Below are 144,179 nucleotides of genomic sequence, written 5' to 3' on the forward strand. Positions count from 1 at the left end.
TAAGGAGCTTCCTGGTCTTCATGTCAGTGGCTTCTATCTCCTTTGGCCAGCTTATTATCCCAGCAGGGTACCTGATCACGGGCAGCGAGTAGGTGTTGATAGCACAGATCTTGTTCTTACTGTTCAGCTGACTCCTCAGGACTTGCCTGACCCTCTGCAGGTACTTGGTGGTTGCAGCTTTTCTAGCGGCCTCTTCATGGTTCCCATTCCCCAGGTACTTGTAACTGTCCTCTATGTCTGCAATGTTGCCTTCTGGTAGTTCAATCCCCTCAGTTCTGACTACCTTCCCTCTCTTTGTTACCATCCGACTACACTTCTCCAGTCCGAACGACATTCCAATGTCATTGCTGTATATCCTGGTAGTGTGGATCAGTGAATCGATGTCTCGTTCACTCTTGGCATACAGCTTGATGTCATCCATGTACAGGAGGTGGCTGACAACTGCTCCGTTCCGTAGTCGGTATCCGTAGCCAGTCTTGTTAATGATCTCACTGAGGGGGTTCAGGCCTATGCAGAACAGCAGTGGGGACAGAGCATCTCCTTGGTAGATCCCGCACTTGATGGTGACTTGTGCTATGGGCTTGAAGTTGGCCTCTAGTCTTGTCCGCCACATCCCCATTGAGTTCCTGATGAAGGCTCTTAGGGTCCCATTGATCTTGTACAATTCTAGGCATTCCAGGATCCAGCTGTGGGGCATTGAGTCATAGGCCTTCTTGTAATCAATCCAGGCAGTGCACAGGTTGGTCAGTCTGGTCTTGCAGTCTCGGCTGACTGTTCTGTCTACCTGTAGCTGGTGTTTTGTGCCTCTGGTATTCTTGCCTATCCCCTTCTGTGCCCCACTCATGTATTGACCCATGTGCCTGTTCATCTTAGTTGCTATGATGCCTGACAGGAGCTTCCACGTGGTGCTGAGGCAGGTTATTGGTCAGTAGTTGGAGGAGACCGATCCCTTCTGGGGGTCCTTGAGGATCAGGACTGTCCAGCCTTCGGTTAGCCATTCTGGGTGTCTCTCGTCAACTAGCAGCTGGTTCATTTTTGCTGCCAGGCACTCGTGGAGTGCCAAGAAACCCAAGAAACCCAAGAATGAAAACCCAAGAAAGAGGAGGAAGAGGAGGCACAATCATGGAAGGACAGGCCCCTGCACGGTATGTACCACCGACAGAGAGCGGAGGTGGCTGATATCCAGAAATCCTACCATTGGCTGGACAAAGCTGGACTGAAAGACAGCACAGAGGCACTAATCATGGCAGCACAGGAACAAGCTCTGAGCACAAGATCCACAGAGGCTGGGGTCTATCACACCAGGCAAGACCCCAGGTGCAGGCTGTGTAAAGATGCCCCTGAGACAATCCAGCACATAACAGCAGGGTGCAAGATGCTAGCAGGCAGGGCATACATGGAACGCCATAACCAAGTGGCCGGCATAGTGTACAGGAACATCTGTGCCGAATATGGCCTGGAAGTCCCGAGGTCAAAATGGGAGATGCCCTTAAGGGTGGTGGAGAAGAACCGAGCTAAGATCCTGTGGGACGTCCAGATACAGACGGACAAAATGGTGGTGGCTAACCAACCGGACATAGTGGTGGTAGACAAACAGAAGAAGACGGCCGTAGTGATCGATGTAGCGGTTCCGAATGACAGCAATATCAGGAAGAAGGAACACGAGAAGCTGGAGAAATACCAAGGGCTCAGAGAAGAGCTCGAGAGGATGTGGAGGGTGAAGGTAACGGTGGTCCCCGTGGTAATCGGAGCACTAGGTGCGGTGACTCCCAAGCTAGGCGAGTGGCTCCAGCAGATCCCGGGAATAACATCGGAGATCTCTGTCCAGAAGAGCGCAGTCCTGGGAACAGCTAAGATACTGCGCAGGACCCTCAAGCTCCCAGGCCTCTGGTAGAGGACCCGAGCTTGAAGGATAGGATTTTTTATATATATAAAGTTTCGTTGTTGTTGCTGTTGCTGACAAAAATCTACACCATTTTAATGTAGGCCATTTTACTACTTTTGTATTTATTTTATTCTAGGAATGTCTGGGCTAGTGTGTATGACATGAAGTTGTTGGAATGCAGGAACACTGCAGAGCCCAGTCCAGCTTTTTGGTGCTTGAGTCTGAATGAGGCCAAGCTGTGGGAGTGGAAATGAGCTACCCATCTCCACACAGAAATACTGCTCAAAGTGCTGCCTGTAATATTACGCACAATATTGGCTTACATCTGAGCCAAGTTTAACTGTCTGAGCCAGTGGGAGTGGAAATGAGGCCTGTTCCACAATGTCTGAAACAGATATCTGAAAGGGCACACAGCATATGTGTGGCTTTATAAAACAATTAGTATGCATGATTCTTTTACTTTGGAATTGGCAGAGTTTTCTGCATCTGTCATCTTTGTGGTAAACCTTATAACTGTATGAAATGTATATTACAACAAAGCAGAGAATTATTGATTAAATATGCAGAAATGCTGCAACTGGATTCAAAACTAAACCCATAAGACTCAGAGGGAAACCTCAAATGCACGAGAGGCCACCCAGAAAAAAATGTTTCTCATAACAGCTCTAATCTGTACTGATAAGGCCAGAACCAAGATACATAAGAACACGCTCCTCTGCCAGCTTTCTTGTTTACACTGTAAATATTACAGGAATATGCAAGGCAGTTAGTCAAAATGTCCTCTTCTGAGTCTGCCACACCCTAACTAGGTCATTAGCTGTGGGCTCATCCTAGCCACAAGTAAAAATCCTCTTCCTTAAGCTTTCCAGAAATGTAGTCCAGGGATCAGTTGAAACAGCTCCTGTGAATTACCCTGTTCTTTACACTGACACACCGTTCAGTGTGTATTCAAACAGATCTGCTTCAGTACACCTTTATTTTTAATGACACCCATGGCTGTTAAGTGAACACTGCAGTGCATATATGTGCAGCTTGTACTGGCACACAAAATGTACTTTTCTACTCTAACTGAGCACTTATAGCAGCTTATACAACTTGCCTCATTCAGCAAAGACTTTTTTTCCTTTGCTTTTTCTGCATAAGTTCTTTGTGTCTAACACTCATTCATTTGAGCAACTTGGTGTTAGTATCTCGCCCAAATATATTTGGCATGCAGACTGGAGCAGATAGGGATCGAACCAGCAACCTTCTAATTAGTAGGTGACCAGAAAATATACAAGTTGGATCATGGTACACACACACACACACACACACACACACACACACACACACACACACACACACACACACACACACACACACACACACACACACACACGCGCTGTCCTGCATAATTACACAGCACTATTATATGTATTGTGTGTCATGCATGTTGTATAACAGCTGGGAGACCAGTATAAGATTAAAATATATGTGTTGAAGCAGCTAAAGCTAATACACACTGCACAGTTAAAATTTAACCACCTTGCTAAAAAAAACAACTGTTGGTTCTCTTTATTGGTTTGTGTTATTCTAGTATAAAAGATCCAGGTCAGAAAAGTGAGACCGGGACGGGAATGCCTGTATGTAATGTAACTCTGCTTACCGAAAGACTTCTGGTTATATAGCGTCCTTATCTCCCTGCATCTGTGACCTCACTAAACACTTTGTTGATGGGTTTAGTTGCTATTTTTGTGTCCTATTCTATACAAATGTAGTGGAGCCATGTCGTCCATCTTTTATACATTCTTTGCCTGATATGTTATATAGTAGGTAGATGGCTAGCCCAAGTTTGCTTACATTATCATTAGTAAAATGTTATTTCTTTGTTCTTATGGGAAATTTATGTTGTACCTTTGCGTTCTTTGTGTCTTTTGTGTTTGTTTGTGTTGCTCACTGTTGATACAGGGAGATCAGGCAGTAAGATGGACATACCTTCTGGGTGTGGAAAGGGAAGCCACACAGAAATGCCTAAAATCTGCATTCTTTCTATCACATAGTGATAGCTGCAAAAATACTTATACAGTGGGGCAAAAAAGTATTTAGTCAGCCACCGATTGTGCAAGTTCCCCCACCTAAAATGATGACAGAGGTCAGTAATTTGCACCAGAGGTACACTTCAACTGTGAGAGACAGAATGTGAAAAAAAAATCCATGAATCCACATGGTAGGATTTGTAAAGAATTTATTCGTAAATCAGGGTGGAAAATAAGTATTTGGTCAATAACAAAAATACAACTCAATACTTTGTAACATAACCTTTGTTGGCAATAACAGAGGTCAAACGTCTACTATAGGTCTTTACCAGGTTTGCACACACAGTAGCTGGTATTTTGGCCCATTCCTCCATGCAGATCTTCTCGAGAGCAGTGATGTTTTGGGGCTGTCGCCGAGCAACACGGACTTTCAACTCCCGCCACAGATTTTCTATGGGGTTGAGGTCTGGAGACTGGCTAGGCCACTCCAGGACTTTCAAATGCTTCTTACGGAGCCACTCCTTTGTTGCCCGGGCGGTGTGTTTTGGATCATTGTCATATTGGAAGACCCAGCCTCGTTTCATCTTCAAAGTTCTCACTGATGGAAGGAGGTTTTGGCTCAAAATCTCACGATACATGGCCCCATTCATTCTGTCCTTAACACGGATCAGTCGTCCTGTCCCCTTGGCAGAAAAACAGCCCCATAGCACGATGTTTCCACCCCCATGCTTCACAGTAGGTATGGTGTTCTTGGGATGCAACTCAGTATTCTTCTTCCTCCAAACACGACGAGTTGAGTTTATACCAAAAAGTTCTACTTTGGTTTCATCTGACCACATGACATTCTCCCAATCCTCTGCTGTATCATCCATGTGCTCTCTGGCAAACTTCAGACGGGCCTGGACATGCACTGGCTTCAGCAGCGGAACACGTCTGGCACTGCGGGATTTGATTCCCTGCCGTTGTAGTGTGTTACTGATGGTGACCTTTGTTACTTTGGTCCCAGCTCTCTGCAGGTCATTCACCAGGTCCCCCCGTGTGGTTCTGGGATCTTTGCTCACCGTTCTCATGATCATTTTGACCCCACGGGATGAGATCTTGCGTGGAGCCCCAGATCGAGGGAGATTATCAGTGGTCTTGTATGTCTTCCATTTTCTGATGATTGCTCCCACAGTTGATTTTTTCACACCAAGCTGCTTGCCTATTGTAGATTCACTCTTCCCAGTCTGGTGCAGGTCTACAATACTTTTCCTGGTGTCCTTCGAAAGCTCTTTGGTCTTGGCCATGGCGGAGCTTGGAGTCTGACTGTTTGAGGCTGTGGACAGGTGTCTTTTATACAGATGATGAGTTCAAACAGGTGCCATTCATACAGGTAACGAGTGGGGGACAGAAAAGCTTCTTACAGAAGACGTTACAGGTCTGTGAGAGCCAGAGATTTTCCTTGTTTGAGGTGACCAAATACTTATTTTCCACCCTGATTTACGAATAAATTCTTTACAAATCCTACCATGTGGATTCATGGATTTTTTTTTCACATTCTGTCTCTCACAGTTGAAGTGTACCTCTGGTGCAAATTACTGACCTCTGTCATCATTTTAAGTGGAGGAACTTGCACAATCGGTGGCTGACTAAATACTTTTTTGCCCCACTGTAGTTATGCTGGGACCTCTTAAAACACTTCGCTACTAAGTTTTGGTCATTATAAGGCCCTGAGAAAACTGAGACGATTTTCAGGAACTCTGTTTCTGTGTTTTCAGATGGGTGATCATTAGAGGTGGCACCTGATACTTCAGGCTTTTCATTTGGATGAAGATGGAAAACCCTTGTCTTAAAAATACCCATGTATATGTGGACATTGCACAAGTGTCAGAAAGGACAATTATCCAGGATATGTTCATTCGCCACTCACCTATCAAAGTCAAATCTGTCTTGGTTGTAACTTCCAGTTTCAAAATGCCAACAAGGTAAAGGCTTCAAAATGGGACTTTACAAACCAATAGATAACTTTTATTTGTTATGCAGAAGCCAACAAAAAGTGTAAATGTACCAAAAAGTACTAATACATGAAAAAATATATTCGACTGAAAACACTTGACATCAAAAAAAGGACTGTTTTAGCTTGCAAAATGGCCAAACATCATATTACTAAAGCCTGCTTTCCTTTTTAATCTTGTCATTTGAACTGCACATGTCCTGCTCCTCCAAAGTCATTATCACCTCAGATGTGTGCATGTTGAGAAGATGAAACAGATACTTGAAGCTTTTCTGTTTATCAAACAGAGAGCTCGGTAAAATATCTGCCACTTCACAGGGGGAAACACTGTGTGGCCAGTCTTGAAGGAAGAATTAACAGGAAACACAAAATCGTGCGTCGAAAGACAACTGACGGAACGGAAGCTGAGTTGTACTTTGTCGGCCCATCAGGTGTTGTTTCTCCTCTGATCTCTATGTAAGGTTTCAGACTGTGCACACACAGCTAATAACTTGGGTACAGTGCAGTCTGGTGTTTTCGATGCATTTTGTATGCAGTCACTGTCATTTACATATACATGTTTCGCACCACAATTCCAGAATATCAAACAGAACAAAACAAAGACAGCTTAGAGGAGGAATGGTAAATGGACTGCTTTCTGTCTGACACTCACACACATTCATTCTCCAATGGATTCACTGGAGAACAACTTGGGGTTAGTATCTTGCCCAAAAGCCAGCACTAGTACTTGAGTTGACAAAAAACAATAACGAACAGGTGAATAAGGAGAAAATGGAAAGAATACTCATTTACAGATTGTATGAGATTAAAGAGAAGCCTTTGATTGTAGACAGCCAGCTCTCTGAAGTCAGTTATTGTATATTGTGCAGATAATTACATCATTCCTTTAAAAAAAACTGGAACTGGGCCAGCGAATAATACCAGTTACCTTTGATTTCATGAAAACAGTAACTTGGGTTATCTGACAATGCTGAAGAACTAGTTCATGCATTTATTACTTCCAGGCTGGACGACTGTAATTCATTATTATCAGGAAGTCCTAAAAACTCACTGAAAAGCCTTCAGCTGATCCAAAATGCTGCAGCAAGAGTCCTGACAGGGACTAGAAAGAGAGAGCAGATTTCTCCTGTTTTGGCTTCCCTTCATTGGCTTCCTGTTAAATCCTGAACTGAATTCAAAATCCTGCTCCTCACATACAAGGTCTTAAATAATCAGGCCCCATCTTATCTTAATGACCTTGTAGTACCATATCACCCTATTAGAGCACTTCGCTCTCGCTCTGCAGGCCTACTTGTTGTTCCTAGAGTATTTAAAAGTAGAATGGGAGGCAGAGCCTTCAGACCTCTCAGCACTGAATCATTACTTGCTCTGAGTCTCTGGCTCTTCCCCATCATGTCTTTTTCCCTTTACACGAACCGGTGGCAGCAGATGGCCCCGCCCCTCCATGTGCCTGTTTCCTGTTTCCTGTTGAAAGGGAGTTTTTCCTTCCCACTCTTGCCAGAGTGCTCATAGGGGTCATATGATTATTGGGTTTTTCTCTCTGTGGGGTCTACCTTACAATATAAAGCACCTTGAAGTGACTGTTGTTGTGATTTGTATGAATAAAATAAATTTTAAATTTATCCTAAAGAGGTGATTAGATTAGCCTTTATTGTCCCCCTGGGAGTAATTTATCTTTGACAAACAGTGTATCATTGTGTCCATATCCTGATTAGTTTGAGTGACTAATCAACTGAGTCACTGTATTTGTTGAATGATTAAGCACCCATTTAATTCCTATTGACCTATTTATCCCAAAAAGGTTGCAGGGCAATAGGCCATTTTTTTCAAACAGCTGACTGGATCTTTTGGTTTGCAGTCATTGCTGTCTGTTGTGCTGAGTATAGATGCGTATATATAGAGAGACTGTAAATACATTGCTTACATTGCTTATATTTTACTCCAGAAGATTTTCCCATAGTAGTGAATCGCAAAAGTAAAAACATATTTTACTGTACCACATAAAGTAGTTCCAGCTTCCACAGGTCTCATTTGCATAACACCAGCAAGCACAAGCAGGAGAAAATGGCCCACATGCACTACAGGCTTTGATCTTTTTGGTAGCTTGATAGCAATCTGCAGAATTTTCTGTGTGCTTCGCACCAACGCAACCATGAGCGTGGGGAATGCCCAGATGCTCCATCGCATCTGTATATAGGAGAGTTCCTCTATGGGCTATATCTGTTAATCCCCCATCACATGGCACAGTTCCTGTCATGACCCTTACGTAGCAAGCAAACCCCTCACTCACAAAAGCATTTCACAACTACAAGAATGTCGAATGATAAAATCAGTTAGTTGGACAGATGTGATTAATTACCCTCTAATTGTTTAACAGTTATCCCAAATGAATGGCAAACATGAAAGGTGCCTACAGGTTATTCAGGTTATGCCCACATAAGTTATTGTACATTTGTACAACAATACATCTGTGGTATAGTTGAGAAAACACTGCTGATATCTTCTAAAGGAAATGTGACAGCTACTTAGGCCTGCTAGATATACTTAAGATAAATAGACGTGCTTCTCAGTATGCAACAAAAGTCAAAGTTATTACAGTCAGTTGTAATTTGTTTCAGTGTGTGGTTGGTCAGCACTTTTATTCGATTTAACTGGTCATTCTATAATTTGGTAAGACAACCTGTGTTGTTGTCCTGTGGACTAACCTCAAAAGATTAAAAGAAAAAATAATGATTTGATTAATTACATGAATAAATTATATTAAAAATACTTTGTGACAGTAAATGAAGGAGCAAATATCAAGTGTGTCTGCCAAAGGTTTCTTATCACTTGGACAGACTAACTCCAGCGTCTTGATGTTTGTGATGGTACTCCTCGTTCTGCTCTGCAGACTTGGTAGCTACCAGCATTGACGGATATAATCCAGTTTTCAAACTGCTGCAGGTTCTGGATAGAGTGAACCTTCAGCTCAGTTACATCATTAGCTTTAGTAATTGGACACAGCAGAAGAGCCTGCTGGTAGGGAGACTGGAGACAGGAAGGGTCTGTGCTAACTGTTTCGTAGTGACTGAACCTCTTAAAGTAAGAGAACAAGTTTGTCCAATGTAGTCATAGCCAACAGTTTTGACAGTGGCACAAATCATCATTGATTGCAAAATATTATAATAATTCTTCTGTTACACATCATGTTAGTTTTTTCTATTCATTTTAAACCTGTGAAAACAGAAGACCATGTATAAAAATTACTGATATTTGTAAATAATTAATGCAATACCTTTTTCAAACCCTGGAATTAGTCTGTTCTTCATTCATCTTGATTGCTTGATTTATAATCCAATGTGGTATAAAGGCAGAGAGAGAAGAGAGACGCTGAGCCAGTGATAAACCTCAAAAGCAATCAGAGGCCATTAGAAAGGAGTGAGAGAGCCTGCTGAGACTTGACAGGTCTGGAGAGACGAGAATGAGCCTGCAATAATGCCTTATTGGAGGCGACTGTTGTTATGAATTGGCAATAAATAAATAAAACTGAATTAAATTATAAAGAAAATCAGAAGTTAACATCCTCATTTCACTATCAAGGGAGACAGCTCAGTCAGTTTACAAATGTGCAGCGTTCAGTAAACTCATTGTTGGCACACCTTTAAACCATCTGTGAAAGATCTGTGAAAATATATGACTTTGATGAAATGATAAAACCTAAGAAGACTGAACGTGTTCAGAGAATGAATCCCTGCCACAATCCTCACAGCAAACACATCATGTAAAGAGGGAGCTTTTGGAAGAAAAAGAGAGGGAATTACCACGGTGCCCTTGAGGGCTGAGGTAGAGCTCATAATAGCTCCACTGTACTCATCAAGGCATGCAATGAGTAATAAAAAAGGGTCCCTGTAGTTTCTTGCCTCCAGTAAGCAAGAAAGAAAGAAATGAAAAAGAAAGAAAGATGACGAGATCTGGAGATAGTCAGTATTTTTATAATAATGATTCCTGCAATGATTACTTATAATGTTAAGAAAAAGTTAAAGATCACTGATTTAATTGTAACTAGAATATGAAGTATAGATACTTAAGTATATATTTATACGTATATATACAGTATACATCATACAGATCGGAATGTCTATAAGAGGATAGATACATAGTTACAAAAACTAAAAAGTAAAAGTAAAAAGTAGTTCTTTGAAGGATATTTCTATTAGCAAGTGACAGAAGGAAATATAAGCCAAGACAAGCCACTGAAACACAAACCAAACAGAGAAATGACCAGATTTGAATAATATAGACATCCTGATTTTTTTGTTTAAAATATCAAATTGTCTTAAAAACCTCCAAAAACAATTTTCTGTAGCTGTGAATGCTTTGCTGCTTAAAACAGAGACATTATCTAGAGTGTACCTTTGAGCCTTATAATCACAGCTATGGAATGACCTGTGGGTGATTCAGCTGACCCGTGGATCAAAGCGGCTCAGCGTACCTGTGCGAGCATCACTTGTTGAGTACAAAGAGCCGCGCTGTCAGACAGACCCTCAGCGTGGCTGACCTGTGGCACCTGCACTGACTCAGAGGCGAACACTCCCAGCCTCAACAAACACACTGGTGGACAACTTCAAAAACAGCACTCAGCTCTGAACTTCATTACCTCACTTGAAAGGAAAAGATTCGTCTTTCCTTTGAGGCAGACGGATCATTTGATACAATGCACTGACCTAAATGGACACATGCAGAGTTTCTTTTTGACTGTACAGTTCTATAAATCCCAGTTCTCTTTTTTAGGAAATCTCTAAGGCATCCTTCTGTTATGTGAAAGTCATTTCATAAACAGGAGTGATTCTGTATAAATGGAAGCTAATGAAAAGAAGCTGATATGGTAAAAATATCATGCGCTCTCTGATTAATTATTAATTCCAATAGATCATTCTAAGACCAATAAACACACTAATAATAATACATGAGGTTTTCAACATTTTATCATTCTGATGATCATCATCACATAAAAGGTTATAGTAATATTTTGAACATGAGGGCACTCCTAAATATTAGCTTAATGTGGACACTGAAAACGATATCCTAGTCAAAAATGATTCCAATAGTATATAATAGCTATTATAAATGCTAACCTGGCCAGCACGCAATTGTCCGATAGCCACATTATCCATATGTTATCATATCTAACATCTATGGCTAATAAATTGATGATTTATTCCATGATTGCAGAATTCATAGTTAAATGGAGTAAAGTGTCTGTCAGTAACATTAGCAGTTACCAGTATAACACACTTATTACACTAAAAAGTGTTATGTTTTCTCTTAAAAGTCGCAGATTGCAGCTGAGAAAAGTCTATCAGCAACTAGACAGAAACAATGACAGACTACCTTATCTATCTATCTATCTATCTATCTATCTATCTATCTATCTATCTATCTATCTATCTATCTATCTATCTATCTATCTATCTATCTGTCTGTCTGTCTGTCTGTCTGTCTGTTTGTTATCTTCTATCTGTATTATTATGTCACTGTATTGCTTAATAAAAAAATAAATGTTGTGTCATTTTTAATTGTTCTGATGTTAATTTTGAAAAAATTCCACTTTTTTGGGCATTTTTCCCCACCTGTGTTATTGAAATTGGGATAGAGTATTGAGTACTTTCTTGGGTATGTAGTTTTAAATTCTAGTATTATGTCAACCCTAGTGGCTGATGGGGGCAATGAGAGGCTCAAACTGAGCTTAATAGAAAGAGCTGGAACTTTTAGCAAAGAGTGTAAAGGAAAGACAAGAGCATAATTTGTAACAATTTGAAAAATGAGAAGTTTTTACCAAAAATCTTTTTATCTAACTCACTCCTGAGTCAGAGTTTAGGATGTTTTCTGCTAAATGGTACTGTAGTGAAAGCCCAGAGTGGCACTCGGGCCCCCTTAAAAAGAACTTCTGAAGATCTGAAGCGGAACAACAGAGTTGGATAATAACTCATTCATACTGAATAGCTCAAGTTTTATTCCACAGTATTTGATAATATCAAAAAGCCATTTTTGCAGCTTTAAATGTGAACGAAACATATCTGCAATCATTTTTCCAAAATGTAAAACATTATGTATGTTTTTCCCCCTCATTTAGTACCTGAAAGAGTCAAATTGAGACCTAAATAAAAAAAAAACTGTAATTAAAAAAAAATAAAAGAAAAAAAACACTTCATCAGTTTGCTTTCCTTTACAAAAAACTGTACAAGCATTTTTTTCTTCTGGAATAGTCTTATTCAAAGGGTGGCACGGTGGTTAGCACTGTTGCACAGCAAGAAGGACCTTCTTGCCACTCTTTCTGTGTGGAGTTTGCATGCTCTTCCCGTGTTTGCTTGGGTTCCCTCCGGGTACTCCAGCTTCCTCCCACTGTCCAAATACATGCAGTTTGTGGGGATAGGTTAATTGATTAATCCAAATTGCCCATAGGTGTGAATGTGAGCACGAATGGTTGTCTGTCTCTGTGGGTTAGCCCTGCAACAGACTGGCGACCTGTCCAGGGTGTACCCCGCCTCTTGCCCTATGACAGTCCCCCCCCCCCCCCCCGACCCTGTAAAAAAGCATAAGCGGAAGCGAATGGATGGATGGATGGATGGTCTTATTCAAAGAAACTCAACCAAACAATGATGAGTTACATGTCAGCCACGTTCCCTGCAGGCCAGAAACAACTATGTTAAGACATGATAAAGTGAGCTTTCAAGCTGTTTACCCTCCTTCTACTGTCAGTGCCGTAGGGGAAGACAGTGCTTGGTATGTTGGGGAAAGTCTTACCCTTCCTCTAGTCATACCCATGTACTTAATGAACTTTGATTCATTCCTGTTGGTTCACATGTTAGCTGATCAGTTGACATAAAGAGCTTGACTTGTTCAACTCTTATCAGCACAAAATGTTCATTAAGTGAAAATATGTTAGAATATTTTATATTGAAGGGTGATTCAGGAATATTTCATTGGCTGCTTGCACATAATGACCATTTGTTGGAAAGGTTTTGCTGAGTGTTGCTGATTGTTATCACTGCTGCTCCCTCCATTTATGCTATGATGTCAAACTTTTGAACAGGCACCACTAAGAGCAAGTTTGTGTTTGTACTGGGAATGCTCTAATGTCCCAGGCCTTGCTGTACACTACAAACTCAATGCATCTCATGTCTCCCTTTATAATAAATGGCCTGTATTTGTATAGCGCTTTACTAGTCCCTAAGGACCCCAAAGCGCTTTACACATCCACCCATTCACACACTGGTGAGGGCAGCCAGCTACATTGTAGCCACAGCCACCCTGGGGCGCACCGACAGAGGCGAGGCTGCTGGACACTGGCCTCTGACCACCACCGGTAGGCAACGGGTGAAGTGTCTTGCCCAAGGACACAACGACCGAGACAACCTTCTGATTACAAGTCAAACTCCCAACTCTTGAGCCACGATCGCCCCAATTTATAGAAATTGATTAAAAAAAAACCCCGCAAAGTGGAATGTATGAAAAACAATGAAAAAAACAAACAAACAAAAAAAACCAAACACTACCATACTGTTTTTTAAAAGCTGTGGAATTTTCAGAAAGTAATTTCCTTGTTTAGGAAAGACTTTTCACTGAAACATACAGTACTTTATTTCTCGGTTATTTAAATGAAGGTACATGGAAACCTACATATGTGCAGAAGGAAAGTAGAAAATCTGTAATGTGTGGAAAAGCAACTTTACTATATCCTCCAGAGAACAGAGGGGAAAAGAATATTTCCATTGAACATTTTTTGTGATTTCCTTCCTCTTTGGAGCTAAAGATGGCCTCCCTTCCCTTTTTTGCTAAAGCATATAGTTAGGGCTGGATCCTGTGACCCTGAATCCTCCCTTATTTATGCTGCAGTAGGTGTAGGCTGCTGGGAGATTCCCATGATGCACTGAGTGTTTCTTCTTCAGTCACCTTTCTCACTCACTATGTGTTAATAGACCTAACTGCACTGAATCACAGTTGTTATTAATCTCTGGAATTTCCCTTTATACAAGACCTTCCCGGGATTCCCTTCCTGGATTGTGGTGAGTCTGCTTGAGTGTTTTAAGATGAAGAGAGTTGGATATTTGTTCCATTGGACCCCTGGAGCCCCATTCCCTCTTAGTGATCACTGTAAACCAGGGGTCGGCAACCCTAGGCACACGTGCCACAGCTTGCACGCGAAGGTTTAACTGATGGCACGACCATAGCTGGACTGGCCATCGGGCATACCGGCATTTGCTCGGTGGGCCGATGATTTTTTATTTATTTTTTTGTAACGGTATAAACAATGAAAGGTGGTGGATTGGCCAGATGCTGGCCGGTGTATAAAAATAACTCAGTTGTTTGGTGGTGGCTGTGGTGTAGCTTCCACAGATTCAGTAACATTAGCAAGTGGTGGAGGCCAGCGGGTGGATGAGAGAAAAGGGAGGCAGGAGAGGAGAGACCCGAGGCGGCCGCCGGTCCGAGTGTCAGGTGAACTGAACTTCAGGTAAGAAGTTATGACCTGCAGTCTGTCTGGGTCAGATATAAACCAAGTTTAGGTGGAGTTTATTTTCGTTGTGCTGACTTTTTACAGTCAGTTACAATAACTCGTACTGCTACTAGCTAACATGAACTTTATTTTATTCACAAGTTAGTAGAGTTGCCAACCGTCCCGTAAAAAGACAGAATCGTCCCGCATTCAGAGAAAATATTATGCGTTTCGTATTGAGCTGAAAAGGAACACAGTTTGTCCCGGACTTTAGCTAGGATGGAAAAAGACACAAAGGTGGAGTTATTCTGTGTCTTTACGCTGCACAGCTGCCTCTTCTTCTCTCATTCTCTCCCCTCTTTCTCCTGTTGCTATTTAATCATAAAACTGATCAATGATCAGCTGATCGGCTTTCCTCTCTTGTTTGTTTATCGCCCACTTTGCGCCAGAAAGAGGAAACCAGCGGATGTCGCGCTAGACAACAGCAGCACGTTTAAGCTTGATCAGCTGTTGTTAGAATTTATTTAATATTAATTTCTAGTATCAGCTGATGTTTGCTGGAGCCACAGCTGTAAAGCTGCTGGTCATGATGTCGGTTTGGATATGTGGTGAGAGGGAAACATGAAGATGAGACCAGGAGATGTCCTTACTGAATCATCAGAGCTGAACAGTGATGGAGAAACAGGTTTACCTTTAAGGTGACATGAATGAGTTGAAGGGAAGTTATGAACTGTTTCTGAGAGACAAATAACACCAGGATCCTTTTTTATGTAGCTGACAGCTGGTAACTGTGCAGGGGCGGGTCTAGCAAAGTGTTGCCAGGGGGGCCAGGTAGGGCATTAACAGGGAGAGGGGGGCACAAAGAAATACTTTCTTATTCTCATTTAAAATGTCTCGCTGTTATTAAATAATTATCTGAATCTTACAACCAAAGTTTTTCTCTGATGTAAAATGTATAGAAATCATACATATACCAACAAGACTGTACATCACTGTCACCACAGCGTTTGTTTTCATTCAAAGGCTTTATGGCTTTAATACCTGGTGGGCCGGTCTCTAGTCAAAATGCCTGGGCCGATTTTTTTCGTCCCAGTCCAGCCCTGGGCACGACACGCAGTGAGTTAATCTGAGGAGGTGCGTTAAAAAATAAATGGACCAGCGGTGCACATCGCAAATCAGCTCGCATAGTTGTGCCAATTCTTAATGACGGTATCTCAGCTAACAGCCCCAACTACCAGATTAAACATGTAATTGGCTAAAAATAACTTTGCCTACCGGTGAGAGGGACGTTGTTAGCTTTCCACATTCCAACACTTCAAAAGCTTCAGGAGCTGTCGGCTCAGCGCAGCATCAGCACCGCGGAAATACACGGATACATCTGTAGACCCGAGACAGAATTCACAATGTGTTTTTGGGACTTTCAGGTGTTTGGACCAATGTTTTCTTTTCTGATCAAACCAGAAAGCTTTAATGAGCAGCTAGATTTGTCTCGCATGAACTGGCTGAGTTAATGCCAGTTAATGCAACATCGAAGCAGCTGGAATCCACAGCTGTGCGTGTTCATGGAGCTGCATTTTCACCTGCTGGACATCACTACCTGACAAGTTTAACTGTCTTCAGAACATTGCAGAGGCCTTATTGACAGTATTTGGCTCTACATGTCTGTGTGAGCAGATTTTCTCTCACATGAGTCCTCAGGTAGCCTCTGAATGCTGGACACTCGGAGACCTGAGTCTCTGAGTGGGAGACCAGAGATCACATTAACATGTGTATCTCTGTATTAACAAACATGCCATATTGGCCCAGTTTATTTTTCTTATCATTGTTGTGAGGAGACCATAAATGGCATTTGTATTTTCTGTTGTACAGTCCATTTGCTGTTATGGATAAAAAGTGTCTTTTTTTTGTTTCAAAATAGCTGAAAACTATTCGCTGATAGCTGCCAACATCTGCAGACAAATATAATTCTATAAAGTTCTTCTATGTGTAACTGTTCATATAGAGCGTTATTAAATTTATTGCTAATGCAATCATATGGCACACTGACTTCTGTGGAAATTTTAGATGGGACTCGTCATCAGAAAGGTTGCCGACCCCTGCTGTAAACAAACACACCGAACTTGTGACATTATCATGTCATTATGTCTTTAAGACATTCCTGTGTGTGTCATCTTGCTTTATTGAAAGATAGAGCTGGGAATCATCTGCATAGCAGTGAGAATTTATGCTACACCTTCCAATGATACTGGCTACAGGAAGAATATGCAATGGATCCTTTTCTAGGCTAAATGAACATTTCCTAAATTAGTGATACACTATTTCCCCTCCAGCTTATGAACTGTAACCTGGGGCATTCTGGTACTAAGGGCAGATGTGGATAGTCATGTTCAAACATGGGGTTTGTTATGGAAAAAAACTGGATAGCACAGTCCAATGAGAAAACAGTGCTCAAGTTTAGATTGGGCAGGATGTTAGTGCCAGTCACACCCCTCCAGGTCATACTGAAGTCATGCATTAGCTTAGGCCTTTCTCCCAACAGAAAAGCGACGTTCCGTATTCCATACTCCTGTATTCGTCAGCAGGAGATCGGACTGTCTGGATCTCCAACCTTGACTCCTGTTCAATCAACAAAGCACTGAATTGTTATGGACCCTCTGAGTGGGGTGCTTACTGGAGACTGGGACCATATATTGCTTTCAGGCTGTGCCCAACCAACCTCTAAACTAGGTGCTTTCCTTCACCGGTTCCGGTTCCATCATAGGTTCAACATAGCTGCTGGGATTGTGTGGGTGCACAAACCCTGTACAAACCCCTCCACCACAAAAAGTCGGTGATTTCAGATCAACACAACATTATGGGTAATTCAATGAGGACCAAAAAACTGCTTTCTGATGGAGACTTAATACACACGGGGTAATGTTTTTGACTGAATATATTAAAAAATTATAAATTTATTGCCATTAAATTGTCAGTAAATATGGAAACTATCAAGTTCTTATATGCGATATGCCGAGGGCGTGTTTAATGGAAAACAATGCAGAGTTTTCCTGACCCACAGATTCGCCCCAACATCCACCTGATGTTCTCTTTTCCTGCTGTTATATTAAAAACTGCAGTGTATTGCGTTGAGGACATTTGCTGTAATCGTGTTTAACAATTGGGTGGAAGGAGCTACTTGTAGAAATTAGCAAAGGGGTTGTAGTCCTTTAGTGCTCTTAGTAAAGGATTTATCAAGAACTTGGTCTCATCTCATTTAAACATCTAGAACTTCCTAATTTGGCCTTCTGCTTAGTACCAAGTGCAATATTTCCTACTATGACGAAGCATTTTATTCTATTTTGTACAGTATGTTATTCTACTTTATCTTATCCTTTTCTATTGTGTTTTTCTTAATTTTACTGCTCTTAACTTGCACTTTCTGCCGTGACCAAAAAAATTATGCCTAATAAAGGTTTATCTTATCTTATCGTATAGACCTGTTATTTATGTGGCAGCATGAAATTGACAGTATGACCAGAGGTAAATTTTAAAGAACGTCAACAATGCTTCTCAATATAATGCTTCTCTTCAGTATCAGTTGATCCAAAAATGTGTCAGTTTCTGTTGAGAGTCACTCAGTCTTAGTTAAATTTTCCTTTTTCAGTTCATTTTTTACTTTAGACTTAATGCGTATTTAAAAACAAAAAGAAAAAGTACTGAATACCACCGCTGAATGCTCCACATCATGCACACTGGTGTTTGTTTTATTTTATCTTTCCTGCTATTTTTTTCATCCAATTTTATTTCTAATTTGTGTACCTTTCCACATTTACCATACAATTAAGGAGAGCCATGGGAGCAATTGTGGTGATGAAAGTGATGTGGAATTTTCTATAAGGAGCCTTTCCAAGAAAAATACTCTAACCCTTGAAACAGCATATCTTCATTATTGCATTTACGACCAAATGCGATGCAGCCTGTCGCAAGAAATATTCCAAAACACATTAAAGTCAAGAAGGCTCTGATAAGTGACTAATTGTGGATATGCAGGCGAGGTAGGGCACGTGGTAAACAAAAGGAGGATCTTATTGATTTCTCAGTGGGTTTTATGAGGCACACACAGGCCTCACACACACTGGCACAGTGTGATAAAGAGAACATTATTTTCTCTATGATTAGCTAAAGAAGATAAATGGTGTATAATCAGCCAATCAAAGGCATCCTTTAACTGGTTCCCTCAAGGAAGCCTGGCCTGGTGTTCATAGATGGAGTTCTCTGCTTTGGAAGAAATGCATCACATCTATCTATGGAAAAGCTTACTCAAGATTTCACACATGATAACTGCCCACTGATAGCTCACATGATGACTGGGAGTAGGTCTGAGCACAGCAGTTAAATGGAATCACTGGCGTGGTTGTGCACTGAGGAAGCCCCTGTGAGAAGAATGGGAATGTGTTTGTGCTAACATGTGCTGGAATGGAAAATGTAGGTATGCATTTGATGTGCTGATGCACAGACAAGTTACGCAAGCATATTGTGCAAGTAAACATTCTTTCAGCTGCATGCTGACAGATTGATGCAGTCTGCTGCCCTCTGTTGTCCACCTACAGCTCACTACACAGTTTTCTAAGCTTCAGAGCGCACCAAAATTCACATGAAAGAAAATATAAAGAAATGTCATTCTAACATTTTGGAGAGACCGTAACGGCACATCAAACTTGGTTAACAAAGTGAAATATAGGATTTATAGGTTAAGTGGCAAACATAACCAAAAATAAATGTCACAAATGTACACATACAAAAATTAAAAACACTGTAGTTTAAACTAATAAATGGTCAGGACAAAAACAGACAGAGGAGGAAGCATTAGCAACGAGACAGCTTCAATCTGTGCTTTAATTAACATGTTAAGATGCACATTTTATTAAATAAAAATTACTATTAAACACTTATATAGATTATACACTCACTCGAAACACTGCATGGTCCGCAACAATATTCATATAGGTGGTATTAAACTGGGCCAAGTAAAGATCCTCCACACCACTGGAGCTCCACCTGGCTGAAGTGTTGGAGCCAGAGGTGTAGAGTGATGCTCTGCCACTTTTTGTTTGATTTATTTTTAAATAAATATTTTTTATATATTTATAGAAAATATAGAAGTTTATTTGCCTAATTTCAATAAAGAGGACTTTATATTGGAATATCAATGTTCACTTTTATTGAAACCACCTGTAGAGCAGCACATCATTAAAAGATGAATAAAAGCACATCAGAGAGTGTTTCAGAAGCTGACCAGTGATAGGCCAGCTCACTGACTTTGATCTTTCATTGAGATGTAAAGAGGATGAAGCAGAGGAAGTGTTCTTTCTGGAAATACAGAAACCTCATCTTTTTATACAGTAATGTAACAGAATAATATTTAAAAGCTGCAGCCGAATGGAGAAGTCACAGAAAAGGCAGCAAACACATCTAAACATAAATCCAGTAGACACAGTTGAATACTGAACAAACAGCCTTTTTTGCTGTGTTGTGGCTCACTTTGAAGAAATTTAGCTCCTAACCCTTTGACGAGATCAAAGCTGGGACCAAATAGCTGAGTTACCTCCGTTAAGGATCGGTGAGTACCTACTGGCTAGTGTTACAAACCATGACTGGAAATAAGTTTGATCTCCAGCTCACTTCCTCGATTTAATGGGAACCTCCGTTAAATAGAAACTGCTGCTAACAGCTTTGTGTCTGATCCCACTGGAAGGACCTGATGTTCCAGCATCATAACCAGTCAGGCCCATATACCATCGCTGAAATGACCAAGCTGTTTTTGTGATGTCACAGCTCTGCAGCTCCTGGAAAAAGATAGCAAGTGGCCTCCAGAGATTTACCACAACCACAGGTCATAAAGGCTTTTTAATGCACAGTTAACACTGTGAAAGTCTGTTTTAATGGAAACTATAACGTTTATCTAATTGAAACCATAGTGTGATGAAAAACTACAATTACAAATGATATTTTCCTTTGGTTTCACACGTCACACAAACCACAGCCTCATGGGTGAAAGTACTTTGTTTGACTCATCCAGCACAAACGCAACTTCATGTGTGGAGATCTGGTTGTTCTCACGTTGCAGTAAGAAGGTGGGTCCTGGCCACATATTTTTAGCTGTCTTGATAACCCTTTGAAGTTGAGACAGATAATCAGAAGTCACACCCCCACATGTGTGGGACGACGCCTCAATAGCCGGATGTGTTCGGGCTTCAGCAGAGAGGAAAGAGGCCACCCATGGCACACCAGTATCACTGCTCTACCGGCTGAGCAGTTTCCTAAACAAGCTTTCTATCATCTAGTCGCACAAACCACAGGGATGCACTGATTCTTCACTGTGCTCGTAGGCCTATTAAAGGCTTTCATTTGGGAGGGTATATTCAGGGAGGTTTAATCTAAATTCTGCTTCTACATTATTTTTGTTTGTGTATTCATTTTGAAATTTGTAAAAGAATAACAGACAAGCAGGCATTAACCACAGAAACTTACAGCTGAGAGAGCACAGCAGAGGACGTGCTGACCAACAGAATAGCAGGAGTAGTAATACAGTTACCAATAAAATGCACTAAATGTGCTATAATATTGACGAGACCGTAATATTTTATAAAGCTTTCAGCCTGTACTGTGTTGAAGCTACAGAGAAACGTCTGTGTGGGCTGCTGGGTGCTCCAGTCTTCATTACTGCAACAAAGACGGCATATGTCAAAGGAAGCAGGTAAGAAGAGTTGGTTTGTTGTGTTTGCTGTGCTTGTATTGATATACACTATTCGAAGTGACTCTTTATTTCTGTGAATCTTTGCTATGAAACGTGTTAACTTGAGCTCAGAAACATAATAGACACATCGAGAGTATTTCAAGTACCAAGAAAATCTAAACGCTCCTTTTGTTGTTTTAGAGTAAGTCAGACTAAAAAGACTTCATAGAAAATAAAGTCACTTTGAGTTGGATTCAGAGGAAATGTTGGGCGTCTTCATTTTGTTTTCACAGCCTATGAATTCTTACTGCATAGTACCGACAAAATTCAACACAAGCAAACAAACACAGAGATCAGAGATCAGGTTTTTATGTTTGAGTAGAATTTGCAGTACCTTCTGCAAATACAACACATGTATATACTGTGTTTAGTTTTTATTGTTATTTATTGAATTATGTTAAAAAAAAGATCGCCATCATCCTTTAGAATAATTTATTCTAGGATTCGGTAAAAAGCTCTTCTGACATTTTATGTTGGGTGATTTCACACCCAGTAACTGCAGTCTTAAAATATCAGTGTTATTATTCAGTAAAACCTCCTATCAGCCAAACTGTGGTGTTTGATTTTTACAGTGACCCCACCCTCTAGTTTCCAGTTGAACTGTCGTCTATTGGAATATATTAATAGGCTGGAGCGCACACTTTCCGGGTGGGAATACCACAGGGTGGAACACAGACGACGATGTTCCTTGTGGAGCAGCGGAAGAGGTGATAAAAACATTTCAGATAAGAAGTGCCTAATGTGTGCGGCACAGCTGTTTTTCTTCATAATATCTAAATTACTTTATAAGTGTATTAATAGTGGGACCTTCTGACACCAGTAGATGGGGATGTGGGTTCACTGTTGACTGAGGAACCAGCGGTCCAACGTGTGACGGTGTTACTGACGTGGACAAACGCACTCTGACACTGTGACCTTTTATTGACAACGGTTTGATCATCAGTCAGTTTACAGATACAAACGTACATGCTGTGTGAGGCCAGCCTGCAGTTAACGCAGCAGGCTGAGTCAGTCCTGCACACCACACAGGAAATTGTCTAGTGTGTAAAAGAGAATGTGGCTTTTACCCTGAGATAATTACACAGTCAAATAAAAAAGATGCATCTGGTTACAAACTAAAGAGTATAACATGAAACAATAAAATGTAACCTCCCCTATAATAATACTGTCAGTGCTAGAATGACATCATCACTACTTTTTTGTGTGTTTTGAACTCATTTGATCAGATCACATATTCATAAATAATATACACCAAACGCTTGACCAAATCAAAAATTAGGTCCAAAACCGGCAAAATAATAATGAACCCCCCCCCCCGATTACATTAATTTACGTAGTTTTGCTTTTAGTATATTTTATGAGATGGGAGAAAAATGTTTTTCTTTCTTTTTTTAAAATTGGAGAAACGCTCCATTTCCCCTTTGTGTTGCCCAGCTCTGTGGATATGTCACTAACATTTATCATTTACATGTGAAATATGCCAAATCACATAAAATACCAAGTGAAATAAGCATACGATACCAAAATAAATATCCTTTATTTGATTTTTTTTTATCTAAAACTATTGAAAGATTATTTTTTAAACTACACAAATAAAGATTGAAATTGAACGATTTATACTGCTTCCTAGACTTCTGAGACCATTTGTTCTCATATATTCATTTTGTCAGTTTTGGACCTTATCTATGGAAAAGTGGCCACTGTGCATCGTGTGATGTCACCACAGCCACATCACCATCCTGGTGCTTGAGTGTGCCGCATTCTCCTGGATGACAGCTTTTCAGGCCGTTGTAGCATCTCCCTCTCTGTAATGTGAAAATCTCTCAGCTCCTGTGCTGACATATCAGTGAAGTGAGAGGAAAAAACAACACAATCTTACAGTTGTATCTTAAAGCCAGCCAAAGGTGCAAAACATCACCAAAAGGGTAATGAGGGAATAAACCAATAACCGAGACCAGCCAACGTCTATACACACAGTTGAACAGACACTAATAGTGCGAGTGTATAAAAGCTAAATTATGTTTGCTAGAGTGAAGCTGAAAAATACATACGTAGAAATACAAGGTTTTTCAGGAAACATTACTTTCAAGGAAACATAGCAGAGAGCCTGCCATGATAGGAATAATTCAATCTTTGGCAATATTCTACAAGATTCCTAAATCATGCTTTAACCTTTAGAGGCATTACAAAAATCTAAACGCCAAAAATGTTTAGCACCATATGAAATGTCTAGTCTCTGTCTGTCTCTTTGGTATTACATAGTGCTGGGTGTTATGAAGACGTGAATCTTGGCCAAGAATGAAGTGAACGTCCCTTGCCTCAGCAGCTTCATTTCCACGTCTATCAGGAAGTCTTTGGGCTCGCGGACCTTTCTCTGCAGGTAGACGGCACCTGTGAAGCTGTTCAGCTTGCGTGTGCTGAAGTATCCCTCTTCATTCCCCTTTCTGATGCTAATGACAATATGATCTCCAGAGTAGGCCGGGTTAGGGCCAATTCGGAAGATCTGAGCTGGAATGATGATGTTGGTCTCATACGTGAGCTGGTAGTAAGTGATCCACAAGGGAGAGTTCTTACAGTCTAAGGAACTGGCGGGACAGTTGATCCGCTCACAGCGTCTGAAAATGAGCCAGGGAAGATGGTGAGAAGACGTAAGCAAAACATTGTTTGGACACTGTGCTGCTCACTGAACACTCAACACACAAAATGTCTTGACATTACTTTTGTGAACTGGCATCAAATAAATAGAAGTGATCATATAGAACCAATTCTAGATAACGCATCATCTGTGCAAGGGTGGAAAAGGGATATAAGACGGGTAGGGAAGAGATGCCGTTTCTACTGATGGTTTCTTGTTAATCATCACAGACCATGTCAGTAAGCTACAGCAGCCTCTGGGCTTTCAAGACTGTGGGGGCCCATAGAGGTGAAAATCAATGTAAGAAATAACCAGCAAATATGAAAATACTATAAAAGCACATAAAACACAGCAAAATTTGAATAAAACAATGGAAGTAGAAAAAAAAGAAATGTCACAGAAGACAACTGCCATGTTTTTGGGGACGTGACAGACCACCTTGGAAAGTGACACAAGCCATATGAGGGATCCCACTGTGCTTTAACTACATGATTCATATATTACTGTAGATATATGTTTGCTATGAGCTGTTCACTGTCAGCTTGCCACATCTGCAGCTGTTCCATCACCTCAAAAACACTTCTGTTGTGTGGGGTGTTTTGTGAAAGCTTTTGCAGCATTTTCGTCTTCTTTCCTTGTCTATTTTTCAACATCCGTTGTGTTTATGCAGCATTTTTCTTCTTCTGCATTTGTTGCAGTGCCTTTCCCTTCTCTACACTCCCTGAACATTTTGAACCAAGCTGCAGCGTGATGCAAAATCATTTGCTTCTTAAAGCACATGTGATTTTTCCATTGCTACTGGAGTGCTATTGAAAAGAGGTAGCATGTAGCAGCACTGCTCTTTCACATCACTGCCCCCTGCTGCAAGGATTCCATAATAACATAGATGAAGACTGTGGATGCCAGTGGAAATCAGAAGCCTTTGTGGGTCTTTCCCACAGTGCAATCTGAAGCTCCGTGACTGTTTATCCATCACACATCAGAATTTACAGCCTGGAGTTATCGTTGTAGTGCACCGTAATATTTGCACAACTCACATCAAGACAAGAGTGCCTAGGAACCTAATACGGGAAGACCAAGACACATTTTAATCTTAGCTGTCTGTCCGTGACTGCCAAGTCTGCTCATGAATGAAAGATGTCTCTCCATGGGGAGCCAAGAGATGTCACACTGAGGGTAATAAGGTGTCTCTAGGTAACACTGATAAGACGTCTCTTGTGGGCCGACAGGGGAGTGTGTGTGTGTGTGTGTGTGTGTGTGTGTGTGTGTGTGTGTGTGAGAGTGTGTGTGTGTGAGTGTGTGTGTGTGGTGTTGCTGTTCAGTGGAGCGTAGAGCAGGGAGAGCTGCAGAGACGGCTCTGGGAAGCACCGAGCTGATCAAAGCCATCTGACTTCTTCACACAGCGGATGTGAATCATGTTCAGTTAAACAAGCTCACAGCTAACAAGGCCCTTCTGTGCAGAACACTGCGCTGTACGCACATCGACGTATAATGTTTCACAGCCTGAGAGGATCTGGACAGAAACCGTATACACAGATATAGGCCAATGCAGCCGGAGACTGCAAAAACAAATTTTATTGGACCTGTTTACAAAGACAACTCAAATATGGAAACTTATAATACCCTGATGTTCTAATGAGCCTTAACCTCGGCATACTTTGATGTAGTAAAAACCTGACTCTGAGCCAAAAGCGTAAAACTTTAGCAGGGGAGAAAATATAAATCTGACTCACGTGTTTGACACTTTCTTGTAGTGTTGAGGGCAATCAAAGGAGAGACACCTGAAGCCTCCCTGAAGGTTGTAGCAGGTCTGCCCAGTGGAGCAGTTGTGGGTGCCAGTTGTGCACTCATCAATATCTGGAAAAAGAGCCAACAATAAATCTAATAAATATCATCATTTTGATATGATAGGCTTTTGTGACCCAATCTGAATGTGTTGTGCAGTGGTCAGTGGTTGTGGTTACCTCTGATGATCAACTCCAAGAATAGGAGACAGACACAGACTAAATGCAACGTGTCTGGATACACTCATTATTCAGAATGACCTGCACTACTCTGAAACTGTGTGGGTGTCCTACTGGAACAGCCGCATGGCTGGGTGTTGGTACCAGTGCAGGCTGGAGCACCCTGTCCAGTCCCATTACCACTAAAAATGATCACAGTTGCAAATCTGCATCAACAGCCCAACCTCAGTCAACTTCAGCCAGTTGCAGCACGGTGATGTTGAGCATACGGTGTTTAGACTACAATGACTAAAACCAATCATAGAATAGATTTGGTTGTTCTACACAATCAAAACAATGCAGTGAGAAATGCATCTGATCTAAGCAGAGACTAAACATGTTTATGACATAAAACATTGTTGTCATCTATCATTGATGATGATTGGGATGCAGATACAGGCATCCCTGTATTTGCATCCCCTTGGCACTGTGTATGTAATCATAAAGTGGGAAAACTTTGAGTTAGGTTTGCTGTCAAAATTCCACAAGAGTAACAAAAAATCCATTAACTTGGCAAGAAAGGAAATTTCCATAAATGTCTAGCACCAAATTGAACCACTGTTACACTTCTCAAACAATATCAGTTAATAAGGGCTATACAATATGAGCAAAAGTTATACAGTAGTGCAGTTTGAATTTAAGGATTAATAAGTTAAGTGAAAATTGGGTAGAAAAGGGAGAAACTCATTAAACCCATAGGTATGCATAGGTAGAGCAGTAAATGTTCTCTCCCAGATTCAGATTTAGTGTGCTGCTGTTTGCGTAGGGCAGCACGGTGGCGCGGTGGTTAGCACTGAGAAGAGTTTGATTTCACCAACTAGCCGGGCTTTTCTGGAGCTTGCATGTTCTCCCCGTGTTTGCGTGGGTTCTCTTCAGGTACTCCAGCTCCCTCCCACAGTCCAAAGACATGCAGTTAGTGGGGTTACTTAGGTTGATTGGAAACTCATAGGTGTGAATGTGAGTGTGAATGGTTGGCAATTTCTATGTGTTAGCCCTGCGACAGACAGGTGACCTGTCCAGGGTGTACCCTAGCTCTCGCACTGTGGGTAAGTAGAAGAGAATGGATGGATGGATGCTGCAATTTGCTCAATCTATTCTTTAACAGCCTGTCACACTAAGTGTACCCACTGCATTTTTAACAAGATTTCTTTGACTTTTTTTTAAAGTCTATCTATTAATGTAATAGTTACTACATGCATATAACAGCACTGACAGAAAGGTTTTCAATGCTCCAGTCAAACAGTACAAAAATGTAACCTGCATCAGGTCCAAGAAGACGATTACTGTATATATCAGCCTCACCTTTGCAGGTGCGTCCGTTGGCAGCCATGACATATCCATGAGGTGGACAGGCACACTGATAGCTGCCTGCAGTGTTAACACACTGGAAGGCACAGAGGTTCCCGATGCTCTGGGAGCACTCGTCAATATCTGTGTAAAACACACACATGCACATCTCGTCACTGTGATTAAACTGTGAGGAAAGAAAGGTTCAAAAGCAGTCGGGCTTTTCAGCTTTATCTCGAGCATTGTGTGTGTATCTTATGTGGAACATCAACTACATGGCATCAGGAGAAGTTCTCTGCAGCTGGAACATCAGCCCCTTTTATGGGAAATTTATACCAACACATTTACCTCTGTTTTATAGAAAACCATTCCTGGGGTAGGTTATTTTGGTATTGATTGTCCTGTCTGATTTCATACATCACTCATCCGATTTCTCTACTGTGAAACTAACAGCAAGAGAACGACAGTCTAATTTTAAAGGTGTTCTATGTATTCATCATTTGAAGCATGTTTTTCTGTTGTTGGCTTTCCTGACACAACCCCAAAAAGGATGTGTGTCTTCAGCAGGAGTTGAACCAGCAACTGCGTAAACCACTATAATGCAGCTATAGCGTATTATATATGTAAGTGCAGTCTGTGTATGGTTTTGGATAATAGAAACACTTCAGTAAATGCAGCTGAGGTTCACAACTCTCTGACTGAGTAAATCACAAGTGTTTGTGGGTAACTATTTGTTAAATTTCACACATGTATCTAATTAGATGTGTCTAAATGTGTTGACTGTAAATTATATAAACTGTAGGAATAGAGCAGTATGCTGGACTGAGGTCTCCATCGATCTCTCTGAAGTGTTTCTACCACACTGGCAACCTTGGAAGAAAATACCTTCACAGGTGTGCCCATCATCTTTCAGGTAGTAGCCTGGGCGACAATAGCATTGATATGAGCCATAGATGTTGGCACACTCCTGGCTACAAGGGTTTTGGTCACACTCATTTGTATCTGAGCACAGAAACAAAAAAATACAATCATAAAATTAGACATAAATGTGTAAATATTTATGCAAGCTGTATGTTAGGAGTTAGATAGAAAAAACAAATATTTGTATGTATATGTTGTAATGTTGCTGCCTCCCCAAACACCTTTGCTGCTCTAGTCATTTATCCAAGACACTTTGTTCAAGACAAGTAACTTGAAAAAAATCGATCTTAAAAGCGATAATCAAAACCCAATGATATCCTTCAGGCAAGTGTTTATCTATAAACCTCGATGAACGCTAAGCTTCACCTTTGGAACAGAAACATTTACATCTGGATTAAGTTCCTTCAGTCACGTCTGTGACAAGCTGGACATAACGTGAATCATGACCGGCTTTGCTCTCTGAAGCACAGTCACAGCTCCAGCATGCTGACGACTGACAGCACCTGAACCAGGAAACTATTATTATTACTCTTATCCCAGAGATGGAGACTAAATTAAATGCCAACGGAAAATAGTCTTTATTGATAACAGTGACTTACAAAGGAGACATAAACAGTTTCTCATCAATATACTTAATCTCCAAAGTCTGTGCAAAGACTGCTTTTGCCTTTTGATGCTGATGTTGTGCCCGGAGGCTCGCCTCTGTGATTTAAGTTCTTCATGAAAAATAAGACGGTCTGTCTAAACAAGGTGGCATTTAAATTTTCAATATGTCAGAGGAACAAACTGTCTAGCTTACCTTCGCAGTTCTTGCCGTCGAATGCGAGGGAGAAGCCAGCTGTGCATGAGCAGCGGTAGGAGCCTGGGGTGTTTTCACACTTCTGGGCGCAGAGCCTGCCAGAATAGCGCCAGCACTCATTTACATCTGTCAGTACAAAAACAGGAGCTATTAGGCAGCAGATAGCCTTGAGGCCCACCAAGGACTCAACACACATACTCGATGAGCTTCCCTTGAAGGCCATCCCTCTTTTAAGCCAGCTTTCTTTTGATTGGCTGCTTCTCAGAAGCTTAAGGTTTGTCCAAACACCTATTGCGTGGGATTTTTGATGAATAGGAATACACACAATTGTAATACACGACAACAAAAACTAAAAAAATAACATATTAGGTCAACATTGAAGTAACTACAGCATACGCTCCAATTTCCTGAAAAATAAAACCCAGTTAAATATGACTTTCTTAAAATAAACACTCAATGTTAAATATTATTGGCTAATTCTTCACAATTTGTTCAGTTAAATTCAGATCAATTCAATTTCAGTTATGTAGTTCAAAATCCCGTTCATTTTACCGTGTCATTATTTATTTAACAAAAAATGGAGCAAAATGCAGAAACAGTGAGTAAAAAACTAAGTACATCCCGTGATTCAGTACCTTGTAGAACCATCTTTAACAACAATAACTTCAAGTAATCATTTTCTACATCCCTTTATTAGTCTCTCATATTCTTTTTTATAACGTTGCTTCAGTTCATTGAGATTTGCTTACACACAGCTCTGGTAAAATTACAGTGTGTAAAATGTCAGCTGAGTTCTGTTTACGTACTCTTTAGAACATTTAAGCCTGCTTGCTGACATCTGCCTGGAGACTGGACGGTTGCATGTCTAATCTGCTGACAATTAATAATTATGAGAATTATGAGAATATCAGCAATAAATATGCTTTATGTTTCGTTCAAGAATTGAAATCCACAAATAATAAGCATTTTTTACAAATGATAGGCTGAAAGTGTAGAAAGTGTTATCCAACCCAATTTGGTCAAATCTGACATCATAACAGAAAAGCTCTGATTCAGTGAGCCGACGTTTGCACCCATAGCTTCTCTGGTTTCATAAAGTGAACCTTCAGTCTGAACATCTTCACTTGCAGACGTCACACAGTGATACGTACCAGTGCAGACTTTGCGTAAGGCGTTATACTGGTAGCCTGTCTGGCAGTCGCAGCGGTAGCTGCCGGGGAGGTTGTGACAGATCTGGCCCACTCCACAGCGGTGCGTCCCCATCTGACACTCGTCAGTGTCTACGCAGGCAGAAAGAAAGATGAAGCACTTCAACAGTGACCCACTGAGCACCCGAGAGGGTATAACTTAAACACAGCTAAGGCTTGTTACAGTACAAAAAGACCAGGCATCAATGTTCTCACTCTCTGGGTATTATTATTTTGTTATTTATGTTTTTAAAATGATTTTTATTTTTAAATTATTTTGGAAAATAATTGTTGGTGTGTATCAGAATAAATATTTTCTTGGGAGAACAATTTATTAAAAACAACAATTACAGACCACTTAGGGTTAGTTTAGGGAACCAGTGAGTATTTCAGACAATGGGCACAATAAAGCTTTATTAGTCAATTTCCTTATTTGTGTGTAATACTTTTAAAAATATGGGGGAGTGGTGTGAAGATAGAAAAATGAATGAGTAGGAAGCAAGATTTTAAATGGCAGGGACAACGGCAGGCCTGTGGGATGGGAGCTAAAACTGGATCTATTCAATACAGAATCACTACTATGGTAGAGTAAATGGCACACGTCATCAACATACAGCACAGGCAACGACTGCAATCTGCTTGCGACCAACGTAAAGTCACAAGGAGGTTTCTGATACAGCACCCTCTTTGTGACTCTCGGCGGCAACATTTCCTCTTGCTCATCGACATCTTGATCAAACAAATCACTCAGTACTTGCATTGTCATTTATAAGAATACAATTAAATGAAGCATAATTTGACACCATTTAAGAACTGCATGTAAGCTGAACAAGATTTAGTTGTTCTCATTTTAAGCAGTTTTGAGTACCAAAGCAGCAACTGAGTGAGAGCATCGATGCATGGTCTTTTAGAAAAACTCTTGTGCCACAACTGTACGATGACCTTTAACTGAAAGAATAGAAGTGATTATAAATAATATTCACTCTTGCATTTTTCCTGGTTGTATCTAATCGATTGAACCTGTGTCTTGGTCAACAACAGGGCCATCAGTGCTTTCATTCACACCTTTCCACAACACCATCCTCCTGTGTGAGTGGTGTATGTTGTGCTAAACCTCACCAACACACTTGGCTCCATCAGGGCTGGCGTGGTAACCATGGCTACACATCACAATCTTCTTCTGGCACGTGTAGGAGCCAACGGTATTGATACAGTTAAAGCCTGAACTGCAGGGCTCAGTCAGGCTGCTGCACTCGTTTATATCTGCAGAGTCAAAAAGATCAAGAATGAAGCTGCGACTGCGTGGAGGATCAATCCTGATAGCCTTAAGATTACTTCAATTCAATTTTATTTATACAGCATCAAATCACACCAACAGTCTTCTCAAGGTGCTTTATATTGTAAGGTAGACCCTACAATAATACATACAGAGAAAATCCTCCCACCCTCAGACAGATCTGTGATGTATGTGCAGTCATCTGCAGGGAGACATTACCACTGATGATTACTTGCTCTGCTTTGGCTGTAGATCAGCCGAGGTACACGGGGCAGTTTTATGACATCAGGAGCACCCAGAGGTGAATATTATGTTTCGCTCATTTTGCAGTGATGCTGCCCTGCACGGTACTGAGAAAAGTGCAAGTAATCCAAAGAAAATTGGATTACATTCTGTTTAATCTTTGTGTTAGCACAGTGATTTGTGTTGAAGTGAGCTCAGGAACAAGAGAAAATCTGAAGTCTTGTCAAATACTTTTTCACAGGTACAGCGTGACATCTTGCTATGATAAAGAATCCTTTAAAAAAATTCCTGAATCCAGTGGTGAGCTCAGCTTAATGCTCTGAGGGCTAAGTCATCATCAGCGCTTTCACCAACCCTAATGCTAACTCCAGAATATGTCACTTCTGTTACATTACTCTCACAAGAATCAAGAATTAAGAAGTAAATGCAAATCCATAAGTTTTTGGGTAGCCTTCCTACCAAACAGATACAGAAGTGAGCTAATTGCATAAAGTGCTCGGCAGAGGTAAGAGCTTTTACCACTCATGGACCACTGTGTCTTATCATGTGTGTAAACTGTGTCAGAAAGATGACTTTACTATACATAGACTGATCAAACGTATTGTTGTGCATAATCACTGCCCCAAAAGACCCATGTTAGCAATCTCTTGATATCAGTCACCAGCAACGCCATCGGAGGTTAGGTGTATGTTCTTACTTTGGTTAACCTTTTAACCCCCCTTTCACCTATTTGGAACACTCAGAAAGCTTTACATAACACAATAACTGTAATGCAAAAATGAAGAAAAGACACTTGATTTAAAATCTTTTAGTTTGAAACTCTTAAGAAATATCAAGATAGTTAAAGCCTGGTTAAAAGACAGTTAAACATCAAGAGTCCGAGTAGTACTGCAGCATGGAAAAACACACAGACACAGGCACAATGCAGAGTAAGTTTGATGGATGGCTCTGCTAAAGAGGCTCATTTTGCTTAAGATTTGTCCTTACAAAGAATAGGACCAACTCTATCAGCTGTTTACTGGTCCTGAGTTAGGATGTAATGCTACCCAGCCTGGAGAGTATGGGCAGTCTCTTACCAATACAGTTGCCATGAGAGTCCTGTGTGAAGCCACTGATGCACTTCTGTTTGGGATTACACAGGAAAGAGCCCACCGTATTCTCACACACAAGGCCCATGCCACAGTTATGAGTTCTCATCGTGCACTCATCAATGTCTGTAAAGAAGGAATAGATTTGCATTAGTTTATCTGCACAAAGCAATCTCTCAATGCATTATTCTGTTACAAGAGGCTCTGTAAATTTAGCTCGAGCTCTCCGGCTGTTAGTAGTACAGCAGGGGGCACTGTGACTCAAGCACAGAACATTTACACACTTTGACTCTGTCAGTGTTTAACTGGAGGGAAGAATTCAATGAAAACATCGCTTGATTCGACTCTGCAATTAACAGAAGTTGAACAGAACTTAAATGACAGCTATTGAATCTCATGAGCAATATGAGAGTTTTTTCCTTTTTTTCATGCCGCAAGTAGTTCATTTTATCCTGGGTCCTCTGAGCAGGTCTTAATTTGACTTTTCTCTGTTGTTAATATCAGAGGGATACTCTTCCAACATTCTGTCACTGCTTTCATATAACTAATTACTTTTTTTGCCTGCTGGATGGTTGACTAGATACTACCTTCATGTTATGCTTATACTGATTAGTCCTCTGTGATACGAGTCACATGAGCTTCAAAGTGCAGCACCACCAATCCTGCTCTTTGGTTGATTATCTTGTAACATATTGAACCTTGGTATCTGCTTAAACCCACACTTTACTGTTTGGGCCAAGGAAACATGAACTTCCTGTCTTTATGACGATTTGCTTAGTGAGCCTAAATTAGGTGACTTTGGGTAATTGTTTTTGTATTAAAAGTAGTCAAAGATGTTGTCATGTTGTTTGAACAAATCCTTGATTTGAAATATTTACCTATTAACATACCAGAACAACCCTTTAAGTTGACACGTAGGTAAGGTCAAAAGTTTTAAAGGTATGCAAGCACTTGAGTCACAGAGGGGCAGTTCGGTTGGGATTAAATCCACCCAGAACTGTATTTATTCTGTCTTATGTTAGCGCTCGCTATTATGCTGACATAGACCATTTGCAAGACATGGATCATATGATACCCAAACAGTCTAATAAATAAGCTGGCCATTTTCAAATTATTGCATTAGCTAATGAAATAACCATCACCAAAACCACAGAGCATTGTTAATCTAGAGCTAGCTAGCTAACGCTATACGAGCTAATGAAGGACAATAAAAACAACAGCCAAATTAGGGGTTTGGTATTATTCGGTTTAGACAGGCTGTTGTCCAACATACACAACACAGAATACATAAAATACAACATAATGCTACCGTCAGTCTTGTGTATATCTTGTAATTATTTTGGTTGATGCAGGCTTGCACACTGTCTGTGAGTATATGCTGCATACCAATGTGACTAATACTCAGTGAATATATTTAGTCTCCTTTAAGATGCAGTTGACAAAGTATGGCAGGAATGTTGCAGTAAAAATGAATTTTGCATATTTCTGCATCACTAGTGTTAATTTGATCTAAATAAGTGAGGAAACAAGGATCTAGGACAGTACAACAGCAGCAGCACCTATTGCATTAATAATGATGCACTACAGTACACTGCAGTCTTGTATTCATGGATTTATGACCCCCAAAGGATTTCCAATAATATGTGTTTTCAGTAATACCGCTAAAAAGATCAGTAGAGAGGAGGAGGTGACAAACAATAGGACCAGAATGGCTTGTGTGTGAATCAATAATATGCTGCCTCAGTTTGAGCCAGCATGCTGGGCTTGCTTGCTTCTTGTTTCTGGACCCTCTTAAAATTTCTGAAAAAGTGGCAACAGTGAGTCCCACACTCCAACACAAACACGAACCCCAGCCAAAGGTAAGTGCCAAGATGTGGAATTACAACAGAGGAAATCTCACAATAAGAAGACAGCAGCTATACCTTGACACACATAAATACAGGGAGTGCAGAATCATTAGGCAAATGAGTATTTTGTCCACATCATCCTCTTCATGCATGTTGTCTTACTCCAAGCTGTATAGGCTCGAAAGCCTACTACCAATTAAGCATATTAGGTGATGTGCATCTCTGTAATGAGAAGGGGTGTGGTCTAATGACATCAACACCCTATATCAGGTGTGCATAATTATTAGGCAACGTCCTTTCCTTTGGCAAAATGGGTCAAAAGAAGGACTTGACAGGCTCAGAAAAGTCAAAAATAGTGAGATATCTTGCAGAGGGATGCAGCAGTCTCAAAATTGCAAAGCTTCTGAAGCGTGATCATCGAACAATCAAGCGTTTCATTCAAAATAGTCAACAGGGTCGCAAGAAGCGTGTGGAAAAACCAAGGCGCAAAATAACTGCCCATGAACTGAGAAAAGTCAAGCGTGCAGCCGCCAAGATGCCACTTGCCACCAGTTTGGCCATATTTCAGAGCTGCAACATCACTGGAGTGCCCAAAAGCACAAGGTGTGCAATACTCAGAGACATGGCCAAGGTAAGAAAGGCTGAAAGACGACCACCACTGAACAAGACACACAAGCTGAAACGTCAAGACTGGGCCAAGAAATATCTCAAGACTGGTTTTTCTAAGGTTTTATGGACTGATGAAATGAGAGTGAGTCTTGATGGGCCAGATGGATGGGCCCGTGGCTGGATTGGTAAAGGGCAGAGAGCTCCAGTCCGACTCAGACGCCAGCAAGGTGGAGGTGGAGTACTGGTTTGGGCTGGTATCATCAAAGATGAGCTTGTGGGGCCTTTTCGGGTTGAGGATGGAGTCGAGCTCAACTCCCAGTCCTACTGCCAGTTCCTGGAAGACACCTTCTTCAAGCAGTGGTACAGGAAGAAGTCTGCATCCTTCAAGAAAAACATGATTTTCATGCAGGACAATGCTCCATCACACGCATCCAAGTACTCCACAGCGTGGCTGGCAAGAAAGGGTATAAAAGAAGAAAAACTAATGACATGGCCTCCTTGTTCACCTGATCTGAACCCCATTGAGAACCTGTGGTCCATCATCAAATGTGAGATTTACAAGGAGGGAAAACAGTACACCTCTCTGAACAGTGTCTGGGAGGCTGTGGTTGCTGCTGCACGCAATGTTGATGGTGAACATCATCTCCTCCTCCATCCCAGACACCACAGATCCGCTGCAGTTCGCCTACAGATCCAACAGATCCACAGAGGATGCCATCGCCCACGTCCTACACACCACTCTCAGCCACGTGGACAAGAAACAGGGTAACTATGTGCGAATGCTGTTTGTTGATTACAGTTCAGCGTTTAACACAATAGTGCCCTGCAGACTGTTCACAAAGCTGAGGGATCTGGGACTCAACAGCCGTCTGTGTGCATGGGTGTTGGACTTCCTCACTGGCAGAACTCAGGTGGTGAGGGTGGGTAGATGCGTCTCTAACAGCATCACCATCAACACAGGAGCACCTCAGGGATGTGTCCTCTCGCCACTGCTCTACTCCCTCTACACTTCAGACTGTGTGGCCACCCACGGCTCCAACACCATTGTGAAGTTTGCTGACGACACAGTGGTGTTGGGTGCCATCTCCAACAACGATGAGACGGCCTACATGGATGAAGTGAAGAATCTGGCATCATGGTGCCAGGACAATCACCTCCAGCTGAACGTCAGCAAGACCAAGGAGCTGGTGGTGGACTTCAGAAGGGGTCAGCACAGAGACTACAAGCCCATTATCATCAATGGAGCTCCAGTGGAGAGGGTGCAGTCCTTCAAGTATCTCGGTGTCCACATCTCCTCAGACCTGACATGGGCTGCCCACATTCAGGTCCAGACCAAAAAGGCTAGGCAGTGCCTGTATCACCTACGACAACTGAGGAAGTTCAGGGTCTCTCCAAAGATCCTCAGGATTTTCTATACAGGCGCTGTGGAGAGCATCCTCACACAGAACATGACATCGTGGTTTGGGAACAGCTGTGTGAAGGACCAAAAAGCTCTCCAGAGAGTGATCCGTACAGCAGAACGCTGCTGCAGGATTGCTCTACCCCCGCTTCAGGACACCTACACCAGGAGATGCCGGACTAGAGCAGCGCAGATACTGAAGGACCCGTCCCATCCTGGCAACAAACTGTTCCAACTTCTGCAATCTGGTAGAAGGTTCCGCATCTTCCGGGCAAGGACGGAGAGACTCAAGAGGAGCTTCTATCCCCAAGCCATCCGTGCCCTAAACACACACACCCGCCCTCTCACATCATCTCACATCATCTATAATTGACTGAGACAGGACTCTCTTCCAGACACTAAACCAAGGCACAATGTACATTTCAATTCCTTTAATTTTAAATATGTTTATATTGTCTATCCTGTAAAATAGTCAGATGTCTATTCATATTAATGTACAGAATCCACCTGCTTGCTGCTACTACTGCACATTCACCCAATGTATATACTACATATATATATATATATATAATGTTCTTCCTCTACACCCCCCCCAATTTTTTTGCACATGTCGAGGAGCGTGTCAGGCTACATTTCACTGTGTGTTATACTTGTATAATTATGCATGTGACAAATAAAGAACCTTGAACAGATCAAAACACTGACAGAATCCATGGATGGCAGGCTTTTGAGTGTCCTTGCAAAGAAAGGTGGCTATATTGGTCGCTGATTTGTTTTTGTTTTGTTTTTGAATGTCAGAAATGTATATTTGTGAATGTGGAGATGTTATATTGGTTTCACTGGTAAAAATAAATAATTGAAATGGGTATATATTTGTTTTTTGTTAAGTTGCCTAATAATTATGCACAGTAATAGTCACCTGCACACACAGATATCCCCCTAAAATAGCTAAAACTAAAAACAAACTAAAAACTACTTCCAAAAACATTCAGCTTTGATATTAATGAGTTTTTTGGGTTCATTGAGAACATGGTTGTTGTTCAATAATAAAATTATTCCTCAAAAATACAACTTGCCTAATAATTCTGCACTCCCTGTATGTGTTCGATGAAATGTTTAAATGGAGTATCGTTAATATTCAAAATGTCAAAAGATTTTAAATTATTTTCTTCCCATCTGTAATTAGATTCCTGTAACTTTCTCTTTGTGTAATTTTTATTTTTAGTGTCTCATAATTTAATGTTTAAATGAAGCTGACTCCCAGTTTTTGTCAGCCTCTGTACATAAGCCTTTATTAAATATATGACATTGATGCTGAAATTTCTACAGCTTCACAATAACTACATTAAACTATAAGAAATATGGCTCACCAATGCTAGTTTAAACAAAGTATTTTCTTTAGTAAAACTCCCTTGCTTTTTGTTGTTCGTGCTGTAAATGGCTACAGCACTTGCTGTATTCTTGTATTCTTGATGTGTAGCTGCTAAGTGAAAAGAAATGAGAGATGCTGAGTGCATCAAGCCCTCAGCAGCCTGGGCCTATTGCAGCAGAACTAAGGGCTGGTTCCGGATCATCGGAGCCAGCTCTAACTGTAGACTTTATGCCAAAGGAAAGTTTTACTGTAAACTTAATCTTGTCTGACTCCCAAATGCAAGCTAGGAACTAATTCTACAGAAGAGGGGTCCGAAAGCTGCAGGCCCTGCCCATTCTACTTTTAAAATACCCCAGGAACCACAAGTAAACCAGCTGTCTGAGAGCAACGTGCTGCATTGGTGTGATATGACACTATGAGGTCTTTAAGATGGCACCTGATTGCGTGGCTGAGTACAACAATCTCAGTTTTATCTGAATTTAGAAGCAGGAAATTAGAGGTCATCTGAATGGCACTGGAAATGTATGCCTTCCAATAATACTGCCTAAGGGAAGCATGTATAATGTAAATATTGCTCTCAACATTGAACCCTGTGGAATTCCATGATTAACCTTAGCGTGAGAGGAAGATTCCCCATTTACATGAACAAATTGGAGTCTATTAAACAGACTGCAGTGCCGTACCTTTAATACCTTTAATACAGAGAGGTCGTATCTCTGTAGTAAAATATAGTTATCACATACAAAGTGATCAGAGACCATAAGAAGAGCATTTGTAGCCTTCACTGGTGCTGTTTCTGCACTATGATGAATTCTGAACGGTGAAACTCTTCAAACAAACAAATCCCTCTGCAGATGATCTTGAATTACTCATTCATAAAAAGAAGATTGAGATTGGTCTATAATTAGTTAAGACAGCTGGGTCAAGTGATTTTGCTTTTATATCACTGTCCTTGCTTTTGTTTTTACAAAACCAAATCATCCTGAAAATAAAAAAAAATCCTGCATATTATATTGAAGAAGACATAATTTCCACCAGCTATTTCAGAGGCTCTGGAAATGACTGCTGGGTAAATTGGTTTAATGAAACACATCAGGATCAATGAACTCACCCTCGCAAAGACTGTTCCGCAGCTGGTAACCAGCAGGACAAGTGACCTGCAGCTCGCACACAAATGAACCCACTGTGTTCACACAGCGCTGGCTGGGCTTGCAACTGTGGGCACCAGTCACGCACTCATCCACATCTGCAGAAAAAGACAATGGTGACTGTGTGTGAGACAGAGGGAGGGAGGGAAGATAACAGGGGGTGCAAGAATATGATGTGGAGGTGAGCTTGCTGATGGACGGGTCCCGTGCATAATTTTGCCCCCGTGCTCAGGCTCTCCGAGCGTCACAGAGATCGAGCTCAGTGAGTTGGCAACAGATGGACAGCAGCAAAACTTCAAATGAAAAGTCTCTCTTATGCCTAAGAATTTGTGGCAGAACAGGAAATTACAAGTTTTTGCTTTTGCTTACATGAAAACCATCTAGCTGGGAAGCCTCAGGCATGAACGTCATTCAGTGCTCCAGCTAAAAACCAAGAGTTGCAGTGAAATGTACAGCTGAGCTCATTAATACTTCAAAAACAACAAACAGAGGCTCTTCTACCAGAATAATTGGAAGAGAAAAGGATGTAGACGGAGAGAAACAGGCCTTAGCTTGAAGAATACCACATCATCTGTCAAACATGGTGAAGGCAATGTTATGGCATGGGTCTGGTGTTTCTTGATTATGATGATGATAGAAGTAGTAAGCTGAATTTTTCGGTGTACAGGTGTGCACTGTGCTCAGATTCAGCCAAATGTTGCTAAATTAATTGCAAATTCCTTCACAGTCCAAATGGATAATGAGCCAAAGCGTTCTGCAAAAGCAAGATTGTTTTCAGGGCAAATAATCTGGATATTAATCAGTGGCCAAGTCATTCATCTTTTCTCAACCCAACAGAGCATGCTTTTCAGGTACTTAAGAAAAAATTGAATGCAAAGAGACCCACAAGCAAGCAGAAAATGAAGGCAGCTGCAGTAAACGCCTAGCTCAGCATCTCAGGGGAGGAAATGGAGCATTTGGTGATGTCCATGTGTGCTAGGCAGACACTAACTGCAAAAAATAGCAATCTTTATAAACTTTATAAACCTAAATGAACCAATAATCTATTAACTCAGCTGTATTCCTGCTGTTACTTTTGTAGGGAGGTGGCCATCACGGTGCAGTGTAGGTAGGTATGTCATAAATCTAACACATTATTATCCTATAATTTAATTTTATCCTCCCACCACCCCAGACAACCTCATTATAAGAACTTTATTAATCTATCGGTCTCTTAACCCCCTAAATTCCCAGTTATCACTGGATGGCACTCATTCTAATGCTGTGCAATCTACATATGTAATGTTTCTTCTTTTTAAATTGTTCTCCCAAGTTTGGGCAAAAAACAAAGAAAATTGTTTGTGTAACTAACACGCAAGACGAAAATTTCAATTCCCCCCCAAAAAAGGCTGTTTGTCCTTTCTCCAGCCTTTAGGGCTACAGCTGAGGTTATCACCACTCATGACCTCACAGGGTTAACATCCACCAGCTCATCAGCTACCTTTAAAGGTTTAAGGTTAAGGTCAGGGTTCAGTTAACATCCACCTCTTTTTAGAGGTAATAATTTAAATGTCTTCAAACTGGAACACCTGGAATAAACAAGCTTTACGTGAAAGATAACCTTTAAAAATGTGTCTATTTACTGCAGCATGTGGCCAATAGATGACCAAGTTGAGTTTTGTTTGTTCCTTTGTAATATTTGACTTTGAAGAAGTCAAACTGAAAATAACAGGTCTTGGCAAAAGCTACATGATATTTTGCTTGTTAAGCGTGTTTGTGTGAAATGAAAAAACAGTTGGGAGCCTTTAAATCTTTATCAGTCAAACTGTGCAGCAGCCAGTAAACAGGCGCTGTTGATTTATGACAGCAGTGGCCTTGTGCTGAGACAGTGGATCGCCGCTCTGTCGTGGCTCGTCTTTATCAAACGGCTGCATTCCCTTATCACGCATCACATGCGAGGCCGATTAGTTGGATGCACTGATAGGGTAACACTGGGATTATTGTGTGTGTGTATGTGTGTTTGTTTGTGTGTGGCAGCCATCCACATTTGAAGATCACCCCAAAATATAGTGCATTCCACAGGGAACCAGACAAAAAAGGTGTTGTACAAAATATGCTGGAGAAAACAAAAATCTGGAACAAGAGGGAACATATTCTCCTGTGCTCCCCGTGTGTGTGTTTGAGTGCCAGCAATCCCTTTTTGAAAAGTCTTTGTCGACTTTCAAAGTTTTAGCCGTGGGGAATTTGAATAAACTCTGTGCCTTACAACACCTTCCCACAGGCAGGAGTAAAAACACAGATCTGAAGTTTTCAGCGTGTACCTGGCTTTGTCACATCCTGCAGCTTTTTTCCTGTTAACCTCATAAAACTGCACCTCATCACCTCTCACAGCTCAGAGCGTACTTTATGGTATTATATGAGCCCCCTGTGGAGCTGCAGCAAATGCATTTGTCTAAATAAAATTAACAGTTTTCCCTTCTTGAGCAGCGCAGTGGTGACAAATTCTTGTTTGCGAGCTATCTTTGCAAACGTCTCCATTTCTTCCTCAACTGAGAGACATCTGTTATGAACATTGTAGGGAGGGATATTTCCAGGGGCAAAATCCTCCTGAGCTCATAGACCACCCCTTCCTCTGGGCGCTGCTGGCCTTCAAGCACAGGGTTAGACAGGACTGTTTCCAAAGTTTGCGTATTGCCAGTGGTGCAGAAAGTCTCCTTCCACCACAGCGCTCTGGTGGCCAACGTTATTTCCAGTTTGTCATTCAAATCCGAAAAAGCAAAGGAAATCGGGCCTAATGCTTCAATGTCCCTACACCTCTGCTGACTTGCCCCGTGGAGACAGCCTCATTACACAGTGAAGCGATCCAGTACAAGGTGGAAACAACTTATTTTTGAGAAATACAAATGCTTAGTTGAATGGACAAGGGAGACAGCAGTTTGAAAGGAATTCCATCAAGAGCGAGCACAGGGAGATGTCCGAAAGACACCACAGATGAAAACACACACACAGTTTTTCCTACACACTTGACCCAGCAGACAATGAAGTATTTATTTATTTTTTATTTTTTTAAGGTCAAGCTGCAGTGAATGAAGTCAGCCTTGGCTTATTTGCCGAACTAGTTTTAAACGTGGAGGTTAAAGTTGCACGCCGCGAGCCTGATTCCACTGTCGGCTGTGACAGCGGATAAATGAAGGCAGCTAAACCACACAGAGTGGAACAGATGCATTCAGGTGTGTACCTGTTATTGGGGTATTTTTTTTCAGGCTTTTACAATTTGCACAGATGCAACTTTAGTTTCCAGGTTTTTGTGTACAGACACTGAAAATGATAAATTGATGAGCCAAAAGATCACTGACAGAAAATAAAGCCAATAATTTTGATTCAGTGTTGTCGATGTTAGTGGGTCAGAGCAGTGAAACTCGTCTTTACTGAAATATGTTAATATATGAAAAAGGACTGAAACAGTACGCCTCAGTTTTTCTAATGCTGCTCTAGTAAATGAAAGACATATGTCAGCAGGACTCTTGGGGCTCTGGTAGCTCATTGCTTAAATTGTTCTATAATTATAAAATAGAAAGTTTCACCTCGACCCATCCAGCCACCAGAGGTTTCTTGCTGTTAAAAGGGAATTTTCCCATCCCACTGTTTTCAAGTGCATTCTCATAGGGGGTCATCTGTTTGTTGAGGTATTGTATGGTCTTTACCTTTCAGTATAAAGCCCCTTCAGGTAACAGTGGTTGTAAACCAGTGCTATGTAAATAAAACTGAAGTAAATTTCATTTACATTCCTTTCCAGGCATAAACTGAATGACTTGATTGTCTGAGAAAAACACTAAAATATTGCCTAAACCTTGAGAAACACCAGGAACGTCTGTATGGGATGATGATATTAGAGTCAGATTAGAGATTACTTTAGCCTAGATTGGACTGTGATTCAGAAGACATCGTGGTCAATCAGTGTCATCTTCCACAAAGACAATCCTGACCATGTAAGTGTCCAGATTATGGCAGCAATGCAACCACAGAGATGATAACATAGTGGAGGATGTCATCCATAGTTATCATTCAAGTAATAACTCTGTAAGCTTTCGATCTCCACAAAACACTCGAAGGAATGCAAAACAAATCCAGTCCTGCCCGCAATGGTTTGTTTAGTCCCAGTTCAGAAAAGGGTGAAGGTGTCAGCCACATGCACTGGAGCCAACTGTGTGTGCATGTGTGTGTGAATGGGTGTACGCCCCTGGGATGTTCATTTGTCTGAACCACATGTATCATTCAAGTTGTGCATAAAACCTTCTCTTAAAAACAGTCTTTTCTTAAAAAAAACATCTCCATGGGAAGAACTGTGTGCTAAAATATTACCAGTTATTCACATTCATATGCAGCTGAAAGCGAGATCACGAAAAGCAGCTGTATTTACCCTGTAAACCTGCAAATTAAAATATAACAGTCTCAATAAGGGACGACTCGCAGGTTTTCTGATGGAAGTGCTTCCATTTGCTAAACAAATTACAGAAAAGTGCAAATGATCCCAGGTGTTAATACTTTCACAGTCTGATGCACCCTCATTTCAAAAACACTCAGGATCATGTGCAAATCATTTAAAGTCTGTATTCCATTAAAATGATAGGGCATGTGAAACCCTCTGTGTTGCATCACCTCTTCTTTAAAAACAGTGCTTTTGCTTCATAACAGATTTCAGCTGTTCCTCCTTTTTTAATGTCAGCAGTCTTCTAATAGTTGCAAACGGTGGTTTGACATTGTCTTGCACAAATAAGCAAGTCCTTTCCTATGGCCCTGAAAAAGATGGAGGCATATGTTGCTTCAAAACCTGAACACATTTATGCACTAAAGTTTCCTTCACAGATGTGCAACTAACTCATGACATGTGCACTAATGTGCAATCCCCGTACCATATGTATATTTGAACTGTGGGCTGAAACCAATCAGGTGGTCCCTCCAGTTTTAGCCCACAAAGCCTGGAGACCATAACCTCCAAAAATAAGTTCAGCCCCTTTATGAAATGTTTTGCTTGCATTAAATTCAAAACTAGCATATACTTTATTTTGCACTTCATTCCAGCACAATATATTTTTGTTCATTTTACACACCTACCCACCCACCAAGCATCAACAGCAAGTACTCCAGAGTTTACTTCACAGTCTACTTATATATCTTTCAAATCCTCAGCACCCCCTCGCAATCATGACCTGTCATGGTATTTGCTTTGTTTCATTCCACTCTGCACTAAATGTTGCCCACCCACAAGTCCACATGTGGGAGCACTTTAGGGAAAGAAAGTGCTCACTTTGCTCACTGAAGGAAATGATAGGAGGGAAAACACTTCCTTTAATGTAGTACTTGTTCATCTTGAGTGTTATCCTGTCTGGTAACAGACTCAGCACTTCCAGCACACACTTTGTTCATTTTAGTGATTTCGCACCTAAAGCCTCCTACCAGTGTCCCGAGCTACCACACAAACATGCTGAAAGAAAGGTACTGAGTACATACACAGATGCTGTGTGTAGTGTGTGATATTGCAACAACTGCTCCCACAGAGTAATTGGCTATGGTTGAATCATGCAGTTTCTACCACCTAACATTGGGAGCCCAATCAGCTGATGCATTGTTTAGCATCACGAGACCTTCATGAGTGACTGAATCCAATTAAAAAGTGCCCCGACCTATGGACAGACACTTCATTTCACTGCAGCTCTGTCATCCGGCCTGCATGTATTTGTTCCTTTATGCATTCACTGGGTTTGTTGTTGCTGTTAGGTTGCTTGTTACCTTGTGGTAACCAGGCTTGAGGGAGACAGCTTAAGGGATACATATGAGCTTTGTGAACCACTCCAATTACTGCCAATGGTAATGTGACAAGAAAGCACGGCGGCCCTTACCTTCACACATCCATCCATCTGTCATCAGTGAGAACCCCGGGAAGCAGGAGCAGCGAGCCCGGCCTGCCACGGCCGTACACTGTTGACTGCAGCCACCGTTGTCTGCAAGAGACAAGCAGCATGATTACAGTCGTCTCTGCATTCCACACAGCTACACCTCCAGGGCAGTCATTTGCAGTCATGTTTCTCATCTTTGTACTGTTTCTCTTGCTCTCCCGAGGCTACGATGGACCCCACCTTCCCTCCCGCACACTGATCATTTGCTCCCTGCTGGGAGGAGCCTCTCATGAGCCATCGCAGTCACACACCAGAATCAATTCTCCCTATTTAACAGCTCAATAGCTCTGTCACAAAGAGGCATGGGCCAGGAACTGTTTCCCCACAATCTCTAACCAACACATTCCCCTCTAAAGCTCTGTAGCGGCGAAGGCCGCTCTATACATCGATCAGGATCTTCTTATAGCTAACAGAGACACTTTGAAGGAGTGGATTGTTTCACTCGAAGTTGGACTTTTGAGCTTAAGGGTTTGCAGTGCTCATCTCCCACTGACATGATTAGGATTCTGCTAATGAAGCTGCTGAAAGCTTAGATTAACTAATACTAATCAGTTTATTAGTGAAAACATGTTGTGAGGCAGCTCTTCCTGTTTTGACCTGTCGTAACTCTGGAATGTTTTACCTGTGAGCAGTCAGGAGGCACTCACACACATCGTGTTAGTAAGAGCAGAAATGTATGACTTCTATAGACAGAGTTAGAAAGTGAATGCAATAGTGATGGCTTGTTCATTTCCCCACCATACATAAAGCCATAACTCATTCTCACCAAATATTACACGTTTGGACACATTTTGGCGAGGTCTCTCTTGGAAAATAAATTTTAAACTCAGTGAAAATTGTTACTTTTAAATAAAGGATATTAAAAAAAAGCTTTAACGTCTTAACATCCACCATGTCACTGGCTACCCGTTCAGAGCTAGTGTTGGATTTTGTTTTAAGCCTACAGGATGCGTTTTTGACATGTAAGAATTATATATACAGTGGCTTGCAAAAGTATTTGAACTTTTCCACATTTTGTCACATTACAGCCACAAACATGAATCAATTTTATTGGAATTCCAACACAAAGTGGTGTACACGTGAGAAGTGGAATGAAAATCATACATGATTCCAAACATTTTTTACAAATAAATAACAGTAAAGTGGGGTGTGCGTAATTATTCAGCCCCCTGAGTCAATGCTTTGTAGAACCACCTTTTGCTGCAGTTCCAGCTGCCAGTCTTTTAGGGTCTGTCTCTACCAGCTTTGCACATCTACAGACTGAGATCTTTGCCCATTCTTCTTTGCACAACAGCTCCAGCTCAGTCAGATCAGATGGACAGCGTTTGTGAACAGCAGTTTTCAGATCTTGCCACAGATTCTGGATTGGATTCAGATCTGGACTTTGACTGGGCCGTTCTAACACATGGATATGTTTTGTTTTAAACCATCCCATTGTTGCCCTGGCTTTGTGTTTAGGGTCGTTGATGCTGGAAGGTGAACCTCCGCCCCAGTCTCAAGTCTTTTGCAGACTCCAAGAGGTTTTCTTCCAAGACTGCCCTGTATTTGGCTCCATCCATCTTCCCATCAACTCTGACCAGCTTCCCTGTCCCTGCTGAAGAGAAGCACCCCCAGAGCATGATGCTGCCACCACCATATTTGACAGTGGGGATGGTGTGTTCAGAGTGATGTACAGTGTTACTTTTCTGCCACACATAGCGTTTTGCATTTTAGCCAAAAAGTTCCATTTTGGTCTCATCTGACCAGAGCACCTTCTTCCACATGTTTGCTGTGTCCCCCACATGTTTGCTGTGTCCCCCACATGGCTTGTGGCAAACTGCAAACGGGACTTCTTATGGTTTTCTGTTAACAATGGCTTTCTTCTTGCCACTCTTCCATAAAGGCCAACTTTGTGCAGTGCACGACTAATAGTTGTCCTATGGACAGATTCCCCCACCTGAGCTGTAGATCTCTGCAGCTCGTCCAGAGTCACCATGGGCCTCTTGGCTGCATTTCTGATCAGCGCTCTCCTTGTTCGGCCTGTGAGTTTAGGTGGACGGCCTTGTCTTGGTAGGTTTACAGTTGTGCCATACTCCTTCCATTTCTGAATGATCGCTTGAACGGTGCTCCGTGGGATGTTCAGGGCTTGGGAAATCTTTTTGTAGCCTAAGCCTGCTTTAAATTTCTCAATAACTTTATCCTGACCTGTCTGCTGTGTTCTTTGGACTTCATGGTGTTGAAAAAAATATATATTCTGATTGCTTGGGTCATCATTTATGATGGCTTAGAGCACACAGCGTCCAAAGACTAACAGAAAATGTGAGCCAAGTAAGGGATCAGTGGAGAAGCATAGCAGAGCCAGAAATCATGTTTCATATTCTGACATTGGTGATATTGATATATTAAGTAAATCTATGAATAATATAAGAGGCCAGCTGTGTTGACTGCAAATGTTCTCTCTTTGACTTTGGTATATTTATAACATTTATTGGTCCAATATATTATATTAGACTTCATTATTGCTTTATAGACCTACATCTCGAGTTGTTTGAGCTGTGTTTTTGAGCTCCTGTCATAAATCTTTTCCAGATATGGCAACATTTTAAGGGACAATTGCATTGCAACTTTTGCATTTGCCTTTAATATCTTTGCTGGCCTCCTTCATTATGTCTGGAGCAGTTTATCCAGTTAGCTGAATGATTAGGTACACCCAAAAAGGAGGTTACATTGTTTGGGGGTTTAATAAGAGCTTAATCTGACTGTGAAACACAAATAACATACAAAAAATGCCCACTAATAAAAAATATGTTGTCTTACAACTGAAATTACCGTGACAGAAATAATGGAAGTCGTGTGTATGGATGCAATAAAAACAGCTTGCATTCATCTCTCCAGGTTACACAGGCGACAGATTACTAACCCAATAATTTTATTTTATCTTTACTGCTACACAGAATGCAGAAAATCTAATATTATACAAAATAACTTTTAACACAAGAAATCAAGAGAAAGTTTGAAGCATCAGGAAAACATATGGACATCACCTACAAAAAAGTGTCCTTTCATCGTGCACAGTGTGAGGAGCCACACCGTATGCTCACCTACAACCACATTTCCACTCTTTATCCCTCGGCTGCAGAATTAGACGAAAAAAAGCTACTATGAAGTTTTTTTTATTAGCACATGACAGACGGGTGTGACCTGCCTGGACTACTGCCTTACTCAAGTTAATTATGCTACATGTGTGATAGCTGTCCTGTGGGTCTCAGTTAAGAATAAAGTAGAATTTCTGAAAGATATTTAGAGAAGTTAGACACAACTACAACAACTATAATGCAGTTTATGATATCTTATTGGAAATGTGGCAAAAAGGATCCAAATAGCAAAAAATATGACACACATTTAACCTTTAACCTGACTGATGAAGCTGATTCAGGGTCTACCTCATATGGGCTACAGTTCAGGTGACAGTTGCTCTAACCCTTGAACCAAACTCACAGCGAGTACGTTTGAGCCCAAGGGTTAGACTTCTCCTCAAAAGACTCATCAAAGACTGTTGCACGCCACAAAACACCTGACAGCACTGTTACCAAGATGTATGTTCCAGATTATGGTCAATCGTGTCTGCTCTCTGGGGATCAGTTGATGTTTCTACCAATGGAGCGATTCTTGTTTAGCACTTTTCTTCACCCAAGCACATTTTCTATGCAGTGCTTTTTATCTAACATTCACATACATTCAATACTGCAATGAATGCATCAAAGAGCAACTTGAAGTTAGTATCAGCAGCCCAGGATCGAACCACCAGCCTTCTGATTAGTAGATGACCTGCTCTACCACCTGACTTACAGCCACCTCACTGCACATCAGAGCTGCTTTCCGAGACAGGTTGTCCCAGTGATGTCATTTGCTTTGTGGTCCAGTGTTTAGATTACCTGCACATGGATTGAGGCTAAAGGAGCTGGTGGTGGTTGTAGTAGTTTTAGTAGTAGTGGTGGTGGGGGAAAAAGCTGGACCGTCAACTTCTCTGAGTCCATTGTCCTCCTTGAAGCTCACTGCAGAACAACAACAGCACAGACTGTGAGAAACATGTAGCGGTCCAGCTAACCGAGGCTACTGCATTCCTACCATTTAATGTTGCTAATATATGCAGCAAATTTGAAAACGAGCAATATTCCAAGACATCATTTGACCCATGCTGAGTGTTTTTGTCATTATACTCTTTTATGGAGCAGAGAGAGTTCTATGAATAAATGAACATTTTTATTTGAGGTCGTAATGGGTGGATTTTTTATACTCCTCTTTAAATATCTTTTCCCCGAGGGCCATAAATATGATGGCGATCAAATCTGGTGCTGGTTTAACCACAGCACAACCATAGATTAGCTTACTGAGATTTCTGCATTTAAGCTTTTAGTGGAAGTAAAATACTTTTTTGTTATGCAGCTGCCTCATCTCGTGTCAGTGAATTCTGAACACGTGGAGTTTTTTTTAAACCAAAGTAGCACAGGGTCAAACTAAATATGACAGGCACAGAATTTCAAATAATGTGACAAATGAAGTAATTAACACAACTCATTATGTCCAGTGCTTGGAACCTTGGTTCCTGACATGCATGTAAATGTTACTTTACATCTACCACCCACCTAAGCACTGTTGCAGCCCAAGAGCCCCACACCAGCTCATGGCTGTGCAATAATACTTGAACAGCTCAAAAAAACAGTGTTTATCCGGTTCTCAAACTCACGTGGTCCCAAACAGCCTAACCTGTCCTTGAAGAACCTCAGAGACACTGCGTCCATGTCCTGACAGGTCATGGACACAGTGGGCATGTGGTTTTTATGTCATGGCTGATTGTTATACACCACTCTCACTGTGTCATTTTTCTAAAATAAATACACAAAGCATTCATTTGTCTGTTTGTTAGCAGTGTCATAATGACGCCATAACAAGCTGATGTCATTAACCACCCTCATAAAACATCAAAGTTTTAGTAGAGCCCTTGCCCTTCGAGAGGAGTTGCGCTCTCTGAGTGCTCCACTGAGCTCTCTCTCAGCTCATATTCAATCACCCTGCTAGCACCCCAACATAAAGCCTATGCCTACAGTAATGGGAGTAGTGAAATTCCTTTTGAAATAATCTTATGTCCATTTGTCACTTTCAGCTCTTCCTGAGATGTTTAAATGTACCTATACTACCAAACACATTGAAACCCTGTTCCTTTAGCCTCTATGCAATTAGTGCATGTCATGTTTTTGTGTATTCTGCATGACAGATATGTATAACTACATATGACACATTGTTCAGCATTTCAAACACAGCACAACAATCTTGTCAAGCCTTGGATTTCTCCAAATATGAAATTAAAATTATGATTTTAAGGATGGGCTACTGTACCTGGTGCACACGAATGTCCATCCAGCTGCAGGATGTAGCCCTGGTGGCAGCTACAGCGATAGGAGCCCCAGATGTTGGTGCATGTGTGCTGGCACAGCTGGCCAGGGTAGAGCTCACACTCGTCAACATCCTCCTGCTCCTCCACAGTGTTGGCAGCTTCATCTGTGGAACTGATGGAGAAGGCTTCCTTGGGGAACTTATTGTCTGATACTGGGAGTCCGTGGAGAGGAGGTGGGAGAAAGTGAGGGGGGGGGGTAAGATTAGGAACCAGATTTTCTGTATTTATTCCAAACACTTATCTAATGAAACTGACTTGAAGACACAAAACAACATCTGCTCGTCCCCTACAATTACATTCAAAGTGTGTATGTGTGTTTATACAGTGCAGTTATACATTTCCTGTTTTAGTTTTACATGAAAACAAATGTAAAAAGTCAACTGTGAAACCCTCATTGCATTTATAGAACGCTTACCGTTCGTTACTAAATGAGAGTAACGTATTCTGAATACTTTGGATTACTTAATAAATGATCATGCTTTTGACAACCAATACCAACTACATTTTTAAATCTTAATATAAATGAGTAACAGTAGGTGGACATTAGGTAAGGCTGCACTTTTTGCAGCGATCTCGTGTAGAAAACTATTCCGCGCGTATATAAAACAGGTCCACGGCTCCGAACCGTAGTAAAGGGACCTCTGGCTAATACGTCGGGTTTGTGTCGGGCTCGTAGCTGAAAACTAGCTTCACTTTGTTGTCTGGGTCAACTTTGCTAGCAAGAGACAGAGAGAGGCGTTGAAAGGCTGCTCCAACGTAACGGGTATGGCAGTCCATTCTCCCTGCAGTATGGACTACACTGCCCATAAGGCTACATTCTTTAGGGCTATGCCTGTAACACTCTGCCTATTGCCTTCATATTAAATAATTTTTTTAATAATAATTTTTAAAAATATTTCTCCACGTCATTATGCGGGCCACAAGTAGAGGTGACGTGGTCCGCGAGATTGAGACACAGACATTGTTTTGTTTGGGTTTCCACCTGCGTGGAATTACCAAATATAGAGAGGGGGCAGCCTAACATATGAAACAGGGAAGTACCGCCGTGTAATCCATTTACTTCAACAAAGTAACTGTATTCTGAATACCACCTTTTTAAACTGTAACTGTAACAGAATACAGTTACTCATATTTTGTATTTTCAATACATAATGCTGGTACATGTATTCCGTTACTCCCCAGCACTGACGACTACAAAGCACTGATATTAGAGTTGAGAACTGAGTTAATTTAAAGACCCTACAATAATTCAGAGAAAACCCCAACAATCAGACAGCCCTCTTTGAGCAAGAACTCAGGACAGCAGGAAGAAACCTCTCGCAGAACCTGCATCAGGAAAGGGTTGCGATCAACGAATCAACGATCACATGGAGCCTTTCTATCTGACCAACAAACATCAGCAGACACACAAACTGTTTGTGTGTCTGCTAACTAAAAGTTAGCAGTTCATCAACTTTTACACAGGTCTGTGTAGTTCTGTTTAACTAATGAATGTCTGTGCTTTTGACACCTCTGATTACTGAACTGTCTCTCTGAAAAGTGCGCTGTGCCTCGTACACTTAATAATGAGCCAACTTGATTGAGATCACCTTGAAAACAAAGTGTTTTATCTCAAACAGTAGATATGCAGATGTGATAAATGTATATTGCTAAACTTGTATGCTGCATTATCCAACACTGCAACAACAAAACTAGACCTCCACCAGTTTGATTTGATATGGTTTTGAAAACCAGTTCTCTGCCCAACAAGGTGACAAATATTCAAGCAAGACTGCGTTCAATCTTGCCAAATCTTTATGGTCACATGACTTGGCAGGTGCATCCTCGATCAGATTTTAAGGCTTTAATACGGCTACTGTACGTGCCGCTTTGGGCTAAATTTGTAAAGCAAAGTATTTTTGGACTAAATAAAGGCTGACCGGAAAAAAAATGTCCATAAATGTTGTGCTCGGGATTTAGGTTATTACTGATGCATTTTCCCTTTGTAGAACAGAAGACATGGAGAGATACATTACAAAAATATAATTTATCAATAATATGTCCAGATGTGGGTTTTAAAAAATATCTCTCACAGTCATTACCTGGGGTTTAAATTCAGAGGATTAAATGTTTCCTGCTTTAATTAAAAGGCAGTGAGTCATAAGACTCAAAATATCCCCCCCTGGAAATAATTACAGTTGCTTCTCATGCAATTTTTAAAATTCAAAATACACTCACACAGTAAAAGCATCTTTGCTGTGAGGGTGTTTGTGAGAATTATTAGATAGACTCAATGGAAGTCACTAGTTTTTGCAACCTTAAAACCTTGCAAAGCTTTCAGCAGGTTAATTGATTCCCACTTCAGAATGACATCATTCAGACTTTTTTTGGAAGCTAAAGGAAATGAGCTGCAGTGGATTGTTCAAGCAGAGCCTATTAAAGGGCAGGATCATGTGGAATTCCTCTTATGTTGTGAATGACATAACAGCCTAAAGCGTTGAGAAGACCAACCTTACCTCACCATCGTACTAAAAAACAACTATTCCCATTAAAGGACAACCATGAAAATAATGAACTGCATTTCCATGCCGTGTGTCTGTTCCTAATATATAAAACTAAGAAGCCGGAAAAGGGTCTTCCAAACCGCAAACTAATGATTATGGAATGATTCTTCTGCTTTTGCAAAAAGTTTTATGTCACCCATCACGAATCTGATGTCATTGATGAAAAACATGCAAATCCCTTCTAATAGCGCCTACAGCTGCAAACAAGGTATGTAGGTCATATTCAGTGAAATGTTAACAAGCAGTCATGTTTTTGCAGATGGAATGAAAAGCAAAGGTTTGCTGAAATGCTTGTGCATTAAACCTGAGCTTCTTGACAACCCGCTGGATCAAAGACAGAGGAAAACTTTGCTGGCCCAAGTAGAGAGACAACAGCCCGAGCTGCCATCTGTTCCTGATTCATCACAGCTCCCCATTACTCTGCACGGTAATGTGACTCCTGACCGATCAACCCTGAGCATCTGACATAGGCCTGTATGAGAATAAAATACTGATGGCTCAGATCTGGACTGCTTGCTGTTGTAGTGCAGTTTTGCCAGTAGCCACAAATACGTGAGAAGTTGGTGAGGAGTGTGTATGTGTCATAAACTCAACGTGCTTAACATGAAAGATAAAAACACAGAAACCTAACCCATAACAAACATGCAAACAGACAAAAGCTATTAAATGTAAGCCTATGAGATTAAAAATACTGTGAGTCTGTTTTTGAATGCACACATAGATGTGACTGATCTAAGGTCAGTGGGTAGCTTGAGCCAAAGAACAGGACCACAGTAATAAGAGCACCCTCAGCACACTTAGATCCAATTCTGGGAGCAGTTAAATTGTTTGCACATGATGACCTGAAAGGTCCATTTGAGTTATAGACACTGAGCAAGTCAGCGATATACTGCCGGCGCACACCAGTGAATTTCCTTCAGCCATGTACTCATGCTTCATGGATAGTCCTGGTACACTGAGCTTTACAGTATTGTAACCTGTATGATCTGCCTGCATGAACAAATTTCTTCAAGTCACTTTGAGATGAGAGTTTTTTAAATTCTTGATTCTGGTAGAAAGCACTTCCAGCAATCTTATTAATGTGATGCCATATTAATAAGATCACCATAGATCTCATAGCATCATATCAAAGCTTTCAGCTCCCAGTTTGGATTCAGGAGAATCCAAGATTTCCCTTTTGATAAAGCATAAAGTCCTCTCTGCTCTCACCCCCAACCAGTCATGGGGGATGGCTTCCCCTCCCTGAGTGTGGTTCTGCTGGAGGTTTCTTCCTGTTAAAAGCGTGTTTTCCGTCCCAATGTCACCAAATGTTGCCCAAAAGCAGGTTGTTTGATTGTTTTCTCTGTAATATTGTCAGGCGAATTGAACTTAGTTGAACTGAATGTCCGAACTGATGGCAACATTCCTGACTTGCTCACTGTGTTTCTGAGAAAAGGATAGTAAATATGAACCTTTCCTGTCTCTGGTTTCTTTGACCTGCAATGACTTGTCTCTGTTCAGTTCTAAAAAGTTCCTACACATCCAGCAGTTAATGTCATCAGTGGAGCTCATTACGGAAATGTATTTATTAATATCTCCTGTTTGTGAATGTATTTGTTTACTTTTTCATACTTAAGTAACTTTAAATATTCTTAAAGAGTTTTGCACTCAATCTCTGTTTCTTCGTATTTTGGATCACAGAACTGTGACTGGGAAACAAAGACATTCCCCAAATTTCTCTTTACTGACCATCACAAAATAAAAGCAAACGTGAAGAGGAATAAAATGTAAAAAAAGATGAATTAGACTGATAGAATCTCCCCCGATTCATGTGGGAATAACAATGTGGCATGTTATTTCAAACCTAATTGTTGGACATACTGAAAAGACTGTCGGGTGTTTGCTTTCGCTGCTTCTTGCAGCCTATTTTGTAAAAAAATGTGACATGCTGTGATAATTAACATAGCACCTGCTGAATTTAATGAGCATGTGGTAGGCCATGCACTGGAATGGATCAAAGGGCACATAGCTAACCTCACTAACCTCACTACATGAATATTTTTGTTGAGACAGGAAAGAACAGTTCACAAAGGTTCTGAAACTTTCAGTCATAATTACTACATTTTTTCACCTGCCACTTCCTTTGCTTGTTTTTTATTATACATAATATAAGTCCTAGCACGTGCAAAGTGCATAACATACGTGTTTTGCCAGGTGGAAACTGACTGTGCAGTGGGTTACAGATACCTTTCCTGGGAAGGGCAGTTGGTCTTGGCTTCTGCTTTCTCCTCAACAGGCTCAGAGCATCCCCTTCCTCGCAGCAAGTGAGGAAGATGTGGCCGCATGGATAGCCTAGGTGCTGGTGGGCATCACAACCCCGCCCTTCACTGCGAACACGTAAGCCAAGCACACAGCAGCTGCAGCACACCTGCCAGTCCGCACAACAATAGCATAGCCTGTTAGGAGAGTATCACCGGGGTGTCTTTCACATCTCTAATCATCACCTCACTTTATGGCCCTCTGCTTTTTGCTGGTTAGTAAACATCAGCATGAAAGAGAAACAGATGAGCAAGCTGCTTTATCGCACTGCAAAGGACTTCAGCTGCGTCATGTTTTGTAAAGAAAACCACATGTTAACCTGGTTTTTGCAACCATCCTCTAAAACCCAGCAAGCAGAAGACCTGATACCGGAACATTTAACTCAGGTGGATTAGCCACAAGGTAAAACTCAACTACTTAGAAACTAGAAAATGTTGCATTTCAAATTAAGACTTCGACATTAAAGATTTTAATTTAAAAGCTTTCGCAGCTGTTTTCTTCAAATAAGTCAAAATTCTGATGTGGTTTAAGTTCAGAATTCAACTGGCAAATGCAACTTTCACTATGTTATTGTGACAGGAAAAAAAAAACATAATTTTCTCCCCGTTTCTGTTAACAAAGCAAAACAAGAGTGAGCCTCTGGTCAGCCAAGTGCTTGCTTCATGGAGAACTTGGTGGATCTGTTCACCATCTGTCATGACTCAACTGCCTTCCTCTTCCCTGTGAATCTTCCACTGTGTGTACCTGATAGGAGTCATCTAGACACGAGTCCCGCTCATCCACGTCACAGGTGTCTCCACCTCTGGCTGAGGCCACGCCTAGTTCACACTGTCTTTCCTTCACAGAGCTGCGACAGCACTGCTTCTGTGCAACACTGGAACACACACACACACACACAGCGAGTATTTTAGCACTTTCTTGTGCTTCATATTACTCCATATGTTAAAAGTAAATTCTACGTTATGCATATTAATGTCAACTATATAAATAATGGAGACATAAACAAGTTAGTAAAAGTGTTTCTGAGGTCACAGGTGCTGTCCTCATAGACTTCTATACAACCAGATGGCTTTTTGTAAAAAAGGAGTTGCAAAAAGCGGCTTTACTTTTCAGACATCTTTTATGACCGTCTGATGTTACACAGAAGAAAAACAGTATGCTCCATATAACCCAAGCAGCAACTCCTTATACATTTTTATTTCTGTTCTTTGCTGTGAAAGAAACATCATCCATGATGAATTTAGTGATGGTCAATCCTGTGGCTCTGATGTTAACAGGTTAATCCTATCCCCAGCCCTTCCTGACAGTATAAGTGAAAGATGTAGCTTCCACGTATCTGTGGTTGTTTAATGGGAAACTTGTTCCTGACAAGTTAACGGGTTCAGTCACTTTTTTGGGCTCAAGAAAGTCCATTTGATTGACAAATGAACGTGTGGTTTCATAGGTAGATATGTCTCTTTCTTGTCAGATGTGTTTATAGATAGAGAATGTGAAAAAGCTCATCTCAACACTTCAAACTGATGACAGCGGTCACAGTAGCTCACTATTTTATCATTTCGTTATTTGTCTATGATAAATCAGTTAAATCAGCTATGATGGTATTCTAATATAGTTTATTTAAGACAGCGTGCAGTGGTTACAATGTTATCAACATTCAACTGCAGTATATTCAAAACGTCTAAATTATAAAGGTAATAAAGGTCATTTTTGCACTAAAATGTATTTTCTATGGGGCAGTGTAGGAAATGGCAGCAGTGAGCTCAGTTATCCTGACTGTAACTCATACTTTGCATAATGTGCAGCACGATGAGTAAGTAGTTCATGTGTACAGTTAGTGTGCAGCAGCTACCACAAAGAACATTTGTATAACTAAAAATTCATACTCTCATGTTACTTACCTGCAAACAGAGACGTTGTCATTAGCGAGCAGAGGCATGTTCTTGCAGTGACCATTTTCAGAGGCCCATCTCTGGCCAGCAGTGCAGCAGGTCTGCAGCAGGTCTTCAGAGGACACACCTGGATCTGCAGACAGCAGACATGCAGGTATGCATATGTCAGCACACACATGACTGATGGAATAAAAACAGTTCAGCAGTGTTCAGCAGTACTCTACATGTGTGCACAGCTACGCTGTATGGAGCAGACAGAAGCCCAAAGAGAACAGTGAAAACGTTAAGCTGTCTGACAGAAACATTTAGTAGACTGCAGCAGCCCTCGACGGTGCCTTAAAGATTTCTCCAGCTGACTAAAGAGGTACAAAATACAGTAGTGCATTTTATTACTGGATTTTTTTCCCTTTTTGGTCAGGTCTTGGATAACCTACTCAGCTATACGGCACAGTTTTTAAAAGCTGAATGAGAGTCCTTTGGTAGGGTTGTGAATATATACAGGACTCCGGGCAGTGTGCCAGAAGATGATGAGATTTTCTTTGCCAATAGTATATTTTTCCCTGACTGCTATTATAGAAAAAACTAACAAAAACACTATTTGAGAAGGTAGTACAAGAAAATCCATAAAGTATTTTAAAGAAAAGATTTGACAGCAATTTTACTCTTTTGTGTCATTTTGATGCAAATATTTCCAAAAGGTTTTATCAGTCTGTGCCTTTCAGAAACAAACAGGTAAAAGGACTGACCACTGTGTGATAAACTGCATAGACACGTAGAGAAAGATGCTTTAAAATACATTTTTGGAACTTTTTTCAAAATACCATCAACGACAGACCTAGATTTGAAAGAAATCTCTGTACACGTGACACAAAACCATAGAGAAAATTAAACTTTGTAAACTGTGGATGACTGGTTGATGCCTCTGATGTTTGTTGCAACACCTCGTCAGTGATCAGTGGATCTACACATGTTAAAACCTTTCCAAGATAAAAATATTTCTGAACCAAATCCAGAAAAACTCCCACCTTCTGTGAGCTCATTAAAGTGGCCTGAGGCATCTGGCTTTAGAAGCCAGCATCTGTGATGGTTTGGGGGTATTTAGAGGATATGCCATGGGTAACGTGCATATCTAAGAAGTCTCCATTAATACTAGCTAATATGTCCGAGTTTTTGAGCACCACATGCTGTCATCCTACTTTCTCTGGGGAGGCTATGGTTGTTTTGGCAAGACAGAGTTAAACCAAATTCTGAAGAATCTTCTTCTCTGCTTGGCTTCTCCCTCTTTTGGAGAGTCCACTTTTGGATTTGTGCCACATCTATGATTTGCCACTTTTAAACCAGAGGTTTTCTAATTAAAGTGCCTCTGACTGGAGTTAATAAAATCAAATAAACAGATAAAAGGTGAGGGCCACAAGCTTGTAGTTCTCTGTGTTTGGGAGCGAGGATCAGAGATGTTCTCTCACGCAGAGCTGATTCCCATTGAGGATGGCATGATGGCTCTGTAAATTAAATCAGTTGCAATCCTTAACTGGCCATTTTAGTCATTCAGTGAGGGAATACCAAAATAAAATCCCAGTAATGGCTCCTCTTTAAAACCATCTCAATTGCCATCCATTTAGTCAGAGGAAAAAATGTCATAATTTCAATGCCATCAACTGAAGGAAACGAGCATAGAATGGATTTTGAAACCAGGAACCAATTAAATCCCCACAACTGAATGAATGCATTTCATATTTCTAAACTTCACAACAACATATTACTATCGATGCTCAAAAGAGGGAGAAAAAAAAGCTCAATTTGTTGCTTCCATTCAGCTGATTGCAAGCAAAGATTGTCTACATCAAGAGGATTCCGATTTGGCAGCCACTGATCAATGGCCATCTCTGCCACACCGCAAGCTCCCAACAGAGACTTCAATGCCCCCCTCTACCACCACCTCCCTCCGGTGAGCATGTAACAGCAAGCCTGGCTGCTCTGTGCGAAGCTTAGTTGGGGGATGTACACACCATGAGACAAACTGCTGTTGCTGCCTGGCACTGTAGAGAGCCAAGAGCTCGTCAGCCTCACCATCGCCTCCACGTCAGTCCCCAAAACCGTCTCACCCTGCTGCTTTTATCCACATATTAGCATGAATGCTCAAGCACACACACACTCACACACACACACACACACACACACACACACATCAAACTTCACTCAGTGCCCTTTGAAGAAAAGCCACTGACAAAGAGCTTTTGTTTTTCAACTCAATAAACCTTCTTTGGCTTATTTACAGCACACAACATTTGCATATTCTTCACACTCAGGCCGCTGTGAAATGAAGCTTTGTTTTATAACTTTGAAGACAGGAATATAATTTGTCAACAACAGCAAAAATACATTTACAAAAATCAGCAGTAAAAACAAAAGAATTTTAATAACGTTCATACTTTTCTATGCACAAAAGCATGTAGGCATTAAAAATGAGTGCGTCACACACACACACACACACACACACACACACACACACACACACACACACACACACAGCTAATTACATTTCACTGTCTGGATTTCTGCTGAAACATGAAGCTTATTTCTCGTAATTAAAACCAGCTACATCAGAGAATTGGCTCCACAGAGTCAAATATAGCAGTTTGATAAGATTTAGCCATTTCCTGCATGCATGTAATATCCACCATATTCACCTCAAACCATAATTGGTCTGAAACTGTGCTAATCCCATTCTGCACGCTTGTACATTCGTATAGGAAAAAAAAAAAAAGAAATAGTTCCCGAGAACACAGAAAAATAGTCGAGCTTCACTCTGAAATTCTATTTGAATTCACTCGCCTGCATTCAGCTTCATCCCAGTCCAACATCTTTTGATAAAGAACTTTTATAGCAAAAACTTACTGTGCATAATTTATAAGTATTGACATTAGAAAACAGCATTAACTCGTAGGATGCTTGAAAGTAAAAAATGGCTTCTCATTTTTTCCCCAAAACATTGTCATTGTTAAATTGTTAAGTCTTCTAAAATCTGTTAAATCTGTTTATTGTTTGTTTGTTTTTTTCAAAAATCTCTGTCTTCATTGGGCACCTACTTAAACTGCTGTGTAGGCTACATGACAGTATTTCCATGGCCGTGCTCTTACTCTACTACTGACAAACAAAATAGTTGATTTACTGAAATAACTGAATAATTAATTCATGGCTTAAATAAGTTATGAAGCAGAAACAGTGGCTGCTAGCATAATAAATTACACATTCACTTTACAAGTGAACAATCCCATGTTTGATTCTAGGCGGAGACACAAAGAGAATGCTGTGTAAAAATCAGCCAATTAAAACATGTGGAACCACCAGCTGTTGCGATGCTTTGTAAATAAGGAAACAACAAAAAGAATCTTTTTTTTTCATTAAGCGAAAATGTTACAAAAACATCAAATTTTCTCATTTTCTTAAATGTGACAATTCTGGGTTTCTGTCAGTGTATTACAAGCCCTGTGGCTAGCCTGGCCCACATTTGCACCCACTGTATTTAAGCACATGTGGAAGGTGTTCAAAGAAGGACATCAGTAACATCAACCTTTGATTAGTCAAGTCCTGTTGTGAAGTTTCAAGTTGAGCATTTTGGCTCTGAGTGAGACACTCTGGGACACAAAATGCTCTTAGGCTTGTATCTTGCCAATAATTAATGAAAGAACATGCTGTTTATAGCTTTTAAGTCTGTAAATCATTGAAGTCCAAAGGTTATTTCCCCATAGATTTGCATACACTCACACTCTTACACTCAGCTTTCTTCACCACGATGGACCAGTACAGCATCTGAACCACTGCAGCCGTGGCCCCAATCCTGTCAGTGTCTCGCTCCCTTCTCCTCACTCATAAACAAGACCCCGAGACTCTTAAACTTCGTCTTCACTTCAGTTGGGTACTCCACCCTTTCCTGGCTGAGTATCATGGCCTCAGATGTGGTGGTGATATTCTCATTCCAGCCACAATCGGCAGTGAACCGGTCCAGTGAGAGCTGGAGGCCACCAACTGAATTACATCAGCGGGCCTCGGACCGGTACCGGTCCGTGAGTCATTTGGTACCGGACCACGAGAGTTGAGGCTCAGGTGTGAAATGTATGGTTTTCAGGGTTTTTATCGGTTTTTAGCGTTATTTTGTTATCGTTTTTATCATTAACTCGGTTTTCCTGGGTCTTTTCACGTGTGTTATGAATAAATCTTATTTTTTTCGGTACCGGTACTAGTTTTATTTTGTTGTATTTATCCGCGACACCTTAAAGGCCGGTCCGTGGCGCAAAAAAGGTTGGGGACCGCTGAATTACATCATCCGCAAAATGTAGAGATGAAATCCTGAGGCCACAAAGGTGGAGGCCTTCCCACTGCATGGCTATGCCTAGAAATTCTGTCCACACTGTTAAAAGGATTGGCGACAGTAATTCAGAACAACACTTCACAGCAGTTGTACAGGGACTAAAGGGCTCATAACAGTGGGCCAGATTATATCTTTCAGCAGGCCTGGGAATCTCTATGTGTTTCCTTGGATAAGCTGAAGGAGGTTGGATGTGAGGAAGAAGATGGATGATGGACTGATGGATAGATGTTCCCTGCCTCATTTAAGAATTTTAAGAATATTTTTTCATGTAATATTTCTGGATTATGTATGATATATAGCGTATAGACATGCAAAAAACATTATCCAAACCTGAGTTTGTATACAGACATTCATTGGGGCAAGTGGAAAGCAGCATAATGTCTCACTGTTATCAAAAATATGTTCCAAGAGTTCCTGCCAAAAGCCAAATATGATTTTCAGATGCAGGGTCAGATGGAACTTAACAGTTAAGAGTAGCCTTCTAATTAGAAGGTAAGCACATATATTTATAGCTTAAAACCACACTTCTGTCAGTACCTTTTGTTGAAATAGTCAGAGCAGCTGCTGAGATGGCAGTGCTGCCTTGCCTATCAAACCAGCTGGTCATGTAGCAGATGGACTGAAAATAAGAGACATCCGTCCACCTAAGGAGATCCCATGGGGTTTGTCTGGACAGATTAGCCCAGGCTCACACAGCTCACCCATCATTACTTTGTCTGGCCAAACACAGACCTTACCACCCACCCACTGAGACACAAGTGAACCCATCTGCACCACCTGAAAACAAATGACAACAACCAGTGATCGCGTGATGTCATGAGTGTCTGCTGCTTATAATGTGTCAGGAGTTTGGATGGCCTAGGACAGGGGTCGGCAACCTGCGGGTGGTTTGGGAAAATAAATTGGAAGTATTTAGCTGAAGTGTATTTTATTTGTGTTTAGTTCTTTTTTTAACTTGTAGTTCTAAATTGGAAGATTATTGTGATTTTGAAATATAAAAATAAGATTATATTTTATTATTTTTCATCGCTCAAAATAAGCGTCACACTCGCGGAAGCCGGTGTAGCCGCCGAAACGCCGTGCATTTATCGAGACTTTCAACCCCAGGTAGGCCAGTTATGGATCTTCGGATCCACATTATGTCAGCAGCTGTTCTCCACCGTGAACTATGTTAAAAACAGACACTGCTCACGCCTCACAGACGACAGCTTACAGTCCTGCGTAAAGTCACTTCGTACAGCCCCGATTTGCAGACGCTGTGCGCAGAGGTTCAGGAGCAGAAGTCCCATCGTAAACATACCACGACAGACCCGACGATGTTTCCATGAACACGCTTTTCAGCATCTCTTTATTGACCACTTTTCACACACGGTTGCTGTACGCACACAGCCGGCTGTAGCTTTTCAGCTCACAGCCCGAGTCCGACACATATCAACACAACAGCAGAGACTTTAAGGCAGCGAGGCGTGATTGCGGGTGCCGCTCAGGTGCGTCCGCCTCCCCTGCAGCGGCACTGCAGACCACGCCCCGCCACACACATTAACCAGGTAAAATACATATTTAGGCAGAATTTTGCAAATATCTATTTTTTTTTTTTTTTAGCAGCATGGAGCTTTTTTTCCAATTACTTTTTAAAAGTCAGGTCAAGGCTCCAAAAGCCCAAAGGAGATATAAGGGTGGCTCACGACAGTTTTTGTTTGCTGGATCATTTTAGTTCAGCTTTCCTTTTGTTATATTTCTTTAAGAGTTCAAAATGTGTTAATTACATAAATAAAATGTAATTTTCTCTGTAGCACTTCATGGATTTCATAAGCAACACACTGTAGTTGCTTTTTACTTTTAAAAAGCAGTTAAAAACTTTTCTGTTCAAACAAGCCTTTTGTTGATCTACGTGTTTTATATTCTTTACATTATTTACATTTGACCTTTTACATTGTGTATAATGTCTATTGATTGTATTGTTTATTTTAATCTTTGTGTACAGCACTGTGACTGCCTGTCTGTGAAAAGTGCTTAATAAATAAACTTTACTTACTTACTTTAGTTGTTCACACAAAGCATAAAGGTAAAAAACAATATATGCAGTGTTATCTTCATTTTAGATGTCAAAAAGTATTTGCGGCTCCCAGTGTTTTCTTTTGCGTGGAAACCGGGTCCAAGTGGCTCTTTGGGTGTTAAAGGTTGCTGACCCCTGGACTAGGAGCTCATGAAGTGATATATTTAGTCACTATATTTATATTTAGTCATCATGCAAATTCATGGCTCCCCAGAAATATCAGCCAGTTAGTGCTGATCACTGACGGAGCTAGTTCACGCAGGTAAAACGAGCCGCAATGTATCAATACATGCCAACATCCTCGACTGAAATATTTCCCATCTTCCCCTCTGTCTTGTCAGTGCCGCTGCTGCCCAGTCCCAGCATCCACCTGTGGGCCACAGGGATATGTTTATGAATCATTTCACAGTTTCATGGGTATTTCCAGCAAGTGATGAGCCCAGAGCCTTGACACCAAACACTATTTGTATTTTGCCGCTAAAAGAAATCACATCAACATTAGTAGTCTAACTTATTTTCAGTATATTTTTTTAATTCTAAAAATACTATACATAAGTGCATGCACTGGATATGGCTTAAAGGTGCATTAATTTATATTATGTGAAAGGGTAGCAGCAAACCAAATAACATTCAAATCAGCAGAACTCACTTTCTCATCGCGTCTTTAATCCTTGTTGATTGTCGTAAAGAAGAACAAATCCAGCTCAAATGCTCGGGTTTCTTAATAGTTGCAACTGAACGATTTAGAAAAAACGTGTTACCTGTACATAAAACATAAACATAACATCATCTTCTAAAAGTATCACTAGTTGAATTTAGGAATTTATGGCTGTGTTTCTGTCCAATTATAAGTCCTAATATTTACTCAGTTTGAAGCTCCATGTTGGTCTCCACCAACCTCAGAGAACTATGTATGGTGTTTCAGCTGCTAAATGCTCCTGTTTGTTTATCAACCAAACACCACTGTTTGCACCCTTTGATACTCAGCAGCTGGTGTTGAATCAGGCTACTGAACATTTTTCAGCTACCTGTTTGATAAACTAAAATGGGAAAATTTGTGATTGTAAAACAAAAACAAAGTAGTGAAAGGTGCTAAATCCTGTCATTAAGTAAACTAGTTACTGGTTACTGGCGATCTTTGCCTTCATTTCAGAAAGAGGCAGATGAATCTATTGATGCCATAACCCCGTTCCATGCGCCGCCCGCTAACACTATGCTCTGCATAAAGGCGACATGCTAGTTGCTTTGACGAAACTCTAATATTTCACATAATATTACCACATATTCTGCATTTATACCAATATATGGAACCATTATGTTTATTATTGACAATCTTAGTTTTTCAAGGTTAAACATTGAAATTTCTCTCTTTTGTTACACTTGCACTTCTCTCCCGTAAGATCAGTCTACTTTCTTTCTGATGCGCAGTGCTAGAGTCCAGAGTTAAAGGTGGGGCAATATAAAGAATGAGAATAATAGAATAAATATTTAATAAAAGCTGCCATGCTTACCAAGTGCACAGTACATTTCTCTTAATAACGCTATAATAAATATTTGATTTACTGCCTAGAATGTTTAAGTAGTTTAAATGAACAGTGGCCTTCACTGACCAGGCACCACTGAAGTGCTTAATCCAATACAATATAGTGATTTCAGAATCACATTAAGCCCTGAATGTTTAGCAAAGCCTAGAATCTTCTTAATTGTTCATCATGTATGACATTTATGTTTTCCACTAAAAGTACCTTTATAGCCAGAACATGCAAGAGGAAACTAGCCCCTGCCTGCAGACTTCTCTTAAGCCCTACCACAGACGATATTGGGAACATCAGCAGTGTTTTACTGGGAGTAGTTTGTCAAGTCTGGGCAACTTTTTAAATACATTTTTTATGGGAAAAGTTGGGCTATATTCTACTAAAACAACCCCCCTCTCATCCTAGTATGCCTATGCCAGACAGACGTTTAGTTATAGTTTTAGTAAGTCAGACTAGCATGCATTGATGGATAACTGATAATAACACCAGTTTATTGGAACCAACTCTGTGATAAAATACTTCAGTAAAACCCGAGAAAAAGGAAAAAGCTCCACGTGTTCAAAAAATGTCAGCATTTCATTCTCTACATTTTAATTTTCAGCTTCCTGTGGGAGGAAGACACCGCAGCCAAAGATCACACCTGTCAACCATTTCAAACCATATTTTGGCAGACAAGCCACTTTTCAATTTCAGCTCAAGAAACAGGTGTGGATTTACATGACTCATTCTGTTTGTGCGTCTTGTGGAAATTGCCAGTAAAGTTGGCGCATTATAGATGAATTGCTGCATCTCTTCAAGGTTATGCGATCAAAGGCCATGACCAACAGTCTAAGACAACCTAAGACATTATTGTGGTCAATGTATGGATTGTTGAATTTCCCAACAAACATCATGTGAGGTTTTAACATGACCACAGTGATACCAATATCATCCTCATTTCTTCTTGGCCTTTCTTCCCACTCAGCTTTACAGGGTCTCATCTGCAAAGCAGAAACTGCTGAGTTCAAAGGCCTATTCTTACACTGAGTCAGAGCTGCGGTTTGACAAAAATTGAAAACAAAAGCCCCATACAGTACTGTGCTGCTCTGCCTTCCTCGGAGGCAAAGCTAGAAATTCTCTGGGTTTATCTCCAGCTGCTTCATGAGAATTAACTTCTGCTGTTTTCCTCTGAGTATGAGACAGCAGGCATCTTTAAATCCAAATTCAATGTTCCAAATTTGACCTAAAAGTTTAATTCACTGCCATCTTTGCAGGTCTACATCAAACAGACACAGATGTAATAAACTGCTGCAATACAACACCAGTGTGGTGCATAAGCTCTAAACCTATCCACAGCAAATGTCCGTAATGAGTAATTTCCTTTATAATCTGGTACATTCACATTCTGTCAGTGTGCATTATTCTCAATGGTGTCTGCATCACGAAGGCTCATTTTGTTAGGAATCCCACAGCAGCAACAGTCTGGATGAGCTATGGCCTTGAAAACAAGAGTTTGAGAGAGATGCACAGATTGGCCACAAAATGCAAACTTCTCTTTCAGATTGTCTCTCACATCTGTCAGTCACAGCAATCCCAAAGTGGAAGGTTTTGATAGTGGCTGAAAATGTGAATATTAATATGGTATGCTAAGTTTGTTGTGTGAGATCATTCTCACTATGTGCTGCTTACCAGGCATTAAACTGTACAACCAGGTGGAAAACACAATGAAACATTTAGCAGCTAAAATTCGATTCAGTTCAGTTTTATTTATATAGCACCACTTCAGAAAATCAGTCACCTCAAGGTGTTTTACATGTAATGTCACCATATCAGTAACACTACTCCTATGAGCAAGCACTTGGCAAAAATGGGAAGGAAAAAGTCCATTTTAACAGGAAGAAAACTCCCTCGCGTAACTAAGGAAGGGTTCAGGGTCACCTGACCCAATCCCAATTATAAGCTTTGACAAAAGGGAATCTTAAAAGTAGAGATTAATTATGGCGTTCCACAGGGTTCTGTGCCTGAACCAATTACATTATACATGTTTCCATTAGTCAGTATCATTTGAAGGCATGGTATACATTTTCATTGCTGTGCAGATGATATCCAGGTTAATTAAATGAAGCCAGATGAAACGGACCAATTTATTGTGTCATCTTGAAATCTTTAAAGTCCCCCAGGCTTACTGCTCATTAAATCTGAAGATTTAACATTCAGCCTTTTATATTTAAAATGATACAGAGTGCTATAACAGAGTTTATCCATATGTGCTTATAGTAAATCATCTTTATTCTTAATCAAATATATAAATCTAATTAATATGTTGAATAAGAAATGCAGTTTGAGTAATAAAAATTATTCTAATCTCTAGATTTTGTGTGTGTAGACATGATCCAGCTTCGACCTTGGCAGATTAGTGTCTGTGTGTGGCTGCAGGAATCTGTCACCAACCCAGAGAATCATGAGCGAGTCCCCATCGGCTCCGTCTAAGCACTGGGTAAAACTCATAGGAGTTGATTCAGACTTCCTGTATTAGGGTGCTGGTTTCACAGATCAATATTCTTAAAGACTTAAAAGCCTGAATGACCTCAAATTTCCTGCTTCTAAATTCAAATAAAACTGAAGTGATTGTATTCTGCCCTAATCTCAGAAACATGGGTTCCAATGAGACACTTACTCTGGATGGCATTACCTTGGCCTCCAGTTCTGTGGAACCACAACACCCTCTCTACTTAAAACTCTCCTAAGAATCAGACTTAAAACTTTACATTTTGAAAAAATTCCTAATCAGGGATTTATCGCATGACCCTGAACCCTCAGTTATGCTGGAATAGACCTAGGCCAGGGGTGGGCAACTCCAGGCCTCGAGGGCCGGTGTCCCTGCAGGTTTTAGATGTGTCCTTGAGCCAACACAGCTGATTTAAATGACTAAATTAGCTCCTCAACATGTCCTGCAGTTCTCCAGAGGCCTGGTAACGAACTAATCATGTGATTCAGGTGTGTTGACCCAAGGTGAGATCTAAAACCTGCAGGACACCGGCCCTCGAGGCCTGGAATTGCCCACCCCTGACCTAGGCTGATGGGAACTTCTCATAATATTGTTCTGTCTTCATCCTCCATGTGTTTATACCCCACTCCGAATTTAATCAGTTATTATTCATCTCTGGCTCTCTTCCACAGCGTATCTTTGTCCTGTCTCCCTTCCCTCAGCAGATGGCTGCCCCTCCCTGAGCCTGGTTCTGCTTAAAATCTGTTCATGTTAAAAGGGAGTTTTTCCTTACCAAAGTTGCCAAGGGCTTGTTCAGAGGGGGTTGTCTGATTGTCTGGCTTTTTGGTGTATTATTGAAGGGTCTACAACTTACAATATAAAGCACCTTGAGGTGACTATTGTGGTGGTTTGGAGCTTGATAAATAAACTGAACTGAAATTACTTGCCACTTAAAAAATGCTTGTCCCCTTATGCTCGCTCCTCTTCTATAGCACTAGCTACAGTCCTGTAAAATTATCCAAAGTATTGCAGTAGTCACTGGCAAATGCTAGAGATCCAGCCAGGCTCACAGCCTCCCCACATGAGGAAAGGAATCACAATGAACAAAAGAACAACAAGCAACATAATTAAAGCGCTCATAATGTATTTACAACAACAGTGGTCAATTTTTCCCCATAGTCAAATGCTTTATATCAGGATGTTTACAACAGTTCTCAGAGTAGAAGGAAGAAAAGTTAAATCTGGCCACTTTGTGGTCCTTGAATTTACTTGGGGGAGAACTCTCTTGCTAAGACAGGATATTGGATAACAAGTTTATGCCAGCACTCCGATGTCATACTCTTATTCCAAAACAGGCATAATGGATGCTCGAAGGCTGCTCAGGAGTTCATCATGGTGAGGGAAAGTCTTCAGAATGTAAGATGTGAGCAAGCAAAAGCCTAACAAATTGTGGACTTCATACAAGCTCTCGAGGGCTGACTTGTAGCAACAGACACTAAACAGACTGGTCACTTCCTGATGTGAGGTGCCTTGGTAAGACTGTGCTTTTTAAATTGTTTTTAATTGGTTAATTTGGAGGTGCTCACCTCGTGTGATGCAAGTGTGGTTTCCATTATGAAAAGGCAACCAGGACAGTATAATGTGCTACTTTTCATTCAGCTCGCTGTTTCATGTTTTCATTGTGAACCAATATTTGTGGCCTAGTTTGCTGCAAAAATAACAATCTTCTGTTTCCCCAATTACCCCTCCTCCTCATCAAGAGGTAGCAAAGATTTGAATGCACTCAACAGTAGATCCAAGCATTTGTTGACTCTGTCTCATGACAAAGTCCTAAAGCACAAACAAATGCAGTCTTCTGGATGATTAGCTGCTTGATGCCCCACTTTAGTTCTGGCAGGTCGCAAAGAAAGTGCACTGACTAGGGTGGTAACAAAAGCAAACTAAGCCATCTTTCTAAATTCAGATAAGAAGAAGGAAGCCACTTCTATATCATTATCTACTTTTTACTTAAAGGATTTACTTCCTGCCAATGAGGCTTCACAAGCAAAATTCCCCCAATATCCACTGAGAACAAAGCGAGCGAGAGCATGTTGAGAGACGGAAAGCTTTCACAGATCCACTCAAGATATGTAAAAGAAAGCCATCAAGCAGATATGCAAGAGGGTAACAAGAGATGTGAATCAATATCATCCACTATTTACAACATCTATGCCAGATGCTGAATGCAGACATCTTAAGAGGCATCTTCAGTTATTGGGAATAAGAAAAGATTAAAAGAAATCTGTCGCTGATATTTAGAGCTGAGCTTTGTTCCCCTCTGTGATGAAAAAACAACAGCAGAGCAAAAGGAAACAAATGAAATGCGCGTCCTTTTGCGTATCCTTACATTGTGCTCTGTTGCTATGCCATGATGTGGGCCACTATGTAAATATTGGAACAGCCATAACACCGGTATTCTACAAAGTAAAATATTTAGTGGACAGTATTCCCAGATAGTCATCTGTGCAGTCTGTGTTTAGCTGGAGAGAATGGAGTATTGTTTTGGTGATTGGGGTCATACAGTAGGTCGGGCAGCAGTGGTTAGGGAAGCGGACCTTCATAACAGCAGTATTACCCATGGACAGGGCTGTAGGGGTTTGTAGGGCTCTCTCATTAATGTCTTTGTCTCTATCTTTCTCTCTCTCTCTTTTCCTCCTCACACACACATGCACACAGGGAGATGGAGACAAGTTTCAAACGAAAAACAAAAACCTGGGGTACTTAAAGCTCTTATGTTATATCAGAGGCCTGGAGACAATGGGAAGATGCAGGGCACCCGAGGGTTGGAAAACACTTTGTAAATAATTGAGATTGTGTTCCTTTGTTTTGTTTGTCTTTAAATGACTGACTCTCTGTCTTGGTCAAGTCAATACTGCAGGCAGCAGTATGAGAGAGCCAGATGATTTGTTGCTGCTGCAGAGCCTGGCATACTTCATTTGAAGGGTTTCCTTCTTACTTTGTGACTGCTTGATCTGGAAAGGGTCAAATGTCGACCTTCACGAGGTGACTCCAAGAAACTGGAGTTAATCCTGTGCTGTATTCATGCTGTTGTTATAGACTATTAAGGACATTTGCTCTGCCACCTTTCACCTTTCCCTGAATGAGCTAATATTAATTACTACTACTACAGTGTAACTATTAAAGTGGAAAGGACGTTATCAGACTTTTTTCCAAAACAGTTTTTCAAGAGATCAGAACATCTTAAAAATGGCTCAGAATAAACATCTGTAACATCATATCTATGTTGACCAACAGGAAACAGATACACACATAATTCTACATCTGAACAATCAGTCATCTAAAGCTACGTCTACGAAAAGCTAAAACCAGGAAAACTGTCCTGCCTGAGAGAGCAGAAAGTGTGGCTCAGACTGCAAACAGTGCAATGGAAATGCTCTGTTGAAATTATTTCAGATAATGAGACGTGATTAAACAAGCATCTGGGACAAACTGCTGTGTGTTTGCCACAGTGTGTTTTGACTGTTTCTTTTCCAAGCCATTGCAGTCAATAGTTTCTAGAATTGGCTACCACAAAATACTGGTTAAACGTTTTGGCAGCGGCACCACTGCCTAAATTAAAAATTTTTTTTTTTTTGCCAATAAAGTTTTTGAAAATAATAAAATGCTTGAAATTGTTCTTTACTACAGAAACGTAAAAGCAATCTAAATAAAACCTAAAGTATAATTGAGAATTTATGCCACTGTCAAAAATTTTCCCCATGACCATATGACTTTGCCATGCTTAAATTAATTAATCCTAGGGGTCCTATGTTTTCCAGTTTCTGGGAAGATTTAAAGGTAGAATCCGAAGTGTTTACACTGCCATTAGATATCATGAACTTCTGTTTCAAGATAAATGAGCAACAGTGCTCACCTACAAAAACCTGCATCCACTACTGATATACCCTAACCTAGCATGAATATAACCCTTACATAATTCATTATCATTAACAAATTTTCACCACATTACAACCATTAAAAAACTGATGAAGACAGAATCACCTTAAACCATAAAACTGTGGTTCATGGTACAGCATTTAATCAGTGCTAGCATATACAAACTTTCTCATTGGCCTGTTTAGCTAACAAAGCACTAACACCCTGCAGCCAAATGATATGCTGTTATGTCCAAGCACTATTCCAACGTGACAAGCAAGTCAAGCAGTGCTTGTATGGAAGTGAAATGTAAAAATATCATCAACAAAAATATATTAAAGTAAAAAGATTTCTCTACTTTTATCTAAAAAGCATCCTATCATAAAGATTCTCTAATACCTGTTTATATGCGCACTTTTGATTACTGCCATCTTGTGCTTGCAGTTGGCTATTGTCTTTGGAAGCAAAATTAATTGCACTTGATTGCAGAGAAGCTGAAGTCTGAATGGGGTAAGTGTTTTCAGAGGTGGTTCAGAGTCAGGCGAGCAGCTTTTTCTGGTTTGTTTGTGCATGTGCTTTGTGAATAAACCTCTGGTGTCTGATGGGAGGTGATCTAGGTAAGCTGCCATGGCTCTCTTTTTGCTGCTCTGAGATCATCATTAGGCTACCATCTGAAAAGTTAATTACTGGCCAAGATAATGCCATACAGAGTTAGTATCTGGCTTGTTACCATATTTCTAAGATTTTTAGTGCAGAGTACCTACCTGACTTTTCAAGCAGAAATCTGGAGGTTGTTCCTAGAGTATTTAAAAGTAGAATGGGAGGCAGAGCCTTCAGTTTTCAGGCCCCTCTTCTGTGGAACCAGCTTCCAGTTTGGATTCAGGAGACAGACACTATACTTCTTTTTGCTAAAGCATATAGTTAGGACTGGATCAGGTGACCCTGAATCCTCCGTTAGTTATGCTGCAATAGGCGTAGGCTGCTCACCCCAACTGGTGAGAGATGGCCGGGTCACATAGGGTCATATGATTGTTGGGGGTTTCTCTGTATGTATTATCGTAGGGTCTACCTTACAATATAAAGTGCCTGATAGGTTGCTGGTGATCTGGTGGATAGATAGAGGTAGATACTATAAGCTGCTGGATGCAAGCATTTTATATTTGCATGAAGCCAAGTACGACACTATATTGCCAAAAGGTCATGAACAGATAATTTAATTCAGGTGTTTCAATCACTTCCCTGGCCACAAGTGTATAAAATCATAGACATGCAGACTACTACAAACATTTGTGAAAACATGGGTTGCTATCAGGAGCTCAGTGAATTCCAGTGTGGCACTGTGATAGAATGCCACCAGTCCAGTTGTGAATTATCCTCACTGTTAAATATTCCACAGTCAACTGTTAGTGGTATTATAACAAAGTGGAGGTAGTTAGGAACAAAAGCAACTCAGCCGTGAACTAGTAGACCATGTAAAATCAAAGAGAGACTTTGCTGCTCTCCTTGTGTTTGTGTATGTATGCATAGGTACACAATTCAGAATAGAGACAATGATGAGCTAGTTTGTGGTGCAAGAACTTGACTGGCCTATGCAGAGTCCTGACCTTAACCTGACAGAATACTATTGGCACGAATAGAGCAACATCAGTGTCTGGATGTCACTCAAGTTTATTTGCATGTGCAGACAAACGAGAGGATACTTCCAGCAATATAGTGTATGATACCTTCCTGTAGTGGGAACCTATTACAACAAAACCAAGAAACTGGTGCTTTGTTGTTTAGAAAAAAAAAGTCTTCAGCTCCCTGAAGATACTTGAATAAACAAATTATTTATTTTATCAGACTTTGTCACCCAATTTTCCAAAGACGGATTGTCTATAAAATCTTATCACCATCTGTGTACAAGAGTGCTTGTTTGGAACTAACAAGCAGCATTTGTTGAATCACAACTGTTTTATATGAACTAATGATGAGTAAATGAGTAAAATGGAGTGTCAGTTGTAGAAAGATGTTGCTGCTTTAATTGTATGTAAATGGAAGCCATTTAATATCCTGTGTTTCTCCTCCAAAACGATGGAATAAAAGAATGTCTCCCTCTCAGCCTCCAACACTAATTATTTTGCCGTTGCGTGGTAGTCATCATAAATAACCATAATTCAAATGGCCCCAATCAATAGTGCTTGACGAGGCATTTGGACAATATAAACAGTGTTGGTTTAAAATGCAAGCAGCAGGGCCAAGGACAAACCGCAAATGGCATTAGCGTCTCTAACTTCTGTATATTTTTATTTCTGCAAGGAAAAATAATAATTTGTGAGTATTTAAAAAAAATATATATCTATATATATAAATATATATTACTCCCATAGAGCCTTCTTTTCTAAATCTTCATCCTTCAAGCCCCTCCTCTGTGGAATTGGAACACCCTCTACTTTTACGATTAGGCTTAAAACTTTTTGATAAAGCTTACAGTTAGGGCTGGATCAGGTGACCCTGAATCCTTAACATGATGCACTGTTTTTTATTCACTCACCTCTCTTCAATCTCTGTGTGTATAAACCACTTTGCATTTAATCATTAGTTATTATTGAACTCTGGCTCTCTTCCACATGATGTCTTTTTTCCTGTCTTCCACCCCTCAGCCATAACCCCTCCCTGAGCCTGGTTCTGCCAGAGGGTTCTTCCTATTAAAAGGGAGTTTTTCCTTCCCACTGTCACCAAGTGCTTGCTTGTAGGGGTTTGTCTGATTGTTGGTGTTCTCTTTAATATTGCGAGTCTTCACAATAAAAAGGGATTTGGGGCAACTGTTGTTGTCGTTTGGTTCTATGTAAATAAATAACATTGAACTGAATAGAAAGTGTATGTGATGCGATGTAATTTAACTGTTCACTCAATCAGTCTCAGTCATTTCAGCCAAACTCACATGTGGTAAATCACCAAATCATCATGTGCTGTGCATAACTCATTTGGAACAGTTTTCATGGTAATTCCTTAAAGAGGTAAATCACTTCTACAAACCTGTATCTTCAAAGCTTTCTGTAAATACTTCACTGTTTGAATGCAGTCCAAAAGTATGATCAAAGTCACTGTTTTTCCAAAAGAACTCAGGCTCAGTGTTTGCTATTGTGTATGGAAGACAAAGCCGGGTGATTAGTTGTGAACAGATGGAAATTTTGGTCTCGGATATTCTTAACATGTGCAGACTACCTCGATGCAGGACTGGCACAGTGTGCTAGATGAGCTCAGCACACAGAAGTGAAAGAAATTCTGTTAAACTGATGATACAAGTAAACGTGCTTTGGCTGGACAGCCATGAGCAGTCCAGATTGTGAGAAGCATATTCCATGACCATCCTATCTTTCAGTGCCTGGGAGTGTGACTGGCATTTTGATTGTTTTTCTCTGGGGACTGTCTCAAAACTGTTCAGTGAGGACTCATGTTGGGCATCTTATTTTTAAAGGTGTAATAAAAAATTATTGTAATAAATAATGTCTACAACATAATACAACCCGATATATCTCGTTGATGATGAATAATAGCGACTCAACAATTACTTCACTCGGAGCAGAGATTTCAGGCTTGTGTGTTCCAGGCTGCACTGTGTATTGGAGCAAACAGTCCCCAGCTATTACAGTGTCAAGATGTTCTCAGCTACCAGTGTTTCTGAAAGCAAGGCTGAGAGTTTCCTTTCATAAGCCAAACAAGCAACGGACAAGCCAGCGTTGTTTTTCCACTCTTCCACTAATATACTTAACTGCACGTTTCTGTGATTCTTTAGCCTAGTCACTGACTGGCGGCAAAATCTTTTGTAACCGTCAGCTAACACTTAAAACTTGGACTGACAATGTTTGCAAGGCGGTGTCTTTTTTTTCTTTCCAAATCTTTAAAACAACTTTAATACACAAAGGTACACAAAGGTAACGTGTTATATGTGTATGCTTTCTGCTTTTTTTCACCTTCAGTCTTTCCTCCTAGATAAAGTTACTTGATTCTCTTAAAATGAAAGTCAAGACAACATTCAGGTTAAGTAGATCTGACAGACTAGACACTGACTATGTCGAACTGTTTATCCAGAACTCTAAATTTGCAATTTTGCACACCTATACACAACATAATACAACTGTAATTACCTCTAACCTGTAAATTTGCAGTTCTGTACATATCTCTACATATACACCTTAATATTGTATACTCTGCATATATATATATACACACACACACACACACACATATATATATATATATATATATATATATCTATGGAGAGAGAGAGAGAGAGCTATTATCACTGTGACAGTGTTGCAACTACTTGCACCCACATGTAAACTACAAGATCTACACAGCACTGTTTTACTGTTTTACTTACTATTACTTTCTTTTAGTCGTGTGAGGGGAACCTGCAAAGTAAGAATTTCATTGCTCTGCGTAACCATTTGTGTTTTGCGGTGTAGATGATAACAAACTTCTTGAATCTTGAATCTAGCTTTTCGTTCAAGCTAATGCCAACTTATCCCTTTAAGTTTAAACCTGTCTGTCAATGCAAACGTTTACAACTATATAAAAACCAAAAACTATGTGAATATAAAGATGATTTGGCTTTTCTGTCTAGTCCTCACTCTGCTCATCTGGATATTACTCCTGTCCATTATTATTATGTGTACAAATCTATAGCTAATGAGAAGCTGTCTGTATAAAGTTGTTTCTTGCTCACCCGTACACTGGCACTTTATACTGTGCAACTCTCTTCAAACATATGAGATAAAAAAAATAAAGCAAAATGTCAAATGTGAGTATTTGGTGGCAAAAAAGTTTAAAAGTTAAACCCTTGTAACACTAAAAGTGTTACGGGGGGTTTGAAAGTTACCAAATCCAGAAAAAGCATCACTAACTTGGCAAAAATGTATACCCCTGGGAGCCTTTAAGAGCAAAACAGTCTCTAAGTCCTGCTGCTATAACTGCATACTCCTAAGAGCAACTCTCCATAACTAAGAGAAGCCTGCAGAACACTAAAAGTATCACGACTACCACAGCTAACACAATGACATACGTGGTAGACACTGGATTTACATACCAGGTTAGTGAATAGTTGGCATCTACATATTTATTTATATGTGTTTATTATTCATTAAAATGAATAAAATACATTTTCCCAACTTTTTCTGTGTTTATAATTTAAAAGACTTCATCCAAAAACAATATTTTTGTCAAGATCTTTCTTTTGATCCTTTCTTATTATTGTAAGTCTCATTTTCAGCGGGTCCTGTGTGGATTGCCATTCTTTCCTGTTTTCTGTGGTTTTCTGTGTTTTTACTTCCCTCCTTTGTTCTGTTTAATGCATTCCCCTGCACTTTATTACTTGTCTGTCTGTGGTGAGTGTATTTAGTCTGTGTCCATTCTCTCAGTTTTTGTCAGGTTGTTGTCTGTGCTTTTCCTCGTTCCTTGCAAAAAAATGACTTTTACAGCAGTGAGGGGAAACTTCACTTGAGTTTTCACTGGTAAAACAGCACTTCTGTACTTCCCTGTGCTGGATTAGCAAGTGTTCTTTCATTATGCCAGCTATAAAAGTTTAGTGTTTCTTGTCACATTTACATTACACAATGTCTCTTGGCTTTCTAAAATGAACTCCATTTCAAATCAGAATCTTTTACCTCGGGGGAATCCCAAATCCCATCTGGAAGTGGGGATGTAACAGATGGCGACTTGAGCCACATTACTGTACACAAAGACAGCTGTTGTCGTCATGCCTGATTTATCTTGACAGTAACCTTTAAAAAGCGACTTCAAGACTGACTCACCTGAGTCCAGAGACGGGGAGTGTGAAGCAGCTCGCTGACAGAATAAATCATCCTTTTTTGACTGATCAGCCACTCCGTCTCTCTGACAGACTGTTTAGGATATCTGAATAGCTGAGTGAAACTTTTATGACTCACTGCTTGCAGAGGACACTTGCTTCTTTAAAAAAATTTAAACTTTTGCGTATTTTACAGAAAACTGATGGTGGAGCTGCATAATGCAAAATTGCTTCTTTACCGTAATACTTAAACTCACGGACTGTTGCCACACTTAAATCCTGCAGATGCTACATTTTTCTATGAAGTTTTAGTCAACAGAAATCGCTACACCTAAGTACCTGGTGCTTAACCAGCAAAAGACATTTGTAACGTATTTGTAAAATATGATTTTATGTCCATATTAACTGTGTTGAAGACAAACATCAAGTATGGTTAAACTAGCTAACCTTTATTTAACCAGACAAATATAGAACATATTCTTATTTACAGATGAATCCTGGGAAAAGGTAAAGCTTCTTAAGGATGTAGAGGTAAGTATAAAAAGAAATATCAAACTAGAGGTTCCACTCATGTCTGCATACTGAAACTGACTTTCAGTTTCACTAGCTATTTATCTTTCTTTTCACTTCCTGTTTGATTAAGGTTTCCTAGGAAACTATGATCTTTTTTGGGCTGGAAGGTCGAGGAGTCCTGACTTATCTGTTATATGATCAGTTTTCTGAAAAGAGCAACAATAAAAATACAAGAACAACTAGTGTTACCATCTGTTTATCTCAGAAAACAAACATTTGTTTAGGATTACTTTTTGGCCATATGACACAATCAGAGTAGCATTCACTGCTCCAAAATAAAACACATCGTTTCTGCATGCTCTGAAATTTAACATTGATTCTATGCTGGTTGTTTGAATGGGTTTCAAAGTTAATGAAAGTGAGAGAAAAGGCACCAGACACATAGCAGAGGGGACGTTCATTCTCAAAATTTGATGGAAGCATGTTGCCAAATTTTAAAGTGCTTCAAAACGGAGCCTCTATGCTATTCCATTTTAAACAGGACAGCACTCGTGTGACTGTGGCATGGTAGATTGATACAATCATATGTAATATGTGACACCATCCAGAGTCTGTAAAAGCTTCTATTTGGCATGTCACTAAAGCATAACCCAAACCCTTAAATGAGTTGCTGGTGACCCGGTGGACAGTAAGGGACTAACAATTGCCTAATCAGGTATTAATTAAATTAAGAATTCTATCGTCCGATAACGATATAAATCACAAAAATGTAACATTTTCTGTAAATTCTGTGAATCTCGGGCAGCTCGACTTGTGTGAAGTGTTTCCAGCTGCGCGTCATGTAGCTGGAGTCGAGTGTTTTAACCGATGCATGAAACGATACATTTTTAGACATAAGTTGTAACGGCCGCCGTTTTCTTTGTGAGTATTTATTACACGGCGTGCTGCGGGGAAAAGCCCGTTCTAAGGTTTGAGTCTAAGGTTTATTTTTTAGCACCTGGCGGCTCTTTTTTAATTCTCATCTGTAAATAATCTACTATTTCATGTGATTCAGTTTATTTTGAAAAGTCTCAACAGGATCTTGAGCTTTATTGTGAAAGGTTTATGTGGAACAGAAACAAGCGGACACGTGATGGTTTTACCGTTGTTGTTGCTAACGACAACGCATAAAACCAGGCGCTTGTCCGTCCGTAGTGTGGTTATATTAAATATAAGAGAAAGAGAGAACTTTAAGAAATTAATATAGCCACTACAGTGACCATCAAAACCATGAAAAAATATTGCCATAAAGAGTTTATTTTGCGACACCACGAAACAAACGATAGCGTAAAATGAAACGATTGACGTTTTTATATCGTCATCCGATATATATCGTTATATCGAACAGTCCTACATGAGAGACATCTCCATTAGGAGGTACGATAAAGATCGCTATTTTACATGTTTATAGTGAAATAAATGTATATAAAAAATTTACATTAATTGCCTCAAGGCAACACTGCGCAGTTAGCCCAGTTTTTTTCAGGCAATATAATGCATTAGCATATGTGTGTAGAGATGTGTTTGTGTGCATTTGTATGATCATAGTCAATGTTTTTTACTTTACAATCTACTGATAATTACAGGACATGGACATAAAAAGCTTTTATGAAAGGAAACCAAGGGAATGTGTACTTTCTGTCCTCAGAAATAAATGTATATTTCTGAGGGATCCACTGTCCTCAGAAAGTGAGGACAGTGAGCTTTCAGGGAGTGACAGTGAAGTAGAGGAGTGGATCCCTGAATGAAGTTTGAGGGACACTTAGGAGCTCAGGGGTCAGTTGGTAGTGTGTGTGTGTGTGTGGTCGTGTATTACTTATTGTTGTGGGGACACAAATTTGTTTACACACTCACATTGTGAGGTCTCACCTACTTTACGGGAACAAATTGCAAGGTAAATCATTAAATTTTAGGGTGAAGGCTTGAGTCAGGGTTAGGGTAAGGTTAGGTTTAGGATAAGGTCAGGGTTAGGGTTAGGTTCAGGCAGGGACTTGTGATGGGTAGGGTCAGGATAAGTCTCCAGGAAATGAATGTAAGTTAATGCATAACCCCATGCACACGCGCACGCGTGCGTGTGCGTGGGGTTATGGTCAAATGTTGGATGTATTTTGGTGTTTTATTGTTCTGTGAAATGTTTACATTGTTTATTTGTTGTTTATTTATTTGTTCATCCTTGTTGTACTAATAAAACTTATTATAGAATAACTTGGTGTTTGACTGCCCTTGTTGCACAGTGTTGCCTTGAAGCAACAAACCAATACAGTGGGGCAAAAAAGTATTTAGTCAGCCACCGATTGTGCAAGTTCCCCCACCTAAAATGATGACAGAGGTCAGTAATTTGCACCAGAGGTACACTTCAACTGTGAGAGACAGAATGTGAAAAAAAAATCCATGAATCCACATGGTAGGATTTGTAAAGAATTTATTCGTAAATCAGGGTGGAAAATAAGTATTTGGTCAATAACAAAAATACAACTCAATACTTTGTAACATAACCTTTGTTGGCAATAACAGAGGTCAAACGTTTACTATAGGTCTTTACCAGGTTTGCACACACAGTAGCTGGTATTTTGGCCCATTCCTCCATGCAGATCTTCTCGAGAGCAGTGATGTTTTGGGGCTGTCGCCGAGCAACACGGACTTTCAACTCCCGCCACAGATTTTCTATGGGGTTGAGGTCTGGAGACTGGCTAGGCCACTCCAGGACTTTCAAATGCTTCTTACGGAGCCACTCCTTTGTTGCCCGGGCGGTGTGTTTTGGATCATTGTCATGTTGGAAGACCCAGCCTCGTTTCATCTTCAAAGTTCTCACTGATGGAAGGAGGTTTTGGCTCAAAATCTCACGATACATGGCCCCATTCATTCTGTCCTTAACACGGATCAGTCGTCCTGTCCCCTTGGCAGAAAAACAGCCCCATAGCATGATGTTTCCACCCCCATGCTTCACAGTAGGTATGGTGTTCTTGGGATGCAACTCGGTATTCTTCTTCCTCCAAACACGACGAGTTGAGTTTATACCAAAAAGTTCTACTTTGGTTTCATCTGACCACATGACATTCTCCCAATCCTCTGCTGTATCATCCATGTGCTCTCTGGCAAACTTCAGACGGGCCTGGACATGCACTGGCTTCAGCAGCGGAACACGTCTGGCACTGCGGGATTTGATTCCCTGCCGTTGTAGTGTGTTACTGATGGTGACCTTTGTTACTTTGGTCCCAGCTCTCTGCAGGTCATTCACCAGGTCCCCCCGTGTGGTTCTGGGATCTTTGCTCACCGTTCTCATGATCATTTTGACCCCACGGGATGAGATCTTGCGTGGAGCCCCAGATCGAGGGAGATTATCAGTGGTCTTGTATGTCTTCCATTTTCTGATGATTGCTCCCACAGTTGATTTTTTCACACCAAGCTGCTTGCCTATTGTAGATTCACTCTTCCCAGTCTGGTGCAGGTCTACAATACTTTTCCTGGTGTCCTTCGAAAGCTCTTTGGTCTTGGCCATGGCGGAGTTTGGAGTCTGACTGTTTGAGGCTGTGGACAGGTGTCTTTTATACAGATGATGAGTTCAAACAGGTGCCATTCATACAGGTAATGAGTGGGGGACAGAAAAGCTTCTTACAGAAGACGTTACAGGTCTGTGAGAGCCAGAGATTTTCCTTGTTTGAGGTGACCAAATACTTATTTTCCACCCTGATTTACGAATAAATTCTTTACAAATCCTACCATGTGAATTCATGGATTTTTTTTTCACATTCTGTCTCTCACAGTTGAAGTGTACCTCTGGTGCAAATTACTGACCTCTGTCATCATTTTAGGTGGGGGAACTTGCACAATCAGTGGCTGACTAAATACTTTTTTGCCCCACTGTATCTGTTTGGGGGGGGGGGGGGCAGGGTGTCAAATTTTATGATTGATATATTATTAGGGACCCTAAAGCTCCCCCGAAATAGGGAGAAATGTTTTTTTCCCCAGAAATTAAAAAGTCACCCTGCAATAATACAAAGATAACATAGAAAATCCCATCACTGAGACGAGCCCCCCGTGAGCAAACGCTTTGGCAACAGTGGGAAGGGAAAAGTCAATTTTAACAGGAAGAAACCTCCAGCAGAACCAGGCTCAGGGAGGGGCGACCAGCTGGGGGTGAAGGGAGGAAGACAGGACAAAGACACACTGGTCAAAGCATAGGTGTAACCTACTTGATAAGATGTAAAAGTTAGCAAGAAAAGATGGGATGCAGGTTTTTTTATGACAAACTAATGATTTTCCTTATAGTATATAGTAGCGAGCTCTAAGGGACAGCGAAATCCATTTAATTCAGGGTGACTCTGAGAAAGTCACAAAGCACAACAAATGCTTAAACATAAGCACATGATTTTGTAACACATAATGTGCAAGAAAAAACTTGGACTTTGAAAAACATTACCACAGTGCCAGTTTTTGAAAAAAGAAAAGAGAAAAAAAATCTTGAGCCAGATGTTAAAGAGTTGCAAAATCTTTCATGCCTTTCTTGTGCTATCCTGATATGATATGCCAGGCTGCTGATAAACTTCATTATCAGCAGCCTGTCGAGAAGCCCTGCGAGAATCTCCTTTTATCTTTGCTTTACGGTTTTTAGAAGCTACCTGTCTGTAGTCTGCAGTGTTTCTATCTGAAGATAGCATGTTATCTGGAATAAGGGCACTTTCACACCCCAACAGATAACTTCTCCTTGGTTTATCCTCCTACAGTACATATGCTACAGAGGACATGGCAATGTGTCATTTTGGGGAGGAACCTTTGGGATCAGGTTGTGATCCAGCAGCCAGTCCACTGCAGAAAAATCCTTCCCTATTATAATGAATTACTTTGCAAATGGCCTGAAAATAAATCAAATGTGGTGCACAGAAATTACCTAGTCACATTCTTTCATCACAATACTTATTAAAACCAGCCTCCTAACAAATGAACATTTTATCATCCACATGCTCAATAAAAATGAAATGTGCTGAATGCACACACACACTAACAGAGTAACCCTCTACAGTCCTGCATGCTAACATTCTTCATTCGTAAAAGGCCAAAAGTATTTAACACAGGGAGGAGTAACAGGAAATGAATGAAAAAGAAAATAATGTTGTCCTCTATGGATAGCTTCCAATCTCAGTAAGGAGTATGGCCACGTTGATTGGCAGGTGACACAGCCAGTGTTTGGTAGGCCTCATGCACTACTCTGAATAATTAAAACTGGACCTCTTTCCTGAGTGTGTGCGTGCTGTTGGTGCCTTTCGGAGCATTTTTAATGAATAACCCTGGCTATTATTATGGCTTCTAAGCCATAATATTATGCTTCCTGTGGGTGGCTGTAGCTCAGGGGGTAGAGCTGGTCACCTACTGACCAGAAGGCTGGTGGCTCAATCCTAGTCTGTTCCAGTCTGCAAGATACTAACCCAAGTTTCTCTTCGATGCATCCATCAGAGCATGAATGGGTGTGAATGGGTGAAAGCACAAGTTATGTGAAGTGCTCAAGATAGAGTAGAAAAGCATTATATAAGAACCAGTCCATTTACCATATTGTTGGGGTCTTTAAACCGTTCAAACAATAAAACTCAATTTCCTATGACATAACTAAATATAGCACATCCCAAAAGGTCGATTCTGTTCATCTGGACGCAGCGTTTTCAGTGGGAGAAACGTTTCATCACTCATCCAAGTGACTTCTTCAGTCTCAGCTGAGCACAAAAAGTAATGACTTTTGTGTTTAGTCGATTACTTGTCACTGTTTTTGAGGGTAAAACCCACATACTAAACTCTGCTGCTCAACCCTACAAATGTGGCACCATTTAAGGGGACATAAGCAGACTTTCCAAACGTATAAGATTTAGATAAAGTAATAACCAACCCCAACTCCACAACATGGGTTGGTTGCTAACATATTTTCAGAATAATTGACCCAAAGTTCCTATTACAAAACTGCTAATTTATGGAAAAAATGAAATTAAAGAATTTGGTCATTATGTTTAAACTGGTTGTGTGCACCCCCACCTCCCTTACTTGAATGTTCCCGGTCACAATGGACCAGTCAGTTTTAACAAGTCTTATATTAACATAACAAACATTTCTCACCACCAAATTCAGTTCAGTGGGTAGTTCAATGAGTCGTTCACTGAGTCATTCAGTGGGTCGTTCAGTTGGTTTCATTTATTTGGTCATTCACTGGGCCATTCAGGGGGTCAGAGGCCAAAGGGGGTAGGGGGTGGGTGGATTCCCATTCATTTCCTATAGTGGTCACTTTTGACTGGGAACACCACAAATGAAATAACGTTGATTAAATAGTCGATTTTAAATCAAATCCTTAGTCAGACTATACAATACATTATAAACACAGTTTATAATACCTTATACAGGATCATTTTATCGATTTACAGTGTTCAGGTCATGCTATTAATTGTCACAATGCTTGTATTTTTCAATCCGGTCGTTAAGTGATGACGTGACGAATCCTACTTCCGGGCCTAAAGTAGTCTGCGTTTAATATGGCTTTTGTGTTGTTAACATGTTTAATGTTTTGTATTTTCTTCTATTTAATCTCAAAAAGATCCTAAAACAGTCAGTGATCACTGTTGACCTCCCTCGGCTTTTATTACCGCTAAGCATTTATTTAAGCTCAGTTTTTAAAACTTTAGGATGTAACTACAGCCCAGCCCATGCAGCCATGCGATTACATTTGTTCCTGACCACCGAGAACACTCACGTTAACTTTTATCGAGTGGAAAAAAAGTTAGCTTGTTTATATTATGCTAACATAGCTGTGTCGCTAGCGGTCACGTAGCACATGCATATACCAGCTAGCCAAACTTCAGTAACCCTACAAACGTCACTGCTGTTTAGTTTTCTGTCTTCATTTATGTTGGAAGTGATAACAGAGCTGTACGTTTTAATTTGTTTCCAAAACCCCGCAGTCAGGACATGCTATATTGTATTTAGATAGAAGCTAGCGAGCTAACTCCCTGCTAACTTCTAACTCCGTTAAATGTCATAAATTCCATTTTCATGGATGCCTGGACGTTAAACTCAATTGTTACACCTGGTAGAGCAGAACGCTGATCATTTTATTAAAGATGAAAGACTTTAGACAGTTTTTCAACTCTCAGTAATGCCATAGTGATCGTTTGATATATGGACCTGCAGCGCAGTTTAGGCCCAGACACGGCTAGTGACGTCAGACTGAACAACCGGATAGTGTAGCCACTGCACATGTAACTCTGTATCTCTAAGCCCTTCAGGCCACCAGTGTCTGGTTCTGTTGCTGCCTCGTGCTACACACATCCTTAAAAAAAAAAAACAGCTCACGTGTACCAGCAATAGATTATTTATCTCTCAGTCCCATATGAAAGGCTTTGACCAGCTAAATATAACTGAGTCAGCAACGTTGCGGTCTACCATCTGTGTAACTACCACGTACTGTCATTCAAACTACAGCCACATTTTTGTGTCTTTCTTTTTCAATGCTATAACTTTTTTGAATGTAAATAAATACCATAGAAATGTTATTTCTAAATCTTTGAAACAAAAACATTACCAACAAAGAAACACATCTCAAATCAAAGCAGCTGACGCAGGTGGCCAGAAAGAATTTATAAGGTCCTGCGAGGGAGCTGAGCGAGCTCAGGGTGAAGGATGGTGGTGATGGGTGGGAGACTGCTGTGAGCGGATGTTTGCCATGGGAGGAGTGTTTGACTCCTATTCCAGACACATCCTGGACTCACTAGTTCTGTGCCTGCTCTGACACCAAGGGACATGTGGCTGTTTTTTCCATACACATGTGACATGACTGGTATTTAGAATGGGACAGAGAAAGTGCAGGCAACTTTGTACAACTATACATCAGGAAGGCAGTCTTAAATGACTGTAATAAATGAATAGATGAATGTGGTATTTAAAATTATTTATGAGGTACTACGAATGTTAGCTCAAGCATATGCAATTTACATCAAAAACATCGTCAACATAATGTTTCTAGACTCTCAGGAATAAACGTCCAATACGTCCAATACAAGAAGATGCCAATGTGTCCGCAGACACTCGACAACACTCTTCAAAAGGTGCGACTTTTATTTCAAAGGCAAACTACTGTTACTTCTCCTGTTTCCAGTTTAGGACACACTTTCACAGTTTCACTACGACTTGGAGAACAGTTGGTGAGTGTTTGCAGACACGTCAGTGTCATCCATTAAAACTACAGTGAATACAGTGTCAAAGGTTTTGACAACAGGTTGTATCACATCAATACAACTGGCAGAAACCTCAAACAAATATGCACATGATGTCAAAGAAACCAGAACAGTTATGTTAGAAATAAAGTATATATTTCTGCATTAATGTAATGCAAAGAATCTCTGTGAAGGATGTTTTCATGATGTTAGCATGTAGCAGGCATTCATAAATAGGTCGGCTTTTCCCATACATGTTGCAGGTAACATTTCCCAGATGATTCTGCATAAATCCAGTAAAACAGGCCCACTGGATTATTACTTCTAATGGATTTCAATAAAATACTTTGCTATTGGCTGTTTAGACCATGTGTATTCCAACCTGGCTGGAGCCTACAAAGCCACACCCCTCCCCCACATTGGACAATCGGACCATCTCTCCCTGTTCCTCACACCTCGGTATTCACCACTCATCCAACGTGTGAAACCTGCTGTGAGGACAATTAAAGTGTGGCCAGAGGGGACAGACGCAGTGCTCCAGGACAGATTTAAAAACACAGACTGGAATATGTTCACCCACACAGACCTGGACCAGTACGCCTCATCTGTACTGGATTACATCTCCAAAACCACAGACAGTGTCACCACCCAGAAATGGATCACCATGTACCCCAACCAGAAGCCTTGGATGAACCGGGATGTTCGTCTCCTCCTGAAGGCCCGCAACACCGCCTTTAGGTCAGGAGATGCACACGCCTACAGTACAGCCAGGGCTAATCTAAAGAAGGGCATCAAAAAAGCCAAACACCATTACAAAAAGAAGGTAGAAGAACACTTCTCCAACTCCAACCCCCGACGCATGTGGCAAGGACTCCAGACCATCACAGACTACAGGACCACCAAACCCTCCCCCGCATCCTCTGATGTCTCCTTCCTCAACGAGCTCAACAACTTTTATGCTCGTTTTGAGCGAGGGAACCCCACAACCACAACCAAAGCAGACATGACGCCAGACCACCAACCTCTGACTCTCTCCCCCACCGATGTAGGAGCGGTGCTGAGCAGGATCAATGTCCACAAGGCTGCAGGCCCTGATGGCATCCCCGGGCGTGTTCTCAGAGCGTGTTCTGGGGAGCTTGCAGGAGTGCTCACAGACATATTCAATCTGTCCTTGGCCCACGCTGTGGTACCGGCCTGCTTCAAATCCACCTCCATCGTCCCGATACCCAAAAACTCCAACCCATCTTGCCTCAATGATTACCGCCCAGTAGCACTCACCCCCATCATCACTAAGTGCTTAGAGCGACTGGTCCTAGCACACTTCAAATCCTGTCTCCCCCCCACCCTGGACCCCCACCAATTCGCATACCGCCAGAACAGGAGCACAGAGGATGCAGTCTCCATCGCAATGCACTCTGTCCTCTCACACCTGGACAACAACAACACCTACGCCAGAATGCTGTTTATAGACTTCAGTTCAGCATTCAATACAATCCACCCCTCACAACTCATCAGGAAACTGACAGACCTGGGCATCAGTTCCCTCATCTGCAAATGGTTACTGGACTTCCTGACCAACCGCCCCCAACACGTCCGGCTGGATAACCACTGCTCATCTACCATCACAATGAACACCGGTGTACCACAAGGCTGTGTGATGAGCCCTTTCCTCTACTCCCTCTTCACCCACGACTGCAGACCTGCTGATGGTTCCAACACCATCATTAAGTTTGCAGATGACACCACGGTGATTGGCCTCATCAGTGACAACGATGAGGCCGCCTACAGGGAGGAGGTGGATCGTCTGGCTGAGTGGTGCGACAGAAACAACCTGCTGCTTAACACCGAGAAGACCAAGGAGCTCATCGTGGACTACAGGAGGAATGCTGACCCACATCCACCCATCCACATTAAGGGGACGGCTGTGGAGCGTGTGAGCAGCTTCAAGTTCCTGGGAGTCCACATCTCCGAGGATCTCACCTGGACGACCAACTGCTCCAAGCTGGTCAAGAAGGCTCACCAGCGCCTCTTCTTCTTGAGGACTCTGAGGAAGAACCACCTGTCCTCAGACATCCTGGTGAACTTCTATCGCTGCACCATCGAGAGCATCCTGACCAACTGTATAACAGTCTGGTACGGGAACTGCTCTGCCTCGGACCGGAAGGCGTTGCAGAGGGTCGTGAAAACTGCCCAGCGCATCGCCGGAGCACCACTTCCTGCCATAAAAGACATCTACAGGAAGCGGTGTCTGAAAAGGGCTGGGAAAATCATCAAAGACCCCAGTCACCCATCACATGGACTCTTCACCCTCCTGCCCTCTGGGAGGCGCCACAGGAGCCTACGGACTAAGACCACCAGGTACCGGAACAGCTTCTTCCCCACAGCTGTCAGACTCCTGAACTCTGCCTCCTGACATCTGACCCACGTTAAACTCATGGACTGAACATACACACACCCACAATGGACAACTGTACCCTCAAACACACAATAATAACATGGACTGAACCACCACTCACAACCACTAGCACTTTATATAGCCTCTGTAGAAATTATCTACACCCTCACTTATCTTAACTGCACTACTGTATAGCTCTGTGTAAATAATCATTCTGTACATTCGATAATCTTTAATCCTACAACTGTTTACAACTTGCATAGTTCCCATTTCTGTATAACTGTATATCTCAGATTCTGTAAAGTTATTTATTTCATATTCTGTATAGTTTTTCATATTTATATCCTGTTCATAGCCTGTACATAGCTTGTACTCACTACAGCCTGTACATACTTATAGTTATAGAATATTCACAACATACTTCATACCGTGTACATTATAACATACCATAATAGACCCATTTCTGTAATATACTCACATATCTATATTATTGCTAATATATATTGTAATATATCTATATCACTAAAGCACTTCTGGATGGATGCAAACTGTATTTCGTTGCCCTGTACCTGTGCATGTGCAATGACAATAAAGTTGAATTCTATTCTAATACAGTGGAACCCCGACTCGTTCCAGAGGTGCTTTCGTAAGTCAAACTTTTCGAAGCACCTTTTTCCATCGCCTTTTGAGTGAGGCGATGCTGGCTGAAGACGAAGTTCTTGGTGGAGGCTGAAGAAAGCATACGTATGGATGCATACATACGTACGTGTACATGTACATAACATTATGGAATTTAATTCTAAACATACTAAAACTTACATTTATGTTAATTAATGTACGTATGTACACTGTGCAATGATATTTCATATTTATGCCTTATGCCGGCCCCATTATGAATGAACGATAGGCTAATTGCAAACAAAAAGCACACGAAATAGCGCACTGCAACAACAATACGTCTTTCACGTGGAACAGCAAAACGCATTTCTCAAACGGATTTCGTTACACGGGCATTTTGCCGTACCACGGGCAGAAATATTGCCGTTAAGTGCCTTCGTAACTTGAATTTTTTATTAAATGGTGTCTTCGTAAGCCGGGGTTCCACTGTACCAGCATTGCTACACAGGAGTGAAACATATAGAACGTCAAAAGTGCCTTGAAAGATCAACATTGTCTTTGAATCATAAAGAGACAAAGTACTACTAATATAATTTACATGTTACGATATGCTAAGATATTTCAGGTTATTTATCTTTTATTTTTGGAAATTGATTGTTTATTAAATGTGAGTGCTGCATGGATGTCAAAGTACTTAATTACATTTAAAAAAGACAATTTTCAGTATAGTATATACAAGTATATCTTACCCATGAAATAAAATGGGTTTTAGAGCTGTGGTGTAAACCGACTAAAGTTATTAAAAAGGGGAAATGATTAATCTTACATATCTCTACTGCCAAGGTCAATTTGCTACAATTTAATGGAAAATGTTAAGTTCAGAAAGATGACACCGACCCAGTAAGGAGCAAAGCAGTTATGAAAAATTCCTCCTCCTTAGGACAAGAAACAAAGTTGCTCAAAATGTTCCTACTGCTTCAGAAGTTTACTTTTACTATTTGATTCATGATAATAATGTTTTTTTTAAGTTACAAGGCTGTCATTAGAAACAGAATGAAACAGAACGTTTTTACACTTGGCTGAGGTAGACATGAGACACATCTACATTTTTGCCAGGTCTAAAAATTATTTTGTACAAGCTTTTTGTTAGTTTAACCCCAATTTTAATCCAAGTTTCATATGGAAATTGTCCGTGTACTAAAAAATCCATGGTGCCGTTTATGTTTGTATGCTAAAAAAAGCACAAATTAGGATCCAGAAGAAAACATGCATAGCAAGGCTTGTGTAATCTTTTTTTTTTTTTTACTCACCCTCCTCGGGTTTGATGGGTAAAACAAGGCGATCTTCCTCAATCTCTTTCACTCCTTCCTTTTCCTCCTGTCTTCCTTCACTGTGAAGGTTAATCACCATCTGATTTGGCTCTCCACCAGGCTGACTTTCTTCCAGTGTAACTCTCATTGGTGGCTGGGTGGTGGTGATAGACTGGAATACAGGTGTTGTCAGGGATTCAGGCCGCCTTTGGGAAGGAGTGACGGGCTCAGAAGTAGTCTTTTCATAAATGCTGGTTGGAAAGCTGCTCTCTGAGTCCTCCTCGCTTCTCTCTTGCACTGTGTCGATAGTGTAAGGCACATCCTTTCCTTCAGGCCCAGACACATTCTGAAAAGGTACTATTTCTTCCTGCTTCTCCCCCTGCATCTCTTCCTCATTCAACCTTTCCTTCTCATAAACTGTGAGTAGCTTCTGCGTTTCTTTTGGACCATTTGAATTTGCCTCTGGATGGATGGGAACCTCTGAGCTTTCCATGGTGTACAGTGGAAAATGTACTGTATCTGATCCTCTTTCTTGACTGGATTGGATCTCTGTACCCCTCTGTGGAAGACTCACATTGGTCTGACTGACAGAACCCCTCGGTGCCACGCTATCTGATGTATTTTTGTTATGTGCCTTAGTTTCAGTGCCTCTCTGAGGATAAATGGCACTTTCTGAACCCGCATGTGGATACTCAGTATGTTTTTCACTCTCTAATTCTCTGTGTAATGGAAATATGACACTACCCAAACTCTTGTGGCCATGCAATGAATCGTCTAAATCTGTCTGTGGACGTAAATTATTAAAAAGGACACCTTGCAAACTTGTTAGACCCTGCGAGAACTGCCAAGAAGATGTGGCACGCATATTTGGCATGTCAGTAGTCTGCTCTAGTCTCAGGGGACTTTCTGTCACTTCTTCTCTGCCTGAAGGATGGTCACGAACTCCATATCGTTCTCTCAGCGCCTGCTTGCCTTGCGTGTCAAAGCTCTGAAGAGAAGAGATGCGGTCAGGTTTGACAGAGCCTTGGGACACAGATAGAACTTTTTTAAAGGAAGAGGAAGATGGGGTGGGAAACAGCAAAGACTGTGGGTAGGTCTCTGGAAAGTCTGTAGGACCATAATCATAGTCTTCTGGTTTCTCTTTATCAAGCGGTGACAATTTAAAGAGAGGAAGATTTCCATTAGGAAGGTGATAAGGAGTGGCAAATTGATCTGTGTGGCCTTGTTGATCAAACCTGTATGGGAAATTATCATGCCTGATGACTGTATTATCCTCTGTGGGTGCAGCTAACATGGGTTTATGAACTTGCTGCGGATCACAGTCTGGTACCGGGTAGCACATGAGCTTCCCCCCTTCATTAGGGCAGTGGCAAACACGGCAAGGGTCAATGTGGAAGGAGTATCCAGCCTCAAACTTTTGTCCAGCATGAACACATCCAACTCGTTCGCACTGCATGCAGCCATCTGCAGGCTCGGAAACCTCGATGCAGTTTGGTGGCATATCAGGACAGCTGATGAAGTGGCAGCTGATCCGGCCCCCTCCTACAGGACAGGAACACTCGGTGCTACCATAGTCAACAAAGTAGGAGTCTCCCTCGGGCACCTTGCCATTCTTGAACCCAGCACTGATGCAGTCGTAGTACTGGTATCCCTCGCACGCACATCCTTTTTGTAAGCACGAAGCACAACAGGCACCGCTCTCCAGGACTTCTTCGATACAGTTGTCCAGCAGGGGACAGTTTGTGCCAGTGCAATCAAGCTGGCACAAACAGACACTCGAGTAGAAAAAAAACAGCGCACACTGCAGTAGTACTACTTCAGCTTGAGCCATGGCACCTGGTATATGTTCAGTAATGATGAAGATCAAGTCTTTAGATTATCTTTAATGACTCATGCGAATCACCTCTGCTCTGCAAGAAACAGGGAAAAAAGACAGAAAGACAGGTTTATTTCTCAAAATGCAAGCAAATCAACCTCTGGCTTCCCAGTTTAGCGCATAAGAGTCCAATTTTTACAGCCTTGCCATCTTTTTAACATTAAGACTACATACTTGTCATTATCATCAGCTGGAGTGCACTGTTATGAATCATTATGCAGGCTGTCATGATGAAACCTGGAATCTGCCCAGCTTCTAAATTTCTAGTGCATCTGTGATTATCTCCATAAAAACATTCCTCTCATAATCTTGTGTTGCAATCAACCTCTAGCAGTCTAACAGCTGAACATACATGAGATGCCTCATAACAGTTTGGCTGCTGAGTTTGTTGGAAAGTCATTACACTTTAAGAAAAGCACATTCTCTAAGGTAATTAGCAGGGTAGGGACCAAAGTGCTTGGCCTCCTTTAAATAATGATTCTCGTTGGAAGTTTCAGACTCAAAGTGATTTTATTTACTTCATTATTTCACTTCATCAGGAAGGAAAAAATCTTTCACTTATTTTACCATACAGAATGTGCCAAAAACCCATGCTGCCTTACACTACATGTTCTCATTTTGAGAGCGTTCCAAGAACTACATATTATGCTTTTGTAAAAATGCTTTTGGACTGATCTAATTCATCATCAGCGATACTAGGTACATTTTTCCCTGACCTTTAGGTCATCTCTGCAAATAAATACACCCTCCCTTCTTGGACTGACATTACGTTTCTAAGCACTGAATTCCACAGAGAATTCCCATGAACATTGTTGTCAGGAAAAAAAGAAATTCTGCTCCAAACAAGGACCCGCATCGTCTGTTAATCCCACCTGAGTCATGAGTAATACATCTGATGAGGAAAACAGCTCATGGCCTTAACAGATTTGAACTGCTTAGCTCAAAATTAATATTTTAAATTAAAAACTAATTTCTTTAATTTGTTTTGTTTTGTTGTTTGTTTTTTTTACCTCATGCCATAAATTCTCAATATAAAACTTAAAAACACAAATCAAAATGTTGGCATTAAAGCCAGTGTCAAGAAACTATCAGAAGCATTTATCACTATGATTTTTCAAAAAAGTTCCCGGAGGTTTTGAGGAAATTCCTGTCAGAGCCTGCCATAAAGTGAATCACAATTAGGTGGTTAAAATCTGACTCCATCATAATTATATGGGTCCAGAAAGTAGGGGAACTACACGAGATCGAAGCCAAATTTATATAAAGTAGAGACCTGTAATGAGCCAATTATTGCAACGCTGTTATTCACTCTGTCGCAACTGTGTATTACACTCTCTTAGAACCCTTTTCACCAACACAGTACTGGTGCCTAATCCAGAGCATATTTCCATTCGTTTTAGCTGCAAACATGAGTGGTGCTAGTGTCGAAAAGCAGGCAACAGCACAGGTCCTTGAAATTTCTGGTTTTAAACCACCAATGTGAACAAGTGTAGCTGGAGCTACCGCAAGAAACTTTCCCCCATTTGCTGGAAATTGTACCAACTTTTGAAATGTGATGCTAGCAACATTTGCCTCTCAAATGCAGGCAAGTTCTCAAAAGGCATCAAGGCTGAACTCTTTCCATCTCACAGCATCCTAATGGAAAAGAGGTGCACAATGCTAGCCCCTTTTAACTGCCCCTTTTCATACAGATGTATCCGATGTAATGCAATAGCAGCTTACTTCATGCTATTCTGGAGGCTTTCTGTTACCACACCTACAAGTTGGCTCATGACAGTGTGTCAGTGAAAGTGTCATGCACCTTTACTGCAGCAGACACAATAAAAGCTGGCAAGGAACGGCTGCAGAGGAATGGAAATACAGCAGCCTGGTGTTTCCCAGAGCTGTGAGGGAGGGGGGGGATTCCTTCATTTCTGCCTGCCAAAACACACACACACACACACACACCCACATACACCTATACACACACAGCTGAAGTAAGTAATGCATCGCTCTGACAAGGCCTGACAAAATAGTGTTTACTTTTAAAAAAAGTTTTCAGTACCAGTCTTCATCTGTGCAGTGCAAACTCGCTTTGGAGAGCAGGCAGAAATATTCATTTACAGCGTTAGACGTTAAGAAAAGTCCCCCTCAGTAAACTCGCGACCATATGGTGCAAACAAACTGTAAGCAACTCTACAATTTCGCCGCTGTTTTAATCTGTCTTCATCGCATCTGTAACTTTCTCTTGATAAATGAGTGCGGCTACAGCGGATTCAAACAGAAGACTTTGCATCTTTTCGCACAAACAGCAGCAACCTGTCTTCACCTGATAACTGTGGGAAAAAAGTTGCTGCAACACCGCATTCAGACACGGAACAAACGTGAACACCGGAGAAAGTTTGGAAAAGCTCATCTGTGCTGAGCGACGCGTAAAAGTTCTCAGCGCAACATCCATGGAATTAAGCTCAGCCTGATTTTAACGACGGCGCACAGGCTGGCGACGAAAAGCTGCAAATACTGTTTAAGGAATAAAGCCGGGCAGAGACGCTGCTTTGTGTTACCTTGTAGAGAGCCGCCGGTCCTCTGTGCGCCTCCAAATGTGAACCTTTTGACCATCGACGTGCTGTTGGGACCAAGCAGGCAGGCTGAGGGGGAGGTACAAAAAGTTTCCCTGCTGGAGACTCCGGAGGAGATCCCATCCTGATCCATAATGAAGAGCAGGCTCTGCGGGCATGGGCCCACACAATACAACTGCTAAAGATTTGATTTGGCAGGACAGGTGTTAAAAATAACAAGTTGTTATTACAGTAATTAAAGAGTGAATTAAAACCGTGCCTATAAAGCAGACACAGGGCTCTTTTCAGGAGGACAATGCCCCTGGACTTGTTTCCAGCCCCCTTTTTCATTTCTATATTGAGGAGACTGACAAAAGTCTCACATTGACAGGTGCCAAAGTAAAGTAAAAACCTAAACCACTGAGGCCTACAGTGAGGGCTGCTCTGGTTCTGGTTATGCTGCCATGGTTTGGATCCTTGTCCTCTTACAGGGAAGCAAACCAGTCAAAGGCAGTTCTGAATGATCGCTTTTATTCTTGTATGAAACATCTGATTTCTTCGAGGATGACATGCATAGAGCACGTAGCATCACCGAATGTTTGACGAGACCTGAAATAATGTCAGTGTACAGTTTTATATATCATAGAGATGTTATGTCTATAATGTCTTGCTTTTTTTTTTGCTTTGAGTGCTGATATTTGGTTATGTGCAGGTAAACAGTCAACATCCATCCATCCATTCGCTTCCGCTTATCCTTTTCAGGGTTGCGGGGGGCGCTGGAGCCTATCCCAGCTGTCATAGGGCGAGAGGCGGGGTACACCCTGGACAGGTTGCCAGTCTGTCGCAGGGCCAACACACAGGGACAGACAACCAGTCGCACTCACATTCACTCGCACATTCGCACCTAGTGACAATTTGGATTATCCAATTAACCTATCTTTGGACGGTGGGAGGAAGCCGGAGTACCCGGAGGGAACCCACGCAAACACAGGGGAGAACATGCAAACTCCACACAGAAAGACCCCGGCCTGATGTTGGAATTGAACTCAGGACCTTCTTGCTGTGCAGCAACAGTGCTAACCACCGTGCCACCGTGCTGCCTAAACAGTCAACATAAAGAGCAAAAACAGTTGACTGCATTGGCATAAATACAACCTGGAAGCCATCAGCGTTAGGAGAATGACACACAGGAAATGGTCCAGAGATGAATCAAACCCAGGCCCCTGCAGCATTTCATCAGGTGAGCTGAACCAACTGAGGTGCAGTGGCACCCGGGCAGAGGAAAGCACTGTTTTGGAAACAGGTTTGTGTCTGATTAAACCTAACAAAAGAGTGTTTTAACATTCAGACAGGCGATATGTACCCACACAGATTTGTTATGGGTCGTTCCAGAGGTTTAACTGATCAAATAAAGCTTCATAATCAAGACACTGAGAAAAAGATTGATGCGTTCACGTTGTTCTGTAAAGGGCTGTAAAGAGCCCAGCAGTGAGTACAGTCCTGTCCACCTGTTTACCTGCCTGCATGGCATCTTTTAGGTCGTTCTCTTTAACAATTTATTTTCACACTTTTTCTTCTTCTAAGGCAAAAAAAGCACTCGAGTACATATAGTAGATCACAGTTCATACATCACTGTTGCTGCAAACTGTCTTCAGGTCAGTTGTATGGTTGGTTTGCTGCAAATTCAAGCTGATATATGTTCAATTCACCAATAAACAGTCTGTAAGCGGCTCACAGTACAACATTAAACCATCTGGGTGGGTTTTAGGGTGTGGATTCTGTGGATAAAACTTGTTCCACACGACATTTCCTGGGAAAAAGTTGGATTAATGCCTTGGACTCTTTGGTGAGTTCCTCAAGATGTTCCCGAGCAGTGTTTGGGAATGCTGCTGCTGTCAGAGAGTGTCGTGGAGTGCATGTGTATTACAGGATAACATTGTCTCTAACGAGATGATCGTTTTTATTGATATTATATTCATATTCTTTTTATTCAAAAGCATCTGTCAGCAGTTTCTATCTTGTTTTGTGGTCTTCTAATGAGGACGCACCGCTGCTAAAAGCTGCTGATGTGTTTAGTGACCAAAGATGATTTAGTATAGTCGGTTCGTGTTGAGAACTTGTTGTTACACATCTGTTTTCTGTTGTTTGTCAAGAAATCTAGAGTGGTGGCTTGTAATTTCTGCTAATTGTAGTGTTTATGTTAACCTCTTGACATCTACCAGATCACTGGGATGGGGAGGGTTGGGTTGTTGTTTAACAACATGCTAAACAAATATAGTTTTAGAAACTTAAAGATCAAACTTGTTCGACATACCCCCGTTCAACTTCCTTACTCTGTGTTGTAATATTGCCTTCTGGTATACCAAATATGGGTGGATGTAAATCGAATCCTAGCCCTAATTAAGTTTCCAGAAACCCATTGGAAATTTCTCAAAATGTCCCTTTTGTGGAGATCAAGAATTTTGGCAAATGTACAAAATGATTATTTCCTAATATTCCACATATACCAGAGTCATCATCTACTTTGACAGGAAGGTGCTGAACTGAATGCATTCTGCTATCTTTCTCCTCTCATAGCTTGCTTTGTGCAGTAAAACATTATATGAGCAGTGCAACTGTGTTTCTGGACTCCCTCATTTTTCCTTCAGAGCCATGTTGTTGGTCCCCAGAGTAAACTTAAGCCTCTGTCCACTGCTGCATCTTGAAGGGTCTCGCATGTACCTCTTAAATTGAAGGCTGTAACCTTGGTTAAACAAGAACCTTGTGCTCACTTCATAACTCATGATGCTGTCTGTCTCCCGCCAGTTGCACACCATTCATGACACAAGGCCATGAGCTATCTTGACTGCACACAATGGACCAATCTCCTTCAAACACAAGTCTGTTTTGGATTACCTGTCTGAGTACACGACTCCCTGGAGGCATAAATATACATGTAATCCATCTGAGCGTGTCTCTGCATTCACACATGTTAAAGAACTAACTTAGCTTTAGCCAATTTTAAACAGCAACTGGGATAAAGCTAAGCAAGTTTACAGCTAGGCCTATCTTGTGTCTTTTATTTGAAGTATCCCTCTTGGGCGTCATTTTAAATTTATCATAAATTAGGAGTGTGGGTTCAAAGAGCACAGGGAGACCAAGTGTTTGGGTGGAAATGTGGCATGCATGACATTTGAATGGACTCACTCATCGTGCTGCAGCAAAGTAACACAATCGTAAGTCTGGACGACACCCAGCAGCTCATATAAAAGTCCTAATGAGGAACTGTCAGGGCCTGAGGTGAAGTGGTGTGATAAACATATCAGCCCTGATCGCAGATAAGGCCGCTGCCAGGGGAGTGGGCCTGCTTTCAAGTGGAGATGAAAGATGAGGTAAAACGATAGATTCAGAGTGTTCAGAGCTGGGTCAGTGGAAGGACATGTCAAAACTTGCTAGTAGGTCTACTTTAAAAAAAATAAAATCTGCTGTACCCTGGCCCAGCTGTCTTGTTTTTCCACATATAAAAATAGATTTGTCTGTGACACTCCTTTGAGTTAAATGCAGCTTTGTGTGATGTCGTACAGATGACACAGTGTACGATAACAAGATGAAAAACAGAGCTTGCCATGGTGTAGAGAACAAACTTGGGTTTTGCATGGACATAACAAGATCAGGCTAAGCCTGCTATAAAACACTGAGTGGGACTTCAAAACACATGAGTGAGATTTGTAGAAGCCCAGTGTGATGTCCAGGCAACGCAGCCAGACACAGACGAGCCTTTAGAAAGGCTGGAGCTGAGGCTCAGACAGACATACTTCACATGTGGGGTGACTCGTGAGCATCTGGCTCAGGGTTTGCTGGTGTCCTTGTTGTATGGTTTAGTGATCACATGGGGGCCAAACTGTTAGAACCAAAGGTTAAAATGACCCAGGATGATGTGGAATAGCAGGTTTAGTGCATAATTCCTGGTTGAATCCTTGCACTTCCCTGTATGATACTCACATAACTTTCAAAAGTAGATTTTTATTGATATTTCCGATAAAGTACAGAGACGTGATTGTACGTCACTTGTTTATTTCAATTATCAATAGCTTATTTTTCATATACTGCAGCCTGTCACTGCTTTTAGCTAATGGTGCTACTCCAGAAATACCCTTTTTTGTCTTTCTCCTCATAAAAAGTCAATAAAGTTGTGACGTTAATGCTGCTGTTAACATGGGATCGCTTCACTCTCAGAGGTCTAGAAAGACACGAGAAAAACAGGAGAGGAGAGGAAAATGAGAAACTGTCTTCAAAGAAGAAGAAACGTGACATCCAAAGAAGAAGAAACATGACATTCAAAGAATTCTCAAAATGAAATTAATGAAGAATTCTATCATTCTAAAAGTGGCAGCCTGTCACCAAAGAGCCAATAAACAGCTCAAACAGGAAACACATGAACTCTCTAGTGGGCTGACGTGGAATGTGTAGCAGCAGGCATATCTACCCTAACTGCTACAACATGAATTTAGATTTGTTCCGCTGTCTGGTGGGAGACACCAAAGATGTTGCTCCTGTTAGTGTGTCTTTTGTCATGTCTCCCTCCCATCACCTCCAACTGGTTCCAACAGTTGGCTGCCCCTCCCTGAGCTTGGTTCTGCCAGAGGTTTCTTCCTGTTAAAAAGATGTTTTTCCTTCCCACTGTCACCAAGTTCTCGCTCAAAGGGGCGCGTCTGATTGTTGGGGTTTTCTTTGTATTATTGTCGAGTCTTTACTTGACAATATAAAGCACCTAGAGGTGACTGTTGTTGTTATTCGGTGCTATATAAAAAACTGAATTGAATTAAATTTAGTGCCATTTTGTTCCTACACCCGCTAATTGTGTTGTTTAATCACCATGAAGCCACATTTAGTGAAAAGCAAACAAAGCATATCTGCACAAACACCTCATAACAACTATCAAGCATGGTGGGTGGTGGAGGGATGATGATTGGGGCTTGTTTTGTTGTCACAGGACCTGCGTATCCTGTAAACACCTTTGTATACTAAATCTTTCTAGAGGCAAAACTTGACTCAGCCAGACTCATGCAAGAGGACAATAATCTAACGCTCACCAGCAAATCTGCAAGTTATTGTTATTTCTTCTAAAGGTGATTGTACAAGGTGTTGAAGCATGGGGCACATTTACACAGTTTCAGCATTTTGGCCTCATTTTTATTGAATAAATAATTAAATTCAGTTCAATTTAATCAAAGCGCTTAAGCACACCGCACACATATCAGCACACATATCAGCACACATATCAGCACACATGTGTTGCTGAGGTTGTGAATAAATAATCATTTTAGAACCTGGTCAGGACCAGATGTTATGATGACGATGATGATGAGTAATAACAATAATAATAATATTATCATGTCTTTTAGTTTGCTTCTTTGGCTACACATGACTCCCTATTATTGCCTTTTCAAAATTTTAATTGCGAAATGCACAAGCTATCTCAGACCACACCAAAAGACAAGCTGGTTCACATTGGCCACCTAATCATGCAGTCCCCTCATTACACAGGGCACACGGTGCACCTCAAACACCAGCATCTGCTCAGGAGTTCACACATGGGTCACCAAAATGCTGCATGTGACGTGATCATCATGCAAATGATCTACACATCCTGTCTTCATCATGTGTCATTGCTTTCTTAATAGTTTATACGCATTTCTGTTGATGTCTCAACTGACTCTAGTTTGCCTGGAATGGCATTATTTAATTATGGGTGGAAATACAGTGAAACATAATGGAGATATTTAATTTTTGGAATGTTCTTGATTCAGTCCGTCTGCGTGTTTCTGGCTAAAAGAATAAATGCATTAAATTGCTTCCAGGCTAACTATGTTCAGAGTGTAATGTGTACTCAAAGTATAAATAAAATATTATGGGAACATTTTTTCCAAATCACTGACTGACGGGGAGACTAAAAGGTTTTGGGAATTTCTGCCAAAACCTTTTAGTCTGCAAATTCTTGTAGAACACGAAGGATTAGAACACGTATCCTCTGAAGTCAGTGACTGACAGCATCATGGCAGCACTATAGAAATATGTAGCCTGCGCACAAAGAGTCAGCACATAGGCTCAGAAGATGGAGATGACTGACCTTCACATGGGCCTCAGTCTGCAGGCTGATTTGCAGGACAAAGGTGAACTGTGAAGAGAGGAGGGAAGTGGGTGTTGTCATGCTCTGGAATCTCCTTTAGCCAGGCACTGTAGGGGACAAAGCAGCCCTGCCCCATATCTCTAACACTGGGTAAAGTAGCTAAAGGCCATTTATAAGTAAGTGCAAAGCATGCTGTCAGTGGACTGTTTCATAAGAATAATATGTGCTGAAATCTAGACTCTAATCCCTGCATAGAGTGGATCCATGCTGAGCTCCATCTGTGTTTGGATTTGCACATGAATGTACCGAGCACCCACAAGAGCTATGGCTCGAGCTAAATCAAAAACTGTCACCTGGGTGGAAGAAACAAAAGCCCACTGTCTGACCATCTTTCTACCCAAAAGGGTGCCGATTTGCACAAAACAGAATGAAGCTTTCCACTTATATTGTTAAAACAGTGTCACCAAACACAGTCCGTTTTGATGAATAAAACTGGACAAATGAGCATCACAATGCCAGGTCTGTGTTTGTGTCAGCTTGTCTGTGTTAGTGGCTGACCTGCCTCGTTTGGCAGTGCAGCTTGTTTGTGTGTTTGGACGGAGCAGAGCAAGCAAAGAGGAAGCACTGACAGACATGTGCTCTGACTGCTGCCTGTGCCAGTCAACAGGATGTTACACTTTTCTCCTCTGTGCACTGATTGAGTTTAATAGCTTCATGTTGACTACTGAGGAACAAATAAGCAAGCATTTAGGTCAAGACTAAAATTAGCAAATGTGGGCTGATGCATGTGTGTGTGAATATGGAAGTGAATGAAATAGTATTCAAAGAAATAAAGTAATTGTGATGCATTGTGAGTTGCATCTAGCCTATAAATTACTGACTTCTTGTGGTTGACAATCTATGAGTGCATATATAGATTCCCATGGAATAGAATCAACCTGACTTCCAACTTTCTCATTTTCAACAAATGCTAGAGCTGGACTGTTTGCATAGTGTGGAAAACTTGTGGTCTTTGATGGGAAACAGACAGAAGACAAATGTGTTTAATGTGTGTTGGAACAGAGGTAGAACTACGAGTTAATGAGCAAATTACTGTAAGATTCATCATCTCAGCAGATAAGTTTTCTCTTAATGAGGACCTTGGCGATGCAGAGGAAATACAGCGTATCTAATTTAACACATTAGAAATTAAGGCCTTCATAGAGAAACAGACATCAGCTACTACCATGTTGGTTGTGATAAATGCGGCTCTGTACCAGGCAGACATGTGACAGGTCATTAGCGTTCTTATGGACTTAATGTGACATTAAGTATAACCCAAAACTAGCAACTGAGCCTTTAAACTCATCAGACTTTTATCCAATTTCTTTTGTCAACTGCAAGGTCTGCTCCCTCGTGGGGCCATTCAGTAGAATGCAGGTTTAAGACACTCTTCAGAGCTGGAAGTTACATTCATCTGTTACCCTGCCTATAGAAAATAAGATAACAAAATACTGGATACTTATGTGAAACTCAATTTGGGGATGAAATGTCTTGCTCGTGTAGAACTGCTGCAGAGTCTAACAAGTAAACCAGAGAAGAAAAAAGTTTTCTTGAGAGTTAGCTAACTAAGATAATAAAGTAATGTACTTAAAAGACAGCTAACCTCTGTTCTTATTAATCTCTTATTACACACAAAAAGTGGAATCAGTTACTTCATAGCTATCCAGTATTTTATTTTATTTTATTTTATTTTATTTTATTTTATTTTATAGTGAATTTAGTTGTACTTTCCTTTAGTTCCTGCCAGTTAATGAACTGTTTTTGTGCACTGCAATTATAAATTAAAATATATGCACAATGTTATAAAATGTCATGTCTTATCTAAAAGGTAATTTCGCCTATACTAAAGTAAAAAGATCTTTATATTAAGTGATTATTTTGATGAATCTGACTATTCGCACCCATTCAGTTAATCAGCCTCTGATTTCATGAAATATGCATGGGCAAGTAGCAGGCACTCAGCGGGGAGCTTTGGATTCCAGGGGATGTTGCTCGATACGGAGGAGGCATCCAAATTATGCATTGCTCCAAATTGGCTCCCCATGTCTTCACACAGGAAGAAAAAAACGTGGCATTACAGCCCAAAAGTTTCAACTGTGTAATTCTGACATCGCCAACTGCAAATTGCCTGAAATGTTCCTTCATCCTCTTAACCCGTACGGTTAGAAAGACCGGCTGCAGCAGAACTGATTCAATCCTGCACTGACAGAAAGATGTGTTTCTGTTCTGAGCTGATGAATGAGCCCTCAAGTAAAGCAAACATCCACAGCCTCAGCCTGTTATTGGCCTTTGTTGTGATGGAAGCTGGGAGTGAGCTAATGCTCAAAGCTTACCTTTAAACACAAAGCCACACCTGGAGGAGAGTCAGTGAAGCTGTGGCACTGAGAACTTCATCATGTCATAACACTCTGAACTTTGTCTTGAATGAACATCGCTTCTGTTAGACAAGGTTTATAAATATTACACATTGTCCTTGTTTACTCTGGAAAATCCCTGCCTGCAGATTTCTGGATCCTCATCCAGCTATTTTGGTCATGTTCATATCTTTATCAGGTCAGCAATGCACTTTATGGTACATGTATATAAAAAACAAACAAACTGAGAAGCAGAAAGGCTAATTCTGTCGAATTACAAATGTTATGATTTATTAAGCATAGCTGATGCTTTCAACAAACAAGCAAAAGCAGAATACTCAAACATTCTAGATGGCATTAAAAATGCAAGGTGCAAAACAGAAAATGAGAAAAACAAAGACAAATGAAAGATGAATAGCAAGAATGGATAAAAATGATAAACTGAAAAAGGATAGTGACAGTAAAAGATGGCATTGTAGGAAACCAAGTCTTATTTCTTATTCTTGGGCTCCCCGGGAGTCAGCTGTGGAACCTTCACATGACCAGTTGTTACAAATACTATGTCGACCTCTTAGCATCCACTAGGTTACAGGCAACCCATTAATATAAGAACAAACATTTGTTTTAGCTACCTGCCAAATGGGCAGTCATAAAGTTGCACTACTTGGAAATAAAAGAATAAAAGTGCTCAGTGTGTTCTTTCTCCAATCAGTTTATTACAACAGCTACTCAAATAAGGAGCCCTTGAATTCTGCAAATGTCGCCCCAATCAACAGTCATGCTGAATGTCAACAGTACACCATTGTTTCATGCAGCCTTGAAAGAGCAGTGGTTTTGGAGAAACTACAAAAAAATGCTCCTACTCCATATGGACAGCAGATTTGGCCGAGTCGGGGGGGCTCAGGGATTGCCGGGACAAAATAATACAATGTCTTCTAAAGGTTGTTGAGGAATGTGACCGTCATGTTGCATCACCACATCAAGCCCCTGAAGAGGTATTCACCTAGCGTCTCTGTTTAGGAATGCACCAAGCACACTTTTTAGTCTCACAGTAAAACCCGACGGGCCAGATCAGTTGTACACCACTGGTCCCACAGGCCAAAACCTCCATTTGTGTTCTGCTTAGTGATGTGTGTGTGTTGCTTAGCTGCTCAAACAGACTAACTGACCAGAATAAAACATCTGTCAGGTGGTGCTAATCCCGTGACATTAAAAGAGTGTTAGGAGTAAATGTGAATTCTAAAGAGGTTGATGTGACACATTTGCTCCAGGACATTCCAACATGATGATTAAAAGGGCTTTCAGGTGACATAATCCACCCCTTGGGCCGGGGTGTTGGAAGTCTTAGGCTCTGTGGCAATAAAACACACAACATGTGCTCAAGTCTCTAAGTGAACATCTCCAATGTCTCAGCAGAAAAGCACATTTGTTTTGCTCTGGATTTTATATAACTAATACACATGCTTCTTCAAGCTCAATGCAAACTGGATTTATACATTTTTCTGTTTCCTACATATCTTGTCTCACTGTATTCATGTTGCCATGTTTAAAAGATGTTTTACACATTGCTTGCCTCACCTGATGGCTGCAAGAAGCTGTTGCAAAAAAATATGGGACATGGCTTTGGCCCTGCTCTCTGGTCTGGTTTAAAACAGAACACGGAAACACAAGGTGAGAAAATCTCTCGTTTGAAGTAACCAAAATGTTTTGAACAGCAGAAAAAGGTTTAATAGCCACATAATCACCATCACCGTTATTGGCCACAAAAGGCTAACTGAGGTCCTCAGAGTCTATAACATATGACTTGAAACTGAAAACAGCTGTACAAAGAAAAACGTTCCAGATTTCATTTGGACTACTTTTTATTCAAATTTGCAAGTTAAAGCAATAAGATTATTAAGCAATAAGTCTAGACATCGGGGCTGCACCTAAATTGTTTCACCATCCCCAAAGGTGGAGGTAAGAGCCTTAGGCAAAGTGCCAGCCCAGTGTCACATTAGGAGGAGAGTTTTATGCATTAGTCATAATGGGTCATTCCACTCTGACAGTGCTAGCCCGTCCAAGGCAGAGTAAGTGAGACACTAATAACCTTACAGACTGGCTGTAAAACTTTACACATTTCAAATGTGTGTAAAGAGTGTCTTAATAAAATCTAAGAGTATCAAGGTGTGATTTTGTTGAAAGCAAAAATTCCGGAACACCAAACTAAAAGAACCAACGTCTACACTTTAATGTGCGTTTGGCCTCATGCCTTAATGAAACTGCTGGCTCTGCTGATGACAGCAATGGGGTAACCGTGGTTACTTAAGCAAGCAAGCCAAGCTTTGAGTGACATCATACATTTCTCTATTGGTCACGTAACCCTCACCACCTCCCACTCCCTCAAATATCACATCATTCACACCTTGAGAGGCAGGTCACCCACAGGCTGGTGGGCGGGGCTGGTGGGCGGGGCTGCTGAAGTGGCGCACAGCTGTCCAGCAGTCAGGTTCTCAGGTCACATCTATATTTAGTCCACTTGTGTCATTAATGAGATAAAGATACAGACACTCACACGATGTATGTATATATATATATATATATATATATATATATATGTAAAATAAATTTGTCCTCTTCAAAGCCGACTCCTTGAGAGGGGCTGAGACTATTTCACATCTCCTGTTAATATTTCAGACTGACCATCTGTGATTTCACCGCTGACACCAGGAGGGACCGGCCATCTCTTGGATTTATGTAAGCATCTTGCGTGTAGTTAACATAATTGCCTCATGCTTTAAAGTTAAGTGTAACTATATAGTGTAGAAACTACATGATATACAGAGAGGGTAGATTAAATTGTTCATATCATGTTCAAGTGAAGTAAGTCAATAATATAGCAATGTTAAATCTTGCGACACCCTCCCAGTCTGAAATTTCATGTTTTTATCTTGAACGTAATAAAATCATGTAGGATCTGTATGAAATTCAACAACTCAATTTGTTCTTGTTTAGATGTCATGATACAATCTAGTGAGAGTGGTAAGTTGCTGGACTCATGAAATTCACAAGATCGCAAACTGCAGGGAAATCACCAGGGTTATAAGAGGCAGACAACTACACACACACCACGTGTATGCTATCGCTATTCATTGTGGTTTAACCTGTCAAGGACAAAAATGTATAGAAAATTCAGCATCAAGCCTTGAAATCATAGCTTTCCTACTTTTGTTAAGCCTGGATTGGTGGCGTGGTGATTAGTGCTGTTACCTCACAGCAAGAGGGGCCTGGGTTCAAATCCACAATCTGGCTCGTTTGCAGTGGTTTCTCTCTGGGTATTCAGTTAAAAGTCATGCAGTTATTAGATTTAGGTTAATTGGTGATTCTAAATTACCTGTGAATGTGACAAATGGTTGTTTGTTTCTATGTTATAGACTGGTGAGCTGTCCAGGGTGTACCCTGCCTCTTAACCTATCACTTCGGGGTTATGCCCCAGCCCCCCCCCTGCAACCTGGATGAGGATAGTCGTTGTAAATCCATGCAATTTTTAGGTTGACCAGACTCCTAGACTTTGTTGAACATTATGTAATATGAAGACAGCATGTAGTATTTAAGTGACCAAGTAGTACTGGGGTAAAAGTTATTGAATAGTGTTGAAATAAAATGACAAAATTGTGAAGCATTACAATATTCCTAGAGCTCAACTTACTGCATCTAAACATGTTTCAATCGCATTTTATCAACACAAAATGCACATGTTCATTGAGTATGAATAAGTTGTGTTGATTTAACTCAGTTGCTTAAGTTTCTGCCAAAGCAAAACAGTTGTGTGCAACCAATGTCCACTATTAAATTAAGTAAATCCAACATCTGATGCCCACACAGTGGGGTGGTGGTTAGCACGGTTGTTCCACACCAAGAAGGTCCTGGGTTCATCCCCACCATCTGTGCGGAGCTTGCGTGTTCTCTCGATGTCTACTTGGGTTCTCTCTGGGTACTCAATTATATAAAATTTTATTTGTGCCAAATCACAACAACAGTTGCCTCAAGGTGCTTACTTCAGCATCCTCCCACAGTCCAAAGACATGCAATATGCGGTATTAGGTTAACTGGTGATTCTAAATTCCCCAGAGATGCAGATGGTTGTCTAACACTCTGTGTTAGCACTGCAACAGACTGGCAGCCTGTCCAGGGTGTATCCTGCCTTTTGCCGTATTGGAGCTGGGATAGGTTTCAAATCCTGTTATCATGAATTGGATAAGTTGGAGAGGATGGATGGATACAAGACTTTATAGTTCAAATGAACTCTCGTACATTTTGGCATTACAGAAGAAGTGTAATGCCAAAACGCATAAGAGTAATCTGTCTTTGCATTTCCGTGTTCCAAATACAAAAAGAGGTGGAAGCTAACCAAGCTGTGAAACCTTTGCTCACACCCTCAATGAATGGTCAGTGAGCTGGATGCTAACAGGTTTCCATTCCAGGGTTCAGACTGTCAATACTAAGTGGGTCAGGCTTGCAGAGTTCTTTGGCTACACTAATACACATTTCAAATTAAATGTCTATTTGGCTCGCTGCGACTTTGCTTCCCAGAATAAAATTCCATTAAAAGGGCAATAGGCTTGACATAGTGGAAGAGATCCAGCACTGAAAATGTACCAGTACATCTCACTTTGGTTTTATTTTTCAGCCTTCTGGGCTGAAAACTCAGAAATGCCAAAAAACTGTTTTGTGTAATGACTACTTGACCACAGGTATTTTAAGACAGAGATGTAGCACTCTCCGACTCTGAATTTCAGTCTATGGGATAATTTGGTAGCAGCAAATATTAAGTTTAATTCATATTTCTACAGCGCCAAATCACATCAACAGTTGCCTCAAGGTGCTTTATATTGTAAGGTAGACTCTACAATATTACATACAGAGAAAACCCAACAATTATATGGCCCCCTATGAGCTAGCACTTTGGTGACAGTGGGAAGGAAAAGGAAAGAAAAACTCCCTATTAACAGGAAGAAACCTCTTCAGAACCAGGCTCAGGGAGGGGCGGTAAAATATGGCGGTAAAAGTATAACATCCTGGAGAAAAAAGGAAAAAAAAGCTTTTGAACCTTATTTTGATACAGAATCACCAAACTTTAAGTGCCCTGAGTCATTTCATCTAAGGATACAACAAAGGTTAACTTTAAGGACATGACTTCTTTGATTAGCATACACCCCAACAGAACCCGACACTGATGGTAGCGTTTTGCTATGCTTCAGCTCCTCTTAACTGTATCACTGAACTGGACCTCACTAGCGTGTTTGTTCTGTTGGTGCCTTTTTGGAGCTGCAATTACGAGTCAAGTAGTATCACCTGCTGTACGGAACAAACCATCCAAGACCATATATGCTCTTGGATGGTTTGTTCCATATAGCAGGTGATACTACTTGACTCGTAATCCGGTCGTAAAGTCTGACGTCACTAGCCGTGTCTGGACCTAAACTCCGCTGCAGGTCCATATATCAAACGATCACTATGGCATTACTGAGAGTTGAAAAACTGTCTAAAGTCTTTCATCTTTAATAAAATGATCAGCGTTCTGCTCTACCAGGTGTAACAATTGAGTTTAACATCCAGGCATCCATGAAAACGGAATTTATGATATTTAACGGAGTTAGAAGTTAGCAGGAAGTTAGCTTGCTAGCTTCTATCTAAATACAATATAGCATGTCCTGACTGCGGGGTTTTGGAAACAAATTAAAACGTACAGCTCTGTTATCACTTCCAACATAAATGAAGACAGAAAGCTAAACAGCAGTGACGTTTGTAGGGTTACTGAAGTTTGGCTAGCTGGTATATAATGATGTGCTACGTGACCGCTAGTGACACAGCTATGTTAGCATAATATAAACAAGCTAACTTTTTTTCCACTCGATAAAAGTTAACGTGAGTGTTCTCGGTGGTCAGGAACAAATGTAATCGCATGGCAGGATGCTGTAAAAGGACCAAACTTCAGCCAGGAGAACAACTGAGATAATCCATCCACAATACGAGGTTAGTCATTCATATACTGCTGCATGGGCTGGGCTGTAGTTACAGCCTAAGGTTTTAAAAACTGAGCTTAAATAAATGATTAGCGGTAATAAAAGCCGAGGGAGGTCAACAGTGATCACTGACTGTTTTAGGAGCTTTTTGAGATTAAATAGAAGAAAATACATAACATTAAACATGTTAACAACACAAAAGCCATATTAAACGCAGACTACTTTAGGCCCGGAAGTAGGATTCGTCACGTCATCACTTAACGACCGGATTGCAGCTCCAAAAAGGCACCAACAGAACAAACATGCTAGTGAGGTCCAGTTCAGTGATACAGTTAAACACAACTAAACATCATTAGCTGATAACTTGGCATCCCACACATATGGTCACTGGGTTTGCTGTAGCTCAGGAGGTAGAGCAGGAGGAAGGTTGGTGGTTTGACCCCTAGGTATTCCAGTCTGCATGCCAAATATCATTAAGCAAGATACGTAACCCCCAGATGGTCTCTGATTCATCCACCAGAGTATGAAAGTGTGTGAATGTTAGATAGAAAGTAGTGCTTTTAATGAGGCATGTTGTATAAAGTATTTTGAGTGCTCTGGGTTATTAGAAAAGCAGTTTATAAGAATGGGAATTAATTCTGTGAGTCTGTCATTATTTTATTCGTATTACTTTCTTATCTTTTATTTTACTTTCCTTTTAAATTCTATCTGATTATTTTATTGTACAGTACTTTGGTCAGCAGTTGTTGTTTTTAAAAGTGCTACATAAGTAAAATTGATTGATTGATTGATTGATTGATTGATTGATTGATTGATTGAGTCCGATTACCATTTACCACTGCAGACTTAAAAACAAACAAACACAACACAGACAGAAGCAGCCAAAATACTACAGTTGAGCTTCTGGTACTGGGTATCTGTTATTTATACCTAGCACCAGATCATGAGCAAACGTGAGCACAGATTGGATTTTGTCTTGTCCTCAAAGTAAACCTCCAAATCCAATAACCATGGACACCACTTGTAAAGGTGTGCAAACAACAGACAGAAGGCATCAGTGAAGTTTCCCTGGGAATTTCCTTTTGTTATTCTTTAACATCTGCTGTATCTTTCTCTGTCTACATCGAACACAATGAAAACTTTTGCTCATTTATGCGCTTCATTATTGTTTGTCTCCGTGACTTCAAGCTTGCTAACTGTCCCGGCTGTATAGAAAGCGGACTTTCTAACTGTATGGTGCTCATTTGTTCGACTCATCCTGAACCCTTAAGGAATTATACAGTGCAACTTTTTTCTATTCATGAAGGGAAAGGATGGTTTTTAGGAAAAAGATTCTGTCATTTTTGGGATGTGAGCAGGAGATTGATGCCACCTGGCCCTGGGACATTTCCTGATCAAAAATAGCTATTCCTGTACAGGGAGGAGTATTTGTTATTTCCAGAAAACATGGGTTATTTTTATGTGGATCAAAAATATGAAATAGAACTTCACAAGTAAGGAAGAAGAGATATTAAAGTAAATCTTGTGCTGGTGCTGGAAACCTGATTTTGGCTGCCAAAGTAAGGGAACTTCCCTGTGGCATGTTCTCAGGGTGCATCTTATGTGATCCAGAGCTCTGCTGAGGCCTGTGGGAGCCGGGGCTGTGGGCAGTCTGCTGGATTTCACTGGAACACAGTTAACGCCATCTGTCTCAGCAGCTAATCAGTGTCTCACAACTTCCTGCACTCTCCTTTTCTGTCTGCAGCTAGTGGGAAGCAGAGACATGCAAGAAATCTGCAGAGGCTTTTCTCTCCTTTAGGTGCTTTGTTTCTACAGATAACATCTGTTTTAGCTCATAACATGAAAATATACAGATCATCTGCAAGTCTTTATTGAACTAAAACTTTATAACTATTTATCCTCTCTGCTCTACCTTATGGGGGAAGATTGTGTTACAACTGGGGCGAACTGTGCCACAAAGAGAAATTCAGACAGCACAGAGGATGTGTTGCAGAATGACAAAAGCACTCAAAGCACTTGAAGGACTTGATTTTCAGAACAAAAGCGTATACTTTTCCATTTGATCTTCCCCTTAAAGTATTCAGGCCTCTGCACAGACTTAGATAACCCCTGTAGAAGTCCCCGACAGTCTCTTTGTCTCAGCCAATATAAAGGATTTTTGATGGTAGACACTGCAGGGTGCATGTGCTGCTTGAAAGGGCTTCGTGGCAGGGACAGTGTGGCTGCTGGGAAGGGAGCACACCAGTTTTATACCTCCATCACTGTCATTTAATGAAGATGCATGTGTATGCAAAACTACAACAGAGCCCATTTTTAAAATCCGTTAAAGGTGCTGCACACAGAGGTTTACCTTTTGACATGACTGAAATAAGCAGGAGTCAGAAATTTCAATAAAACATACATTACAGTAAACTCGTTTTAAAGCAGCTCTTATTTTGGCATTTCGATCCCTTTTTACGTTGGGACAAGCATCTCTGTCTATCTCAACAACTGTTTATCTAATCTACTTCAAACTGATCAAGTGAACTGTTAGTGCAGCGACTGCTCACTCGTGATGTCTTCCAGCAACAGCTAAAAGCTCTCAGCTTGAGGCTTCACAACATCACCAACCAACAAAGACCATCTACATCCATCTTTATATACAGTCTGTGGCTGTGACCAAAACCAACACACACACACACACACACACACACGTACATAACATAACAGTGGAGTGGACCCTAAGTGTAAGTTTGCCTATACTGTATGTATCGCCCCAAGTAGAGATGTTTAAAATCAAATTTATATATATATATATGTATATATATATATATATATATATATATATATATATATATATATATATATATATATGTATATGTATATATATATATATATATATATATATATATATATATATATACATATACATATAGCTGCTTATATACATAGATATGCTGCCGTCTCTGTGACTTTGCCGACTCTCCGCTGCAGAGTTAGAGTCGTGGCCAGCCTGATCCATGTAAACCAATTTAACATGACCAATTTGATTGAGTTGGAATGCACGCCTGTTTTTGATTAAAACACTTCAAAATAATCCCTCTTTTAGTCAGAATGCATCGAGCGGTTCATGTTCAACTAAATTCAAATCCCAAGCCCCGCTTTGCCTCATTTATGAGGCCTGACATTATGTAGCTTTAAGTCTTCGCAGGCTTTTCTTTGCTCAGGTTTCTTCTGTTTTGTCCTGCCAAGAATTCCTGAGATGGAAGTCGTGAATCAGTTGCAGCAGGCAGAGTGTGGATGGGACTCCAGGCGACATGTGTTTTGCTCATTCCTTCACGTGCCATCAGTGAAATGTATAATACTAACTGTAAGAATAACATCCCAAGGTTGAATTGGGATTTCGTGCCAATATGTGGATCAACTGAGATGGAAGTGTAAAGGCAGACTGACTTCATCTGAATGCAGATAAAGGTGAGGATAGGAGGACTACCTGCCTTAGAGAAGCTAGAGGAGTTATCACACTGGCCCAAATATAATATTTAAAGGTAAATTACAATAAAATTCACTCTGGGATAATTATAGACTTTTCAGGCTATTCCACTGACTGAAAGTGGCTCCTTATATACTCCTGATGATGCAAACACATTTTTTAAAAAACAGAACTGCGGAGCTCTGCCATGTCAGCTACAATAGTTGTAAAAAAATTAAAAAAACTTTAATAAATGATCCCTTGTTATGAAAGACTTATTGTGTTCTGCGATCTTTGGTCCTGCAGTAATTGACTGTGGCAGCTTGGATGTGGATAGTGGTTTCTCCACTTGTTTGTGGTGGTTTGAGAGACTTCCTGTGAGACGGCTGAAATAAATGCCTGGCTTCCATCCGAGGCCCACCAGCAGGTCGACCAAATGAAGGCTAGAATATGATTTCTTCACTGCCTGCACAGCAAGAGCAGCCGGTTTCCCAGAGGAACAGTTTTAATGGGTCAGATAATCAACCTCTGAGTCTCCAAACATCTTCCCCGGTGCGTCTCCTGAACTTGAACACCACTCTTCCATGCTTTCTTTCACCAAATGTTACCACTTTGTCTCAGATATTCAGATAAATACAGGAAATAAAAAATCACTACCTGTAGCATTCCACTAGAAAATATGTTTCTGACTTCCTTTGAGGATATTTTAAGACCGTCTTTTTAAAATAGTTTTCTACACTCTAATAAACAGGGAGACAGTAAGGGTCAGATTCTGCTCCTAAAGGTATAACAAGTGCAAATGTCCCCTGTAGGTACAAATGTCTATAAGGTGGTCACTAAGACTAGAAAGGTGTCATTAAAAGAGAGTCTGTTTTGAGAAATAAATAAATAGAATTGGACGAATGTATTGATACCAAATCCTGCACCATTCAACACTACGTACAACAATAATACCTTAAGGTACCGCAACATTCACATTTTAACAGCTGATGCCTTTTGGTGTCACTCCTCCTGATAGTAAATTTTGAGTGCTTTTCCAACTATCTTGCCCACAGTCACTCTGATGGGGAAATTTAGGGTTCAGTATCCTGTCACCTTCCGGGCACTTCAGCCAGAGGAGCCTGGGATCAAACCACTGACCTTCTCATTTGGAAATGACCTGTTTTATCTCCTGAGTAGGGAAGGAAGGCATGACAGCATGCACGCAAGCAGTTGTAGCATATATTACTGTGGGGGTGCAGAAAATGTACGATTATACAGACGGAGATGCTGCAACAGCTTGAAAGGAATAGGCTGCTTTAGACAACTTTAAAAAAAAAAAAAACTAAAATCTTTTTCTATTTAAACTGTATTTTCTGAGTTATGACAACTGGTGTTCAGAAAAAGACCTCAGTGAGTTCCATGTGTTTTTTTCAGAGTTGTAGTGTTTTCTGGATTTTGAGACCTCGGTTCTTTATTATTGTGGTGGTCTTTGTTTCGTAGTCTTGATTTGTGCTTCCCAGTTTAACTCTTTATATTTATAGTTCTTATTTACTTGGTCATGTAGTCTGTTCCCTTCCCTGTCCCTAGCCTGTTATGCCTCCCTCGCTCTCGGTCTCTATGTTGTGTTTCCTGTTTTATTTTGGTAGTCCTGTCTCATGTGTGTTGTGTTTAGTTTTGCTCCGCTCCCATCTCGTTATAGCTGATTTGTTCCTCCTGTATTCCTACCTGTTGCCCATCACCTGTATTTAAATCCTCTCCCTCTGCTTGTTGTTGTGTCATTCCTGCTTGCGGTGTGTTTTGGGACCCTTTGGTTTATCCTCGTTGTAAATTCATAGTTGCAAAATTCTTAGTTTCTAGTCTATCTTTTGTTTGTTTTTATCAGGGTTTTTTTTTTTTTTTGTATTTTCATTTTGAGCACATTGTTACTGTAAATAACGCTGCCTCCTTTAGTTCACTCAAAGCCAGTATAAGTGGTTCCAGGGTTGTGATGACATAGTCTGCACTAACAATGCAGTGACCAGAAAATTGGTAAGGTACTTCATCCTGTGAGAGTGTATGACTCAACTGAGGTTGTGCAAGTAGACAAAACATTTTACAAAGCTTGGTCATTAAACCTCAGTGGATGCTGGACTGACTATGGTGTCCTGGTCTTGTTTTTCTGTGATTTTATTGGCATAATTAAAAGAGCAGCTCTATATTTTCATTTATTTTATATATTTTCAGAATTTCAACTTATTACAAGCTGTACTTCCATAACACAACTGCTCCTCCTATTAAACAACCTTTTTAAGCTTCTAAAGACATAAATAGAAACGCTTGTAGGAGAAAAACCGTAATGCCAAAATGCATATTAACTACATTTGAAATTTGAAAAATCTTCTCTTTTCTGTGGATAACAAAAACTAACCACAACTGCACCAATCAATCTAGAAAGCCTGAACTAGTGGATGTTAAAGGTTAAGTAGCTGCTATCTTTAGCTAGCTCCAGTTTTTTGCAGTCGACTTTAGCTGGACAAAATTTAAAGGTGGCGCTTACAGTTGTTTGTTTTAACTTTGGAGCAGAGAGTGAGTTAACAGGCCAATTGATTCAAGGATCTTTCACATTTAATCCCGAGGCATGGCTTCGATGTGGAACTTCCCTTCTATTTCTCTGTTAGACAGAATGTCAACAAATTTCCACAAACTATTTCCTGAACAGCAGTTAAGGCTCAGGCCAAAGAAAGCTGGACTCAGCATCGCCTCTTTGTGGCTTTTCAGGCTTTGGTATAAAATCATCACTTTCACATTACATGATTTCTGGGTATTGAACGCCTCACAGACCTGAATCATAAACTCTAATGAAAAAAAGAATGTAAGAGATGATTTAAGCAAAATACCATCTAAATCTCTCCAGAGCAGAACAACAACACACCGCAGACACCAGCGTTAAAGAGACACAGACACAAACTCATCACTTACTCCCGTCACTGGAAGACTGCAGTGATTCTTGGTGCAATATGTCAACAGCTTGATTGATTATTGTTCGGTTTGCGTCCAGGCAGAGGGCCATGTCTCTGCGGCTGTTAGTGGACTGAAGGAGGAAAGCTCAGTCTGGAGCCATGTGTGGTCCAGCGGCTCCAGAGGTCTCTGGTTTGGCAGGATTTTCCTGCCTTGAACACACCTACAGACATCTTATGAGATAATAGGAAGGGGAATACATAGTTTTATGAGTAGGAACTGGACAAAAAGGCAAAATTTGGGGGAATGTGTTGATTTACTGACAGCTGAGAAATCTTTTCAGGGTACATTGTCTGCTGTGATTTGTAGCCTTGGAAAGCAGGAGACTCACCATGCCAACAATCACAGCAAGGGCTCAAGGAATGTTGGATGTAACTCCTGATCCTTACAGCGTGATCATACGAAAACTTAACCGCACTGTGAACTAGACTCTTATTTCAGACACTACTTATCTTATTTCCATTTTATACATACTGCCATTTTTCTATAATTTAGCAAAATTTTAAAATAAAAAGCTTCAATTAGAGATATATGGTCATTTAAATGAAAATCTGAGAATATGACAGTCACAGCAGACTGTGGATTTCTTAAGTATGCTGTTTTCTTAAGAGACTGTTCACCTAATGACCCAGAAGGCCATCTAGTGGCTGTGTTTAAAAGTGCATGTAAAATGTGTGCTAGTCGAGATGCAACATCCGGAACTGAAAAATGAAGACGTGTCGGTGGTAGCTCCTTTCATATTTCCAGGGAAAAACTTGGCAGATAATTAGTTAGGGCACTGCTATGGCTTAAAGTTCGGGGTTTGGCTGCTTTGACAGATTTGTCAGTGCTGCTGACCTCACTTCAGAACAAAACGTTGACACGATCACTTAGATCAAGGACTAAGGGGCCTTTGTTATCATCTGATAAACTAATGTTTGATTTAAACTCATGACTGGACAAAACAAGACTTTGAAAGCTTGGGTTGTGGGACATTTGGGCTATTTCTGGTAGACAAAACAAATGAGTGAATCCAACAGACAGACTCACCGATGATAAATCCTCGTTGTTTAAATGTTGTGGTTGTTTCTTGCTGACAGTTGCTGGGTGCTCTTAGAAATTCAGTCTGCAACTTGATGTAATTTTACTGCGATGTTATACCCCTCTCCTGCACAAACCTTAATGTTTCCTCTGTTTAAAGCCAATTTCAATTCAACACCACCTTCCCCAAACACCACCAATGTCCAATCATATGTCACATTCATCTCCAAGAAGACCCGTTCGGGACAAGCTGAGCGCTTTGTGCTGCTGTGCATGTTTTTGTTGTTCAGTCCAGGCTTACATTCTCATGGCAGACATAATGAGCTCTTTTTCAGAGAAAATCTGTCTAATGATCACTGTGAACAAATGGAGGTCTACGGTTAACAGAAGCGAGGATCCTTGATTGCTGTGTAGTGTTTGCATTTTGGGAGTGTAATCCATTATTCATACTTCCTGCCCGTGTTATTGTTGGTTTCTGTTGCCCAGAACACTCACACAAACTAAAAGTTAAAAAGTCTCATTGTTTAAGTGAGAAAACATGTTCCAACCCCAAAGAGTGCAGCATTATAGCCAGCAAACTGCCTTCTCTCATCACGGGGCCGCCTGTTGGTTAGGGGCTAGAATTACAAGTTCAGCTTTTGAATAATTCATGGCCATTTGTAAGGGTGCAGGAACTTCAGAGCAAGCCAAACAGCGAGGCAGCCTGACTCATACCGTTCAAGATATCAACAAATCACACACAGCTGCCAGCTTCGCTCTTTTGGCTCAACATCACATATCACAATACAGACTAGCAACAACTGTTTGAACGACAGTCTTCGCCACAGGAGGCATATGCACTAAGTGAGATATGATAAAAGAAGACGCCGAGTGAATTGCCCTGAGGGGAGATGTAAAATGTTCCACGCTTCTGTGATGAGTTGTGTTGTGTTTGACTTCAGTGCGAAATACAAAGTTGGGAAAGGTGTAGTGTTTACTATTGAACACTTGGGTAGTGGGACATATTTTAGACTGAGATCATTAGCTTAAATCCCTGAGCACCTCTGCAAGCACAGATGAAGATTTTTGACATTTTTACAGTGTAGACTGAATTTTAATTGAATTTCCAAAAATGCATAATGAAAAAGATAAACGTGTCTATAAAACCAAAAGGCAAACATTTATTTTTTCAGACGTATGTAGAATTTTAATTCAGCACTTTGCAGTAAAACCCCTTTGGCAGCAATTACAGCTTTGAGTCTCCTGGGGTGAGGCTGGATTTGAGCAGTTTATTCACTTCTTCCTGGCTGATCCTGTCAAGCTCTGACAAACTGGCTGGAGATGTCTGTGAACTGCCATCACGAGGTTTCTCCACAGACAGTCTGCAGGATTGAAGGTTTAGCTTCGGGTGGGCAACTCAAGGACGGTCAGAGATTGTCCTTTGCTCATCTTGGCCGTTTGATTAAGATTGCTGATTACCCCAGCGACAGATCTCTGTACCTTAGACCAAGTTTCCTTTACCAGGCCTCTTTCAATAGAGGGCTACTTAGGCTAATTAACCTAGCTTCAAGCTTCAAAGTGATGTCCAGTGAGTGAATCACTCCTGTCTCTGCAGTTTAAATCTGTTGCTGGCAATTTAATGTATATAATTATAAATTTCAGTTAAACACATAACCACTGCATTCAAAGTGGCCTTTTAATTATTTTTATTTAGAACCTAACGAACTGCTCTGTAACAGTCTTGGTCTCTTTCAGCAGCACTCAACTTTATTTTAACATATCAGAAATCTGGCCAGGCATGCCAACATCAATAATTAATAAATAATCTCAAAATGCAACACACATGCTGTTAATCAAATACATGAATAAACAGGAAGCACTCTGAGAGCGCAAAACTGTGCCAAGGCAGCGCACTCTCTCAGCAGTAATTACTTTTAAGGCAATAATATTCTGTTTTATTTATTTTTTTAAACATACTTTAAGAAGTTTGTAGTGCAGTAAAAATCAGACAAGGGTAGCATGACAGGTATTTACTTTGATTACACAAGCATAATGTAGGAGTAGGTCATCGACGATGGGTGTTGATTTGTAAATAACTGGACACATATAACTTGAGCTTACTAGAGAATCAATAATATGTAATTATTATACTACAGTATTTTTTTAGACACCTCATTCTCTTTCTCTTGACAATGCTTTCTTTAAAGATAGAACGCAATCTGTGGCCAACTTGAAAGGAAAGCAGATGTGAAATGTAAAAGTGAGGTCAGAGGTCAAATGAGACATGATATTTGGATGAAAACTAAAAATTGATTCCCCATATCCCAGTATCGTTCCCTAAATGCTGCCAAACAATCAAAGGGAGCAGAAAATTGAAGCACGGTTTAAAGATAAAAGACATACATCTAAAAAAGATAAATGTTTGAGCCTGAAAAAAGTAAGAAAGTGAAGCCGTAGAGTTGTTATTAGTTTGTTGTTTTCCAGAGTGCGTTCCTCCCCTGACCCCTCCATGTGGTTTAGCCTTGTCTTGCTGAAATTTGCAGGCCCTTTCCCGAAAAAAAGACGTTGTCTGGATGGGAACATGTGCTGCTCTAAAGCTCGTCTATACCTTTCTGCGATGATGGTACCACATGTACAGGCTGCCGGTTCCATAGGCACTAATGCACCTCCATACATTCAGATGATCGTATGGAACTGAGTGCTGTAACAAACTGGATGGTCCTCCTCCTCTTTAGTCCAAAGGCCGCATTATTCATGTTTAAAAAAAAAGAATCTCGAGAATTGATTGGTGTGACCACAAAGCAGTTTTCCACTTTGCCTCAGTCCATTTTAAACGAGCCTTGGCCCAAAGAAGACAGCTTTCTGGATTACGTTCACATACAGCTTCTTCTTTGCGTGATAGAGCTGCTGATTTTTGGTGTTTTTGTGATATTTTGTACTTTAGCGGGTGAGATACTGAAAGTCTTCATGGTGAGAAACATTATTCTGAAATCCAAACATTCGTAGAGGTTTTTTTTTTTTGCAGATTGGTGAACCTCTGACCATCTTTACGTCTCTCTAAGACTACACCAGCCACATCACTGACCTGTTGTCAGTTGGAAAACGTTTCTCTTTGTAACATTTACTTTTCCACCTTTTTGTCCTCCCATCACAAGTTTTTTGACTCATGTTGCTACTGCCAAACACAAAGTGATAATAGTTTTCTTAAAATATAAAAATCGAGTAAACATATCAATTATTTTGAACATTTAATGTTTTCTGTGTTCTATTGTGAACAAAATTGGGTTTATGAGATGTGCAAATCATTGTGTTCTGTTTTTATTTACACAGCTTCCCAACTGTTGTGGAGGTGGATCATAAAAATAACACCAGGTAAATGGAAAATGCCTTCAGTGAAAATAATAAAAGAAAACAGAGTGTCAAGCAAATACAATAATATCACCTCATAAGGCTGTGTACTCACAGTCCTTGTCTTTCACTGTAAGTGAACAAAGGCTTTCATGCACAGCAACTCTACCCGTTTCATTAAATGTTATACAGCAGCCCAGTGGGTGTTACCCTTTTGTTAGCGTTCAAAGAAAAACGTGTACAGGGATCGCCTACATTTAATTAACAAATCAAAAAATGGCACCGTGGAATTTGTTGCTGAATAAAACCAGCATCCAAATAAAAGGACGAGCTGTGTAATTAGAGTGACATAATGGCTGCTGTGTTTATTGAACTGGCACGGTGGAAATGTTCCTTTATTGTTTTTATTATCTGGGTTAAAGTGATCTTTGGCTGGTGGGGTAACACTATGATCGGTGTAGCAGCGCTAAGAAAGACTGGCCTGACTTATAATGTGAGCTTTCTTCATTGAGGACAGGCTGTGATCAGCTGACCTGAGCTGCTGCTCTCAGCTTTACTGCTCTTCGTGCATTTACACACTTGCAATGATTGTGTAACCTTTTAACAACATTTAATTGTTATTATCAACCTCCCTTAGTTATGCAGGCCTAGACTTCCCATGATGCACTGAGTGCTTCTTCTTCACTCACCTTTTGTCACTCACTGTGTTTATACACCATTCTGCATTTAATCATTAGTTACTTTTAGACTCTGGCTCTCTTCCACAGTGTTTCTTTGTCTCAGTCACTCTGAATCAATCGCGAGGGTCATTGCATCTCCCTGAGCCTGGTTCTGTCTGAGGTTCCTGTTTCTCACTGTTGCCACATGCTTCCTCACTGGGAGTTGTTCAGTTGTTGCAGTATTCCCTGTATTATCTTCATCTTACAATCCAAAGTCCCATGCTGTGAATGCGGTTGAGATTTGCAGCTATAAACAACATTGAATTGAAATAACCAGATAACTTTTGCAGCACATTGTGTAGAGGTCCACTGCACATGAACACGACTGAGCAGTCCTTAAATGTCAGAATAATATAATAATATTTCCTCATCTTTCTCTGCTTTTCTTTTTTTGTGTCTTTCTGCATCTCTAAGAGTCAAGTTTGTTCTTGGAAAAAACAGCAACTGCACTTTTAGCTGGCAGACACAATATGATCCAAACTGCATAAAAACACCAGTTTGGTTGTATTTGGTAAATGGTTGGTTCCTATTCTAATATATATGTGAAACACATTTGCAGTTTTCTAAGGGTCACGTTTAACCCTGACTGATGAACCTGATTCAGAGTTAGCCATGTAGGCACTAATGCCTATGTGGCACTAAGGTTAGGCCTAAAATTCAGGTGACATTTGGGTCATGTTTGGCCCTCACAACACTTGCTCTAGCCCAAGGGTTAGACTTCTCTTCAATCTAAGACTGTTGCAAGCCACAGAACACCTGACAGTACTATTACCAAGGTGAATGTTCCTGTCTCTGGGGATCAGATCCTGTTTCTATCAAATGGTAAATGGACTGATACTTATATAGTGCTTTTTCTCTCCCGGAGCACTCAAAGCACTTTATGCAACACGCCTCATTCACACTATGCTATGCCTAAGTCCTTTCTATCTAACATTCACCTATACTCCGATGGATGCACCGGAGAGCAGCTTGGGGTTAGTATCTTCCTCAAGGATTTTTGCATGCAGACCGGGGATCAAACCACCAACCTTCTGATTAGTAGTTGACCTTCCCTGATAAACCCCAACCCCCATTTGTGGAGCTGTTTGTAACACTGCATTTGAAATTAATTGCCACTTCAAAATAAGCTTGTAATTATTCCTCCTCCGTGGCTAAAAGGATGGGTGAAGAGTGTGCAGGGTGAACCACGGGGTGAGACATTATTTTGTCTTTATAGATTTGTTTAGAAGAATTCAACAAAACTGAGTAGCATCAGCAGGAAGCGACCCGAGTTTGCAGCGCATAGTGAATGAACTGATACTGACATCACTATGTTTAAAACTTCGTGTTAAATGCATTGCTTATCAGCCCAAGGTGCCATGTTGTTTTGTTCTGGCACATTCTAACATTATTAGGTTGTCCTGCCATGTTCTTACTTAAATTCTGGCTGTTTACATTGATCGTGTTACCTGGCGTGCATTTATACAGCTCCATTAAATGTACTCAGATCTACCTGTTTATAGCTGAAAATGATGGATCGCTGCTTCTGGACAGGTGCTGTAGAACTCTTCTGATGTTTGGCTCTGAAAAAATCAGACAGTCTAACCCAGTTACTGCAGCCTTGAAGTCAGTGTGATGTGGGAGGACCAGCCTCGCTGCTTGTGCACAACAAATCTGTTCTTAAACTGCCGACTCATGGACTGCCTGCATTCTAATACAAAGAAAATATCCATTTAATGTCTTTGAAGATGGCTGCTAAGTCCTTGTGATTACATTCGAACCACTGGGAGTTTAAAAAACAGATAATACTCACCAGTGTGTGGGAAGTCTTCTTATAACACAAATCTGACAAGGAAGAGTGCAACAACTTAATATTCCTGCTGCATTGCGGGAGAAGAATCGCGTAATTTGTTACCCATTAGGTTGTAAATAAGTTCCATTGTGAAGCATTCAGTGAACTGGTGGGAAACAATGACAAAAAGTCTGTCTGCCACAAATATCTCACTGACTCTGAGCTCACAGGTGACTGAATCACTGAACACTAACCCGGAGGAAGGGAGGAGGGTAACGGAAAACAAGATTTGTTCAGATTTCTGTGGGTTTTGTTGTCAGACATGTTACCTAAGCTGTGACAACATAACTAGTCTGTCACAGCTGCACCTCACAGTTGTGTCACACTGGGATCAGAAGCTGTTAACTCAGAACCCAATTCTCCCCATTCAGGGTCTCAGTTAGGTTTGCATTCAGTGACATATTTCCCAGGAGAAACTTGGTGCCACTGAGTAACTGCAACACCGTTTCTGGATGTTGCAGTTTCTACCTTTTAATGACACTGGCTGATGCTTTGACCGATTAGAAATGAACTCAGAAACATTTTTTAAAATTTGGCAAAAACCAAACTGCTTGAGGAGAAATCTTACAAAAGGCATAAAAGACGGATGTTTCTATACAACCATGAAGTGACCCAGTGATACATGGTGCATGCATCCAAGTGAAACGGTGAATGTCTTCACACATAATGAGGAAGAGTTGGATTAGACCAAGATCATGGGGCAAAGGCATACATGTTGAGATCTGATCGTAGTTCTAGGTTAGAAGTATTACTTTTTATTTAGTTTCCTTGTTCTTAAATGTGTTCATTCATAGGACTTGACAGGTAAACAAATAAAAGAACTATAATGTGCGTTTTAGTAGGTTTCACCTCATTGTCTCAGTTTTTCCTGCTTTGGTTCAGTCTCGGTGCTCTCGTCAAATACATTTTCAGGTTAAACAGGCAGAATTTTTTCATTTAAAAAATGGATAATTCACTTGTTTTCTTCATAACACACCCAGGGCAAAATGTCAGGAAGAAATAATAAAAGGTTAACTGATGATTGGATTGAACAGCAAGACTGATTTCTATAGGAGCTGCTCAACGCAAACTTCAATTCTGATTTATTTTTTAATAACCATAATTAAGTTTACATTTATTAACACGACTTGAATGCAGCATATGCAACAATCACCACTGAAAGATCTCGAGCCGTTTTTGAACCAAATATCACCAAACGTCCTGCTTTGTCAGATGTTTTGGATGTTGAGCTCTGGAAGCTAGCGCTAAGTGAGCCATAAATAATTCTATCAATAAATAATAATTTTGAAGTAGTGTGCCCAAACTTAAATGCTGCTTTTTAATACAGGACAGCACATGTTAAGGGTCATTAGTTCACCAGGTTAAAATAAACTGTAATTATCCTTCAGACCTGTCTCTGGTTAAAATAATAGTCTGTATATAAAAGATGGCTACAGCTACTGTGACAACACCCACAGGTTTTTCTACAACACGTGTTTTGGCCACCAACAAGCACTAATTAGCAGATATGTGTTTAATAGTGCGGAGTAAAACACTAATAAAATAACTGACATTTTCACACTGAAGCGCAGACTTCTGTTTTATACAGTAAGCCATATTATTTATGAGATAATTGTGTTGCACAAACAGCACATATATGGTGAATCACTGCAGCTCAGTGAATAAATTGGCAGAGATGATACCTAGCAGACAGCTGATGACTGCAGGTTTTGTATTGGCACACCTGTCAGGGTAGCCATGTCTCTAACTTTAAACCTTAACAGTGGTATGCACCTGTACTCGCTGTGGCTCAGGATGTAGAGCAGGTCATCTACTAACTGGAAGGTTGGTGGTTCAGTCTCCTGGCTGCTCCAGTGTGCAGGCCAGATATGCAAGATGGGCAAAATATTTAACTTTGAGTTGCTCCTGATATGAATGTTCGATATAAAGCACTTAGGTGTAGACAATGAGTGAAAGAGACGTATTGTGTGGAATGCTTGAGTAGAAAAGTGCTACACATTTAAATGAAATTCTTCCAAACACTGGTGAAAAGGGTCAATTATCTACCATCAACAACTTTTAATGTACCAGGTTGTAAACATGCTCACAGTCTATGGAGACGGACTCAACCTTCACAGCCAGCTTCACATTAGCTTTTCTAACTAGTTTCCTGAATGCAAATCAAGCTTCATCCACCTTGGCAAAACTGTCAAACAGAAAAATTGAAACTGACATTAGTCAGCCTGTAAATTGTAGTCCTTCTGGAAGGCCGCCATGTAGCAAGTGGTTAGTTTAATGCATACTTTAAGTGACTGATGAAGCCAGAGTCAGTTTGAATCTTCTCCAACGTCCCTCTGATACGTTCAGCTTGACCAGAGACCAATGGGCCAAAGGTCTACCAACATTTACTCAATGTTTGGCCAATAACCCAGAAAATGAGGCACTTTCATGCAAAATTTGCTCTCAGCTATTTTATGGCCATGCCAGAAACTCACTTTGATCTGCAGTTATAAACAGTCATTAGGAGTACTTAGTGAAACTCTCTTTGCAGAAGGCTTTGTTGTAAGATGGCCGAGGCACCAAGTCTGTGTTCTTTAAAAGATCGCGTTTCTCTGTGACTCGAAAGAAAACAGTAAGGGCTGACCATGTTTTTGCAAATTTCTCAATGACAGATAGGCACAAGAAATACAGCTTTGAACCTGTTTGCCAGTGAATGCGTTTTCAGTAGACTTTGATCGGACGCAACGGCAGACCTGACATTATGCAAAACACGCCAGTAATTGATGACTTAGTGTAAACACCTGAGAAAACCCCAATACAACTGCATGATCAAATTTCCATTCCTGTAAGATCTCCTTCCCGTTCTGCTGGCTTGGCCCATTTATTCTGACAGCACAGCCAGTGAACCTTGATGTTTCTTAATCGTGGTCTTTTTTAATAATTTTGCTTTGATGGGCATGTAGGGAGATGTCATATTTACCACTATAAACCATAACCGGAGGGGAGGTGAGCTTTTATTTCGGGACAAATAAAACCATTTAAAATCTGTGAAGCAGGTACTGGATCACTGAATACAGTTATTTGCTCAAAGAATGAAATGGATCTCCAGACAGCACTGCATGGGTATCTGAAAACAGCAAGAATGTCAAATGTAATACACAAAACATTACTCTATTCGATTTAGGGTTCAGCTTCCAAAATTATGGACTCAAAGGTTAAAATCAATCTAATAATACTCCTGCACTAATATTCATTAGCTTAGCATCGTTGTGGATCAGCTGCCCTCCAGCAGATTTTGATACAGATGAATGCGTGTCACAGTGTCGTTATTATAGAACAAAAACCAAGTGCAATCCAGGATTCAGTAGTTTGTAGGACCAATTTTAGCACTTTGTTTATGCACAGCTCTCTTAAGGTCCCACCACAGCATCTCAGTCAGGTTGTGATCTAGATGTCAACTCCAACTACTCAGTTTTATGCAAATCTTTAGCCTTAAACAAAACAAATAAAATAATAAAATAAAATGAAAATGGCTAAACACACACGTGTTTACCACACTATGCGATACACAGCGTGTTACCAGCTTAAAACAACATCATCCACCTTTACTTGTGATGTATGACAGACCTATTTCAACAAATGAGCTCATTAGTGATGCAAAGTAGGAAAGCTATTGCAGTAATGGGTGCACCATTAAGTGTTATTATACTTACTGAAGGAAACTCTGAAATACAGTCATACAGAGTCTGTGGTGTGATGTGGCTATCTGGTATTGTTATGGTAACATATGTCTGCTCACAGGCAGATAGACATCATTTCCTGGAGACCATGTGCCGGTGCGCTAGGACAAAGAAACCTTGCAGGAAACATCATTAAACCGGATTCCCTGGCTGTGTGCCTGGCCCCTGGACTGCGTCTTACCTCAGATGAACCGCTTCAGGAGTTCATCAGGACATGCGCCGAGACAGCTGAGCAGTCCTCGTCGGTGCTGCTTTCACCTCTCCACATGATCCAACCCAAGTGAGGCATGAACAGCGCCCAATCAGCTGCCCCGAATTAGGCTAGACTAAAAACAACATCACAACAAGAACACTCTGCTCAGTGTGTATCTCAGCTTGAAAAGGAGCAATTTAAACATGAATTTTGTAAAAGTTGGGCTGTCAGTTGATTCATCACAACTGTTAGACGGTTTGGGGTCAGAAATGATGAGTAATAAGTAATAAGTAACAGCACAAGCTATTTTAGTCATCATGTTGGTCGTTTTGGAATCTAAAATAGGTTTAAATCTTAAATCTTTAAGGACTTTGAGAACCCTTTTAGGGCTCTTTAAAAGAAACAACAATATCCCCCTGAGAGCCGAGGAAACAAGTATCTTTCAGTTTAACTTGTTTGTGATTATTTCGAGCTAAAGGAGCCCCCCAAACACATGACAGATCATTGGAAAGGCCAGGATGTCATCTTATTAGGGTAGCAAATAAAGAAATAAATCAAATAAGTCAAACGATATAGCCCAAAAACAAATATCCATTAAAGACGAAACAAATGAAAAGGCTGGTTCTCAGGAGCCAATACACAGCAAAGCCTCAAAATACAGAGTCCAAAATCAGCTCATTTTATTCCAGTGGCTAAATTCATCTTGAATATACAGTGTATGATTGACTGCATATGAGTAAATGAAAATATTGTAGAGCACTTTGTAGTGTATAACTAGGTTAAAAGGCATTCTTTAAGAGCACAGCATTTAGGATATCAATTACAACTATTCAGTTTTTTGAATGTGTTTTAGCCTTTAACAAAATAAACAAAATAAAAATACCTTTAAATGAGTAAGCACACAGGTGTTTACCACACTATGGATTTCGAGGTGTGCTGCCTGCTGCCCACCTACTTTAGAATATTCACTATGAGGTACGACAGACCTGTTTCAACAACAGCTCCTTACTAATGCACGTTGCTGTAGTATTAATGAGTGCACTGGAAGTATTATATTTACTGTGATGTCCATAGGACCTCCGTGTACAGGCTATTTATAGTCCAAATGTGATCACTGTGTGTTTTCAATATCAAACTTAGGCTCATTGTAGACGTGGTTTTTATACTGCTTCTATAGGCTCTGTAGGCCTGTTTTCTATTGGTTAGTTTTTCTGCAGCTTTATTTAGACTTTTGTATGCGTCTCCAGTTATCATCTGTGGCTGAGACAATGAAATGAAGTTAATGGAAAATGATCTGGAGCAGTATGCTACCTTCTTCTGACATCTTCAGGATGTCTATATCTATAAATCAGCAAATATCTATATGATCTTTACATATCATGAATCCCAATTTGTTTGATAAATTATTGATATATTATGCTAATTTCACCATCCACCTCTGAATGATTATGATGTTTTCCATTTGCATTGTTGTTTCATACATCACACTCAATGCAAGTTGTCCGTCTGTAACGTGGTCACCAGAAGCTGTGTCTGGAACAGAAGTTTGTTCATCTCATTGTTAAATGGAATCAACAATTTGAGAAACTGCAGGAGGCCTGACTTAACATTTTTGAATTACATAATTCGTGTAAGACTGGAGGTACTGGAATTCAGAGTGTATCATCCAACTGCTGTCCTCCTTAATGTGTCTGTAGCAGATTAGCTAATGAGCTAAAAGGTTTGTAAACTGTCAGTTAGCAAGCTTGGAGAGCTTTGTGTTTCTTCATTTTCTTGTTTTTGTTTAATAAAATGGTGCACAATATTAAACAGCCAAATTTAGGTGATCAGTGACTTGACCGGCAATTAATTTGAATTATGTCAAAAAGCTTGTTGACCCATTTTTTTCTTAAGGACGACTGTCTTTTGGATGTTGCTTTGTGCTGTCACCGCTACTTTTAAAGTCATTTTAGCCTCTTTAATAATCGGCTGCAATAATTAAAACACTGACACTGCGATTGTGTTTTTAAATCTCAGTGTATAAAGTGATAGTATAAATGGGCTGCTTATTTTCTGAACTTGCAGAGAATTAAGAGCTAATTTAACAGCTTGTTGTTGGTGGGAATCATTAATTTTCAATTATATAACCACCAGTCACCACTGTTTCGTGAAACGCACTGCTAGCTGTAAACAAACAAAAAAACAAAAACCATAAAAAGAATTCAAAGCAGCTGATTGTCCTATTTTACAGGAGTCTTGCTAATTAATCCCACAAATATTCCTGCCATCAAATACATGATAATCATCAGAATTTCCTACAAAAGTCAGATCTGCAGCTCCTTATTACAACTTTACGTTTATCACCTGGACAGCTTTCTGTGACATCCAGCTACAAAACTAATATTCATCTCAATTTAATTATAGATAAAAAAAATATTCTGTTATACTAATTATACTACAAATGTTACATTGATACTAGTAATAAATAATAAACACAGTAAAAGCCACCAAAGAATGAAGGCACACTGTGGTTCCTAAATTATTTTCAAGGAACAAAAAAATCTCTTCCCCTCCTGTTTTAAATTATCAGCATCTTTGTGGTGTGTTAGATAGATGACACGTTGACAAGCCAGCTCATGGACTGGACCGATCTGCAGAGCAGAAAGAAGAACTCTCAACAGAAGAGAGCTCACCGTCTTATACAAAACACATATAAAACACTAAACTACAATGAATTTGGCCTGGACCATATATAGCCACAGTTTTAAACCCACATTTTTTAATGGCCACTAGGGGATGAAATGTGTGGTTTGAAAAAGGGCTTCATGTCCTATAGAGGTCGACAGCATTTAGCCAGTGTTGGGAAGGTTATTCCACTACAGATTACAGAATACATGCCCCAAAATGTATTTTGTAACGTATTCTGTTACTCAATGAGAGTAACGTATTCTGAATACTTTGGATTACTTAATATATTGTCATGCTTAATGAATGTACTATTGCTGTGTGATTTATTACTATTAATGAACACTGTTAGCTGGTGTTAGCGGAGGCTAGGTCACTAGACTGCAGACTGTTAGACTTGATGGATAACATTAAAAACCTGCTAGCAGCAAATAATCATGTGCAGTTCTGAAAGCAGTACCAACTAGATTTTTCAATCTTAATAGAAAATGAGTAACAGTAGGGTGGACATAAGGTAAGGCTGCACCTTTTGCAGTGATCTCATAAAGAAAACTATTTCTGTACCAGTAATATGTTTTCTTTCTGTCTGCTTTCAGAACTGCACATGATTATTTGCAGGTAGCAGGTTGTAATGCAGCCTTCAGTAATGGTAATATATTACACAGCAATAGTACATTGAAGATGCTGAAGTGGCACGTAATCCAGTTAGCTACCACAACCAAAACAAGGTAGTTGCAGTAGGCTAATGTTAGTTTTTAAACAAGAACTTACTTCCAGATGTTTCTTTAGGTTGGAGGTGGAGTCTTTTGACTCTGAGAGCAGCTTGGTTGCACGGTTAGATTCCACCCTTTCTTCTTCAGATGTGAAGATTTAAGCAGTAACTGTAACAGGATACAGTTACTCATATTTTGTATTTTAAATACAAAATATGATACAGTTACTCATATTTTGTATTTTAAATACGTAACGCTTGTACATGTATTCCGTCACCCCCGAACACTACATTTAGCCATTTCGTAATTTTTTTGGAGCATGTTTCAGAAAGGAAGATTATCCAGGATATGCTCATTGATTACAAACTTATGACTGATAACTCAGCAATCATCACGGGTGTGGCAAAAACACTCATCTCAAGGCTTCAGAATAAGACTTCACAATGTCTTAGGTGAGGTAGCTACATCCACTTTTATGCTGCCTATGGCTATGCTAAGGAATCATAAGGATCTGTTGCTATTATATTGTCTGCTTGTCTATGTATATATGGGCTTCGCACTGAGGAAAGAACGCCAAAACTGAATTACCCCCAGGTGACCAAGTTTGATTTCTGTCCATGAAACTAAACAGCTACTTTTACAAACCTGTACCAGGACATTTAGTCAGTAATGTAAAATTGTATGACCTCCTTTGCACAACAGTCATGTGGAATATGATCATTTTAATAGATGAAGAATTAATTTAAGGTTTAAAACATGGAAAAGAACCTCATTGGTTGTTATAGAATTTATTCAATGTCATGATAAATGCATAGAAGGAATTTTCAGTGTTTACACACAGCAAAAACATACAGTACAGCTTTTAAGTTCTATTTTGGCACATAAGATTCAGTAATAAAAACTGGCTGACACAGAAAGGCTCTGACGAGCTGTGATGGCATTGTGTATTAAGAACAAACCTCCATACAGTAAGCAACACTTTCATAGTCCTAATTAAAGGTAGACTGCACTAAACCTTTTAGCTGCATTCAAAAGCAGCATGCCAGATCAAAGGCTTTAACTAATTAGCACAGACACCACTATGGCCCGCCTTTCACAGTTTGGTTTTGAGTGTTTCCAAACAGCTTCCAGGATAAGTACCCCAATACGGCTTTCACGCTGTTCAAAGATGCACCTTTGAATCTTTCAAATAACTGCAAGTCTGCATTACAGCCATAAACTTTCAGAGTACAGCTGTAGCAACAAACATGAAGATTACAGCCACTTCAGGTCTAATCAGCCACAAAATAGCAAAGAACAACTGAATGCAATGACAAACACTAGGATTAAAACCCTGGTACCACCTTCATGGTGATATTGCAGAACCCTTGTCTGCTGTTATTAAACACTTAAACATGCTTTCATTGTATGTTACTGGGCCAAATGGGGAATCTGAAGCCAAATCCAAACTGTACCCTCAACAGCAGAAATGAATTAGTACAAGGGGTTTAAGGTTTTCTTTTTTTGATAATTATTTCCATCCATTTTTAAATACACATTCAAAACAGGGTTGTAGCTTGGCTGTAGCCAATGCCTGTTCACTATAGGGTGAAAGGTGATTGGTCCCAAATCCACCACATGGTTAACACTGAGGGACAACTGCACAACTACCCTACGACCAGTTTAGTTACCATTCAACTGAACATGCATGTCTTTGGCCTGTGGGAGGAAACTATTTAATTTTCCAGAAAAAGGCATCCCAACATATAGGGCAACATTTACTGTGTAAGTGCGAATACCTACGTTTTTGTACTTGTTCAATCAATCAAGGATGACTTACTAATAGGTTACGCAGGCAGTGTTATTGCAAATTACTCTGAATTTAACACTTAAAGCATGCATTGTACCTAATGTGGTTGTGACAGTTGCAACCAGGAGTGTTCATTTAGTATGAATGAGAGAGGAGGGTTCAGAGTGAGTTCATAATTTGGTGTGGGTGGATGAGTCAAAGCTGTCGCTGCAGTGCCCAAGCTTTGGCTCAGTCCTGTAATCCTAATATGTTTCGGGGAGAGCACCACATTTTCACCTTTCTGCCTGCTTGGTGGACATTTACCAAACTAAAGCAGCCTCAGATAGGTTGCCAGTGACCTGGTGGATGTAAAAAGTTGAAAGCCATTTTTGTAATGCTAAGTGAAAAAAGTTGTTTACCATAGTGGGATGCTTGGGTGGATTTCACGTTCACACAGCATTTATGGCCACGTGTCTGTTGATGTTTTAAATACATGTAGCTGGTTAACTAGCTTTAGCTATACCGACACCAGCGATAACCAGTATTTGCAATGTGGCCATTATAGCTGCAAGGCCAATTATAAAGTGCTCACAAAATGTTTTCCATTGATGTTTGTCTTTTGATTTGGGGTAGATGGACACACACAAAACTGTACATATAAAAAATAGCAACTTTAAATGTCCTATATGTACATGAACACATACATCATTGCAATGCATGTATACATCAGTGTACATCAGATTTAAGAATATGTATACATATTCTTAAATCTGACAAAAGTTTCTTGTTTTGAGAAGAAAAAAAATCTGCCAGTGGGCTGAGCAAAAGTTGCTTGACTAGAATTGTTAAAACTAGCAAATGAATCGATGCCTTTTAACTAGACAAAACTGTCTAAAATTTATGCTTAAATGAAGAAAATTTGACTTATTACAAGAAAAGAGAGCCCTGCGACAGACTGGCGACCTGTCCAGGGTGTGCCCCGCCTCTCGCCCTATGACAGCTGGGATTGGCTCCGGCGCCCCCCTGAAAAGGATAAGCGGTAGCGAATGGATGGATGGGTGGACAAGGAAAGAGACTGAATTGTTTCTTTCTTGATTGAGTTAAATATAAGAATTAAATCTCAACTCTGAGAACAATAATTAGGAAAAAATTGCTGAGAATAAGACACCATCTGTTCAAAAAGCTACAAAAATTATGAGACTTTATCTTAAAGCAAGACACCAGAAGCACTCTTATTTTTTGCACTTTTATTGACACAGCAACGGGTCAGTAACTCAACTTTAACAGTACTGAGGTCTAATTCCAGGAGACTCATGTCTCACAGTGTAACATGGCCACTGTAAGAAGTGCATATTCCAGATACTCTTAACAGGAATAATAACAGTATAAAATACTCATGACTGAATGTATCAAACATACATTTTGCTGCAGCTTGAAGCAATCAGCATTCAAAATCCTAGATTGCATAACTTTTTAGAAGAACAGCTTTAAAGATCACACAAACAAACATGTCTTACATGAAGATGCAGCGACTGAGCATAACAGAGTGGAAAAGGTTACAGCTCCTGGTATTGCATAAACAGATTCTTTTGATTTTGTGCAAAAATTATGATTACTTCACATTTTAATATTTTTAATGATAACATTATTAGGTTTTTAATGTCCCTTACTGCAGAATAAAGATCTCTTATGAAAGTTTTGTTTTGTTTTGGTTTTATCTTTAGCTCCATTCTAAGAAAATGACCAGCTTCAAGTGTCCTCAGTGTAGGACACATACAGGATGTCATGCTGAAATGTAAAGCACTTACAATAGAAGCCACTAGAAACAAATTATTCCAGCCTAATTGATGACATTTATGGCACTTGTTTTCTGTGCTGACTGATATGCTGCTCAGTGCTTTGCTGCCTGCTTTTATCAGATGTGACTCTGAACATAAACACAAGCTACATGTGATGTCTCTGATGTGTATCTGTTTCTACCCGTGCTGATGCTACCGTGACTAAAGCTAGCCAAGCAGCAGTAAATATGTGAAGCAAGGCAGAAGGATATACTCATCAAATAAACAGGATCATAAGAATATAAGACCACAAGCACTACAAATGTAACAGAAATATGTTGACATAAAATGGCATGTTATTTGAAATCTACATGAAACAATGACACAACTACTTTTTTCAATTTTTCTAATTTATTTATTTTTTTACCAATTGTCCAAATTAGTCTGTGATTGGCCTTAGTGTGACAGAAATCATATTTATATACAACTAAATATGCCTCAGCAAACATGTTTTGAATGGATGATTCCTCACTTGATGACGAATGATCCATTTCCATATTTGCTGAGTCTTAAATTTGACGTCAGTGAGCTTATCAGTGGTTGGTGTTAAAAAAAGCCCCCAAATCCCCTATGAGCAAGCACTTGGCGACAGTGGAGAGGAAAAACTCCCTCTTAATGGGGAGAAACCTCTGACAGAACCAGGCTCAGGAAGGGGTGGCCTTCTGTCTCGACCGAGAGGGGTTCAAATGTTCACTGACAATTTAGTTGTATATAAATATGATTTTTAGGACGTGATGTTGAGACCAATTAGGTGAAATTGGGGACGCGCACAGTTCCGCTTCTTCTTGTTCTTCTTCTTACTTGGCGGAGTCTCTGGCAGGCTCACAACTTCAGTCTCGAGTTCAGCCACCTTGACATTGAGCATTTTCTGTTTGTCTTGTAGACTTTGCAAAGATTCCTGTACAGAGAATGCAGCTGACTCTTCTTTTTCTGTCTTCTGTTGTACTGTGGTGTCTTTTTCTTTCTGAGGCTCCTGCAGAGACATTGCAGTGGATGGCAGTGAGTCCTCTTTTTCCATCTTCTCCTGTTCTCCAGTCTCGTTTTCTTTCAGAGGCTCACATTTGTGCATTTCATTTGCAGCAGTGGAATTCTGTTCTTTGTGCTGCTGTGGGATTTTAAGGGAGGAAGCTTTGGCCTCTCTCAGCTCTCGCTCAAGAGACTCTACCTTCAAATCATGAAGGGCCTTGTTGGGGCAGAGCTGGGATTTCAGGTCACTGATTTCCAGGTTGAGTGTCTCCTGCTCCTGCCTATGTTTAACGGCCTGCTCTTCAAGCTGATTTTGAGCTGCTAGGAGCTGTTTCTGGAGCATCTCAATCTGCTCTTGCTGAATCCTACATTTGAGCTCAAATTCAGCCTCCTTAGAGGACTTCAGTCCTACAGAGTCAGTGTGTGAAGCCTCTGTGGTTGGAGTGGCAGACTCCACACACTGCTCTTATTACTAGAAGCCTCTTCAAGCTGCTCTATGAGGTCTTTAATCGTTTCCTCATGATTTCGCTTGTTCTCGTGAATTTGTTCATGAAGCTTGTTCACCTGATACTGGTGATAAGAGGCCCTCTTGTTTGCACCTACCATTTTCCAGTAAAGGTTGTTCTGATGGTATTGGGAGGCTTCCAGTTGGTGTCTGAGAGCAGCAATCTCGTGCCAGGGATTAAACGGGGGTCTAAATGTGGGAATGGGTTGATATTGCCACGTCCCTCCATTAGGCCCAGGGTTTGGTCTGCTGAGGTTCTTCCCATTTCCCTCTCTCTCCATGTCCTCCTTTGCATTTGAAATGGGGAGGGATTCAGCCTTTTCTTTTTCAGAAGTGGCTTCAGTGTTTTTTTGCATTTCTTCATTTTCCAGGTTTGCTCCATCACCCATGCTGTTTTGAGCTTCAAGAAGAGTCCGGGCATATGCCCGAGTAATTGGTCTTCTTGGTTCTTCAGCCACTCTTTTCTGTTTTTGCTTTTTTTGTTTCTTTGGTTTCACAACCGTTTCCTTTGGTGGTTGTGCCACAGGAGACTTTTCAGTATTTGGTTGTGCGGCTTTATCAACCTCAGGTTTTGGTGTGATGACCATTTCTATTTTTGCTTCTGCCATTGTAGATGCGTCAGCGTTTGCGTCTGCGTTTCTCTGAGTCTGCCTTGTCTTTGTTTTAACAACCAGGTTGTTTTGTGTTTCTGCCATCCGAGATATACTAAAGTTGGTTGAATGTCTCCCCTATTTAAGGGTTTTTCCAGTAGAATGTGCACCGTGACGTCACAGGCTGTTCCTTTGAAGTGCCATGATTGGAACAATTCAAAATAAAATGCCCACAAACCTAATGTAAAGGAAAGGCTTTTATTTTGTAGCACATACTGAATTAACACTATAAAAGCTACTCTACAGGAATTGAAGTAAAAAAATAAAACAAAAGCAAAATATGTTTTTTAAATGGTTGTTAAAAAAACTAACCAAAGTAGAAGACAACTGTTTAGTGGAAAGTATTCGACATTCTAGAGATTCTCGGGCATAATAACTTCTTTCATAATTTAAACAAGGACAGGTAGAAAACGTTCATATTTAGTGAAAGATATTTATTAACACTATCCAATGAGAGTTACTGGATGTCTGTAGGCAGTGAGATCTTGGTGGTTGCCGAGGCGACAGAATGTCATCTATGTTTTGTTTTAAATTCAGTTTCATTGCTGAATCTAAGAAACAACAGACTGCAGAGGGAGACTTTAATAGAGGTTTACTAACTCTTACTATCATATCCATTGTGGAAAAATCTGTCTTTATTTAGCATAATATATTTGTTATAAGCACTAAATATGTTTTATGATTAACTGATGAACACTAACGTACCAAGCTGAAAATTCTGCTCACCAGTCAGCAGCTTATATTCACAAAAAACTGATAAATCTGCGATCCATGCAACTCTAACCAGCCAACAAAAACATGTGTTCATAATACAAAACAAGTTTACTTTGTGAAATGTTAAAAGGTACAAAAAATAAAACAAAAAAATAAAACAGATTTATTGTCTTAAATTTAGCCAGATTGTCTTGTCCATCTTGTTTTGAACATTACAAGCTAGTTTCCAGTCTCATGTGTGAGATGATTAGACTTGTTTCAAGTATATATTACTTTTTTTTCTTAGTTAGTCTGTAAATCTAAAAATGAACCATTTTACATTTATTTCGGGGCGATCGTGGCTCAAGAGTTGGGCGTTTGTCTTGTAATCGGAAGGTTGCCGGTTCGAGCCCCGGCTCCGACAGTCTCAGTCGTTGTGTCCTTGGACACTTCACCCGTTGCCTACTGGTGCTGGTCAGACGGCCCAGTGGCGCCAGTGTCCAGCAGCCTCGCCTCTAACAGTGCACCCCAGGGTGGCTGTGGCTACATGTAGCTTGCAATCACCAGTGTGTGAATGTGTGTGTGAATGGGTGGATGATTGTGTGTAGTGTATAGCGCTTTGGGGTCCTTAGGACCAAGTAAAGTGCTATACAAATACAGACCATTTATTTCAAGCAAAAATAGCTTTTAGATAGAGTGTAAAACAAAAAATTATCTTAAAATAAGAAACATTCACCTTTTTCCTTGAAATAAGAAAGTCAATTGTTGGAAGGTATATTTATATCTGAGACCTGTCACAGATGTATTTGTTACCATGTAAAATAAGCCGCTTTACTCTAACGGCATGATGTATAGCATCGTCAATCACCAAAAACTCCATATTAGCAACCTCTGATACAGGACCTAGTCCTTTCTCATTTACAAATATCGGATGCTCAGTTCCTGCTTCACTTTGACAACACTCCAGCAGCTGATTGTGGTTTACAAGAGACTTGCACACATTCTTAAAGTTTAATTAGGCTGACCATTGTTTAAAAAAAACTGTGTTTAGACTCGGATTTCATACACGTATGACAAATTACAGGTCCCAGGGCAATAATCTGAGAGGGAAGATGCAGCATGTAATCTTCTATCATTTTTTTTAGTTTGGACACAGTTTGTAAAGACACAACTGGGGCAAAAAATATTTTAACAATTTCAATTAAATCCAAAATAAACTGGATAAAGGGACTTTTCTCTACAACACTGTCCAATAAGAATGGCAAAATCTTGATCAATATAAGCATTTGTCCAGAGGATTGTTTTAATCTGTTGTCACTTGAAGCTAAATTTTCAATTTCAATTTTATTTTATTTATATAGCGCCAAATCACAACATAAGTCGCCTCAAGGCGTTTCATAGATACAGAGAAAAAAAAAACAACAATCATATGACCCCCTATGAGCAAGCACTTTGGCAACAGTGGGAAGGAAAAACTCCCTTTTAACAGGAAGATACCTCCGGCAGAACCAGGCTCAGGGAGGGGCGGGGCCATCTGCTGCGACCGGTTGGGGTGAGAGAAGGAAAACAGGATAAAGACATGCTGTGGAAGAGAGACAGAGGTTAATAACAGATATGATTCAATGCAGAGAGGTCTGTTAACACATAGTGAGTGAGAAAGGTGACTGGAAAGGAAAAACTCAATGCATCATGGGAATCCCCCGGCAGCCTACGTCTATTGCAGCATAACTAAGGGAGGATTCAGGGTCACCTGGTCCAGCCCGAACTATATGCTTTAGCAAAAAGGAAAGTTTTAAGTCTAATCTTAAAAGTAGAGATAGTGTCTGTCTCCTGAATCCAAACTGGAAGCTGGTTCCACAGAAGAGGGGCCTGAAAACTGAAGGCTCTGCCTCCCATTCTACTGTTAAATACTCTAGGAACAACAAGTAGGCCTGCAGAGCGAGAGCGAAGCGCTCTAATAGGGTGATATGGTACTACAAGGTCATTAAGATAAGATGGGGCCTGATTATTTAAGACCTTGTATGTGAGGAGCAGGATTTTGAATTCAATTCTGAATTTAACAGGAAGCCAATGAAGGGAAGCCAAAACAGGAGAAATATGCTCTCTCTTTCTAGTCCCTGTCAGGACTCTTGCTGCAGCATTTTGGATTAGCTGAAGGCTTTTCAGTGAGTTTTTTGGACATCCTGATAATAATGAATTACAGTAGTCCAGCCTGGAAGTAATAAATGCATGAACTAGTTTTTCAGCGTCACTCTGAGACAGGATATTTCTAACTTTAGAGATGTTGCGCAAATGGAAGAAAGCAGTCTTACATATTTGTTTAATATGTGCGTTGAAGGACATGTCCTGGTCAAAAATGACTCCAAGGTTCCTCACAGCGTTACTGGAGGCCAAGGTAATGCCATCCAGAGTAAGAATCTGGTTAGATACCATATTTCTAAGCTTTTCAGGGCCGAGTACAATAACCTCAGTTTTATCTGAATTAAGAAGCAGAAAGTTAGTGGCCATCCAGGTCTTTATGTCTTTAAGACATTCCTGCAGTTTAACTAATTGGTGTGTGTTATCTGGCTTCATGGACAGATAGAGCTGGGTGTCATCTGCATAGCAGTGAAAATGTATGCTATGTCTTCTAATGATGCTGCCTAAGGGAAGCATGTATAATGTAAACAGAATTGGTCCTAGCACTGAACCCTGTGGAACTCCATAATTAACCTCAGTGTGTGACGAGGACTCTCGATTTACATGAACAAATTGGAGTCTATTAGATAGATATGATACAAACCACTGCAGTGCAGTACCTGTAATACCTACAGCATGTTCTAATCGCTCTAATAGGATATTATGGTCGACAGTATCGAACGCTGCACTAAGGTCTAGCAGGACAAGCACAGAGATGAGTCCACTGTCAGAGGCCATAAGAAGATCATTTGTAACCTTCACTAAAGCTGTTTCTGTGCTGTGATGAGCTCTGAAACCTGACTGAAACTCTTCAAATAAACCATTCCTCTGCAGATGATCTGTTAGCTGTTTGACAACTACTCTTTCAAGGATTTTTGATATGAAAGGAAGGTTGGAGATTGGCCTATAATTAGCTAAGACTGCTGGGTCTAGAGATGCTTTTTGAGTAAAGGTTTAACTACAGCCAGCTTGAAGGCCTGTGGTACATAGCCGATCATTAGAGATAGGTTGATCATATTTAAGATCGAAGAATTAATTAATGGCAGGACTTCTTTGAGCAGTTTTGTAGGAATGGGGTCTAAAAGACACGTTGATGGCTTGGAGGAAGTAATTATTGAAGTTAACTCAGAAAGATCAATTAGAGAAAAAGAGTCTAACTTAACATCAATGGTACTAAGAGTAGCTGTAGATAATATTACATCTGTGGGATGATTACTGGTAATTTTTTCTCTAATGATAAAAATTTTATTGGTGAAGAAGTCCATGAAGTCATTACTAGTTGACGTTAAAGGGATGGTTGGCTCAACAGAGCTCTGACTTTTTGTCAGCCTGGCTACAGAGCTGAAGAGAAACCTGGGGTTGTTCTTATTTTCTTCAATCAGTGATGAATAGTAAGATGTTCTGGCTTTGCGGAGGGCTTTCTTATAAAGCAGCAAACTATTTCTCCAGGCTAAATGATGATCCTCTAAATTTGTGACAGGCCATTTCCTCTCCAGATTACGAGTCATCTGCTTTAGGCTACGTGTTTGAGAATTATACCACGGAGTCAGGTACTTCTGATTAGAGACCTTAGTTTTCACAGGAGCTACAGTATCCAGAGTCGTACGTAGTGAGGAGGTGAAATTATTAACAAGATAATCGACCTCTGTTGGGGTAGCGTTCAGATAGCTGCTCTGCTCTATGTTGGTACAGGGCATTGAAGATGATAACAGTGGGTGGATTATATTCTTAAACTTAGTTACAGCGCTTTCAGAAAGACATCTACTTTGATAAAGTCTACTCTCCACCGCTGTGTAATCAATTATTGTAAATGTAAATGTTATCAGGAAATGATCAGACAGGAGAGGGTTTTCAGGAAACACTGTTAAATGTTCAGTTTCTACGCCATATGTTAAAACAAGATCTAGAGTGTGATTAAAGTGGTGGGTGGGTTCTTTTACATTTTGAGAGAAACCAATTGAGTCTAATAACAGATTAAATGCCATGTTGAGGCTGTCATTTTTAGCATCTACATGGATGTTAAAATCACCCACAGTAATTATTTTATCTGAGCTCAGAACTAAATTAGATATAAAGTCTGAGAAATCAGACAGAAACTCTGTGTAAGGCCCAGGTGGATGATAGATGATAACAAGTAAGACTGGTTTCTGAGTTTTACAGCTGGGGTGGACAATGTTAAGCATCAGGCTTTCAAATGAATTAAAAGTCTGTCTTGGTCTTTCATTAATTAATAGGCTGGTGTGAAAAATTGCTGCCACACCGCCCCCTCGGCCTGTGCTTCGAGATTTCTGGTAGTTAGAATGACTCGGGGGTGTTGATTCATTTAAACTAACATACTCATCCTGCTGCAACCAGGTTTCTGTAAGGCAGAGTAAATCAATTTGTTGATCAATTATTAAGTCATGTACTAACAGAGACTTGGAGGAGAGAGACCTAATATTTAATAATCCACATTTCACTGTTTTACTCTTTGGTTCAGATGTGGATACTGTATTGTTCTTTCTTTGTAATTGTTTATGTTTAAGTTGTTTGTTGCTGGATTTTAGTTTGTTTTTTGTCTGTTTGGGAGCTGACACAGTCTCTATGGAGATGGGTTTTTGGGGGGGTAGCAGCAGGAGAGAAGCTGCAGAGAGGCGTGTAAGACTGCAACTCTGCTTCCTGGTCCCAACTCTGGATAGTCATATTTTGGGGGGTTTAATAAATTTGTCCATATTTCTAGAAATGAGAGCTGCTCCATCCAAAGTGGGATGGATGCCGTCTCTCCTAACAAGACCAGGTTTCCTCGAGAAGGTTTGCCAATTATCTATGAAGCCCACATCGTTTCTGGGACACCACTCAGACAGCCAGCAATTTAAGGAGAACATGCAGCTAAACATGTCACTCCTGGTCTGATTGGGGAGGGGACCAGAGAAAACTACAGAGTCCGCCATTGTTTTGGCAAAGTTGCACACCGATTCAATATTGATTTTAGTGACCTCCGATTGGCGTAACCGGGTGTCATTACTGCCGACGTGAATTATGATCTTACTGAATTTACGTTTACCCTTAGCCAGCAGTTTTAAATTTCCTTCAATGTCGCCTGCTCTGGCCCCTGGAAGACAATTGACTATGGTTGCCGGTGTCTCTAGCTTCACATGTCTGAGAACAGAATCACCAATTACCAGAGTTTGACCCCCGGCGGGTGTGTCGCCGAGTGGGGAAAAACGGTTAGACACATGAACGGGTTGGTGGTGTACCTGGGGCTTCTGTTTAGGACTATGCTTCCTCCTCACCGTGACCCAGCCGCCCTCTTTCCCCAGCTGCTTGGGGTCTGCCGGGGAACAGCTAGCGGGGCCTACGCTATCTTCGGCTGCACCAGCTACAGGGGCCTGGCTAGCTATGGGTGAATGAAGGGTGCGAAGCCGAGTCTCCAATTCAGTAATCCTGGCCTCCAGAGCTGCAAATATGCTACATTTGTTACAGATATCATTACTGCTAAAGGAGGCCGAGGAGTAACTAAACATCTGACACAATGAGCAAGAAAGTGCAGGAGGGACAGGTGAAGTAGCCATGGTGCTAACGAGTCGGCTACGAGCTAAGCTAAGCTAGCGAAACAGTACAGAGACAGTGAGTGAATACTTTGGCTATAAATTAGGTAGTGAGTACACAGAAAGTGTGCTTCGGATGAAGCACGTGAAGATTATACTATGAAAGAAGAATGTATTTAAAAGTTGTTAATTAAATTTCTAAGCAAATAAGCTACTCAGAAACACCACTGTGTTTGAGCAGGAACAGGAAGTGATACTCTACCGCAGAGCGAGCGAACACCAAGTGACAGCGCCACCAAGTTATCTAAACTAGCATTAAATTTTTTTATGAATTATAGAACATTTTTTGAGACATTTTATTAATTTCCGTGAGTTTATATTCCAAAATCTCTTTTTCCCAAAGTCTGTTTTTGTTTCATAATGGGGTTTTTCATAATGGTGTATTTATTTCAGAAAGTCATTTAACAACTGAATTTCTTAGTCAGGCAATCAGGGTCAGTGGGTGGGACCTGAACGCTCATTGGCTGCTGCTTGAACAGGTGCTTAAAATTAAAGTGTCTAATGTTTCTATTATTACAAAAAAAATCGTAGTGAAATAAATATTTAATAAAATATTATAAAAATACACAATCTAAAATAAAAATTAAATGACACATTTTTAACACTTTGGTGTTCCATAGTCTAGTTCATGTTAAAAAGTTAAATAAAGTATTAGCACTAGGTTAGGTTCCTAGGTTCCTGTATTCCTCGGTACAACCATCAATCCCACATATCAGACAAAAGTCTGGACTACGGCTATGAATTGTATTAATATGGCTCAAAAGAGACTTTAATGTTAAGGTAACAAAAACAAAACAAATCCCACACCTCCAGCACGCCATCTTGTTTGGGAAAAAGACCTGAAAGAAGTTCTTGGCGGGCAGAGTAGTAGAGGTCAATACCAAGTTTGAAGGGGTGGTTTATACCAAGTCTGCATTTAACTTGTGTAGTAATGTAATTGTAAAGACTGACCACAACAGTCATAGTAATTGATGGGTTATTTGTTAAAATTAGTTTTTCTAATGCCGCTTCATTGTGCATGTTATGTTCACGTTTTACAAGCTTTACACAGACGAAAATGTGTAACACTACCTGGTCAAATATTTTTTGTTATGGAAAAAGACAGGGGTGTAGGACAGATCTATATTTAACTTAAATGAGGATTTACTTAAGTCATCAAGAGTTAACTGTTTTATGACCAAAATTACATTTAACCAACATGAGTTTATTCAAATTTTATTTGCAAGTCCAGTTTGGGTAATGAAATTAAAGATAACACAAGGGAATAAAATAATGCACATTTATGAATGACATCTTTACCTATAGATTTAAGATTCATTTCCGACAGATTATGATTAATCATATAAACTATTGTAAGTTGGAGATGTAAACTTACTTCCAATTATTTATGTTGTAAACTATTAATATAAATCAGGTCACTTTAACCTTGCTGAACTGAGGTAACATTTTTTCTTATGGATGAAGTGACCTAATCTGAGCTTTGCTCATTTGATGAATGATTTGACAAGCAGTTGGGCACTATTAGTTTTAGTTTGAAAACTAGTTTGGAATAGCCTTGTCATAAATTTTATGTGAGCAATTTTATAAGACTTAACCATGGAATTAACACGGGCTCTACTTAGTCTGTCTTTTGCACCTTATCCAGGTGTCTGATTGCATAGACTTTGGATCCATGGCAGGTGGTGTCTTGACTCAGTTTTTCTTTTGACCCAAACATATGTTGTTCTGTCCTCAGGGAAAAGTTCTGACAAAAGCTACACCAGAAAATCATGGAGGGTTTGGATGATTGCAACCTTTCGGTTCTAAATGGTAGGCCAAGCATATGCATATTTATGCAAATTAATGTCTAAATGAATTTTGTGTTGCACACACTGACAGTGATCCTACATAGAATCAGTTTTATGTGGTCAAATCAATAAAATATTTAAATTACATTTAAATGTATTTGACAAAATGACCATTTGGAATTGTTTCCTTTTTTGAACAGTGACATGTATACATTTAAAGAGATGTACAACTTTGACATTTCTGAAAGTTACTGACTTTTATTTACAGCTGCCAACATAGACGAGGTCTTGCTCCACACCCTCAGTAGGGGCGATTTAAGGGACCTGCTTCCAGGGCCTGAAAATTTTATGAGGAGGAAACAGTTGTGGGCTCAAGTTCACAAAGAGGCAAGTTTTGCCGCTTTTCGATTTAAAAACAC

At 40.5% G+C, this 144,179-nt stretch overlaps 1 protein-coding gene and 1 long non-coding RNA gene across 3 annotated transcripts; both read right to left on the reverse strand.

Moving 5' to 3' along the window:
• Window positions 1–22,044: 22,044 nt before the first annotated feature.
• Window positions 22,045–94,816, reverse strand: fbln2 (fibulin 2). Of its 2 annotated transcripts, none has more exons than XM_040003173.1 (17): window positions 94,669–94,816; window positions 90,250–92,154; window positions 57,065–57,188; window positions 55,911–56,040; window positions 55,095–55,275; window positions 50,268–50,477; window positions 48,806–48,925; window positions 44,835–44,936; window positions 38,919–39,053; window positions 32,569–32,706; window positions 31,093–31,236; window positions 29,938–30,066; window positions 28,787–28,912; window positions 27,952–28,068; window positions 27,082–27,210; window positions 25,510–25,633; window positions 22,045–23,756 (listed from the first exon to the last, which is right to left on the reverse strand). In XM_040003173.1, the coding sequence occupies exons 2-17, from the start codon at window positions 92,078–92,080 to the stop codon at window positions 23,396–23,398; spliced, it is 4,101 nt and encodes a 1,366-aa protein (XP_039859107.1). In that variant the 5' UTR covers window positions 92,081–92,154; window positions 94,669–94,816; the 3' UTR covers window positions 22,045–23,395. The 2 variants fall into 2 exon arrangements, with proteins under 2 accessions (XP_039859107.1, XP_039859106.1); XM_040003172.1 differs by having other exon boundaries at window positions 90,250–92,159.
• A 23,533-nt stretch (window positions 94,817–118,349) lies between these two features.
• Window positions 118,350–126,856, reverse strand: LOC120715943. Its single transcript, XR_005691768.1, has 3 exons — window positions 126,615–126,856; window positions 122,653–122,662; window positions 118,350–118,361 (listed from the first exon to the last, which is right to left on the reverse strand). It is a non-coding gene; the product is annotated as an uncharacterized LOC120715943 (long non-coding RNA).
• Window positions 126,857–144,179: the final 17,323 nt, after the last annotated feature.

Source organism: Simochromis diagramma, unplaced genomic scaffold (assembly GCF_900408965.1).
Source record: "Simochromis diagramma unplaced genomic scaffold, fSimDia1.1 OVJJ01000646.1, whole genome shotgun sequence".
Classification (NCBI taxonomy): domain Eukaryota; kingdom Metazoa; phylum Chordata; class Actinopteri; order Cichliformes; family Cichlidae; genus Simochromis; species Simochromis diagramma.

Excerpts from the sequence above, each read along its gene's own strand:
- fbln2 (XM_040003173.1), bottom strand. The coding sequence starts at position 92,080 with ATGGCTCAAGCTGAAGTAGTACTACTGCAGTGTGCGCTGTTTTTTTTC. Across the intron at positions 48,926-50,267 it reads TGGACATTCGTGTGCACCAG|TGAGCTTCAAGGAGGACAAT; the intron begins GTACAGTAGCCC and ends GTTGTTCTGCAG. Across the intron at positions 31,237-32,568 it reads CTCTCATGGCAACTGTATTG|ATATAAACGAGTGCAGCAGC; the intron begins GTAAGAGACTGC and ends TTGACTCTGCAG.